Source organism: Stegostoma tigrinum, chromosome 2 (genome assembly GCF_030684315.1).
Source record: "Stegostoma tigrinum isolate sSteTig4 chromosome 2, sSteTig4.hap1, whole genome shotgun sequence".
NCBI lineage: Eukaryota > Metazoa > Chordata > Chondrichthyes > Orectolobiformes > Stegostomatidae > Stegostoma > Stegostoma tigrinum.
In genome coordinates, this window is record NC_081355.1 from 73,941,398 (window position 1) to 74,085,576 (window position 144,179).

Sequence of the window (144,179 nt, forward strand, 5' to 3'; positions counted from 1 at the left end):
TCTCTCTTAAATACTTGCTGAAAAATTATATCACGCCTGCTGGCAGGCATTGTTTGGATGGAAAATCCAGATTTAAAATAATACTGGTGGGACGAGTTTAAAATACCAGTGACAGACATTTAATTCTGGGTTACCTAGCTAAATTTGGCCAACCCCACCCCCATCCCCCACTGCCATTCCCACAGCAACTGGGCAATTGCATCACCTGACTTTATCTGTCTCTGCGCAGTGCCAAATTGGCTAAATATGGACTTCAATCTCTTTCCCAATCCTTAGTTGATAGAATAAAGCCCTATTAAATCTAACACAAAACTGTGTGTAACACGAGATAACTGGTTGCATTCAGTGATGAAATTGATGATCTAGTGAATCTTGCTTTAAGTTACTACTATGGAATATTTCACAACTCAGTTAAGTTGTTCAAATTCCTAATAGTTGATTTGACTTCATGAGACAGTAGAACAGTAATGGATATGACATTTCTTGTCCCCTGTCTCTGCCTATTATTTTCCCTTGACTCTTGCTTATTTCCCTTCCCACCTTCATCCTCCCTTCCTTTACCTGCCTGCTCTACCATTTTCTCCTCTTTCCACCACGTTCCTCCTCTCCCATTGTCTCTTCCTCTCTAGATTCATTCCTCCCCCCATTTCTTTTCACTCTGGTTCACACTGCCACTTCCTGATTCTTTCTGATTCTTTTCTCCCTCTAACCACCCTGTTATCCTCTGTCCTGTTCTCCTGTGTGTGTGCGTGTGTGTGTGTGTGTGTGTGTGTGTCTGAATATTGTTAAGACTTTCTACCTATCATCACACTGAATCACGATGGTGTCTAATGATAAGAGAATGTTAAGTAACAGATTACATTTTGTTTCCTCTAACAAAACATGACAAAGTTAATCATTAACATTCTCTGAAGAGTGAACAATGCATAGATTTAAACGTTTAATTTTTCTTTTTTCTCTTGATTTCTTTTCGAGAATTATTTTGCTTTCAAGTAGAGTATTGTGCAGGTTAGTAGATAATTTACACAAACATTCCTTTTGATGAAATTTATGTTTTACATGTTTTTCTGCATGTAATAAATTAGGACCCAGCTTGTGGAGATGCCCCAGAAGTATACAATGCACTGACATCAAAAAATAACGGATCCGTTTCTGTTGCCATACTACAATAGAAGACAAGGCCTACCTTGTGGAAAGCAGGTAAATAAATTATTTGTGATTTATTTTAAATTACAATAATGAGATAGCTCAGTTATGAAAATCAATGAAATTAAGGATTTCTCTCTTTAGGGTATAAATTTTAAGGAGACATGCAGTAGATATGTTCAAAGTTATTGGGTCACGATTGAATGCGTGAGAGAAAGCTACTTCGATGGGCAGGTGAGTCAGGAGCCTGATAATGCAGATTAAATGTAATTGACAAAGAATCAAAGGGAAGATATGGAACTTTTTATTAGAACTGTGCATTTTTATGATCTGGAATGTATCACCTGAAAAGGTAATGAAACAGACTGAATAGTAACTTTTAAAAGGAGCTTTGATAAGCACTCGATGAAGGCAACTTTGCAGTGTGAAATCTACCTTATTAGACCCAAGCTTTTGTTGTTTACAAGGTCAGAAATCGCACAACACCAGGTTACAGTTTATTTGGTTTATTTGAAAACACAAGCTTTCAGAGACTCAATCCTTTCTTCAGGTGTTAGTGAGAGAGGTTAGTATCAGACACAGAATTTATAAGTAAAAGATCAAAGGTTCACACCATTGATGAGGATGTACTAAAGAAACCTAAGATGCTGTTAAATCTTTAATCAGTTACAAGGTTTTAACTGATTAATATGCATATGTAAATCCCCAAATTCTTTTCAAGGCTTTAAAGCTTTAATCAGTGTAAAGAAAAGGTGAAAATTTAGGTCAGTCAATGCATGTTAGATATGAGAGATAGTAGGAACTGCTGGAGAATCTGAGATAACAAAGTATAGAGCTGGATGAACACAGCAGGCCAAGCAGCAGCAGAGGAGCAGGGAGGCTGACGTTTCGGGCCTAGACCCTTTGTCATTTCTGAAGAAGGGTCTCGACATGAAACATCAGCTTTCCTGCTCTTCGCTGCTGCTTGGCCTGCTGTGTTCAACCAACTCTACACCTTGTTATCTCATTTTAGATGTGAGGTCTTGTTTAGAACCTGTTTGTATTTTAGTTTGGAGTCAGACTGTTTTCATTTGTAAAGTATGAATTCAATGAAACACCATATTGACTGACTGTCTATAAATTACATGCCTTTTGAACATAATAAAATGTATTGGCAGACATAAATTCACCCCATAGATGTGTGTGTGTGTGTGTGTGTGTGTGTGTGTGTGTGTGTGTGTGTGTGTGTGAGTTAGAGAGTGTATAGTGTGGTGGGGTCACCTGTAGTGCAACATGAACCCAAGAACCTCATGCATACTGGACTTTGCTTTCTGTTTCTGCTCTGTGACTCTACGTTGTTGTGTGTCCTGAAGTCCACCTTGGAGGACGTTTACCTGAAGATCCGAAGATAAATGTCCTTGACCGCTGAAGTGTTCCCATGCTGTTGTTGCATGGTGTCCATTCATCCATTGTCGCAACATCTGCATGGTCTCACCAAAATGCCAAGCCTCGGGACATCATTGCCTGCAGCGTATGAGATAGACAACGTTGTCTGAGTCACATGAATTTTCCTGAATTTTCCGGTCCTGATTGCATTTCCTGGCTGTGAGCAAAGAGTAGTGCCAATGGAAGCTCCTGGTGGCACAGGACACTGTGATGGGACTGTGCTGGAAGCTGGAGTCCGACTTGAAGGCTCCTGGAGTGGGAAGCCATCCCCTCTCAGTGAAGGTCAATGTGGCACTGAATTTCTATGTTATTCTCTCCTTCCAGGGAGTGATGAGCAACCTATGTAGGATCTCTCAGTCCTATGCTCACAAATCTATCAAGACAATGGCCAATGCCATCTGTGAAAGGTCACACCATTTCAGTTCGGTTCTCGACAGTCTGGGCAGTTGGATTTGGAAATATAACTGGCATCACAAGGTGCTATAAACTGTACACATGACCGGAAAATTCTGGATCTCCTGTGGACCCCATGCATCCTGAAGGATCCCATGGCTGCAACATTTCCCTGAATTGGGTGTTCTTCAAATCTTTTCCAGCCTGTTGCTGTTCAGCGACTGTCGATTTAGTCTGCTGCCAGTCAGAAAATAGATCCAAAAGCTATCAATGAGATCCTGCATGTAATTTTAAAAGGACTCCCAGGCCTCCAACCTTTCTAGGTTCTTTGGCAAATTTGGACCCTGCACAATTTCTCACCACCTCCATATGAAAGTCAGAATGATTATCACTGCCACATGAGCATGTAAGAAAAGAAATTGTTTGTAACTGCCTTGAAATGGTACATGGCACAGACCCAAGATGTGTTGGTAGTCACAGTCAAAATAATTGCTCCCAATCACATATGGAAAATTCTGAAAATGTCTTGTCTTCATGCAGAGACTCACAACAGATTTTCTTCCTGACAATTTATGGGCATTGACAATTTTTGGACTCTCACTTTTTCCAACGAGTTCTACATCTCAGCAGAGATGACAGTTGTGACTGTCAACTTTTGGCATTTCTGATCTACCTCACAGCACTACAGTAATGCCACTAGTTCAAAGACCACAACAACAACAGTATAGTGTCGTAGTGATATACAACATGGTAACAGACCTTTTAGTCCAAATGGAATGACGAGATGTCTGATATAAATCTAGTCACATTTTACAGCATTTGGCCCTTATCCTTCTAAGCCCTTCCTATTCATGTATCCCTTTTAAATGTTGTCACAAACCAGCCTCCACCACTTCCCCTGGCAGCTCATTCCATACACAAGTCACCCTCTGTGTGAAAAGGTTGACCCTTAGTTCCCTCTTATATCTTTCCTCTCACACCTTAAACCTATGCCCTCTAGTTTTGGACTCCCCCACCTTGGGCAAAGACCTTACCTATTTACCCAATCCATGCTCCTCATGATTTTATAAATCTCTATAAGGTCACCTGTGATGTTCCAGGGAAAATTGCCCCAGGCTATTCAATCTCTGCCTATATCTTGAACCCTCCAACTCCGGCAACATCCTCATAAATGTTTTTTGAATTGTTTCTAGTTTCATAGCAGCCTTGCTATCGGACGGAGGCCAGAATTGCATGCAATACTCCAAAAGTGACTGAAAAAACTTTACAAAAATGTTAAGTATTTTGACAATCACATGATTTTTACATAAATATTTATACGCCAGATATCTTTAATCTTCACAGAACCTTCTGTTTGCTTTCACTCTTCAAGATATCACGCAAGCTTCATGAGTTAGGTGCAGCGAACATATATCAGCCAACAGACGAGCATGATGAAACATAGATCAATTATAATTCTGAACATTAGAGAAACCATCTCCACTCTCTAAATGTAAGGAAAGAAAACTTGTCGATATATAGCACCATTCAATGATGATACTTTAGAGAAATGTGAATTTGTATTTAGATTAGGCTAATCAAATCAGAACTAATGTTGTGGAGAATTAATTCGTGTGAGACTGTGAGAGTCTGGAAGTCTATACAATGAGCCAATTAAGGATTGGTCTACAGGTATTTCTGCTATAATCCATGTTCTGTTGATGCAATTTGGCTGTAACACAATTGATAAATAGTGGTTGCTGTTTGGATAATGCAAACTTTTTACTGTACAGCAATTTTCTATATTTGTAGAATTCGTACATTCCCTACCGTGTGGAAAGGGGCCCTTCGCCCAACAGGTCCACAGCATCCCTCAGAGCATCTCACCCAGACCCATCCCCCTATAACCCACCAAATCTACATATCCCTGAACACTATGGGAAATTTGGCATGGCCAATCCACCTAGCCTGCATATCTTTGCACTTTGGGAAGAAACTCATGCAGACACAGGGAAAATGCGCAACTCCACATAGACGGTCACCCAAGGGTGGAATCGAACACCAGTCCCTGGGGGTCTGAGGCAGCAGTGCTAACCACTGAGCCACTGTGCCGCCCTATAACTCATCCATGCAATGTCCTCAGCCCGACAAAGTACTGATACAAATAGCAGCAGTGGGATTTGAACCCATACCTCTACAAAGACAGGAGCCTTAATACAGCACCTTAAACCACTCAGCCACACTACCCACAAAATTGTATGCCGATGGTGAACAGCAGAGGATTGTTTTGATCTATTGACTGCTGAATTATGGGTCCAGTGCCCTCCGACTGCATCGCGCTGCTTGTAAAGTCCTATAGAGCAAGATCGCACAAGAATGCAAGTTTTGTGTTACAGGAGAAATACCTGTACTTTGGATTTGGTGTTGCATAATGAGAAAAGTCTAAGAAACACCTGTGATCAGAGTTAATGGGAACTGCAGTTGTTGGAGAATTCAAGACAATAAAGTGTGAAGCTGGATGAACACAGCAGGCCAAACAGCATCTCAGGAGCACAAAAGCTGACCTTTCAGGCCTAGACCCTTCATCAGAGCTCGCAGGATCTGATGAAGGGTCTAGGCCTGAAACGTCAGCTTTTGCTCTTCTGAGATGCTGGTTGGCCTGCTGTGTTCATCCAGCTTCACACTTTGTTATCTAAGAAACACCTGTATTTTGGATTTGGTGTTATGTAATGAGATAAACCTAACCAATAATCTTGCTTTAAAGGAACCTTTGATAAAGAATGACTATGTATGATATGACTGAAATTTACATGAAATTTGAATGGGATATATTTCTTTCTAAAACTCGGTTCTTAAATCTGAGCAAAGGAAACCATGGGGAACAGAAATGCAGAATTTCTTTTTAAATTGTGAGAGGTTGTAAAGTGTTGATGTATAAAAGGATTTGTCAATGAGTCACTGAAGGCTAACTTGCAGGTGCAACAAGCTTATAGTCAGGCTCATGGAATTATTACCTTTAATACATGAGGATTTGAGGATAGGAAAGTAACGGTTTGCTTTAATTATATAGGATAACATCTGAAGTAAAGTTTTAGTCTCCATGTCCTAGGAAAGACACTATTGCCATTAAGGTAGTGCAACAAAGAGTCACCAGACTTCTTTCTGGGATAGGAGGACTGCCCTATGAAGAGAGATTAGGCAAACCGGGCCTGTATTCTATAGAGTTTTGAGGATTGAGTGGTCACGTCATTAGAATTTATGAAATACTTCAATGGATAGGAAAGGTTAGTGCAAGTCAATGCATGCTTCCCTGTATTGGGAGTCTAAAACCAGGTGAGCTGAGCTCACTTAAAAAGTGGGTGGATGTCACTATTTCCAAGATGAGGAAAAATGTTTTTACAAAGGCTTTAAAACTTTGGAATCATCAATAGATGGCTGGGATGTTTACCCTTTGTGGGTGTTTGAGATAAATAAGGATTGCCTTCATTGCTTAGGCCTTTAAGTACAGGAGTTGGGAAATTATGGTGAGGTTGTACAGGACATTGATGCGAACTCTTCTGGAGTACTGTGTCCAGTTCTGATCTCTCAGTTATAAAAAGGATCTTATTAAGGTGGAGAGGGTTCAAGGGGATGTTGCTGGCAATGAAGGGTTTGAGTTATAAGAAGGGGCTGGATAGGATGGGACTTTTTTCACTGGAGTGAAGGAGATTGACAGGTGACATTATAGAGGTTTATAAAATAATGGGGAGTGTAGATTAGATGAAGCAAGTGTCTTTTCCATAAGGTGGGGAATTTTACGGTGAGAGGAGAAAGATTTAAACAAGACATGGGGGCTTTGTTTTTACACAGAGAGTGGTTTGTTTGTGAATTGAACTTCCAGTGGAGGTGGTGGATGCAGGCACAGCTACAACATTTGACAGACATTTTAAAAGTACTATACATGAATAGGAAAGATTTGGAGGGAAGTGGGCCAACCGCAGGCCGGTGGGACTAGATTAGTTTGGGATTATGTTCAGCATGGACTGGTTGGATTGAAGGGTTTCATGTTGTATGATTCTATGACTCTATGACTGATAAATTTTTGATTACCAGTGGCATATAAGGCAATGGGGATTAGATGGATAAAAGTGTGTAATCACTTACAATTGTACTGATTGGCGGAGCAGGCTCAATGGATTGAATGGCCTCCTCTTATTCCTATGAGAGTATGAGGGCTATATTGGTTATGGTGAATTGGTAAAATACACGAAAATATTTAACAGTAAGTGTACACCCCTATTTAAAGGAATACTATGAAGCCTACAACAAAAATATACATTTCCTTAAAGTACAATCACCTCACAATGGTTGTTATCAAAAGAAGTTAAAGATTGCCATCAATCAATAGAAATGGCTCATAAGAATGGCAGAAATAGAGGTAAATCTCAAGATTACAGCCATTTAGCACCGAGTGGAGAAGGCCCCAGAAGCTGATAAGAGAAATGTAATAAGAATGCAAACAAACAAGGATCATCAAAGTAAACTGTGACAACTTCTACTGATATGTGAAAGAAAATGAGTAGCTAATATAAATGTAAGCCCATGGTGGGTGGGGGGGAAGGTAGAGGGGATGAATATTGGTGGACTGGGGAGGGTGTGGTGGGACAGAAAGATTTGCTGTGGAGAACAGGGAGCTTGTACAGGAACTAAAGTTACTTTGCATCTGTCATCACAGAAGAAGATACAAAAAATCTTCCAGAAATACAAAGAAACCAGGGGAGTTGAATAATTAAAGAACTAAAAGAAACTAGAATTTTTATACAGGTAGTAATTGAAAAAATAGCTAGATTGAGAGATGATAAATAACCTGGACTAGATGTGCTTCATCCTAGATTGTTTATATTGTTTAGTGAATAGCAGGAGAGATAGTGGATTCTTTGTGATTATCTTTCCGAATTATACAGATCCTGGAAATATTTCTGCTTACTTGGAGTTAGCAAATGCAATTCTGCCATTTAAGAAGGAAGAAAGAGGGAGATTGCAGAACTGTGAATCTATTAGTTTCAAGTCTGTAGTAAGAATTCAGAAAATAACAGTATAATTGGATAGTCAATTTCAATTATGAATGGAAAAGCATATTTGACAAAGTTATTGGACCTTGTGAGGATATCACCTAACATAGACAAAGGAAAGCCAGTTAATATTCCTGAAGAAGTGCGTAGGCCCGAAACATCAGCTTTCCAGCTCCTCTGATGCTGTTTGTCCTGCTGTGCTCATCCAGCTCTACGCCTTGTTACATCGGTAGATATTGTGTTTGGATTTTCAAAATGTTTTTGAGAAGATCCCATGCAGGAGGCTAATAAGTAAAATTAGAGCTCATGGATTGAGGGAAATATATAGACCCAAGTAGAGATGATGACACAGTGATGTATAATCAAGAGGGGGTTGTCTTGGATGTCCTCAACATTGACTCCGAACCGCATGAAGTCTCATGGCACCAGGTCAAATATGGGCAAGGAAACCTCCTGCTGATAGCCGTGTATCATGTTCTTTTGGCTGATGAATCAGTGCTCCTCTATGCGGAACAACACTTGGAGGAAGCACTGAGGGTGGCAAGGGCACCAAATGTACTCAGGGTGGGAGATTTTAATGTCCACCACCAAGAGTGGCTCAGCAGCAGCAATACTGATCGAGTGATTGGGTTCTGCAGTTGACTTAAAGGTTGGTTTGTGATGCAGAATGATGCCACCATCATGACTTCAATTCCCATGCCAGCTGAGGTTACCATGAAAGAACCTGCTTCTCAACTTTAACCTCTGCCTGAGGCATGTTGACCACAGGTTAAACCACCACCTATCGTCAGAACTGCCCAAAGGACAATGGCATCTTTTCCTTAAAGGACTTCGCTGCTAGACTGAGCCTGTGGTGGGCGATGAGGGAACCAATAAGAGGGGAAAATATATTCAACCTCACCTTCAGCAAACTGCCGCAGATTCATCTGTCCATGGCAGTATCGGTAAGAGTGACCACCGCACAGTCCTTGTAGAGATGAAGTCCTGCCTTTCCAATGATCAGACCAGTTGATGGGCACTCCCATCAACTTAAAAGGTTTCATAAAAGCATTTAAATAGGATTTCCTTCATCTTCACATAGGCTATGTTGTACTGCTCTAACCACTTGCACATTTTTACGTTTTTTCTTGTCACAAACTATTAGATGTACAGCTATTGTGCTGAAGTTAGGCATCCACACATTGTCAGAAATATTATGATTTCCTGTTTAGTTTTAGGAACAGGTGATTGATCAGCGCCTTCACTTTCCCTGATCCTAACAACACTTGCCCTTGGTCCCCAAAGTGTCCTAGGTAGGTTACCCTCATATTTGTAAGCTCAGTCTTCATGAAAGTCAACAAGCTATAATTCTTAAATGGCTCACCTAATTGTTACATGTGTCCTTCTCTGATGTTGCTACATATCAAGGCATCATTTAAATCAACTACCCAGTTTATTTGAAAAGCAGTGTGGACCCAAGTAGGCCCAGCAATGCAGCCTGTTGGTAGTGGTGTCAGAGGTGAGTTCAGGTTCCTGGTGACTTCTGATTAGATGCTCCTAGCACTGACTCATGGCTGCTGTGGCTCAGGCAAGTTGGGGTTACCAGCAGTGTCTGTATCCAGCCTAGATTCATGGAGACAGCAGTGGAGGCAAGTTTGGATCCAGTACAAGACCAAGCAGCATCAGCAGTGGCAGCGTCGGCAAGGCCCATTGATGACGTATAGTTGCGAGGGTATGGGTAGAGGCAAGTTGGCGCTGAAGAACGGCAACTTTCAATCAAGTGGCAGTGGCACAGCAAAAGAGGCTTGTGCCTGGGCTCCAGGCCCTTGGCCCATGGCAGGGCACTTAAGAAGGGCTGTAAAGCTGAACACTTTTTCATTATTTCTTCATTTTTCTGCCTTTATAGTTTATGTTTTGGTTTATTTTTCAGTGTTTTAAGATAACACCAGAGAATGCGACACTGTACAATATCTTGCACTGTACTATGTAGCAAAATATACATGACAATGAATAAATTAAATCAGATCAGTTAGGCAAGCTATGGCTTGGTTTATATATTTCTTGAAAGTAACTGAGGCATTTTTAAACCCAAATGCTATGAAAATAACATTGATACAGTTAATTTGATGAAACAAAGACAGATATCTCTTTACCTTTTAATGTTGATTCATACTTGCAGTACCACTTCAATAGATCAATCTGAGAAACTAATGGGACACTACCAACACTATCAGTACAATCTACTGAAGAAAGATTTGGGTACAAATCGTTTTCATCACTGCTTTGACCCTTTTGTAGTCTATGTAGAATCTAATCAACTCATCTGATTTAGGAAATAGCACCACAGGTGAACTCTGACTGATTTGACAAGGTTCTTGACAAAGTTTAATCTGGTCACTCTTGCATGTATGGAATTTTGCTTCCTACCTCAGGTTGTTTTATTTTCTGGGATTAACCAATCAGGGTGTTTTTCTGTACTAATTCCCTTTTATTTGCATTATATCTGGCGACATCAGCAAATACCAGTGTCTTTATACAGTTTTCCTTGAATTTCCTAACTCGCCTCTCTAGATCTTACCAATCTCCCTTTAAGCACAAAAGTACACTATCCTTCTGCCCCTGTGTTTCAGTAATGGCTCATTGGACTCTGGGAGATTCAACTGTGAACTAGCTGCCTCTCCTCTGCTCTCCTATTACCTGACAAACTTTCTTTTTCTTATTTTCCTGTCCACTATGATCTTGCCTTAGCCAGTTTAAGAGACATCATCAATTGAATTTCTACTGAATAAGTCACTTTATTAATGTCCTAAATACCTTGACTATTAAATCTCACTCTCAGAGGTTTATGGTGTAAAGCTAACAACAAGAACACTTTGTTTTCTTATTGAGACCTTCTGGCTATAGAGCTTCTGTCTTTCTGTTCTTTCTGTGAGGTTTTGAAATGTTCCTCTTCTACTTTACATTACCAAGATGTGGGTGGAGTAGTATGGAAAATACAACGGAACATACAAAGCAATAAGATAATTGATTAGGGCTATGTCGAACAAATTAAGTATATATGAATAGAAAACAGTATGAGTAGGTTAGTCAAGTCAAATCATATTACATAAAGGTAAACAGGCTGAAGGCCATAATGACATAATGTAATAGATAGGTGGTACTAAATGGTATGCACTAGGTGGTGCTGGAACAATGGTAGCACAGTATGGTTAGGATAGTACCACCACGTGATATGTAATCTCGATTAGTGAAGGCCATGACGACCTAATGTAATAGATTAGGTATGAAGTAGGAGACCATTGTGGCAGAAAATAATCATAGTCTCATAAGTTAAGAAATCATTGTAGCAGAGATAGTTCAGGACACAAATACCTTAGAGAGATAACACTAATTAACACAATTGGTTATGCTGATAACCTGAGAAAGAGCATGATTACTGATAAAGGTATAAAAGATAACAAGCCCCGAGGATCAGGGGCAATCGGGAAACCATTTTCTGATTGTCACAGCTTTTGTTTGCAAATTAAAGTTTAACTTCTTGAAGAATTCTCTACATCTCCTGGTGATTCTCCACGACAGTAGGAAGCTTCATCTGGAGCTCATCCAATCCATCTGTCCCTTTCTTGTTTCTTTCTCCTTTGTTTCTCTCTTGGTATTTCTTCTCTTCTTTTCTTCACTCCCAGCATCACCGTAGACCCACCGAAGTTTCCTCTCAGCCCGAACTGGCCCATTGTGGTCTTTTCGCCCAGTCTCTTGGCAGCACATGGTGGTCTCTTGGCCTGGTATAATGGTGTCTCAGCCCGGCATGGCAGTGTCTCAGGCCAGTCTCTCAGCTTGTCATGGCAGTATCTTGGCATGTGTGTGGGTCTTGTCCGGAGATGTTCTGGAGGCACTGGGAGGAGATTGTGAAGATGGAAGCTTCAGCAGCAGCAGTGGTGGCATTGCAGCCCAACGCGGGGAGAGAGGTCCTGCAGAGTTTGCAGCAGCGTTGAGAACTGGCAGCTGATATCTCCTGGAGACTGTTGAACCTTGAACTTTATTCCTTTGTTTTTTTCTAGTTTATATCGAAAAGAACTCTATTATTAACTATTACCTTTTTAAATTTTTATTTTTTTTAATTATTCTATGAAGGCAATGCTTAATTTTTTAAACTTTGTTTTTTTACTACTTTGTAACCTAAACATTTTGTACCTAGGTCCCTTTGTGCCTAAGATGGCACCGCGTTATGGTAACATTATACACTTTTCACTGTACTCCTGTACTTCTGTACTTGAGCATGCAAGACAATAAAATCTAAATCTAAATATAAAACTTGTGAGTCTCTCCAGAAATATGAGACATAATTCACCATTAACCACCCACTTCTTTCTCTGAAAACCTTTCCCTAAATTAATTTTAAATGCCCCCTTTTCTTGTGGACATAAATCAATTTGATTGAACTAAACTGAATACATTTATTTGTGGAATCTCTGGTTGCCAAAGTAAGAAACCTAATGCTTTTGTTCTCAATAATGTGGTTATTCATAAAAATAAGGCTTTAATAATCATTTGAGAGTCTGGTATTAAGAATCTACTGGTCATGAAACCATTTGTTGGTTGTTGGAAAATCCCATTTGACTCACTAATGCCCTTCAGGTAACAAAATCTGCCATTGTCACCTGGTTTAGCTTACATGTACTTCCAGACCTCCAGCAATGTGGTTGACTCTCACCTGGCCTCTGAGATGGCCTAGCAAACCACTCAATTCAAGGACAGCTCGGAATGTATGAAAAATGCTGGCCATCCGGTGATCTCCAAGTCCAACAAGAGAATTAAAGTAAAATAAAACTGAGTTAAATTTTAACTCCAACTTAGTATAATCTTTCTACGTTTCAAGCCTTTCACTTTAGTAGTTGGTCGGCTTTCTATGAAAACTTCATGTTGTGATCATTTTGACAATGGAAAGATGCTATACATTGGTCTTTGTGCAGCAAATAGCACATTTCTGTCGCATCCTGTCCTGTGAAATAGGGGCAGTTAAGTGAGATTTCCTCTGACATGTCCAGACACTGCTCCCAGGGCAATTATGTGTAGCGTTCTGAACAACTCATGTACAACCTCCTCACAAATTTGTCTTTCTCATCTTAAGTGTCCAGATTTTCATAGGCGTGCACTTTTTCAGGGACTTGGTTGGCTCAGTTGGTTAGCTAGATGGTTGATTTGCCATGCACAATGATGTCTATAGTGTGCGTTCAATTCCTGTAGCAGCTAACGTTGTCATGAAAGCCTCTCCTTCTCAACCTTTCCTTTTGCCTGAGGCATGGAGACCCTCAGATTAAACCACCAGTAGCAATTTCTCTCTGATGAGAGGACAGCCCTATGTCAACTTTATCTCTACATATCTTTGCCACATTGTAAATGTGATGTCAAAGACAGTGATTGCTAAAAACAACAAAGAAAGATTTTATCCGATGAAGGAAAGCAAAAGTGTAAAATTGAGGACTGTCAAGGCAACTAATGTGGTAAATATTATTACCATTCTTGCTCGAATACTACCCAAATTGAGGGGCCTTGTTAAATAGCTGAACTCCAAATGCATTCACTCTTGAATTTATCAATGAGATTTATGCAGTGGTTGAAGTTCATCGAACTTCTGTTTACACTGAAATTGGAATTCATTCTTAAGCGTCAAAATGCCAGTCAACAAACCCAATGCAATAGGAAATGTCCATTTGAGATCTTGCATTTGTGTGATTGTGATTATGAAGCCAAAATCAATGGCTGCATGTCTGCACTTTAACAATTAGTGCTCCCTAGGAACATTGGGCCTACCAAAAGATCTGTGTGGCAAATCAGCAAAACCAGTTGTAATTTTTGCTTGAAGTACAAGCTTGAAACCTTAAAAGTCAGTTTATATATTACTGAACTGCATTATTTTATAATAAAAGTGAATTTTTTTATAAGCACAGTACTTTTAAAGCAATATTTTTAAGCCCACTCCTGAACTGCATCCAGTCAGCCTTTTTTCTCATCAGCCTGGAGTTTACAAAAGTGAGCCTCTCAGCCTGCAATAAGCCAGACTATGAGCAGGTGTTAGTGTTTAACTAATGGAGTGTTCCTGCTCAAAATGGGGAATCATGTGAAACAGAGACAGTAACACCCTTTCATTACAATTTGTGCAATTGGGTATTGATTCAGTCTTATCTTCAGCATTGCAGACCTTCAGTTTGCATTTAACTAAGTTGTAAAAATCGATAATTGAGGTTGAAATAAAGTAATTTCCCTTACATCTGATAATAATGTCTTGCTCAATCAAGTCCCTGACCTTCCTCAGGTAGGTGAAGTTCCAGCCTAATTTAAAGCATCAATTTTATATTTTGCCCATTTCTTAAAGCAACTGAAATATATGTTTCACTGGGTGACATACCAGGTTTTAGTATTCTTCATATGAAAATGAGATTGACTTAATTTGATAAATGTTTGGATGTTTTATTTTCTGATTCTCTTCTGCCAGAGGGAAAGAAATGGCGATCAGTAATATGGCTGTCTACATTCCTGCCTGGGTGTTGGCACCCTCTAACTACAAAGGCCTGACCTTCAAGCATAATGGCATTTAAAAGTCCACCTTGTGGATTGTGCAACATGTGCGTTGTCTGTCACTGCCAGTGTGATATCAACATGAAAAACATCTTTCCCTCCTCTTTGGTTTCAGTATTTCAGGGAAATCGCTCCTTTCGCAATCTCTAATCTACTTTTTAAGAAGGGCAACAGGGATAGTCCAGGAAATTAAACACCAGTAAGCCTTTCATCAGTGCTATTATTATTTTGAATAATCAAATTTACTTGTCATGAAAAGCCAGTATGGCTTTGTTTGGGGGAGATCTTGTCTTACAAACTTTATTTGAGTTTTTTTGAGGAATTGATGAAGATGGTTAATCAGGGTAGAACAGTGGATGTTGTCTACATGCCTCATGGTAGGCTTACCCAGAAGATTAAGTCATATGTAATCCATGGTGAGTTGGCAATTTGGATACACAATTGGCTTGATCATGGAAGATAGAGGGTGGTTGTAGATGGGTGTTTGTTGGGACTTTTGTTCTTTGTTGTATATACATATTATATATGAAAACAGAAGTAGACTGATTAGTAAGTTTGAGACAACACAAAAGTTGATAGAGTTGTGGTTAGTGAGAAAGATTGTCAAAGGCTACAATAGGATATACATAAGTTGGACGGAGAAATGGCAGATGGAGTTTAACCCAGACAAGTGTGCATTTTGTGATGTTAAATGCAAGAAGAAAGCATAATGTAAATGATAGGACCCTTAGAAGCATTGATATATGGAGGGATCTTGGGATTCAAGACCGTAGCCCACTGAAAATGGCAACGTAAGTGAAATATGTTGCAAAGAAGGCAAATGGCGTGGTTGCCTTCATCGAAGAATTGTGTATAAGAGTTGACAAGTCATGCTGCAGGCCCCATTTGGTGCACAGTGTGCAGTTTTATTTGCCAAACTACAGGAAGGATGTAGAGACTTTGGAGACGGTGCAAAGGAGATTTACTAGTATATTGCTTGGGTTGGAATGTATTAGTTATAAGGACAGTTTGGACAGACTTGGATTGTTTTCACTAGAACATCAGAAGCTAAGGGGCAACCTAATAGAAATAAATAAAATTCTGAGGCATAGATACAATGCATAGTGTGTCTTTTATCCAGGATGGAATTGACAAATACTGGAGGGACATTTGTTTAAGGTGAGAGTGGGAAAGTTGAAAGGAGATGTGTGAGGCAAGTTGTTTTTTTAACAGATGGTGGCAGGTGTCTGGAACATGTGACCAGAGGAGGTGGTAGAAGCAGATACCCTAACAACATTTAAGAATATTTAGACAATAACATGAACAGGCAGGGAATAGAGATCGTGAGCAAGCAGATGGGATTAGTTCAGAATGGCATTATGGTCAGCTGGAGACAGGGGTGGGTGAAGGGCCTATTCCTGAACTGTACTCTTCCATGTTAAATACACTTCCTGATATTGAAGAAAGCAACACATAGACAGGGAAAGGGGTAAACAAACTGGTCATGGAGAAAGAGAAATAGACAATAGGAGTGTAATGTAGGAACATAAGAATATAGGACTTGGGCCTCAAGCCTATGCCATGTTTCAATAATGTTGAGTTGATCTTACTGTGTTCTAATCTCCACTTTCCTGTTTGCACCCATCTTGATTCCCCTGTCTGTCAAATCCTGTCTAACTCAGATTTGAGTAAATTTGAGTACCAAGCCACACCTACCTTCTTGAGAAGAAGATACCACATTCAAACCAACCTCTGAGAGAAAATGAAGTTCTCTTTCCTAAAGGGCAACATTGTGTTCTTAAATTGTGTTCATTTGTTTTGGTCTTTCCCACAAGTGGAAATATCCCTCAGGTATCCACCCTATTCAATCCCACTTAAACCTTCTGTTTTTTTTCTTTTATTTATCAATGGGATGAGGATGCCACTGGCTAGGCAACATTTATTGCCCATTCCTAATTGCCCAGAGGGCAGTTAAGAATCAACCAAATTGCTGTGGATCTGGAGACCACATGTAGGCCAGACAAGGTAGGTATGACTGTTTCCTTCCCTAAAGGATATTAGTGAACGAGGTGGGTTTTCCCCCCAACAATTGACAATTGACAATTGACAATGGATTCATGATCATCATTAGATTCTTAATTCCAGATACTTTATTGAATTCAGATTCCACTATCTGCCGTTGTGGGATTTGAACCCTGGTCTCTGGAATGTTTTCTGGGTTAACAATCCAGTGATAATACCACTAGTCCATTGCCTCCCCTGAAAAGATCACCTCTTGTTCTTCCAAACTCCGGTGGATATAGATTAACCTGTAGAACATTTCTTCATTAGATTCCTATTTTATCCTGGTAGTATTACCCGCCAGCTGGATGGTTCTCAGTCGATTAGAGACAGGACTTCTATTCTTCATTGTCATTGAAGGTCCATTTCAGAATCTAGTCAAATATGCAACCTGCCCAGTGATCTTGCAATTTCAACAAGGCCAGTGACCATGGCTTGGGCTACAATCAAACCCCAGATTCTTAACCTGGACTGTGAGAATGGGCTAAACATTGGGGATCTCATAGCAAGGAGCTGAGGTAGACTGGTGGGCAGGTGAGATAAGGGGGAGTCAAGAGATACATTTGGTTGAAGGAGTTTGGTGTCTTAATGTGGAGGCTGGAGGTGTGGGAGGGTTGGGGTATGGGGGAGTTGGAAAAGTGAGGGTGGGGCAAAGGGGCAGACATTGAGGCACTTACTGTAGAAAAGGGGGCACTTGAGGGAGATTGCCACCTCTTACCCAAGGCCCAAGCAGGGTGACCCACTGGGCATTCCTCCACAAACCAGAATTCCTACCACCAGCCTAAGCATTGAGGCAATCTGGGAAATGGCCCTTAAGTATTCATAATGACTCATGGCATGGAAAACTGTGGATAGGTCAGGACCAGCTGTAAAGGCCACCTGGGAAATTTTATATCTATTCTGCCGGCAAGCCTGCCCTCCATCTGTGGTGAGCATAAAATTCACCCCAAGGATGGAAAGGGAAACAAAAATTGGAAATGGACAGAGTTATTGGTGCGTGTATTTCCTATTGTACAATGTCAGAGAGACAAACAACTTCGTTGCTTCTTCTGAGATTCAAGCCTCTAATGTTATCCTTAAAGCAGTGAAAATTTGTAGGCATTCAGACCTCAGTCAGCAACATGCAGAAATGAGTGCACAGCCAGAGTTTTATAGTCCTTTAATGTTGGGTAGGACAGAGGGTAGTCATTGAGAACATGTTCCATGTCTTGAGGAGGCAGAAAGTACCTTTGTAGCACATTCATACAATGGATGGAGATGGAGATGCCTTCTAAAATGTCAAATGTGCCACCTATGTATCTCATCCAGCCCCACATCCCTGGGGACATTGGCAGGTCCTGTGTTGTTGACATCAACAATTTGCTAGCCCTGTTGAGAGGGTTTGGAAAAAAATAATCAAACAAAGTAACTTGTGGAGCAATACTTGATAAAACATGGTTACTAACTTTTAGCAGGGTTAACTCACAAGAACACAAAACTGGTTATCAAAAAATACATGGAACCATTTATTCTAGGAGCGAACTTTTCTGCAAAGTATCAATGAAATAATAAGATAATGTTTGTAGCCAAACAAAGCACTGTTAATTCATTGAACCGCTGAGCCTTGAAAGAAACACTAAAACACCCAATGCACCGGATAGAGGAGAGTGATTGATAAAAACAAGTCAGACATGATACTTTATGTAAGAGCAAATTGTAGCCGATAATGTAATAAGACCTGATGGTATGTGCACGCCTTCACACAAACTGCTTATTCCAATTAGATAAGAGTACCTATGTAGTTATAGGTTAATTGTACTTATATTCTATGCAAGATGTAAACCTGATCAATAGTAATGATTCAATTTAGATAATTGTGCAGCTCTTAATCGGTATATGTTAATTTCTTGTGACTGAATCCAAGAGCGTAAATGCCTCTGTAATTCTTTGTTCTGGGTCTCCAGTGTGTCATCATTAGATATCTAGGGTCTCTTGCTATAGCTAAATAATAAGGGTGATTTTAACACTACAGATCTCTGTCTGGTAACTCTCTGTAGACAGTATGGCTAGAATCAGAGTCTGGGAAATTCCAACAACACTGCTTAGCCTCAGCCATTGAAACATCATCCTCCTGCTTTTTCAGCAGCAAAAAGCCTCTCTGATCAGACTAGCACCTTGTGGGGTGAGTCACTATTCCTAACTGCATTAGCAACCACTTAATTAGCCCTTGCCTAGGGAATTCTTCCCCAGGGTCCTGAGGCCAGCCAGATCAGTGTCACCTTCTGCTTTTGGCTCTGGTAAGTGTGCCTTCTCTCAGTTACACAAAAACCAGCCACATGGGTTTGAATCCCACCATGATATGGGAAGATTTTCTAATGACATTTTTCTTCAAACACCTGAATTTTAAAAATTGTTTACATATTGCAATGTAAATCTAATTGGGTGTTCAATGTCCTCTGATGAAGAAACCTGATGATCTTACCCTGTCTAGCCACACATGACTCTATTCTCACCAGCAATTCAAGGATATGCACTGATGTCACCTTAGGGCAATTTACGAATGGATAATCAATATGCATCATATTGACAATGTATAAAGATCATGGAAATATTCTTGTTTAAAAATTTACCACATTGCTTTTGTATGACAATGATAATAACAAAGGTTTGATATGTGGTTAAATTTAGAAATGTTTGAATTATAAATACCTTAAAGGTTAAAATACAGTAAGTAATGTAAAATAATTTGTCTTTGTCAATGATTTATTCCTGGTTAGAAAGTTAAGTAATATTCAAACTAAAGAGATAAGGTGCTTCATTCATTTCATGACTCATGTTTATTGACTGCTCATCTTTGTTTTAGTCACACATGGGATTATTATTGTTGACTCAGCAGCTCATTTTGTGGATCTCGTGATGTACAGATAGAAGTGGTTGAAGTTATTGTAGGGATTTTTAAGTTGCATCAAAAACTAAACCCAAAGCATAATTTCACCCTAGAAGCTGCTACAATAAAAGGAAATGTAAACATGAAGAATTCAGAGCAATAACTTGGAGCTACTTAACATACATATATTTAGAAAGGGCAAGGACAGATTAGGAATAGTCAACATGGCTTTGTGAGTGGGGAATCGTGTCTCACTAACTCAACTGAGTTTTTTTTGAAACAGTAATGAAGAGGATTGATGAACGCAGAGCGGTGGACATGATCTATATGAATTTCACTAAGGCATTGGACAAGGTTCCTCATGGTAGACTGGTTGGCAAGGTTAGATCACATGGAGTACAGGGAGAGCTAGCCATTTGGATACTGAACTGGCTTGAAGGTAGAAGATAGATGGAGGTAGTGCAAGATTGCTTTTCAGACTGGAGACCTGTGTGCCACAAGGATCAGTGCCAGATCCAATGCTTCTTGTCATTTATATAAATGATTTGTGAACATAGGAAGTATGGTCAGTTAGTCTGCAGATGACACCAAAATTGGAGGTATTGTGGACAATGAAGAACATTACCTCAGAATACTACAAGACCTTGATCAAATGGGCCAATGGCTTGAGAAGTGACAGATGGAGTTTAATTTAGATAATATGAGATGCTGCATTTTGGAAAGGTAAATCAGGGCAGACCTTATATACTTCATGGTAAAGCCTTCGGAAGTGCTGCTTGAAGTGAAGGTTCATAGTTCCTTGAAAGTGTTTGGTATGCTTACCTTTATTGTTCACCATTTTAAGTATATGATTTGGGAGAATTCTGTCATCTTTAGTGACTTATTTATGCCCAGGTGCCTTTCTTCCTGCACACCCCTCAGAAAAAAAATCATTTATTTTTGACTGTCTATCTGTGTTCTTTACATTAAATATATCTCCTTACATTCTCTGCACAGGACATCATCTGCCACCTATTCAACCACTTCACCAACATGTCAATGTTTTTTGAAGTTCCATACTTGCCTCCTCAGTTTACAATGCTCCCAAGTTTTGTGTTGTCTGCAAACTTTAATACCACCCCCTGCACATCAAGATCTAAGTCATTTATATGTACATATATTATACACCAGGTAAAGCAACAGTCCCAGTATTGACCCCTTGAAAAGTCCACTGTAAACCTTCCTCCAGCACAAAACATGCTCATTAATCATTACACTGTTTCATGTCCCTCAGCCAATTTGTATCCATATTGCCTCTATCCTTTTGATTCTATGAGCTATAACTATTCCCATAAGTCTACTTTATGATTTGACTTGATTTGAATTATTATCACATGTCGCTAAGTAGAGTGAAAAACCGTCTTTGTCAGCAGTACAGGCAGATCATAGTAAACAAGGAGCTACAGATCATAGGATGAAAAAAAAGAAGATTGGACAGAGTAAGGCATATAGATTACATAGACACAAGGCAAGGTCCGCATTAACAAGATCAACATTATTTAAAGTTGGAGAGTCCATTCATCAGTCTATTAATGGCAGAGAAGAAGCTGTTCTTGAACCTGCTGGTACATGTGTTCAATCTTCTGTATCTTTCGCCTGACGGAAGAGGTTGTAGGAGAGCATTACCGGGGACGGAGGGGTCTTCGATCCACAGCAACAAGACATGTAAATGGATTCCGTGATGGTCTGGGCTGTGTAGACAACCTTCTGTAGTTTCTTACAGTCCTGGACAGAGCAGTTATCATACCAGGCTGTTATGCACCCAGACAGTATGCTTTCTATGGTGCATCTGTAAGAGTCATTGAGGATCCTCATAGACATGCCAAATTTCCTGAGCTGCCCAAGGAAGAAGAAGCATTGTTGTTCCTTCTTGACTGTTGCATCTACATGGGAGGTCCAGGACAGATTGTCAGTTATCGCCACTTGACGCTTTCAACCCTCTCAACCTCTGAACCAGTAGATACAATGTATTTGGATTTTCTGAAGACATTTGATAAGATGCCGTATGCATGATTATTGCACAAGAGAGGATTTAACACTGTTAGCATGGCTTGAGGTTTAGTTAATGTACAGAAGATAGAGAGTGCAGATCAATGGGTCTATCTTCAACTCAGAAAGATGTAACAAGTAGAAAGTCACCAGTATCAATCCTGCAGGCTCAGTCATTTACTATCTACATCAATAATTTGGAGGAGGGGCAATATGTAATGTATCCACATTTGTTCATGAGACTAAAATAGGTGGGAAGGCATTAGTGATGAGGATATAAGGAATTTGCAAGGGGATACAGGTTGGCTGAGTGGCAAAGCAATAACTCGGCAGATGGAGTCTGATATAGCAAAGTGTGAGGTGATGTACTTTGATAGTAAGAATCAAAAGGCAGACTTCTTTTTAAATGGGCAGACTATTATTTAAATTGAAAGAACCTCTAAAACATTGCAGGGCAAAGAGATCTGAGTGTTCTTGTGCATGAAACACATCAAGTTATCGTGTCAGTGCTGCACTAATTAAGAAGGTAAATAGAATTTTGGCCTTTATTGCTGGGGGTTTGAGGTTTGAAAATATGGAAATCTTGTAACAACTGTACAGGTTGTTGGCAAGGCTGCACCTAGACTACAGTGTACTCTTTTGGTTCTTGTATTTAAAAAAATATAGAGTGGCATTGAAGGCTATTTGATAGAGTTTCACAAGGCTGATTCCTAGGATGATACGGTTGACTTATTAAGGAGAGCTAAACAGTTTAGAACGTTTAGCAGCCTGGGGAATGATCTTATTGAAAGGTTCTGAAGGGGTTGACAGGGTAGATGTTGAGAAGATGTCACCACTAATGGGAAGTTTCAAACTAGGAGACATAGTTACAGGATAAGGGGACACTCATGTAAAACCAAGATGCAACAAAATTTCTTCCGCCAGAGGGTTGTGGATGTTTGGAATTCTGTGCCTCAGAGAGTTGAGGAGATTTTGACCACTGAGTACATTTAAAGAAACAGTGGATAGATTTTTGAAATATCAGAGAGTTGATGGCTGGCACTTAAAAGGAGCCGAGGCCTGAGGCAGAACATCCATGAACTTGTTAAATGGTGGGGTAGGAATGAAGGGCTGAATGGCCTAATTGTGCTCCTTTTCTTGTGCTTACTTTTTTTTATTTTAGCTGTAAACTTGCACTACTCTATGATAGAGACAGAAAATGCTGGAAATTCTCAGCTGGTTCTGGCAACACCTGTGGAGAGAGAGAAACAGAGTTACTTTTTCAGATCCGTGACCTTTCATCAGAATTGAGTCAATTTAAAAATGTAATTGGTTTTCAGTGAGAGCTGAAAGGAACAGGGACACTTTAATCAGTTGGACCAATGGGATGAGGAGTGGTAGATGGAGTTTAATTTGGATAAATGTGAGGTATTGCATTTTTGTAAAACAATCTGGGGCAGGACTTTCACAATTAATGGTCGAGCCCTGGGTGCTGTTGTAGAGGAGAAGGACCTAGTGGTTCAGAGGCATAATTCTTCGCAATTAGTGTCACAGGTAGAGAATTACCAAGGGATTCAGGAACATATTTGAGTCACAGGTAGACAGGTGATTAAAAAGGCATTTGGCACGCCTGCCTTCGTTGCTCACACCTTTGAGTTTTTCAGCTGAGACATCATGTTGAAGTTATACAGGATATTGGTGAGGCCTCTCCTGGAGTACTGTGTACAGTTCTTGTCACCCTGTTATAAGAAGGATATTATTAAGCAGGATAGGGTTCAGAAGAGATTTACTGGGAAGTTGCTGGGGATGGAGGGTTTGACTTATGAGCAGAGACTGGATAGGCTGGGTATATTTTTTTTTTCACTGGAGCATAGGTTGTTGAGGAACCACCCATAGAGGTGTATAAAATCATGACCAACATAAATAAAGTGAATAGCAGGGGTCTTTTCCTCAGCGTGGGGGTGTTTAACACTCAAGGGCATACCTTTTAAGGTGAGAGGAAAATGCTTTAAAAGGGACAAGATGGGGAACTTTTTCACCCAGAGAGTGGTTTGTATGTGGAATGAACTACCAGAGAAAGTGGTGGATGAGTGAACAGTTAAAACACACTTGAAGGATATTTAGATAAGTACATAAATAGGAAAGGTTTAATGGTGTATGAGCCAGGAGCAGACAGGTGAGGCTAGTTTAGTTTGAGAACATGATCGGCGCAGATTAGTTGGAATGAAAGGACTGTCACCCTAAGTTGCAGTTGTAGATTGAAAGACAGGGAAGATTGAATGAAAGAAGAATGCATTGAAGAGAATAGTGATGGTGCAGAGAGATCTGAGTGTTTGTATGCATAACACACATCAAGCTATTGTGTAAGTGCAGCAATAATTAACAAGGTAAATAGAATTTTGGCCTTTATAGCTAGGGATTTGAAGTTTGAAAATATGGAGAACTTGTTACAACTGTACAGGATGCTGCACTTAGACTACAGTCCTGTTTTAGTTCTTGTATTTAAGAAAAGATAAAGTAGTGTTGAAGGCTGTTCAATAGAAATTCACAAGGCTGATTCCTTGGATGATACAGTTGACTTATCAAGGATAGTTAAACTGTTTAGAACATTTTAGAAGAATGGGGAATGACCTGATTGAAAGATTCTGAAAGGGTTGACGAGCATACGTTGAGAAGATGTCACAACTAGTGAGAAGTTTCAAACTATGAGACAGTTACAGGATAAGGGGACACTCATATAAAACTAAGATGCAACAAAATTTATTCTGCCAGAGGGTTGTGGATATTTGGAATTCTGTATCAGAGTTGTGGAGGTTTAGATCACACAGTATATTTAAAGAAACAGTACATAGATTTTTGAAGTATCAGGCAGTTGACAGCTGGCATTTAAGAGGAGTCGAGCCCTGGGGCAGATCAACCATGATTTTGTTAAATGATGGGGTAGGAATGAACAGGCTGAATGGCCTAATCATGCTCCTATTTCTGGTGCTTATGTTTTTTATTGCTGTAAACTTGTGTTATTTTATGACAGAGACAGAAAATGCTGGAAAATCTCAGCTGGTTTTGGCAACATTTGTGAAGAAAGAGAAACAGTTACTTTTTCAGGTTTGTGACCTTTTCATCAGAATTGGGTCAAGTTAAAAATATAATTGGTTTTCAGCAAGAACTGGATGGAACTAGGACACTATAATCAATTGGGCCATTGGGATGAGGAGTGGCAGATGGAGGAGAATTTGGATAAATGTGAGGTTTTGCATTTTTTCTTTTAAACAAACGGGCAGGACTTATACAATTAATGGTAGGGCCCTGGGTACTGTTGTAGAGCAGAGGGACCTAGGGATTCAGGGAAGAAATTCTTTGCAAATTGTGTCACTGGTAGACAGGGTTTGGCACACTTGCCTTCATTGCTCATGCCTTTGAGTATAGATGTTGGGACGTCATCTTGAGGTTGTACAAAACATTGTTGAGGCCTCTGCTGGAGTACTGTGTACAGTTCTGGTCACCTGTAATAGGAAGTATCTTATTAAGAGGACAGAGTTCAGAAGAGTTTATCAGGAATGGAGAGTTTTACTTATAAGGAGAGACTGGATAGGCTGGGACTTTTATCACTGCAGCGTAGGTGGTTGAGGAGTGACCTTTTATAGAGGTTTATAAAATCATGACAGACATAAATAGGGTGAGTAGCAAGACTCTTTTTCCTCAGGGTGGGGGAGTATAAAAGTAGATGAATGTTTTGAGGTAAGAGGAGAAAGGCAACTTTTTTACACAGTGGTTTGTGTGTTGAATGAACAGCCAGAGAAAGTGGTGGATGAGTGAACAGTTAAAACACACTTGAAGGATATTTAGATAAGTACATGACAAGGAAAGGTTTAGTGGTGTATGAGCCAGGAGCAGACAGGTGGGACAAGGTTAGTTTGAGAACATGATCGGTGTGGAACACAAGCTCAGTCACCATGTTGTATGACTCTCACTCACTCTAAGTTGTAATTGTAGGTTGAAAGACAGGGAAGATTGAATCAAGGAAGAAATAATCCTTCAGCACCAAAGAGAATATTGATGGTGTTAAAAAGGAAGACATCACTGAAGCTCTATTGTGAAAGTTTGCTTCATCAGACTGATGGAATATTGTCCCTAAAGGGCATTGGGTTTGTCGATGGATAGCTGAAGTGGCTGGAGGGGTCATTCAGCCTTTAATGTATATTTGCTATCAGCCAGTTTTCAGAAATTGAGACAAAGAAGTGAAGAAAAGGAAGGGAGAGGTCTGAGATGGATCACTCAAATTGAAAGAAAGGTCAAAACTAGAACCTAGGCTGAAGAAGCTTTCCAAATCCGAGGAGGGCAAAATACCACGCTGACATAGTCACCATAGTGCTGGGGAAAGAGGTGAAGCAGAGGCACGAGCATATCCCACAAAAAAAAGGATTCTTGAATAAGATGTGTGTGCTGCCAACAAGGTCAGCTGTTTTTGCCCATTGTTAATTTCCCTTGAATTGAGTGGCTTTCTAGGCAGTTAAAAGTCAACCACATTGCTGTATATCTGGAATCACGAGTAGGCTGAACTAGGGAAGGATTGTAGATTTTCCTAGAAGGCAAGAGAGACCAGATGGGTTTTTGGATAACCAATGGTAATTTTATGGCATCATTACTAAGACTGGTTTCATATTCCAATTTGATTCATTGCATTCAAATTCCACCAGCTTCCACTGTGGGATTAAAATCTGATTTGGTTTTCATTCAAAGAAGAAGCAGAGAGGCTTCAGACTATTGTGGTGACAAATTAAGGTGTAAATAAATTAGACATCCATTCTAAAATGGAACTGCTTACGGCCTGGAAATTGTAAACTTACAAAGTGATAAAAGACATCTGAAGTGTCACGGATGTACAGCAATGACAAATTTTCACCTAATGGCAAATTGTTGACAATGGGATTTCACAAATCCACCATTTGGACTCTTCTTTCCAATCTTTGTATTGGGATCTTTATTTTTTAAAAAAGTATTCCATCAGTTAACTAACAGTCATTTGGCTTAAGCTACTTCACTGGCAGTTTGCTTTCCGGAGAGACCACTCTCTCCGTGACTCCCTTGTTCGCTCCACACTGCCCTCCAACCCCACCATACCCGGCACCTTCCCCTGCAACCGCAGGAAATGCTACACTTGCCCCACACCTCCTCCCTCACCCCTATCCCAGGCCCCAAGATGACATTCCACATTAAGCAGAGGTTCACCTGCACATCTGCCAATGTGGTATACTGCATCCACTGTACCCGGTGTGGCTTCCTCTACATTGGGGAAACCAAGCGGAGGCTTGGGGGCTGCTTTGCAGAACACCTCCGCTCGGTTCACAATAAACAACTGCACCTCCCAGTCGCGAACCATTTCAACTCCCCTCCCATTCTTTAGATGACCTGTCCATCATGGGCCTCCTGCAGTGCCACAATGATGCCACGCGAAGATTGCAGGAACAGCAACTCATATTCCGCTTGGGAACCCTGCAGCCCAATGGTATCAATGTGGACTTCACAAGCTTCAAAATCTCCCCTTTCCCCGCCGCATCCCAAAACCAGCCCAGTTCGTCCCCTCCCCACACTGCATCACACAACCAGCCAGCTCTTTCCTCCCCTCACTGCATCCCAAAACCAGCCCAGCCTGTCTCTGCCTCCCTAACCTGTTCTTCCTCTCACCCATCCCTTCCTCCCACCCCAAGCCGCACCTCCATTTCCTACCTACTAACCTCATCCCACCTCCTTGACCTGTCCATCTTCCCTGGACTGACCTATCCCCTCCTTACCTCCCCACCTATACTCTCCTCTCCACCTATCTTCTTTTCTCTCCATCTTCGGTCCACCTCCCCCTCTCTCCCTATTTATTTCAGAACCCTCACCCCATCCCCCTCTCTGATGAAGGGTCTAGGCCCGAAACGTCAGCTTTTGTGTTCCTGAGATGCTGCTTGGCCTGCTGTGTTCATCCAGCTTCACACTTTATTATCACTGGCAGTTTGCTAGGTTTTCGGGCATTCAGTCTGCAACAAGAGGAACCCATTCAATTTCACTGAGTTTCACTTAATTTCAATATTTTGGAACGATACTCCAGTGCAGATGATATGCTCTACATTTTAGCTATGTTTCCATGCAGGTTCTCCTCCAGACCATCTGAGATTGGCACACCATCCTGTTTCCATTGATTGTAACAGGTAGCTCTGTTACCATTACTGACTACCCTCCTGAGCCAGGTGGCCTGGACAGAATTATGCAGAGGTTGCTAGCCAAGGATTCATGAGTGAAAGTGAATCTAGTGTAGAAATAGGGCCAACAATGTCTTCTACTCCACCAAGGCAAGGGACATGTTGTAGTCATGACAAAGTAGCACTTATAGAGCGTAATGGGATGCAAGCAGGAGGACCCTTTTCCTTCTTACATTGGTTGTTGGTATCTTTGGCAAGGCCAATATTTGTGCCCACTGCTAACTGTCCTTGAATTGAATAGCTGGTTAGTGGGCAGTTAAGAGCCAATCACATTGTGATGGAATCCCATTTCAGTCACATTGGGTCAGGCTGGCAGATTTCTTTCTGTGAAGCACACTGTTGAGCTAATTGGGTCTTTAGAACAATAGGGTAATATTTGTCAACATTACTGAGACTACCTTTATTTTAGTTCTGCCAGATGACGTGATGGGATTTGAACTCAACACCCCGGAGTTACGACCCTGTGACTGCACTACTATGGCACTATTTCCCTAAGTTGGGTTTGATGGAACATGTGGACCAAGTGTGGGAACCCCTTCATGATTTGAAAATTGGACCACTTGCAGGAAGATGTTGTTCCACACATTCAAAGAACACACAATCATCCTTCCTGTCTGCAGGTCAAAAACATGCGTAAAACTAGGGAGCAGGCAAAGGAAACAGGGTGTGAAGTGTCTTGGAAATGAGAATAACAACCCCTGTGGAAGAGGAGACTGCAGAACTGATGGAACAGGCTAATGGGTTAAATGGTCTGCTCTTGTTTCTGTGTTTCTTGTCCAGGTAGTCAGTGAGCAATGTAACTGGAAACTGTGAACCATCTTCAGACGCACTGTTAGATGAGAAGTACTATTAAATGTAAGTTGTTGAATGCTGAACTGACCTTTCTATGTAAATTAATATTGGATGATTAGAAGTGAGTCTGCTTTTCACTTACGCTCCTGGACAGGAAACAGTTATGATGATTGGCAATACCTCACCCACTTGCTTTTATTTTTCCAATGTCACATGATTTTTACAGCCCTTTTAAAACTAAGTTTGGCAGCACCTAATCATTCCCTTTGGAGTTATGTCGTCGTACCTTTACTCAGTTTAATATTAGCCGTCTCTGACATAAAGGTCCTTGGCCCCTGACATTGATTTCTCATTCAATATTGCTAGCTGAAATTTTTTTTATTGGGTGTGACTAACATGAAAAAAACTGCTTTATTTTGATACTATGATAATGCGTAATTTATAATTATGCGAGTGTCTCAGAGTACATATCGAAGTTCAGAAAGGAGAAGTTACCATTTCTCTGAACAAGCTTGAAGTGCAACCAGCTGCCCATAAGATACAGCAGGTTAGTATTCTGTGGAGTTACATTCATTGTAGCCTTATGGGTACTCATATTTTGGGCTAGATTTTGCTGGAGTCAGCCTCTAGAGGTACAAGTTGTTCGACATTTTCATGTTCAAGAATTTTTTTTTGTACCCTGACTGGTTGGAAGTGTGAGCTGTTAAAGCGGGACAGCATCTGGAACCTGGATTAATGGTGGTATCACAACCATATCTCCTTAATCAAGGAGGAATGTAGAAAAATAAACACAGTTGGAGAGAGGATGTAGTAAAAGGAGCAGGTAAACGAAAGGGAAAAGTTGTTTGAAAAATTGCAATATTTTTAAAAGCGACAATCAACTTGATGCATGAATGAGAGTGAATATTTTAAATGGCCCCTTTCTAGGCCAGAGAGATTAATTAGCAAGGATTAACAATAGCAGGTTATCAAAAATGCACTTATTGTTCCAACCCCAACTTTCTATGGAATTTTTCTTAGTAAATTAATGTGCAATCCAGCAAGCTTTTGATGAATAATGAGAAAGTTCATGTGAAACAAATGCTAAAGTAGCACCTGCCCATCAGCAATTTCTGGAGATTCACAACTGGCAATATATCTCTTATTGCTCTGGATGTTCTGGCCCATTTGTAAGTTAATAATGTAAAATACCTTTAACATGCCCCTATTTTCTGCAAAAGGTTAATCTCTTCATTTAATTCCATGAATTTTTTAAACATTGTAATTAGAACCATGCACATTGAAGAAAATGATGTCTGGTGGTTCAGTCGCAGTATCCATACCACTGAGCCAGGGCCTGCGTTCAGACAATAGACAATAGGTGCTGGAGTAGACCATTCGGCCCTTCAAGCCAGCACCACCATTCATTATGATCATTGCTGATCATCCACAAGCCCCACTGTCCTGGATGCATGTCATACATAAATATAACATTGAAGAATACAGTGATAACAGGAATAAGGCATCTACCTGTGCTTAAAGCTTGTTTGTTAAACAGCTTGTTTAATTTTACTTCTGATTTTTACCAAGTTTAATATGCTGAAGAACGTGAATTATTCACTGGCATGAAGTGCATTCAGTTTTGTTGTTATTTCAGATAACAATGGAGCCGGAGAGTGAAAATTTGGGAAATGGTGAATTTAACAAAGTGAAATACAAGGAAAATGCACTGGAAAATCCTGAGGAGAATCATAGAAAAAAGTAAGTGGTAGGTTCTTCTCAATGAAACTACACAACAAAATTCAACTTCAGGATCTTGCGAAGGTTTATAGCTCGGGTTGCGGATGAGGTTGTTGGCTTGCTTGCCGAGCTGGCTGGTAATCATGCAGACATTTCGTCACCCTGTTGGATATCATTATCAGTACAGCTTCCATTGAAATGATGTTGTTCAACTCTGCTTGGAATTTAAATGATCCAATCTGTTAAGTTGGGTTGTTCTGTTCAGTTCTGTTCTGCATGGGTTTGTATATGGGGGTGTAATTCCACATGTTTGTTGATTGTATTATGGGTTAAAAACCAGGCCACTGGGAATTTGCTTGCATGAGCTAGGATGGTCATATTGTACCAGTTAAATTGATGGCCTTCACTGTCCAAGTGCACTGGGATGAGGAAAGTTCATTGTGTTGTTTTGCCGATAGCTGATGCTTGTGTATCCTGATGGCTAATTACCTTCCAGTCTCGCCGATGTATTGTTAGTTGCAGTCTTTGCAAGGTATTTTGTAAACTACGTTGGTCCTGCCTGTCATGGATATGGGGTCTTTGGTCCTTGTGAGTAGTTGTCGTAGTTTGGCTGTGGGTTTATAATAGTGCTATTCCTCCTTCCTGAATAGATCTGGCATGTTGCAGTGAGTTGTGGCCCATTAGAATAGTGTCCTAACACAGCTTTGTTTGTGGACGTTGGGGTAATTGCTGTGGAAATTGAGGACTTGGTCACTGCATCATACCAGAACTATGCAGGAAGGAGGAAGAGCACTTGTTACAAAGTCTTTATTAACAACATATGTGAACAACTTCATCATAGATGATAATACTCAGATAGATAGGACTCAGCACGCCCCAAACACTGGTCCCACTATCCTACATCAACAACATATCAGAACTGACAAGGCTCCTGCGACCACTAGGAATCATGGCAGCACACAAACCCACAGCCAAACTATGACAAACACTCACAAGGGCCAAAGACCCAGTACCCATGGCATGCAGGACCAATGTAGTTTGCAAAATACCTTGCAATGACTGCCCGAATATTACATCAGCCAGACTGAAAGGAAACTAGCCATCAGGATACACAAACACTAGCTAGCAACAAAACGACACAGCAAACCATCCCTTATCTCAGTGTACTTGGACAGTAAAGGCCATCAACTTAGCTGAGACAACATGACCATTTTAGCTCAAACCAACCACAGGCATGCACGGGAATTCCTAGAGGCCTGGTTGTCAACCCATAAAGCAATCAATAAACAGATGGGATTAGACCCCATATTCAAACCCATGCAGAACAGGTCCGGAAATGACGTAAACCAATTTAACAGATCAGATCATATAAATGCCAAGAGGAGTAGACCAACTTTGCTTTATCGGAGGTCACATTGATGATGTTACCCAGCATGGTGACGAAACATCTGCATGCTAACCAGCCGGCTTAGCGAGCAAGCCAACAACCTCATAAAATTCCAAGTCCTGACTTAACGTCACCTTTTAAGAAATTGTCAACATCACACACGCAAGTCACTGAACTAAATTCTTAAGAGTTGACTGACACCACAATTATTCAGCCGTCTTCTATTTGATAGGATAATCCAAAATCACATGACCCCAGCAAGGAAATGTGCTTTAGAAAATAGATGGACAGAAATAGGACCTTAACACCATGGCCCTGATTCTTCAACACATCCTTTATTCAATATGGCTTCTGGCTGCGAGCAACAAATTGTGGATATATTTTACATTTTAATTGTCAAAGCGTTAACTTTTATTTCAATGGTATGGTACATATCCAGGAAATGTTGTTAACTTAATGAGTAGAAAATATTGCGTTCATATTAGTTTTTTTGCGGGAGCTCTAATTTTCAGATATTTACCTACATTGCTATCATTATTGCAGAATATAGGGTCGATAGACATGAATTAATTTCAAATAATTTATTATTTAAACTATTTTGCCCTATAAAATTCATATTTGTAACCCCAACCTTATCATCACTTTGTTCTTCCACTTTCTTCAAAATAGCCTAGATTTGTTGTAAATAATAGTATCACAGTATATCAATGTAAATGGCCGTGTGAAAATCAGCATTTCTTTTACCCTATTCTCCATTCCTTCAGATTTCCTGCACTTTTTGTAATATCAGGTACTGCCTACTGCAAGCAGCACACCTCACAAGATCACAACTCCAGTCCACACTGGACCGATGTCAGAAACATTTATAGCAGAAACAGGCTCTGTGTAAGAAAGTTACTGAGGGAAAATGCAGGTGAGCGAGGTCAAAATTAAGAATTTCTTTGAGAAGTTGGGCAGAAGAGATGAGCTGGAAGTAGTTTTTCGGATGAGGGGAAGGAGGCAACAGTGACACTTTTAGTTAAGAATTAAAACGAGAGACGTCGGGTGAGTTTTGGGGAGTTGGAGTAGTTGTCCTCTTTTGGGAAATATGTGAGGAAATATTTTAAGAGGCAATAGTAAGGAGTCAGGAGAAAACTTCTGGAATGTTGGAAGTGGAATAGGGATCAGAAGACAAACGTTAATGCAGGGAAAGTGAAAGTAAAATAGCTAACACTGAGGTAAAAGGAAGAAATGATAGTGATAACAATAATTAAGTTAAGAATAGCGCCAACATTAACTGAGGGAGGAATCACATCTTTGAATAAACAGGGAGGAAATAGATAGGAATACTAACAGTTTGAGAGAAGAATATTAATTTGATTGCCAGCTTGAAAGTGGAAGTAAAGAGGAGATGGATGCCAACATGAACTGAGAGGAGGACAGAATGGGTTAAAATTCTACTTTGGGCCCTTTTGATTCTACTTTGATTCTCTTGTTCAGTTGCATTGCTCAAAGAGCCATGAACCTTTGAGAGATACTGAGGAAATCCAACCTGAATGTTTGGCTGAGAAGAGAGAATGTTTAGATGGACTTTTGGAAATAGTTGGTCTGTTGAAAACCCAGATCTCCTTGAGGGTGAAATTAATCTCAGTGGTGTTGCGAACAATGTCATAGTGAGTAGGCAGACTGCATGTTTTAATGGTTTGCGTTATTAACTGTTTTGCTTCAGCACAAGCTACCAACTTCACACCCACTTTTATTTTATTTTTCTCATGGATTAAGAGTCAGTCAGTTGTGGAGAGTTAAATGTTTAAAATTAACAAATGACAAATTAAATATGATTCTAATCCAGAGCATTACCCCGTATTGACCTTATTCCATCCTCTTAAGCTTTGAGCATTGTCATCTCCTAAGAAATTAAAACACTGCATCCATGCTGAAGTTGAAGCAGTATATATTTAAAAGTACATTGCTGTTTATTTTAGGAAAAATAAAGATGAAAAACAAGTTGAAAAAGTACCAGCAGTTAACCCCTTTCAGATGGTATGTACACCTGATTTAAAGAAAGTTTTCTCTCCTCTGAAATTTCAAATTTTGACCTGTGTACAAGGTACAGTATAAAACTGATTTAAACCTAATGAAATGTTAATAGTTACAATATGAGCATGTCTTTTGGGCCTAAATATTTCACAGACACTTCATGTGTTCACTGTTCACATGCAATATATGGTCCTCTCTGCAAGGACAACATGACTTCTAAAAAATTAATTTCCACCTGTTTATGGACTGAGTATTTGAAAATGATATTTACTTTTTCTTACTTGCACAAGGCAGTCCCTTCACTCAAAGGAGGAATAAACAATATAGGAACACAGCAGGTAACACATGCACAGACAGGCTGAAGCAAATGTGTTGTTTCCATGTAGAAATGGCTCCGTAATATTATCTTAAAATGTTGCTGTTTGTAAAGATTATCACAGTACACTTTAAATATTTAAAGTTAATGTCAGATGGCCCATTAGTAATTACCTCACCAACCTCCCCAAACCCAACACTCTGTCTTAGAGAGGTAGTGCACTTCACAAGCCCACTTCAATCAGATTCCTCCATGAAGATGGCTTAGGAAACCTGAAAGTGATAAGGAAGCATGGCCAGTTCTGGAAAATAAGTGATTTAACAGTCATTTCTTTTGGGTCACAAGGAACAGAAGATTTAACTCATCCCAGTACACATTATCCCAGGCCCCAAGATGACCTTCCATATCAAGCAGATGTTCACCTGCACATCTGCCAATGTGGTATATTGTATCCATTGCACCCGGTGTGGCTTCGTCTACATTGGGGAAACCAAGAGGAGGCTTGGGGACCGCTTTGCAGAACACCTCCGCTCGGTTCACAACAAACAACTGCACCTCCCAGTCGCAAACCATTTCAACTCCCCTTCCCATTCCTCAGATGACACGTCCATCATGGGCCTCCTGCAGTGCCACAATGATGCCACCCGAAGGTTGCGAGAACAGCAACTCCTATTCTGCTTGGGAACCCTGCAGCCCAAAGGTATCAATGTGGACTTCACAAGCTCCAAAATCTCCCCTTTCCCCACTGCATCCCAAAACCAGCCCAGTTCTTCCCCTCCCCCCACTGCATCACAAAACCAGCCCAGCTCGTCCCCTCCCCCCACTGCATCCCATAACCAGCCCAGCCTGTCTCTGCTTCCCTAACCTGTTCTTCCTCTCACCCATCCCTTCCTCCCACCTCAAGCCGCACCTCCATTTCCTACCTACCACCTCATCCCGCCTCCTTGAAATGTCCATCTTCCCTGGACTGACCTATCACCTTCCTACCTCCTCACCAATACTCTCCTCTCTACCTATCTTGTTTTCTCTCCATCTTCTGTCCACCTCCCCCTCTCTCCCTATTTATTCCAGTTCCCTCTCCCCATTCCCCTCTCTGATGAAGGGTCTGGGCCTGAAACGTCAGCTTTTGTGCTCCTGAGATGCTGCTTGGCCTGCTGTGTTCATCCAGCTCCACACTTTGTTATCTTGGATTCTCCAGCATCTGCAGTTCCCATTATGACTCACACATTATCCTCATCCTTTCTTTATTTATAATAATCTTACCAGAAAATCCTTCTATTGCTTTTGTTAGTGTTATCTAGCTTTCTCTCAAAAGTATTGAGTTGGTGAAGGGTTAACAAGACTACATTTGGAATAACATTTCTAGCTCTATGTATGTCACAAAATTCCTCTAATTTTAACAATGAAACCTTTGAAAATCTTATAGATCATGAAAGGGATAGCACTTCTGAATGCTAAGAACCGAGGGTGTGTCAAAGAATTGAGAGATTTAGGGGCCCACATTGTCACGACTCACTGGGATAGTGTGTTAGAAATCAAACCCTGCTATTCTTGGAGTTACCATAAAAGTTAAAGCCTTTAAAAGAAGTACACAAAATCCCAAAACAATCTGATTTTTAGATGCAGGTTGAGAGAAATCATGGTCCAGGTTAGTGTACTCAACAAGTGATCACTATTTATTACAGGCCGTCAGATTCTAGTGACAGGTAAAGTAAGTGAAAGCTACAAATGAAAACTCTAAACTCCTCATAAACTCCCCCTAATGTACATAAACAAGCAAATATAAACAGATTAAAAAAACATAGCTGGAGAGAAATCTGAAAAGACAGTTCCATAGTCTTAGTTTACAAAATCTGTTGGGTTAGTTCTTGCTGATTTGTAGGTTTCTCCTCAGCCTACCTTTTTCCTAGCATGGTTTCCACTCATGTGCAAAAGCAGTGCAGCATGGCTGTTTGACTGGTAAAAGGTCTCTGACTTATCCAATTCAAAATCACAACTTGCAGCATCTGCTGAAGAAAAGGTAAGTTGCTTTTCTTCAAATGTAAAGTGGCTTACTATAGGGAACTGAGAGACAGAGAAAGTTTTTGGTTATTGCAGATTTGTTGGGTTCTCTTCTGGTCTGACTAGTTTATCTCTGTCTTGCTGACAGCCCAAGCTGTTCAACTAAGTGACCTTGGCCATTGAAAATTCATCTCCAGGCAACAAGCATATCCTGACCTGAAGAGTCAGCTTTCCTGCTCCTCTGATGCTGCCTGGCCTGCTGTGTTCCTCCAGCTCCACTCTGTTATCTCAGACTGCAGCATCGGCAGTTCTTACTTTCTCTCAGCTTATCAACTTCACTTCTAAACAACCCTTCAACTCCCGATCATCTGCATATTACTAGAGCCCACAGCTATGCAGACAGCATTCATAATTGGAATCAAATTCCTTACTTACATAACATGCAGCTTTTTAAAAACCTTTTCTCATTTCAGTCATAGTTTTAAAACAGCACTAAAAAGAAACAAAAAAAAAAAGGTCTTTACATGCCTCCACTCTTCAGGGTATGAAATGCCACTTCAAAACAGTGCTTCTTTACAAAACATGGGATACACAAAGAATACAAGACTCAGTGGATAGATGGAAAAGTATTTAAAAGGTGAATGGTATTTTGGTATTAATTGTATTTGAAATGTTTGGAATGCAAAATGGTGAAAATTATGTTACTACCAGCAGAGGTGTGGTTTGATGATCTTTGGAGTGCTGCATTTAGCTCTGAATTACAGATCACAAGAAGGATCAGCATAAATTGAAGAGCAACAGTGTAGATTGATCAAAATATTACTGAGGCTAAAAGGATTAAACATGAAGTGTGCATTCATGGATTAGGCTTGTATCCTTTTAATAGCAGAGATAAAGTCGTGGTTTAATTCAGGTGTTTAAGGTGATCAATATTTGTAGAAAAAAAGAATCTATTTGATCTGATGGAGGAATCCTGAACAAGTGAGTAGAGGCTAACATTAAAGCCAGGCTGCTTAATGATAAATGTCAATAAGTATTTTTTATTACTTTCTGTAAAAAAAAAATACTTAAATTTCTCTCCCCGAGGAAGTTACTGAGCCTAGGGCATTAGAACATCTTCAAAACTGAGATTGAAATGTATTAAGGGATATATAATTAAGACAGGACATACAGTTGAGAAGGATCTACCATAATTAAATTGAATGCTGTAAAAGGCTTGAGGAGCTAAGTAATAAACTCCTGTTTTTATCTTTCTCAATCTGATCACAATTCTGACATTAACAAAAGAATCATTTGATATCTTTGCCATTTTTTTAAACCAACATTAGAAATAAGCAAACAAAAGAAATGCCCATTTCTACTAATAGCATATGGGCAATATAGCACAATTAAAACCTTGTTGCACTTTGCCAATTATTTGATTGCAAATCACTTAATACAGTAATTCAGATAATCCATCTTGCCTATCATTTTAGTACAACATGTGTGCCCATAAAGTTTGGGGTATAATGTTTACATATTTTCACAAAATTCATGTAAGGAGATGAAGACTTATCCTTTGTGCACATCTTAGTTTCGTTTTGCAGATGGTCTGGATATTTTCCTGATGGTTATTGGAATTATAGCTGCAGTGGCTCATGGAGTTTGCCTTCCGCTTTTGTCAGTTGTTTTTGGAGACATGACAAATGGGTTTATATGTCAAGCTGCCAATTCAACCTGTAAGTAGCTTTAATGTTTTGGAAAGATTTTCATACCAGTGCATTTTGGGAAAAAAGTATTTACAAAGTGCTCTACTTGAATAAAACAAGATGAAAGCCTGCAAAAATATTGAAGTCAGCAGGTAGTCTACTATCTTACTAATTACATCACTTCCCAGATAAATTGTTAATTGTAATGGTAGCTTTAAGTATTCAGTCTATAATTAAAATTTAAGAAGCTAGGAATGAGAATGAAAGTTAGTAAAGACTCCTTGCAACCAGTGAGCACCAGTTCCAAGACTAAGTTATTAATAAGAAAAAATTGGACAGAATAATCACATACAGTAGACAATTAGGTGTCCTCTTGGTAAGAGGAGTGATGTTGTGAGTAGATGGGTAGCTTATCAAAAAATTCCAAGCTTAATGAATTTTTCTTGTTCTGAACAATTCTTATACTTTAATCAATTGGTTTTAGGCTTTCAATCTCAAGACAGGTCACTTTCAACCGGAAAAGTATCATACACAAGAGAGCATCAGATGTCAGGTTAATTATACAAGTGGGTCTCTTTGAGAGAAATTCAGATATTTTGGAGGGAAGATTTTTTTCCACTTTACTATCATTTAAAAATGATTATTATATCATCGGGAACTATCAACATAACGGAAGTGATGGAAACTTTATTTTTACATTTTTACCAAATACCAATGTTTTCGACAAATGTCACATTGTGTATGTACTATGAGATCCTTTACTCAATAAATGATTAATTAAATTGCAATCCTTTCAAAATAGGCAATGCATTCTATCCCTGGTTGTACATGTAATTATAACAATATTTTCATTTTTTTATTCCTTGATGAGTAGCAAAGTGCAGCTTAAGCAACTTTTCTTGGAGTAATAATAAGCAACAGTACAGTAAAAGGTGACCCACTACATTTTGCAACATTAGACTTCATAACTTAATTGCCCTTTGCCCAGTCGTGCTTTTGCATTTCATTCAGATAGTGGGAGTCAGAAGTTTTTGTTTACAAAATAAATGATTAATTTCCCAGCCTGAAATATTTTATCCCTTTCTACCCTCCTCTGACTTTTTCTGCTAAATTGATTTTAAATTTGGTTCACCATGAGCTTCTCGCCATCTGAAGGACAGAAGTGGGGAGATTCTCTGATTTCATGATGCGCAGTACCATTTATGGCTGCTTGGGTTTTGAAGCAGTCAGTGTCCATATGCATAAAGAACTGGTCAACACCCAAGTTTGGGTTGATAAACAGCAAACAATAGTCTTTGTGTTTGTTCTTGATGCACAGATTTCTAAAGTAGCGTGTTTTGTGACAGAAGCACTGTAAACTAGCTGTGGGGCCAATAAGAAAGTAGCATCATGTGAGTGATGTGAGGGGATGTAGAACTATGGGGAGAGTCTTGTAAGGGTCTGAGGGACATGGTCTATGGTGAGATGGCAGAATTGGTTGGAGAAGTTTGGCGAGGCAGACCTTGACATTGGGAGCATCATATTATGTTTTTAGCAAGCAGCACAGAGAGTTTCATGCTAGGCAGTAGTGAGTTGTCTGTCAAAGCAGATTATTGCTTGTTAAACACTTTTTTTTTAGTGGCTCAACTCATCTCTTTAATATCCAGCTTCTTATTTTACCAAACTTGCCAAACAAACTGAATGTTGAAGAAAACTCGACATGGATACCTGGTGAATTAAGCATGCTACTTATCCCAAAGGACCTTCATGTTGGTGTTGATGCCAACATCTCAGGGCATGCTTCATGGGTACACCTTGCAGCCCACACTCATGGGTGTCGGCACACATGTTCCTATCTGTAAGAAACATGGCACATCTCCAATCCACTTACAGGATGTGTCTACAATTTAATGCTGCATGGTGGGCTGTAGTGGCACCTCTCACTGTAATACTACAGCAAGGACACTTGCACTCAGAGATATGGATCCAAGCCATGTACGTTGCCAGGTTGAAGCTTTGGGCTCTTCACTTGCTGTCATAGTGCTCAGACATTCGGAGCCAACCTGGATGCTCACAGTATCCCTGCTTTAAATTGCTTTATCATGCCATTGTGCACTTTGACCCCTCAGTTAGAGCTACTAAACTTATACTTCTTCTGTTTGGAGACTAAGGATGAATCCATTTGGGTAGAAATTAGAAATTCTAAGAAGAAAAAGTAACTGGTAAGCATAGTCTATAGGCCATCAGATAATAATATCACATTGGGACGGGCAGTAAACAAAGAAATAACTAATGCCTATAAAAACAGTACGACAATTATTGTGTGGGATTTTAACCTACATGTTGATTGGTCCAACCAAATTAATCAAGGCAGCCTTGAGGAGGAATTCGTTGAATGTATCTGTGGTAGTCTTCTTGAATGGTATGTAATGGAGCAGATGAGGGAGGAAGCTAGTCTAGATCTGAGTGTGGGGTGCGACCTGTACCCATGAAGCATGCCCTGAGATGTTGGCATCAACACCAACATGGAGGTCCTTTGGGATATCAGCATGCTGAATTCACCAGGTATCCATGTCGAGTTTTCTTCAACATTCAGTTGGCAAGTTTGGTAAAATAAGAAGCTGGATATTAAAGAGATAACAAAATGTGAGGCTGGATGAACACAGCAGGCCAAGCAGCATCTCAGGAGCACAAATGCTGACGTTTCGGGCCTAGACCTTTAACGTCAGCTTTTGTGCTCCTGAGATGCTGCTTGGCCTGCTGTGTTCATCCAGCCTCACATTTTGTTATCTTGGAATTCTTCAGCATCTGCAGTTCCCATTATCTCTGATACTATTAAAGAGATGAGTTGGACCACTAAAAAAAAAGTTTAACAAGTAATAATCTGCCTTGACAGACAACTCACTACTGCCTAGCATGAAACTGTGTAATAAGAAAGGGATAATTAATGATCTCATAGTTAAGGATCCTCTTGAAAGGAGCAATCGCAGTATGATTGAATTTAGAATACAGGTGGAAAGCGAGAAGATAAAATCCAATACCATGGTCCTGTGCTTAAACGAAGGAGACTACAATAGGATGAGGGAGGACTTGGCTAAAGTAGACTGGAGGCAAAGACTTACGAGTGGGACAGTTGAGGCACAGTGGTGGACTTTCACAGCAATTTTTCAAAGAGCTCAGCAAAAGTATATACCAGGAAGGACTGTAGGAAAAGGAGTAATCAGCCATGGATATCTAAGGGAATAAGGGAGACTATCAAATTGAAAGATAAGGCATACAAAGTGGCAAAGACCAATGCGAAACTAGAAGACTGGGCAAACTTTAGAGGTCAACAGAAAGCCACAAAAAGACTATAAAGTAATGTGAGATAGAATATGAGACTAAACTAGCTCAGAATATAAAGACAGATAGCAAAGGTTTCTATACATACATAAAATGAAAAAGAATGGCTAAAGTAAACATTGGTCTTTTTATTGATGAGGAGGGGGATTTTAATAACAAAAAGTAAGGAAACAGCTGAGGCATTGAAGAGGTGTTTTATATCGGTCTTCACAGTAGAGAACATGAATAACATGCCAGTAATTGACGACAAAGAGACGAAGGTAGGTGACGACCCAGATATGATCATTATCATGAAAGAAGTTGTGTTGGGCGAGTTAATGGATCTAAAGATAGACAAGTCTCCTGGCTCTGATGGAATGCATCCCAGGGTACTAAAAGAGATGATGGGAGTAATATTAAATGCACTTGTTGTAGTTTTCCGAAATTGGCTGGACTCTGGGGCAGTTCCAGCAGTTGGAAAATAGCTAATGTGATGCCACTGTTTAAAAAAGGAGGTAGAAAAAAGTTGGGGATTTATTGGCCAGTTAGCTTAACTTCTTTTGAAGGTAAAGTGCTTGAATCTATTACCAAGGAAGAAATAGCGAGACATCAAGATAGAAATCGGACCATTGGGCAGAGTCAGCATGGGTTCATGAAAGGCAGATCATGCTTGACTAATTTACTGGAATTCTATGAAGACATTACAAGCGTGGTGGACAATGGCGACCCAGCAGATGTGGTTTATTTAGATTTCCAGAAGGCATTTGACAAGGTGCCACACAAAAGCTGCTGTCTCAGATAAAAGTGCATGGCATTACAAGCAATGTATTAGCATGGACAGAGGATTAGTTAACTAAAGGAAGCAATGATGGGGCTAAATGAGTACTTTTCTGGTTGGCAAACTGTGCCTCAGGGATCAGTGCTGGGACCACAATTGTTTACAATTTACAAATATGATTCGGAGCTGGGGACCACGTGTAATGTGTCAAAGTTTTCTGGTGACACTAAGATGAGTGGTAGAGCAAAGTGGACAGAGGATTCTGAAGGGATTTTTGCAGAGGGATATAGAGTGTTTAAATAAGTGCACGGAGGTCTGGCAGATGGAATTCAATGTTGATAAATGTGAAGTTGTCTATTTTGATAGGAATAACAATAAAAGGAGCTATTATCTGAACAGTAAAAAAAATTGTAGCATGCCGCAGTGTGGAGGGACCTGGTTGTCCTTGTGCATGAATGACAAAATGTTGGTTTGCATTGCAACAGGCAATTAAGGCAAACGGAATTTTGTCCTTCATTGCTAGACAGATTGAGTTTAAAAGCAGGGAAGTTATGCTGCAACTGTACAGTGTCCTAGTGAGGCCACAGCTGGAATACAGCGTGCAGTTTTGGTCTCCTTACTTGAGAAAGGATGTACTGGCACGAGAGGCGTGGAGAGATGATTCACTAAGTTGATTTTGGAGTTGAGAGGGTCAGCTTAGAAGGAGAAACTGAATAGATGGGGACTATAGTCATTGGAATTTAGAAGAATGAGATGGGATCTTATATAAACATATGAAATTGTGAAGAGGATAGATTAGATGGAAGTGGGGTGGTTGTTTCCACTTGCAGGCAAAACTAGAACAAAAGGACATTGCCTCAAAAGTAGGAGGATCAGATTTAAGATTGAATTGAGGAGGAACTTCTTCATCCAAAGGGTTGTGAACCTGTGGAATTCCCTGCCTGGTGAAGTTGTTGAGGCCTCCTCATTGAATGCTTTTAAAGCTAAGATAGACAAATTTTTGAACAGTAAAGGAATTAAGGGCTATGGTTAAAGGGTGTGTTAGTAGAACTGAGGCCACAAAAAGATCAGCCACAGTCTTATTGAATGGCGCAGCAGGCTCGAGGAGCCAGATGGCCTACTCGTGCTCCTAGTTCTTATGTCCTTATGTCTTGTATTACTGCTTAATGCAGACACAATGGCAGGAGGTTTGTCATGGCTATGAGCAGGCCTCAGAAAAAATAAAAATGATTTTTTTTCTCAGGGTTTTCCAGGAGAGTAAATGAAGGGCAACCTCTAACATTAGTTCAAGGTCACCTGTTCAGAGCAATCAGAGTCAGGAACTTCTCCACATTACATGATATAACATGATTCGACATAATTAAGTTTAGGCCACAGTGTAGACAGAATATTATCATTAAATATTTCTGTTACTTTTTCTGCAAAGTAATTGTATTTTTATCATTGTTTATTATAGTAAATTTGACAGACTGTGATGACATGCCCTTTGAAGAACAAATGGCTAAGTAAGTGCAATTGTAAAAAAAAACTTTTAAAACTACTGTAATGTAGAGATATGTATGCAATTGTCCTGCATTTCTGAAATTACCACACCGAATTAGTAGAAACTATTACATAATATAGTGACAGGTCTCCTTGCAGACTTTATCAGTTCACAGATGTTCATTTTTTAAAAAATATTATGAACATGAACAACAAAAAATTGGAATCCTTCGTTTTATAGAAGGGCAATTGATATTTCAGAAACAAAACATTCATTGCTTCCATCCTAGGTTTTCCTACTACTATGTTGCAATTGGAGCAGGAGCACTACTATGTGCTTACATCCAAGTTTCTTTTTGGGTTCTGACTTCAGCAAGACAGACGAGAAGACTTCGAAAGCTATTTTTCCACACCTTACTGAGAAAAGAGATTGGATGGTTTGATGTTAACCCAGTCGGACAACTCAATACACGTCTAACAGCGTAATAATAATATTACATTTTCAAACTAGATAAATAAATGTATTTTTGCTGAAAATGTCAGTTGCTGTTAATGACAGCATCTTGTTCTACTGAAATTTATTGTGTTTTTTCAATGACTAGTGACATCAACAAAATCAGCGAGGGAATTGGGGATAAGGTTGGACTTTTGTTCCAGTATATCGCAACTTTTGCCGGAGGCGTAATAGTTGGTTTTGCAAGGGGATGGAAGCTAACTCTGGTAATTCTGGCTGCCAGCCCTCTCCTTGCATTATCAGCTGTGCTGTGGTCTAAGGTAAGTGTTAACACCATAAAAATCTTAAGGAAACCTATAAAGTACAAGAATAAAACAGAACAGACCACAAATAAAATCATGTCAATAATACTTGTGATGTAAACCTAGATATAAATTGAATTCTCAACACTTGGACAAAATATTCTTAGTCTGTTATTTCAATAGAAGACCATGCTTTTGCAACCTTCCCTTTGTACCTACTTCAATGCTCATAGCTTCCTTGCCTTTTGACCCTTAGCTCTTTCAGCCAGAGGATAATGGCTCACAGTACTTCTGCCTTGCCTTAATGTTTAGTGCAGACACTAAGCCAGGCAACTTGCTGAGGTTGTCAGCAATGATCAGTTCAGGAAGTGAACAGGTTGCTGTGCACCACTGTACTGTGCCAATCCCACATGTATAGCACGTGCCTGCAGAATAGGTGACAAAGACAATGCATGGGCTTTAGCTGCATTACCATGTCTCAAAGTCTAAGGGGAGTAGACCCCAGCCACATCTGGTGGGGCTGCTGCCAGTCAAGAGGTTCAGTGTCAAGTGGATTATCACATCTCAGCCCAGGGGCTAGAAAATTTTTTGTGGCAGAGACAGTCAAAGTGTCTGTATCATCCGCAGTGTACCATGGTCAGACCTGTAGGTCCTGTGCAAGCAGTCATGTGGGTTAAATTGGTCGAGGAGCTGCATGCAAATCAGTCAGGAATCTAGCCAATCCCCACTTAGGGCTGTGCCTTGAAGTTAATGGCGATTGGAGGTTAGTAGAGGTTGCCACAGTCCTGGGATCAGTGAAATGAAAATCAAAGGGAGTTATCAAGGGATGCTGCTGTGATCGGGAAATTGGAGAAAACAGTTCTGAGGATTGTAGGCAGTATCCAGTGAGCAAACCAGACAATGGGAGGAAACTCATCGTATAAGGTAGGGAGATGATAGCGCATTGGAGGGTCTGGATTACTGCAGGAAGATAGGCGGTCATTGACAGTCAGAATAACCCTGGCCTCTCAGAAAAGGGAATGTTGCAGGCATTGATAGAAATAACTAAACTTCATGACCTGGACTCGGGAGTAATATTGAGAGCTACAGATATAATTCCATGAGGAGTGTGGGAACATGCAAAGGATCAATTCTAATTGGCTGGCCAGGAAGTGCCAGAAAGACAGGGACATGGAAGTTTATCATGGCCATTGTTTAAAGGCTGAAACTGAAATCCACTGGTCCAAGCGTGACCTGAGTTGTCTTCCACATTCAATTGACTAGAAAGTGTGCATTGCAAATGGAAAATGGCTATGACCTCACCCAAAGATGGCCATCAACTTGGTGGCTGCATTGAACTATTATGCAGTTGGCTCCTTCAATACATTCCGGACATTGTGTGCCACATAATCCGAGCATGCTCTGCTGTCCACTCTTAGGGAAAGCAAAAAATAGATATGATGAGTCCTGAAGAGTTGGGAGAGTGGAAGAAGTTTTCTGAGAACAAAGATAACAACACTGAGCAGTGGGAATGTTACTTTCTGTATGACAGAGGAATGTAGTGTCAAGTCCTACCAGCCAAGATGGACTTAATTGATATATTGTCCCAGTAGATGAAAGCTGCGTGCAGCGAGCGTTCATTAACTGTAGATTTGCAAGAAAGACACACAATCCTGTTCTGTTCTTAGTTATAGCTTTTTACTTTGCTTTATGTCCACTTTTGCTATTACTGAATAAAAGTATGTGATGGTCCCACACTGAACATTGAGAAGCTGCTGGGCCACATTGGACACTGGTGAAAGAGTAGCACTAGTTTGGCAGAGTTTTATGATGTGATAAGGTTAATCTGGGTGGATTGGTGCTTAAACACTGCAGATGTAAGAATGTATACTTGTATATGCCGTGAAGTGTCAGCTGTGCCTCTTATATGCCTGGAGAAGTGTTGACTACACAGAATGTGTCTTATACCTCTTAGCACTCATTCACTTTGTACTAACCTGGGGTGTGCCAGACTTTGTGGCTTGTATTGCTTTTTAGAGAGGAGGGAGAGTCAATGATCTTGTTACAGATGGAGCCACTGATTAGTCAGGGGGATGGAAATGTCACTGTGCAGCACCGTGCCACATCATATGTCACGTTTGCAGCATGTGCCAGCAGCTCAAGTGGCAAATGCACTTCAAATAAATGAAACTATGTGAGAATCAAAGGGGAACAGTTTTTAGTGGAGTCAAGAAGGACAGTCAGTCATGGAATATGATCACAATCAGTCATGGGGCCTGTCTGATTGGGCATTGTTTGGTCTGCAATGCCGCAGCTCAAGGTAACCTGTACAGGGATTACAGGATCAGTCAGGGTGCAGAGGAGACATTGGTCTGGTCAGTTCCCCCAATGGGATAAAGAGAGGGAGTGAATATGATGCAAGTGGAAGGAAGAGTGGTAATGTAGAAGCAGGAGAGGTGGTTGTGCATCAGCAGTGAGTGAGAAGGAAGCACAGAGGGTAGAAAGGGTAAGTAGTCTGGGACGTTAATGTGTAAGAGTGCCATTGAATGGACAAGCTACATGCAATAGAGAGGTCAACAGGTTTATTGGAAAACACAAGCTTTCAGAGCTCAGGTCCTTCCTCAGGTGTAATGTGAGAGAGAGGGTATAAGACACAGAATTTATAAGCAGAAAGGTAACAACCCTAAAACTGGCCATCTCTTTTTGAATCTTTAGTCAGTTAGGAAGGAAGATCGTGTTTTCAAATAAAGCTGTTGGTCTAGAACCTGGAGTAATGTGATTTTAATCTTGTCCCCTCCAGTCCAACACCAGCATCTCTACATCACGCAGTAGTGAGACTTGTGGTCTGTGAGCTTTGGTAACAGTGAATGATAAGGCAACATTAAGGATTCTGGCCTTACTCCTGTGGGGTGCAGAAGAACATTGACTTTCTTTCTGTACTGATGGTCACTTCTGCTAACCCAGGTACCAGAAATGACCTAGGATGCTTTCAGGGTCCAGGCTCTTTGTGCCTAATGGTATGGCCCTCCACGGCATGATAAATGACACCCCTCCTCTGCTATATCCCATCTAGCATCTCTGGCACCTGTCCAGGAATCAGGATGAGAGCTGTCCTCTCTGGCCTTGTGTCCTATAATAATGGCAGAGCACCACATGATGGCAGGCAGATCCTGGCTTATAGCACCTCAAGTGATGAAAACATTTGCTTCATTGTTTGAAAGCAAAAAAATGCCAGAGACCTCAGTACAGATTCCTGCATCTGCAGTAATTTGCTCCTTACCTGAAGTGATGTACCGCTAAACTTTAAATATTGTGTCAGTGACATGAGGTTTCAACAACGGTGAACACATCTGCTTCTCCAGCTGTGAGATTCTCAAGACACCAAAGAACGCAGCCATATAACTAATAAGGTAAAGCATGGAAGATTGTGTTCAATAAGTTATTACAAATTCTGGTGGACTGGGTGCTATGAATCACACTCAATAAAACGTGAACTGGAAATTTCACCCTCTTGTTTTGCAAAGGGCTCTCTCTATATTTTTATATGCAAGCTTTTGCACTAATTTATAATATTACGGCCTGTTTTAATTTCACAGTGAATAATGCAGTGATGTCATTAGCTTGCTCTATAATTTACACCAAATTCTAATATTTTAAGATTAAGTATGTTCATTACATCAGCTTCAGTGTTTCCTGTGCTCAGCTCACAGTGTCGTTCACCAGCTTAGAGATGACAGCTTATGCAAAAGCTGGAGCCGTTGCAGAAGAAGTGTTGGGGGCAATCCGAACGGTGGTGGCATTTGGAGGTCAACAGAAAGAAATTGAAAGGTCTGCATGGTGACTATTGCCAGTTATCAACCAGTCTTTCATGTTCAATTGTGAGGCTTATTTTTCTCCTCTCTTCACAACCTCTTAAGGTACCATAGCAATTTAGGTGAAGCAAAGAAAATTGGTATAAAGAAGGCTATTACTGCCAATCTGTCTGTCGGATTTGCCTACTTTATAATATTTGGATCTTATGCAATTGGATTTTGGTATGGAACTACTTTGGTACTTGAGAACTCAGGGTATACGATTGGAACAGTTCTCACTGTAAGTACAGTAGTATTAATTAACATCCCATACACTAACCTATATACTAATGATATAGCTGTCCAACTATAGGAGGATTTATAATCAAAACCTAATTTGTCTGTACATCTGTTCATTCTTACACAGTTGAATATTTACCTAATCTCAACAGTAGTGCTTCCATTCTTCTGTTAGTCTTTCTTTGTATCATGTGCTCTCTGGAAATGCATGCAGATTGATGAAAGTAAAATGGCAACCTTCTGTAGCCCTACAAAAGTTTTGCTGCAATATTTTAAAAATACATATTTTGAAGAGAATTGTCAATTTGGTGGAAGTTGAATATTTTCCATCCGTTATGCATTCATATATTGAAATAAAGGAGATTGGGTACAGTATGTCATATATTGCTGATTCAATGCTACCAGTTTGTCACCACCTTCAAAGGAATCAATCATAATATTCTCTCTTTCACACCAGTTTTCAGAAATAGATACTTTAATACCATACTTGAGATGTTTTATGAGTCCTTTTTCTTTCAATTATATTTTAGATTTTTTTCTGTGTTACCTTTGGAACATTCTCTATTGGTCAAACAGCGCCCTACATTGAAGCATTCTCTAATGCTAGAGGAGCGGCATATGAAATCTATAAAATACTAGATGAGGTAAAGAAGGAATTGGGAAATTGTATTTCCGCTGTTCTGTATGTTAAAATGGGAACATTTAAATCAATATAAAAAATTGGAGAAGTTTTAGATTAATTGCAATTAGATTTTATTATCGCGTGTACTTAAGTACAGAAGTAAAGGAGTACGGTGAGAAGTGCATAATGTTGCCACACATGCACCATCTCAGGTACAAAAAACTTAAGTACAAAGAAGTAAAAGAAACAAAGTTTTAAAAAGTTAAGTATTACTTTTATAGAACAAGTAGAAATAAAATTATTGCAAAAATAAAGCAAATATTTATATATTTTGAACCAATGCAGTTTTATAATGAAAATTGCAACATTTAAACCATTCCATGAGATGTTTGTTCCCTCAAGCATGCTTGCTAATGGTATTCAATCTTGTTTTAGAAAAAAACATGCCAATCTCATTTAGGGTATGGAAACGTGTATCGAAACTTTGCTAATGCCATCACATTATGCAGCCAGAGATTGATTCAAAATGGAACTGTGTAAACCAAGAAACAATTAAGAAATAGCAGATGATATTTATTAAGCCAGTTCATACAAACCCATGAAAATGTGTTTTGTACACAATGACTGGATGTACATGACTAGAGTGAAAAAGAAAATAGTGCACTGATAGAATTTTCACTGAAACTGTCTAATTATTGTATAGAAATGATATATATAGATACCAGGATGAGTCTTAGAGCTTTTAGTTTTAAGTCAATGATGACTATTTCAATTTTCCTAAAGAAATTAGAATTCTATGCTTAGCTTTGCCTGTCTTCCTTCAATTAGACTATAATTTGAATAGAAAAAAATGAACATAATGCGGTGAGTTTTCTGAGTAGAGCTAAGATTGGGTGAGTGCAGGGAATTAAATCCTTAGATACTGTCATCAGGATTCCAACATCACACTGGTAGCCTCCAGGTTACTGTGATTAGAGAGCAGTGGACAATCCCTTGATCGCTCAAATAATGAATTAAGATGATTAGGAAGCCCATTATGATATACTTTAAGCCTTAACTTCACCAGTCTGCAAGGTGGAATTGCATTGTTAATGGGAGATAAGGCATCTGTAACTGGAGGATCAACAAACTATCCTCCTTCTCTTCAATCACAGATTCTAGGTCTCTGCATTTTCCCAAATTGTGTACCCTCCTTGCCAAAGCAGGCAAGTATGAGTGTTCACTACTGGTTGTGTGCAGAGAAAAAAATACCATTTCAAGAAGGTGATTATGAGGCATAGGTACAAGGGGGAAGTGGACTGAGATAGCCTAAGTAATAATTGATTAGATGGGGAAAGGTGCCTGTTGAATTAGGGAAAAGTGGAGATGTAAGGAATCTTGCATGAAGGTTACAGTGCAGATGAGTGCTGGAAAATTCACAGTTTGAGGCTTGACACCCGTACATGTTATAATATTCCACTGTGATGACCTCTAGCAGCCTAGAATCCTCTTGGTGCATTTTGTCTCAGTGGAAGGAACTACGCTTCTCATGCCAAATTTCCTTGGTCACTGTCACACATAGCTTGCCTGCTGGTTCTCTTCTTCCCATCCTTGAGAAAGCTTACTTCACTGTAACCCCTCAGGTCACATAACCCCTAGATCACACCGACTAACAGTGTGAGAGCCAGGTGCAGACTTCCTCAGCCTCCCCTGCACTCCTATAGTTGCGGAACCCTTGAAAATCCAGGTTCAAATATTGCGTTCAACCGCTGTCATAATCCCTGGAGTTAATAAATCTTTGCTTTGACAAAACCAGTATCTCATGCCACTCACCCTCTCTGTCTATTCAAAGAACCAAGAGGCAAAATGCTACTTTCATGAATCTGGGCGGGAACTACAGAAAAGCTTCCTCCTGTCATTCAGATACCAGACCTGCAAATAGTCCCACTGACATGTACACAGACTAAGTGCAAATAATACTGCCCAGATCTTCAAAGGATTACCATTCACCATTACCAAAGTTCTGATTTAACCATAGATGGAGTGTGGTGAATTTGTGGTTTTGACTAGTCTGGGAAACAATGGAATTACTTTCGAGATTACAGAGACATTTCAGAGAGGATTAGAAAGGTACTTGATCAGATGGTGATTTACTTCGAGCCATGGACAGAATTTTGCGGTGAGTTTGTAAGTGGGGCTGGAGGATGGAGGCCTGTTCAGATTAACTGGGTAGCCTTCCTGCTGCTCTCCCTACCCTCAAAAGTAGCCAGTTTATTGTCACTTTCTGGCCAGCCTCAGTTTGAAGGCAGATGTGTGGAATTCAGGGTAAGGTGCCCCCCTACCCCTCAGAGATTAGAACCCTCATCTTGTCCGTGGCATCTTCTTCACGACCCCTCCTTCATCTCCCCAATCCCTTGCCCCATTTCCCTGCCCAATGTTCGATCTTCCTTCGTATAAAGACCTTTGCACTTAGCTGGTCCACAAGTCGGAGATTAAGCTGCCACTGAAAGTGCTGGGACTGTAGCAACCAGATTTGCCATTAGCATTCTGAGATGGTCCTCCTTCCAAAATGTGGAGCACTCGTCCCATCTCCAGCCAATGAATGCCACTCAGAGTAAACCGGCTTCAGGGCTATTGTGATCTGCAGAATAGGTTCTCCAACAAAGTTTTGGGTGGTTTGACAAGCACCCTACAATTGAAGATGCCTGCTCCATATCTCAAAATGACTAGATTTTGAAAATGGAAAATGGTAGAAAATTCAGAATTAATAATGGGGTAGTTCAAAGAAAAGGCAAAGGGATAACTGCAAATATCCAGAATGGGGATGGGGCTGGGGGTTGTGGAATTGTTCGACATTCAACTCTGTCCTAAAGCCATGAAGTATAGCTATAAGAGAAAGAGGAATTGCTGGAGAAACTCAACAGGTTTGACAACATCTGTGGAGACAAAGCAGTTAACATTTCAAGTCTGATGACACTTCTCCAGAACCAATAGTAGCTGGGAAAAGGTACAACTGGAGAAAGTGTCCAAAGAATTAATCTTGTGGACCACCCGAAATTGGTCCTTTCAGCAGGCTGTATAAGGATTGATGGGTTGACTGCCTAGCTGCTCAGAATACTGATCACAGAATGTATGGCTGAGATCTTTCTCAGATGGGGTCCCGAGGTGCCTGTACAATAGTCTTTACTATATAGTGTGAAGACTCCTTCTGTTGTGAAAGATGTGTATGACATCTACCGTGCTTTATCCCGGGAAATGACAAACTAAATTCTCAACCATAGGCTGTGCATTATTGTCTAGACTTTTACATCGCTTGTCCAACAAACTAACCACGATGACACCGTCAACATTGCAAAGTGGAAATAGCTCACAGAAAAGTTAGCACATTAAGAATCCTTTACAGAATAAAGCTAATCTACAATTTTCATTTTTCAAAACTTAATTTTTCACAGCGGTAATGATCATATGTCAATAGATAATTAATGGTTAACTAAAACGCAGACAGAAAAGGATAGGAATAAAGGTTACTTTTTATTGCTTGAATGTGCTTGAGCTAGATCAAAACAAGGACATTTGTTAACCAGAAATGAATAAAGCATAGATTATTGTTAAAATATTTTGAAGCATTAAAATCACAGGGCCAGGTCCAAAATGTGATTGTTAAGCTACTATTCTCAATGAACAAAATAAGGGAAAGTTGTGAGTTGCACTTCAAACAGAAAATAAAGTGGCGAAGTGATTATACTGCTTGTTGGTCAGTGCCAGCTTGAGGCCAAAGAAAAATGTAGCAGAGTTGCCTGGATGAAAAAAAATGTAAATGAAAGTATCAGAGATAATGGGAACTGCAGATGCTGGAGAATTCCAAGATAATAAAATGTGAGGCTGATGAACACAGCAGGCCAAGCAGCATCTCAGGAGCACAAAAGCTGACGTTTCAGGCCTAGACCCTTCATCAGAGAGCTGATGAAGGGTCTAGGCCCGAAACGTCAGCTTTTGTGCTCCTGAGATGCTGCTTGGCCTGCTGTGTTCATCCAGCCTCACATTTTATTAGCTTGTAAATGAAAGTAGTTCTTTTCCATTAGTTCTGTGAAAAAGGGCCAAGCCCTTGAAATAAAAGGCCAAGGTTCACAACAAAGGACACCACCGACGAGAGGTTGAAAATACATATGAACTGAAGCAGTGACAAGAGGAAAACAAGCTTCAATTTAAAAGCCCAAAAGCTTACACAAGGGAGGAAAGACTGAATAGGATAGAATGCTAAGGCTGTGGAAATAATGTTACAAAAATGTGTAATTAATATTTTTTAAAAAGCTAAAGCATAAATCTCTAAAATTCCTGACTGTTTAAGTGTTTTGCTGCAAATAATCCACAGACTCATTTCAGAGCCTGTAACTTAAGTGGTTGCGATTCCTTTCCAATATAATTTTTAAGACTTATTCTCTGCCTTCAGACATTATATGATCATCTTTGTTTTGGTTTCCCTTTTAAGAAATCTGCCATAGATGGTTTCTCAGAAGAAGGATATAAGCCTGATCAAATTAAAGGAATAGTGGAATTTAAGAATGTGCATTTTAATTATCCATCAAGACCAGACGTAAAGGTATCAGAATTTTCTTTTCATACTTACAACGAACCTCAGATGAAAAAAAGTATGTTGAGTATTTCTGATTTTAATGCATTTCTAATATTTGAACTGTTTAAGTTTCTCCATATTTAAAACAAATTATGCAAGGACCAGTTGGTTAGAGTGTGCTGCGTTATCATGCCAACAGAGATAACAAAGTGTGGAGCTGGATGAACACAGCAAACCAAGCAGCATCTTAGGAGCAGGAAAGGTAACGTTTTAGGCCTAGACCCTTCGTCAGAAAAAGGTTCCGTAAGCAAGCACCAAGAAAGGTGATGTGGCTGTAGTACCTGGTTTGCTTCAGGACGTGGTCAAGTAGTTTCAAGGCCGAGGAGATTACAAGAGAGTTGCAGTGGGAGAGAGATCGCCTGAGGTTTATCCGGAGGGAGGCGGGTAACTTCTTCAGGTTAGGCATCCTTAGAAGAGGCTTCATAGTGGGGTTAAAATTGTATCAGAGATAACGGGAACTGCAGATGCTGGAGAATCCAAGATAACAAGGTGTGGAGCCGGATGAACACAGCAGGCCAAGCACCATCTCATCATGCCAATTCCATAGGTTTGATCCCTGTGCTGGCTGAGGTAACTTTTGATGCCTACCTTATTGTGTTGCCCCATTGTGGTATCATTGCAATAGCCAGTCCTTGCAAAACACTTGGCTTCATTAATAGACAGAGTGAATACTTACGTTAAACAAATATATGCAGGTTAGGTGGATTTTTTTCACACACAGGATGTGAGCACCTCTGGCTAGGCCAGCATTATTCGCCCATCCCTAATTGCCCTGTGGGCAGTTAAGAGTCAGCAACACTGCTGTGGGTCTGGGATCACATGTAAGCCAGACCAGATGAAGCTGACAGATTTCTTTCCCTAAAGGGCTTCACTGAACCATGGGCCATGTTAAATCGCCCATAGTGTGCAGCACAGTATAGGTTAGGTGGATTACCCATGGAAAATGCAAGGTTACATGGATAGGTAGGGATGGGTGGGTGAGTTTGTGTAGGATGTTCTTCAGAGGGTTGGTACAGATTCAATATATCACATGGCCTCTAGTGTTTTATAATTCTATGATTTTAAGCTACAAAAACAAAGCTGCAGAAAAGCTCAGCAGGTCTGGTAGCATCTGTGGAGGAGAAAGAAGAGTTAAAGTTTTGGGTCTGGTGATCCTTCCGCAGAACCCTCAGTTTTTATGTATATTGGTAGACTGGTCTGTTAAAAATAACACAGCAGGACCCAGAAGATTGCTAAAATTACTATTTTAAGGTAAGAATTAAGCAAGGAAGTATTCAGTTGTTCATACTTTGTTACTTACATTATAAAAGTTTACTCTGTGCCTGAAATGTTTTTCCAGTCTTAACTGTTTGTATGCAGCTAACTTGATTTCTTAGTTTCCACAAATTTAGCCGTTAGAATGACTATTTGTCCATGAGAGTGATGCAGTTCACACAAGTGCTATTCTCAAAAAAAACACCATAGAATCCCTACAGGGCAGAAAGAGATTATTCAGTCCATCGAGTCTGCATCAAACCTCTGCACAGCATCCTACCAAGACCCCACCCCACCCCATCCCCCCAGGTTAATCCACTTAGCCTGCACACCATGGGCAATTTCCCATAGCCAATACATTTTATCTGCACCTCTCTGGACTGTGAGAGGAAACCTACACAGAAATGAGGAGAACATGCAAACTCCACACTATCACCCAGGGCTGGATTCAAACCCAAGTCCCTGGCCCTGTGAGGCAGCAGTGCTAACTACTGAGCCACCATACTACAGTCATTGGCCAGGCAACAACTTGGGGAGTTTGGACACTTCCTTTGAACAAGTTGTAACATAAACATTACCATTTCGACAGTTGCAAAGACCAATGATTGAAGCTGGAACATGCCCAAAACGTAATTCCTTTGTGGCTGGATCATTAGAATTAGTTTTGCCTTTCCTCTCTTTTAAAAATCTTACTGTATCCATGTACAGTCATCAAAAACAAAAACATAAAATTGTTCAAAACAAAATATAGGTCACTGTCTGTAAAGAGAAGAAGCTGGTGATCCAAAACATTGAACTCTTTACATAACCCTCTTTAGATGTGCTGACTGACTGTATGTACATCTCCAGCGCATTTTTTTAACTTTCACTTAGAATTCTGCATTTGTAGTTTTATGAAAAATGTTATCACTCCCCCGAAGGAGGATTGTCACTCGCCACATTTCACTGGTGCAGGATCAGAAGTCTTTAGTAGGTCTGTAGAGTTCACAAATTTCCTAATTTGAGCCTCCCATCTTGAAGGTGAAAATGCAGGCTAAATCCTTTAACATATCACACAAGCACCTTATAAAATTGAGCTGACCGAAAACATTTACACCAACTATTACACCAAGAAATCAATCTTGAGATGGCAGTTATGCTGCTTCATTAATTCTTTGATAAGGTCCAATCCTGGAAATGCCACAGAAAGCCTGAAACTTCCATTCAACATCCGCCCTCTTGAATGCTCCACGAAAATTTCGACATGAGCTTTTGCTGTAACATCTAGGCTCCTGGGCTGTTTAGAATATTTTATTTATCAATGGTTTTTAATTGAATATCATGCTACCATAAATCACTTTAGTCCATCAGCAATGCATTGAAATTGAAAGTTCCGACGCATTGCTAATATTTTCAGGATAAAGCATTGTTAAACTTTTATTGACTGCTTTGAATATTTCTATAGGTTTTAAGAGGCCTGAATTTGAAAATTAACAGCGGACAGACATTAGCTCTGGTTGGTAGCAGCGGCTGTGGAAAAAGTACAACCATTCAGTTGTTGCAGAGATACTACGATCTCCAGGAAGGATCGGTGAGAAACTGGATAATCTCTGTTCTCCAAATGGACTGTGAACCATTTAACTCAAACATAACCTGAAATGGATTAACAAAGTAACCAATTGTCCTAAATAGTTGCTTGAGCCTTGCGTGCACTGTGTAAAAGTTATAGGATTGATGGCTCTTGGTGCTGCTAGTTTTGACTGGTCACATTTCACATTCACTTGCCTGGATGATTGCGGCTCGAACAACACTTAAGAAGCTTGATACCATCCAGGACTTGATTGGCATCACATCCACAAACTTCCAGCTCCTCTACCACTGATGCTCAGGAGCAGCCATGTATATCACCTACAAAATGCACTTCAAAAATGCTCCAAAGCTCCAAGAACAGCACCTTTTAAACCTATGGCCATCTCCATTTAGAAGGACAAGGGCAGCAGATACATGACAGCACCTTTTAAACCTTTGGCCATCTCCATTTCGAAGGACAAGGGCAGCAAATACATGGGAACACCACTACGTGCAAGTTTCCCTCCAAGCCACTCACCATTCTGACTTGGAATATACTGCCATTCCTTCAGTGTTGCAGGGTATTAATTTCCTAGAATTTCCTCCCAAATGCATTGTAGGTTTACCTACAGGGCATGAACTGCAGCAGTTCAAGAGATAGTTGATCGTCACCCGCTCAAGGATAATGCCCAATCAGTGATACCCACACGCCATGACTAAATAAAACAAATCCCCCACTCTTCACCCTGCCCCTGCTTGGGCAGCACAGTGGCTGAGTGGTTAGCACTGCTGCTTCATAGTGCCAGGGACCTGGGTTCAATCCCTGACTTGGGTGACTGTCTGTGCGGAGTTTGCATGTTCTCCCTGTTTCTATTGGATGCCCTGGTTTTCTCCCACAGTCCAAAGATGTGCAGGATTGACCATGTTAAATTGCCCATAGTGTTCAGGGATATATAGATTAGGTGGGTTACAGGATAAAGGGGTGGGGGATTGGTATGGATGGGATGCTGTTCAGAGGGCTGATATGGACTTGTTGGGCTGAAGGGCCTGTTTCCACACTGTAGGAATTCTAGGATCTTTCAACCACCCCATATCATAGGTCCCAGTAAAGTTTTAATTGCAGCTTGTTAGCCTCCACACCAACATGAAATTGAATACCCTCATTGCTCTCAATTAACTATCTCTTGACACCATTCTGACCCATGTTTGACCCATGATCAAAATTATTGCTATCAGCACACAAAAGTATTCGAAAAACATTTTTAAAAACTGTGATATTCCACTTTGGTTGCTCTTGGCTGATTTTTCCGTAGGGACATTGAACTGTTTTGTGAAGGGCAGGGCCAAATTATCTGATTTGACTTTTATGGGTACAGCCTAGCAATCAGCCCTCATAAGAATGGCACTGCATGGGACATATAAACTGCACTACCAACTTGTTATTGAGATTCTGTTCCCCCTCACTCTGATCCGGGACGATGAGAAAGCACCTGGCTTCTCCTTGGACATAATACAACTGAGACATTCTTCACTGCCACAGTGTGCAAATGATCAACGTATTACCTTCGTCAGCATCTTTGCCTTTGAAGCTTGTGCTACCTATAAATATCAAAGGTCAACATCTTACATACTTGGATTTGTTCCAAAAATGATATAGTTCAGTGTCCCAAAGGAATAACAGAGCAAAGAACATTCAGTACAGGAACAGGCCTAATTAATGAATAGCATTGCAGTTACCTTTGTGCTGATTAACTTTAGATCTATCTTGATACTTGAATAACAGCAAATCTTCCGCATCTTGATTCCCAATGTCAGGTTGTTTTCTAATCAAACGGAAGGGTCTAGGCCCAAATATCAGCTTTTGTGCTCCTAAGATGCTGCTTGGCCAGCTGTGTTCATCCAGCTCCATACCTTGTTATCTCGGATTCTCCAGCATTTGCAGCTCCCATTATCTCACATACATTGTTACTTTACCCGATGCGATAAATATTCCTAAACTTAGATAAGCAATTCTGTTGTAGGAATGTGTAATCTGTTTTATATTACAATGTAGAAAATATCTTTTCTATTGCCAGATTACAGTTGATGGCCATGACATACGGTCACTAAATATCAGGCATTTTCGAAAGTTCATTGGCGTGGTCAGTCAAGAGCCTGTACTTTTTGCTACAACCATTGCTGAAAACATACGATTTGGATGTGAAGATGTTACAGATGCAGAAATTGAGATGGCTACAAAAGAAGCAAATGCTTATGATTTCATCATGAAACTTCCTGATGTATGTAAAGGTTTCAATCTTCAAAAGGATGATCTCCTCATCCAAGCATAACTGATAAAGGTTTGATTATTCTGTGCTTATGATGTAATTGAACAAGGCACAACAAAACTAATTGCTGTTTCATTGCATCTGGCAAAATGGCAATGACCGTGACAATGCAACTGTTTGCCAATTACTTTTCCATAAAGCCGGTGTCTCCTTTATATCTCAACCAGTGATAGGATCCTTATTTGGAACTATAAAGAGAAAACCAAGTTAATCAATATGAGTTTATTTTAAGCAGATAATATGGTCAAAATATCCATTGCACTATTTGAAAGTGAGTCAATCTGGTGGCAAAGTAGCTTAGTGGTTAGCACTGATGCCTCACAGCGCCAGGGACCTGGTTTGACTCCACCCTCAGGTGACTGTGTGGAGTTTGCACATTCTCCCTGTGACTGTGTGGGTTTCCTCCGGGTGCTCTGGTTTCCTCCCACAGTCCAAAGGTGTGCATGCTAGGTAGATTGGCCATGCTAAATTTCCCATAGTGTTCAGGGATGTGTAGATTAGGGGGATGGGTCTGGGTGGTGTGCTCTGAGGGTCGGTGTGGACTTTTTGGGCCGAAGGGCCTGTTTCCACATGGTAGGGATTCTATGATCTTTTCTGGCCCAAGTCTGTGCTAATAAGAAAAGCCTATTTGCTGGACTAGATTTTGTACATATTTCGAATCCGTGGAACCTGCAGGCTTAGTATTCAAGCATTCTTTCATTGTGACATATGCACTACATTATTTGTGGGACTGAATTTTCCCCACAGAGGCAGGAAACAAGAAATGGGACTGTTAACAGGACTTGAGCCAGTGTGAAACTCTTCCACTGACAAACTTAATAAATTTAAGATTTTTACAAGCAGGGTTCTGGTGTCACCTCCTGCCTAATTAAATTCCTTTCCTACCTCTGGGCCCGGAAGATGCCAACTGAGAAGTGGCACTATGGAAGGATTTGTAACAACAATGTAGAGGGTTTTGCATTCCAGATGCCCATGAACAAGGAGCAACGGTTGTTAGCAGTGAAAGGAGCACTAGGCAAGAAAACTTTATGTAAGGTGGAAGATGGATGCTGGGATTTTGAACAATTTATTGTTTGTGTAGGATGCAATATGGCAGGAAAACATCAGTGAAATCTGATGAATGCATATAGTCTTTTTTCCCAGGGATAGGGAATTGAAATTAGAGGGCATAGATCTAAGGTGAAAGGAGCAAGATTTAAGGAGGACCTGAGGGGCAACTACTTCATGCAGAGAGTGGTGAGCATATGGAGTGAGCTGCCAGGAAAGTGGTTGAGGCAGGTACAATAGCAGCATTTAAAAAACATTGAGATAGTTACATGGATGGGAAGAATTTAGAGGGATATGGAACAAATGCAGGCAATTGGAACTGTGAGTTGACACCATGGTCAGCATGGACTAGTTTAGGCTGAAGGGCCTGTTTCTATGCTGTATTACTCTGTGACATATAACTTGTATATCCTGATGTCAGAAATAAAGCCCAAACTGGGTAATATCTGTCATCTACCAGAATTCCCATGAACAGAGGCTACTATAAGGTCACTGAAGTTCCAGAAATATCCCATGCTTTATTGCGGTGATACATCTCCTGTCATACCTACTAGCTCTGGATTAAGTGTATGCTCTCTGTTGTAATTCTTGCCCTTCCACCTATAGGGCACCACAACAATACCCATGCTGGGGCCACTGCTGATCCATTGTCTAGAAATTGCCTCATGCCTGAAATTTTACTGAACTGAGCCATACAGACTGCTGATCTGAGGGAGGTCCTGATCTGCCACTGCTATGAAGCCATGATCATGTATTTTCAAACTGAATTTATTAACAAATTTAAAACTCTGCAGGTGGAACCATAAACTGTCCTCATCACTACTTTGCATTAGGAAAATTTGCTTGGGAAAATATGGAGGTGGGAGATATAAACAATGTTAGAACTTAAACAGAGTAGATGTTATTTCACAGAAAGGAACAATGAAGTTTTTTAGACAGAAAGAGGCAATGAGGAAAAAGAAAGAATAAGATCTTTTTAAGCGACACCTTTTCCCCTTTTTGGCCTTTGTTCCACCAGCATCACTCACTGTACCACAAGGATACACAATAATTAAGGGATTGTTTGTCTTCCCTTTGGGGAAATGTATGGTGTCTGTTTAGCATAACTGCTATAGCAATGTAACTCAGTGTGGAGCTGGAGGAACACAGCAGGCCAGACAGTATCAGAGAAGCAGGAAAGCTGATGTTTCAGCTCGGGACCCACCCTTCTTCAGCCCCATTTCTGAAGAAGGGTCGTGACCCAAAACATCAGCTTTCCTGCTCCTCTGATGCTACCTGGCCTGCTGTGTTCCTCCAGCTCCACACTATGTTATCTCTGACTCCAGCATTGGCAGTTATTATTATCTCACGATGACAATGTGCCTGAATTGAAGAATTTAGGTGAAATTCGTTTGCAGATTGATCACTTGTGCAAGCAGTTACCACAATGCATTGTTATTTTTCAACAGTTGTGCCTCAATGACACTGCTGTTTTTCAAGAGCTAACCAAATGAAACAAAAAAATCCTGATTCTGTTTGTCTCCAGTGAAGACTCTCTATTTTGTGTTTTATTGCAGAAATTCAATAGTCTTGTTGGGCAGAGAGGTACACAACTGAGTGGAGGGCAGAAACAAAGAATTGCAATTGCCCGGGCTCTGGTGCGTAATCCCAAGATCCTTTTGTTAGATGAAGCTACTTCAGCTCTGGACACAGAGAGTGAAGCTGTCGTTCAAGCAGCTTTGGATAAGGTACATTTGATTTTAGTTCTCAGACATTTTTTTAAAGCAAAAGAAACAAGATAATTGTGATTATGCATCTGCAGATTATACGGTGATTGATATCTACTCTGCAATAAGTAGTTGTAGGGAATAGTTAATGTGTGCTGAAAATAACTGAAAAATTACTTTGTAAACATTGTGAAAACACAAGGCAAAATATCACAATAAAAACAGGGAAATATCAATTGCACAGTGTACCTTCCATATGTTGTTTACAACATTTCCCTCCCTTTAACTCCCTGCAATGGAATTGTTTGGGAATGGCAGAAAGTCACTGATTTACAGAGTTTTACTGAGGTATTCTTGATTCTTTGTGCTTTCTAGATATGGTTGGTATAGAATCAGAAGTATTTTATTTTGCCCTATTTACTCTGAGGTCTTCTGGCACCCAGGGTAGTATTGATGTCTCTGAGATAGAGGCTTTAGGTTTGAATTGCCCTGCAGGACGTGATTGCCTTGAAAATTGCTTTCATAAGTCACCAAATAGGTTGCCTGTCAACTTGTAAATTCTTACAACAGAGATATAGCAGGCAGTAAGAGCAGAAGAGTCCGTGGGTCAGTCATGGTGATGCTTTTGGTGTGGAGTGGTGCTCCTCAAGCTGTAGCCTCTGACTTCAAATTAGTGACCTATTTCAGGAAAAGGCAAACCACAGATAATGGCCTGTATGCCTGTAATTTAGTCTGCCTTGTGCATTTCTAGACATGGGAAGTTGTCTAAATCTACTTTGGGGGGTAAATATCACCATAATCTTTCCAAACTATAGGGCTGCTCTCTCATTAGAGAGAGATGACTGATGGTGGTTTAAGCTGATGATCACCATACCTCATGCGAGGGGAGAGGCTGAGAAGGAGAGTCCTTCATTGTAACTTAATCTGGTGCAGGAATTGAACTCACGGTGTTGGTATCATTCTGCATTGCAAATCAGCCATCCAGCCAATTGAGATTCAACTATCGACCCCTGGAGAAATCACCCTAACACAATGATTTGAGTGCCTGTTTTTTCTTGTCCAAGTTATTTTTGATATCAAACCATAAATTCTTACATAAGTAACTAATAACACTTGAAAAACTAACAACCCGTCACCAGAGGTCCTTCTTTAATTTCCACAGGCAAGTAAAGGTCGTACTACGATTTTGATTGCTCATCGTCTGTCAACAATCAGGACTGCAGACATGATAGCAAGCTTTCAGAATGGTGTTTTAGTGGAACAGGGGACGCATGCAGAATTGATGCAGCAAAATGGAGTTTACCATTCACTTGTATTGGCACAGGTACCTTATTCTTTATTGGGGGATATTTCAATATGAAATTTTAATAAATGTAACTGAAAAACACAAGTGCTATCTTATCTTCATAATAACAAGAGAGTCTACAGAACATTTTTCCATAAGGCAACATGTTGTTAGCAGAGATAACAAAGTGTGAAGCTGGATGAACACAGCAGGCCAAGCAGCATCTCAGGAGCACAAAAGCTGACGTTTCGGGCCTAGACCCTTCACCAGAAAAGCAAATAGTTTATTATGTGATGCATGAAGGAGGACTGAAAACTTTTCATTTTTTTTTCATTTTTCTCCTTCTGACATTATATTATTTATATTTAAGTACTTTAATTATATGTTATTTATGTATTATTGTGTTTCAATTAAAGTAATTTAATTATAAAGTTTGATTTCACATTAGTGTTTAGTTTTGGGGCAGTATTAATTGTGGTAAAAATGGAGCTCCTGTATGAGTCAGTTGGGACAATACTGTGAAGTTACAATATTGTTACAGTTTTCATCGCAAGATATATTAACACTACAGTGTGATTTGCATCCACAATATTAATTTGTTCTGATTTATGTGTATAGTATCCCCTCAATAGAGTTATGTATATATTGTTACTATGGTGATTCATGTGTTTGATATCATATTGGCATGAATCATGGCCATGAGACCATACCACATCAGCATAGTGAATGGTGAGGAATGACTTGGGCCACACACTACCCAATATCTGGTGCACCATAACCACTGAATGAATTAAAATAGAATCTGTGATTTACATAAGAGATGTATCAGAAGGCACCTTGATGCTCAGCTAACTGGTATCAGCATGCAAAGCAGGTAGATCATGACACAAACCAACACACAAAGCTGGATTGATGCCATCACTGCCAATTTCAAAACACACAATCCAGTTTTAACTTCATATAGCTGAGTGCAACTTTGACTAGAATGAGGGCTCTCAAAGGGGTCATAAACTACATACAAACTATTTTTTGCTGCTGATGTAATTATATGTACTTTTGGAGCTTTCCTACAATGGGCTACATTTTGAATGTCCACTGTATAAGGTGTGGCTTGTGCTGAAATACTTTTCTATTCATTTAAAAGCTTGTGCCGAAACAGATTTCTACTCGGTATGTGTGGCCTTTCAGGGCTTCCTTTGGAAATTGTGCATGACTGAGGCAATAAATAGAAGTTATGCAGAGCAGGACAGGGTTGCTGGAAATGGCAGGAAAAGGAGGACCAGAACATTGCAGGATGCCATGTTAGACAACCATTTTCACAGAACAAATCTGTTTCCTTACTTATAATAAGGATAATCTTCACATCATAACAGTCCACTAAATTTGACAATTGCTCTCACGACAAATGTGGCCAAAAAGTAGAACATGGACAGTATTGCTTATGGGTGTTAATACTGAGCAGTTGCCAGAGTGGGTGAGCTGAAGCGTGGCTAAGTATGTGATGAGACGGAGCACATGAATCAAAGGGGTAGCTGCCAATTGACAGAGATTGATGTAGGTGTAATGATTTAAGTAGTGGATAAGGCAGTTATCAGTTAAAAATGAACAAACTCACTTTTATAACTCACACCATACTTTTACATTTCTTCCTCTACTTCATCTATTATCTTAGAGCAACCCTCCCTACAAACATCTCCACCCTTCTTTCTTTCCCCTGCTTCCTGAGCATTTGTCTGGACGGTTTCATGTCTGCTCTGGATTCAAAAAGTCAGTAGTTCTCTCCTCATCCCCCAGTTCAGTGCACTGTCAGAAAACATCAGTGCTTACTTTCATGTATCATCAGATATTCCTCCAAAATATCCCAGCAAGATTCACTCTTTCATAAATAAACAACTTATTTTCTCGCTGCCTCAATGCACCTCCTGTTATGAGATTTGGGCTGTCTTTAAGTAGTACTGACTCCTCATTATCTTGAACTCCCAGCTGATGCATGCATTGCATGATTATGGGTTGTACTGACAACATGCAACTAGCATTTAAATAAGCAGCACCATGCATTTGACTTGATGCATCTAATGAATATGCACAAGTCAGCTAGTTACAGTGAGCCCCACACCGACTAGCAGGGATTAGACACTTTAAACCTCACCTTTCCTGAATGTAAATTATTCAAGGAAAAATAATGACTTCGGACACTGTAAGCTTTTGATTTTGGGAACACTGTGAAAATTCACTTACCATGAATCGATCACAAATCGAGAGAATCATGAGTTTTTGAAGTAGATTTAAACGTACAAAGTAAGAATGCATTTTAGAATCCTGGCATTTCCTGACCAGCAGCATTCTGGAAAAGCTGTTGCCAATATTTTGCTCAAGGGAAACTAGAGATGGGCAATAAATAGTGGCGTTGCCAGCAATGACCACATCCCACGTATGGATAGTGAAAAAGAAAATGACAGTGACAGTAAAGAAGACAGCTCAATATCCTTTCAAAAGACTAATTACATATAGGCAATAAATGTTGTTTTTAACAGCAACATCCATATACAGCCATGAATTAAGAAATACATCTAAGTTTCCATTTTAGATCAATTGGTTTTCATTGTATCAGAGAATGCAATATTAATATGAACCCTGAAAACATCCCAAATCAAGTTGGTAACCATGACATTGGTTGTTAGATATTAGCATATATGGTACTGAACAGAATTCCTTCCCTAAGAGCAATGTGGGTCTACCTACAGCACATGAACTGCAGCAATTCAAGATGACAGTTCACCATCACCTTCTCGAGGGGAAATTGGGGATGGGCATAAATGCTGGCTCAGCCAGTGACACCCATATCGCATGACAGAAATTTTTAAAAATAGAAAGGGTTTAATGGGCAGGAAGCAGAAAGTAAGGATTAAGAACACATTTTAGCAGGTTGCAAGGTAAGTGTTGAAACATTAAATATTTCATATCTATCTTACTGACTTAGATGGAGAAGTAGCAAGGTTTGCAGAGAACAATAATTCCTCTCAAGTGAGAGTCAGGAAGCAAATATTTCATTATAGATTATTGAAGGGTTACAGATAGAACTTCTCAATAATATGGTTTACAGCGTATATTTACAGTTTTCAACATCATATGGGCTGATGTTATCTCGATGTTCAGTCTTGAGTCTATTGATTTCCATTGTGATTCAATCATCTTTAATGGGCTTCAGATTCCCTTTGCTCCTTTCTCTATGTAGTAATGTATACAAAGTTTGTACGGGCTGGTATTGTTTCAACTGCTAAGCAAACATGCCCAAAATCATACTATCCCATCATGCCAGGAAGAGAATCAAGCACAACCCCAGCACTTACTTCAAGACATGCATAAACCTTAATTTTAACTCCATTAATATTAACTCCCTCTCTTCTCTATTTCACTGATAATATAAGCTGTGAGGGGCTGCACAGGAAAATAGGCAGGTTAACTGAGTGAGAAAAATGGTGACATATTGAGCATAAAGAGGGGTAGTATAAGACTGTTCATTTTGGTAATAAGAATAGAAAAATAGGAGTTACCGGATTATCTTCTTGCAAGGAACACAGAAATTTAGCATGCTGGTGTAACAAGCAATTAGGAGGCAAGTGGCATGTTGACTGTATTCAAAAGGCTTCTAAATGGTAAGAATGAAAATGTCTTGGTACAATTGTCTGGAACTTTGCTGAGATCACATCTGGAATATCGTGCACAGTTTTGGCCACCATATTGAAAGGACGGTTATACTTAGCTTGGGGGCCATACAACAAAAATTCACTAGGTTGATTGTTGGAATGAAAGGGTTGTCCAATGATGACGGGCTGAGTGAAGTTCTCTGGTTTAACTACTGAGGCATGATTGCTGTAAAATACGCAAGATTTTGAAAGGGCTTTACACAGAAGAGCATGGAATCTTGTCAGGCTCTAAATGAAGTGCATTGTGTGCAGATGAGTAGTAGAATTAGGTGAGGTGTTCGTCAAGACCATCTTGCTTCGTCTTGTTAGCTTTTCACAAGTGAAGTGCCAAATTTCTCCCAGAATGATGTGTTTTTTGATAGGATGGAAATCGCAGGTAATACACGCTATAAATATTTAGGACTGAGATGAGGAGAAAGTTCCTCACTGAAAAGGTCTTTGGATTCTCTACTCAAGAAGGTTGTTGATGCTCCAAATTTGGGGATATTTAAGATAATTTCAATGGTCTCCCAGGAAAGCAAAGAAAATGGGGAGCAGGGAAAAAACAGAATGGAGGCTGAAGATCTGACACAGTTGTATTGAATGGCAAAGGGCAGTGAAGATGCTGGATCGTCTACTATTGCTCCTTTTTTAAGTGAGTATTAGAGATAACAACACAAAATTAGCAGAATAGAAAATCTGAATGGCAATAAAAAGGGAGATTAGAAATTAGATGAGAGTCAACATTTAAATATACTATCCAATAAAATAATGAAGTTTTATAAAAAGTATATTTAAAAAGAAATAAGAGCTTGGATAAAATTAATCTGTTGTGAAAAATCAAACTGTGACACAGATATTAAATAATTATCTGGCATCAAATTTTCCTGGTGATGGTGAAAATTAGAACATGCATATACTGGAATAGGATGCAGAAAAATAATTATTGGACATAAATGGGTTCGAGTCCTTTACTATTTTACTTGAATTCAAATTAACACCAAGTTAAATAAATTATGTTTCTGTAGAATTATTTCCATTACTAATGGATGCAGCCGTAGTTCATCCCAAAGCTGGCAATTTGGCAGCCTGATTCAGAGAAATCAAAATTAATCGATTGTGCAGTGAGAAAGGAATAACTAATAACTAAATAATGAGGACTCCTTGAAATTGCAGCAATAATAATATGACTAAATTTTACATTCAATTTGAGGAAGAGAATAATATCCAAGACTGGGATTCAAAACTTAAGGCCATGTTAGTAGAGCAGGCTAAATTGAACTGACAAATTAGATTATGGGATAAGTCAATAGAGAAGAAGTTTAATGTCAGAAATTTAAAGAGATAACAAAGTGTGGAGCTGGATGAACGCAGCAGGCCAAGCAGCATCTTAGGAGCACAAAAGCTGACGTTTCGGCCCTGGACCCTTCGTCAGAAAGACCCTTTCTGATGAAGGGTCTAGGCCCGAAACATCGGCTTTTGTCCTCCTGAGATGCTGCTCAGCCTGCTGTGTTCATCCAGCTTCACACTTTGTTATCTCAGATTCTCCAGCATCTGCAGTTCCCATTATCTCTGATCAGAAATTTAAAGGCATTTTTCAGGATATTCATGATAGATGCATTCCAAAATGGAAGAAAAAACATCTAAGGGGTGAACCCACCATTGATTGTTAACGAAATAGTTAAAGGTAATCTGAAAAATAAAGAAAAAGCATACATTTTGAAAAGATGTGTGACAGCTCAAAAAATTGTATAGAATAATTAAAACAAAGGTACTAAAAAATCAACAAAAAGTGAAAAATTTAAGTACAAGCATTTCTATAAATTGTTAAAAAGGAGAGAAGTTAACAAAATGAACATTGGCTCTGTTGAAAGTGAGTCTGAGGAATTAATAATGGAAAGTAAGGAAATAGCAGATAAATAAAAGAGATATTTTGCATTGTCTTAATTGTAAATGATGCAAGCAACATCCCAAAAACATTGTTAATTCAGGAAATGGGAGGGGGAAGGAACTAAAGAAGGTTATATTTGCCAGGCAACTGGAACTGAGCAAACTGTTGGAGCTGTGTGTTCACAAGTCCCTAGGTCCTGATGGACATCATCCTTGGTTCTTAAAAAGAAGTTATGACTAGTGAGTAAGGTGATATATTGCTTCTAATTTTCCAAAATTTGCTCCAGTTGGATGATAGCAAATGCAACTCTTTTAATCAAAAAAGCATAAATACATAAAATATTAAACAGGCCATTTAGCATAACAATTGTATTAGGGAAAATGTTAGAACCCATTACTAAAGATGTTATGGCAGGGCAAATAGAAACTTTTTAGGTAACTAGATAGAGTCAACAACATTTTGTGAAAGTGAAATCGTATTTAATCAATTTAATAGAGTTCTTTGGAGAAGTAAGACATGCACTGGACAAAGGGGAATTAGTAGATATAATGTATTTCGAATTCCATAAGGCATTTGATAAGGTACCTCATCAAAGGTTACTGAAGAGAATAAAGGCTTATAGTGTAGAGGGTGTTATATTGGCATGGATCACAGATGGTTAGCTAACAGGACACAGATTATTGGTTAGATTTAATGAGTTGTAAAAAGGACAGGAGGTTGCTACAAATGGATGTAGGAAGGCTGAGTGAATGGGCAAGAATCTGGCAAATGAAGTAAAATGTGAGAAAATGTAAAATTATCAATTTTTGCAGCAAAGATAAAATTTTATTTAATTGGTGAGAGTTTGCTGAACTGATATACCATACATCTGGTTCTGTGTTGGCATTGGCCTCCTTATTTAAGGGCAGGTGGAAATGCAGTGGAAATGGTTCAGAGAAGCTTTACTGGACTAATAACTGGAATAGATGAGTTGACTTATGAAGAATGGTTGACAGGCTTGGCTTGAATCTGCTGCAGTTTAGAGTGAGAGTCAGCTTGATTGGAACATATGAAATCCTCAGAGATCTTGGATGTCTGGGCGTATGTGGGAAAGATGTTTCGTCTTGTGGGAGAGTCTAGAACATGAGGTCATCATTAAAACATGAGGTTAATTTAAGACAGAGATAAGGAGAACGTTACTTTTCCTGTCAGAGTGTCATGAATGTTTGGAACTTTCTTTCTCAAGGGGTGGTGGAAGCAAAATTTTTAAGCCACAGATAGATAGAATCTTCGTAAGCAAGGGAGTGTAAGATCATCAGGGGTAGTGGAAATAAAGTTACAATCAAATTGAGCATGATTTTATTAAATAGTGGAACAGGCTCAAAATGGCCAAAGGACCCCTGGTCCTAATTGATAAGTTTGTATGTGAGTGTATTACTGAAATAGTGCTTGTATTGTTAACTGAGAATCAATATGTTTTAATTACTGTGCAGGAAGTTACAAGTTAAAGAGTGATATTTGTGCAGCGGACTGGAAGGTTTTATAGAGAGTATACATTTACAGTGAGTAACCAAACTAGTGGAGTGAAGGTCGAAATGACTTGGATGACAGACTGGCAAACTCTAGATTTCTGACATTCAAAGTCAAAATCAATTCCACCTTCTGTTAAGTGAAAAGATGGAGTTAGTATTTCTAACCATTACAATATCAAAACGGTCCAGTAATTGATTCATGTTTGGATCATTCTCATGTGGAGATGAAATTGTTGCGAAGTTACTATTTGAATGATCTCTATGCAGAAAAGACACTCAATTTAATCTGTCAGATAGTAAGGTTATTTTGCAATTAGTTGCAATAAACTATTTATTGTTTGCTATATCTAAAGTCTTTTAAAAGCACAGAGGAAGAAATCAAGAAAACAGAAAATGGCGAAGAGCAGAATGAAACTGAAAATCTTCTCCACAAGCGCACACTTTCTAATAAATCAAGTACGAGAGGTGGTAATGAGATTGAAACTGAAGTGGAAGAAAATGAGGCAAAGGTAATGTAATCTTGATCTCAAATTTACTCCTCGACTTACAAGTAAAGCAAGTGCAATTCTTTTATTGGTCCACACAGATTACTATTAATTAACTAATTGTCCCCTTCACATGAGAAGGAGGCTTTTATAGCCATCTGTCTGACATTTGCAGAAATCTTTTAATTTAAGAGAGTAAACTATGACAAAACCTACACTGGGTTTCTGTCTGCCCATGGATCCAGTCACTTAAGATTTTAGAGCTTCGGCACAGATTGACAGAGAGCAACAAGTTTACTGGTGTTTAACCAGAAAACACCATGTAATTCTTCAGAGCAAGGCATCCTATTGATCAGCCAGCACAGTTTTCTAGGGCTAGAGTGTCTTCTGGCAATTTTATTCATTCTAGGTTATCTGAGTGAGCCAAACCAATATCCAACATCCACAGTTCTTTCGTTTTTTTTGTTCAGCTAATTGATAATGTAGTTTCCTAAATTAATTCCAGTCTGCCTGGCTCATATATCAAATTGCCAAATCTCCGTTGATTGTTTTTGATATTCGGAAATGCCATCTTTGTGTTGCTATGCCATCACCTCAATTCCAAACTTCGACTAAATCAAAGCCTCTTCACCTGAAGGAGGATCATCGCTGGTTAGTTGAGAGTTCTGATGTGCAAAAATGAATCAATAATCAAAGCAGCAAAAATCTGTAAAAGCAGATGTTCAGAAACACCCGCTCATTTTCCAATATGTTTTATGGGCGAATGAAGTAACTGGTTTGGCCGGTACCATTACATGTGACTGGTGTGTATGATTGATATTATTAACCACACAATTCTCCAAAAAATGTCATCCGGCTGGATTAAACTGTCCTAGTTTGCCTGAGCTCTGATCTCCTGATGGTTGGAATTTCATATTCCACCTTAGGATAACACAAAGTGACTAATTTTTTTCTTTAGACCACCTTGTCTTCACCAAAAAAAGTTCAGTGGCATGTGTATCTGGCTGAAATATCCATTGATATACATGTAACAAAAAACTTAGATTTGTCTGATTCTTGTCTTTTCCAATAATAGGAAGAAAAGCTCCGAAGTGTTTCATTTCTGAAACTTTTCAACTTGAACAAATCAGAGTGGCCTTACATATTCCTGGGAGTCATAGGTGCGAGTATCAATGGAGCAACTCATCCTGCCTTTTGCATTATATTTGCAAAGATCATTAGTGTAAGCATGCAACACTTTTTAAAAAATATTTATTTTCATTATTCAGTGCATATAGTTAGTTGTTTGCTGCCATTATTTTGTGTTTTATATATATTGTATTTTGGGATTTGGATTTAAAAATGTAGGCAGATAATGCAGGTCAGATCAACTGAACTATTTTTTTTTAGAAAACGAGGCTGAACTTAAATTTGGAGAAATGACTTAAGTTCATCAACTCCAAGAAAGTATGTGACTGTGTAGCCCGCATGGCTTCATTACTCAGACTTTTGAATATCAGAGTTGGGCTGTGATGTTGAGGTTGTACAGAACATTGGTGAGACCTCTTTTGTGGCACTGTGTCGTTCTATTACAGGAAGGATATTATTAAGCTGAGACAGTTCAGAAGCAATTTATCAGAATGTCACTGGGAATGGAGGGTTTGAATCGTAATGAGAGGCTAGATAAAATGGGAGTTTACACTGGATCATAGGAATTTGAGGGCTGACCTTTTAGAAGTTTATTAAATGATGAGGGGTATAAATCAGGTGAATAGCAGATGTTTTTCCCCTTGGGTCGGGGATTTCAGGACGAGAGAGCATATTTTTAAGGTGAAGGGAGACATTTAAAAAAGACACGAGGGGCGTCTTTTTTTACACAGTGAATGATTCACATGTGGAACGAACTTCTAGAGGAAGTTGTGAATGTGAGTGCACTTATAATATTTTAAAGATATTTAGGTAAGCACACAGTAAGTAATATTTGGAGCAATATTGACTAAGTGCAGGCAGGTGGGACTGGTTTTATCTGGGATTATTTTCGGCATGGACTGGTTGGACCAAAGGGTCCTTTTCCATGTTCAATGACTCTCTGCAATCAAGTGCCTGAGAGGAACCCTTGCTGTGCTGATGGATAAATGTTGTCGAGTTTGTGACAGATGGTGAAAACACATTAAGGCAATAAGTTTAATTTTGACTTCAAAATGTAAGTTGGAATATTCGAGGTCAAAAGAATTGGGAGTTGAGATCAGAAGCAAATTTAGTTTTAGTTCAGGGGAACCAGTCACTATCTCCAAAGAGTTTTAAATTTCAAGGCAGGAGAGTTTATACAGAAATCTTCAAATTGTTAGAACTGAAAAAGTTTAGGCTTTCAGAATTGTGAATGGTTTGTGTTAGCAGACTAAGAAAGCAATTGTAAAGTTGGCTCTACAATCCAAGGAAGAGAAACTGAGAGGAGCCAGTTATGTAGAAACGAAGTGTGGAGATAGGAGTGAAATTGCTCTTGGCTTGAATTTCCGTAATGTTCTGTAAAATCATACTCGGAAACAGGTTAAACTTTATTTCACTGTTTGTGTTAAGGTCTTTCTAACTTTATAGATGCAATAAACAAATCTTTTGGTATTAAAGAGCACCTGCAACCTTATGTGAGGCTTATTCTCCACTGCTGTTGTGCATCACCTCATTGGTAACCAATTTCTTAGTTATTTCACAGAATTTAGGCTGAGGTTGGGGCTGGGGCTGGGGCTGGGACTGGGGCTGGGAAGGGGAACTGGGGAAGCCTAGGATAAGTGTGGGAAGGGACATTTATTTTATTTAAGGGTTAACACATTTCATTAATATAGAGCAATTGGCATAAAGTATTCAAAATTAAAATTTCACAGCAAGATATAATTCCTGTGAGATGAAGACAACGAGCAGCAGATATCTGACAATGGGACAATGAAGCAATTGTGATCAGTATTTTTTACATTACAGCCACAACACTTGCAGATTTTTTCTCCTAATGTTATTTATCTCTTAACTAAAATACAGTTTAATCTTTCAAAGTTAATCCATTTTGTTTCTTCCTCCAGATCTTTACTGAAACTGATACAGCAGTGATCAGGCAACAAGCAGATCTTTACTCTATTTTATTCTTTGTTATCGGTATAGTTTCCTTTGTTACATATTTCTTACAAGTAAGTATCTTATGCTGCGAATAATATATTTAATAATGTATCAAGGTAGTTGCATTTTATTTCCAAGTGACTGCAACAAATAAAAAACAAGTTGTTGGGAGATTTGGAGATTAAGATGGCTCACTATCATGCAAAATATTGAAAAATCTTTATCATATGCAATATTCTAAGTATTGTGTTGACCAAACAATAACATCCAGGGATAAAGTCATCAAATCAAACAGAAGAGAAATAGCATTAAAAATTAGTTAAAATAAAATGAACAGACAAAAATGCTCCTGTGGATTTTAAACATTTAGCAGAGCAAAAATGTGAAAAGGATTGGAAAATTACATTCATTCAAAGTTTTCACATTCAGCATGTGAAATATACTCAGGACATAAAGATAGCCACATGCAATTTAGTTGTCTATGGAAATATTTAAAAGCCTCTGCATTTATGCTCTTCAAGTCAGCAGTTTATAATACACATAACTTTTGTGTGAGGAGCTGGGTTCGAGTCCTGCATTCTGATTATTTGAGAACCAAGATGTCAAACTCAAGACTAAAGTCATAATTTAACAGGCAATTCTGATTGCCATGTTTCTGTAGGACTTCAGAGTCTTGGACAACAAGCAGTAGAAAAGGCATTGGTCAAGTGACAAAAAAGGCAGTCCAACAGCAGTATTTTTCCTAAACCCAAATTGCTTAGTCTTCAGCATCAAGATGCTAACCGCTCAAAACCAGCTCAACTGGGTTGGAGATAAGCCTGGCACCATTCCTGTATTTGGAGCTTGGTTGTGGCAAGAGACACCTAGAAAGACTGCTGAAATACTTAGGGAAGACCTCAAAGTACCCCTGAATGAGGAAGCATAGCTGCCAACTCAGGAGTGGCTGAAATTGAAAGACACTGAACGTAATGCAAGTCTTTATTGGGTAAGTGTGGAGGCAAAATGGGTTTTTGGGAGAGCATTCAAATCTCATCAACCTTACCCTTCAAGTATCACCTACCCTGACAGAGGCTGCTAATGGCACGTTTGACTTACCAATTATCTAGGAATGGACCAATTATCTTCCTTGATCATGAGGTACTGCCTCAGAAGAAAATAAATGCACAAAAAAGAAGTATATTTTGTCTGCAGGAAGCTCTACTGGACTGCCAGTGTCAATGTTTGACTATGAAAATCATATATTCCCATCAATGTTACTTTAATTCTGGCAATGACCCATTTTTCTCAAATGGATTAGTATCAGAGAAGATCTGAAGATCTAGGACCAACAGTGCTAGCCACTATTTTTTTCAGACTGTCAACCATACTTTTATCTTTTAAAATTATTTTTAATTGTGCAAAGTTAAGCTACTCAGGCATAGCCATAGTAGTCTGATCAAAAATGATTATTCTTCTGATAAGCCCATTTGAGTTGTATGCACAAACATGCTTGTCAGTTTCAGAATGTTTGTTGCTATTTAATTATTTGGTTTATCCAGTATCATTTCTTTAAGTTCATCTTTCTTGTGAAACATTTGGTTCGTCACTTTATTCCAGAATGAGTTTTGTGTTTTCTACTGTAGTGACAGATAGAATGTACTAATTTGTGGCACTGCAGGAGGCCCAGGATACACACAATGATGCCACCCGAAGGTTGCAGGAACAGCAATTCATATTCCGCTTGGGAATGCTGCAGCCCAATGGTATCAACGTGGATTTCTTAAGATTCAAAATCTCCCCTCCCCTTACTGCATCCCAAAATCAGCCCAGCTTGTCCCCGCCTCCCTAACCTGTTCTTCTTCTCACCTGTCCCCTCCTCCCACCTTAAGCCATACCCCGGTTTCCTACCTACTAACCTCATCCTGCCTCCTTGACCTGTCCATCCTCCCCAGACTGACCTATCCCCTCCCAACCTCTCCACCCACACTCACCTCTACTGGCTCCATCCCTGCCTCTTTAACTTGTCTGTCTCCACTCCACCTATCTTCTCCTCTATCCATCTTTGATCCGCCTCCCCCTCTCTCCTTATTTATTTCAGAACCATCTCCCCCTACCCCATTTCTGAGGAAGGGCATAGGCTCAAAACGTCAGATTTTCTGCTCCTAAGATGCTGCTTGGCCTATTGTGTTCATCCAGCTCCACACTTTGTTATCTCGGATTCTCCAGCATCTACAGTTCCTATTATCTCCGGCAACCATAAAATCTGGGCGTATATCTTTTAATGTAGTTTCCCAATCAACTTCAGTTAACTCTTTCCTCATAGTTGAATCACTTTGTTTTGTTTAGGTATAAGTCCCTCATTTTGGACTCAATCAAATAACTTCCAAACTCATTACAATGTTCTAGCATACAATGGCCACCCTTTTCTAGAGAACCCTGTATTACAAGGTTATTAATCAACCTTTTCCCGTTGTACAACACTAGATCCAAACAATCTATTCATAATTGATTCTTCAACCTACTGATCCAGAAAACAATCTTGGACACACTCTATGTCCTCTTCCATTACAAATTTGTTTTGTCCAGCTTTTATAAATATTAATGCTTTACATAAATATATTACCCTTACTACATGAACCTCTAATTTCCTGATTTATACTGTGCTCTACACTACAACTACTGTTAGGGGACTGATTAAAAAAAAACTCATAAAATGCTTTCTTCCCTTGCTGTTTCATAATCACTTGTATACAGCTGCACTAGTTGATGTCTCCAGGATGTGAGAGATAATTCAAGAGTGGAAATTGGAGACAGTACCTTAAACACTACCAGACAAATACTTTTATTTTCATTTGGATACAAACTAACCATCAGTGAGTTGACCATGTATGGGTAAAAAGCAATAAAAAATGCAATGTATAAGTACTGTTTGAGGCTATACGTCTGATGGAAAGGACAACCTATAGTGGTGGAAACTTAATGGTATAATATTATCACTATATAGATAGTAAGTGTGAGATGCTATATGGTCCTGAAATTATAGAGACTTGCCAGTTTCCGGTTTGGAAACTCAGACCCTCAGGGCCTAACGCCCAATTTTGTTTCACATGGTCAATGAACAATGACACTAACAGATATATGAAAATTTAATGCTAATTTTGAAAAGTTAATGAACATGATAGCATAGATCACCACAATCTGTTAACAATTTAACGATTTTACAAGTTTATGTTTGGCTTTTTGAAATGTTTTGGTACTTGGAAAATGATCTGAAAAATATCATTTGAAAATTTGCTTTGTTGTTTTCAGGGTTTTATGTTTGGAAAGGCTGGAGAAATCCTCACTCAGAAACTGCGATATTTGGCCTTCAAATCAATGTTACGTCAGGTTAGTAATTGAGATGCAACATGATGTGATGTGCCTGAACTCTTCTTGGGTCTAAAACCGGACTGAATTTAAATTGTTTCAAAAGGAGTAGGCTGAGAAATGTTTACACAATAAGCAATATTTCCTTAGTGTCATCTCATGATGAGAGAGTTCCTGCAAAAAATAGTGTTCAGTTCCCTGGCTATCAATTCCATGCCACTCCTGAGCAAATGCCTGAGTCTACAACAATCTGTTTGAAAGGCTGATGTCATGTTGACCCCCATATGAGCTTCTGTCAATGTATCTCACCAAGACTGACATTTGGCAACTGGCCTGATTCTGCCTCTGCCTTGGTTTTTCTGCTGCTTTTGATGATCTCTAAACTATGGCATTCCACCTGTGTCTTTTTAAAGTATAACTTCTGTGGCACTCTCTAAACATCCATTTACATCAACAGGTTTGAAGTGATTACATGTAATGAAAATTTGTTTTACGTGTCCACTAAAGGAAATGAGAATTTCTGCTAGTATGACGCAGCTCATGAATGTGTTTATCAACAATTCTGTTCCAAGCCTCTGCCAAGTACTAAATCAGAATATCAGACAAGTATTTGCCAATCTTCATTCTCTCTTTTTTTTAAAAGATGCAGTTTTTCTGTCAGGTTTTTGGTTGCTTTGCCTTTTATTCTCCTTGTGTAAATGGTTTTATATATTCACAATTTTCCTGAGGAACACCATGAAAAATTTCTAAAACATTAAATGCTCTATTTAAATTAATGTTGTAGCTATAAGATGTACAGCAGTATAGCCTAAACTAAAACTCACTGAATTCATACACACACGCACACGCACACGCACACGCACACGCACACGCACACGCACACGCACACGCGTGCACACGCACACGCGTGCACACGCACACTGACACACAGAAATACACACACACAGATACGCTCACAGTCAAACACACACACACAGATACACACAGACACACACACAGTCAATGTATTTTCATGCATTATGTGTTGACAAAAGTCAAAATTGTCAAACTGTATAGCGATCCACAAATCAGGAATTGTAAGTGCTAGCAATATTTCATTTTGCTTCCCCATTCCATTCATGGTCTCTGCTTCATTCTGTCTCTAGGAGGTTGCTTGGTTTGATGATAAGAAAAACAGCACTGGTGCCCTCACCACAAGACTGGCAACAGAGGCATCGCAAGTCCAAACAGTGCGTAACCTGCTTTCTGTACACATTCCAAAGTTCTGCATTTATCATACATTATCAGCTTCTGAAATCACTGATTTCAACTAATGTTATCTGACAGGATCATGGATGTGTTGTATGATTGCTTGGAATGAGAACTGTGTTTTCGAGTATAATTATGTACTTCAATAAAGAGGTTGCATTACAAGAAATTGCTTTAGTCCTTTGGGCAAATCAGAGCAAAAGGTATTATCCCAGATTCCTCAAGGAAGCATTTGACCTCCCTACTGCTGCTGATGATCTTTCTACCTCCCTAATACCTTGATCACAGAACTCTACTCTCACAGTCCCATCCATCTCAGCATCAATTTCCTCTCCATACTATGATAGCAGTTAATTTCTCCTTTACTGCCACTCCAAAACCCAATCTTCAACAATGCCAGTCCCACGTTGATTTCTGTCACCCCATTCACCCAAACCTAGTGTCTGATCAAACCTCTCTACACTTCCCATTTTCTACAGCTCCACCATCCCCCAATTTCCATGAGCATCCCTGAAGGTTTGTGCGAGTAACTTCCTACCTAGATGCCAAAGTGTATTCAGTTTGACATCTCAGCTGCATGGCAGCAAGTGGAATAATTCAGCAAGATTTCCATGTCCTTGGCTTTGCCTCTGCATGAACAGCGGGCCTGTGAATCTTTCTGGCTGTAAGTGCAAGTGCAGCTGTTGAAGTTTCCTGGGAAGTAGGGGAAAACCATCGCTGAGGATTTCCTCAGGACCAGACAAACTGTGCTGATCTTTGGGAGCCACCCTATCAAAGTGTATGAATGAGACTTTTGCTTAACTTATGGGTGGTGCGGTGAGATAAAATGAAATTCAGCTTGACGTAAATCCATAAGATTTTGTGGACATGTACTTAGGTAAAAGTACAACTAAACTGGATCTTACTAAATCCCCATTACACTTGCCAACTGTCTCATGCCTTAATCTCTCAATGAAAGAAGCTGCTGAAGGAAATAACTGAGGTGTTCTCCCTTGAGACCTTCAGAAACCATTTTTAGATTACTTCCCACTTAAAGGTTTTCAGCAGGTCATGCCAGGTCTAACTACCACGATCCATGAAAATTGAGGTAAAAATACAGACATTACTCTGTGCTGGTGACAGACCTAATGAGGAACCAAAAGAAATACTCCTGTCTCCCGCTGCATAATGAGAAAACCCATTATAGAGAGTCTCCAACTCGACACTACCTTGTCTTGGGTTGGGTGTGCCAACAAGCACTGTAGCAGTTCTCCAAAGTGACTTGTCTCGCCAGTTCCTATAAGGCATTCTAGCTGTGCCTATCTGGTCAGCTCTACATTGTCTTTCCAATGCCATTGAAAGTATGGATCATAAGACCATCAGACATAGGAGCAGAATTTGACCATTCGATCCATCCATTCAATCATGGCTGATATATTTCTCAAACTCTTCTCCCCATAACCTTTAATTCCCCCAAATAATCAAGAAACTGTCTATGTCTATCTTAAATACACTCAATGTCTTGGCCTGCACAGCCTTTCCTGGTAATCATCTGCTCAAACTAGTTTATTTCTTGAGATTTCCATAAATTATGCCCCGTTTCTTTGTTTTAAATAAAGAAATGAGTCCTTTACCAGTGCTAGTTATTGGAGACAAGAGAGCAGCCTTCCAAATTCTATTAAAACTGAAAGAACCACGGAAACTGTAAATTGGGATCTGGCAGCATCGTTGAAGGAAAAATCAGAGTTAACATTTCGGGTCTGGTGACCCTTCCTTAAAGAAGGACTGGGGGAGAATTTTCAGTCTTATTATCCCATCAGGTGTGACAACGTGGCTCAGTGGTTAGGAGCGCTGCCTCACACCAGTGGCCCCAGGTTGATTCCATCCTCGGGTGACTGTCTGTGTGAAGTCTGCACATTCTCCCTGTATCTGCATGGGTTTCCTTCATCACTCTGGTTTCCTCCCATAGCCCAAAGATGTGCAGGGTTAGATGGATTGGCCATGCTGAATGGCCCATCATGTCCAGGGATGTGTGAGTTAGGAGCATTAGCCATGGGAAATGTAGGATTATAGGGTACAGGAGTGGATGTGGGTGGGATGCTCTTCGAAGGGTCTGTGTGGATTTGATGGGTCAAATGGCCTGCTTCATCTCATGGAAATGTGTGGCATCAGAGGCAGACAGGTTCCACGGATGTGTGAGTTGCCAAAGCACAATGGAGGATCAGGCACTAAGCAGCAGGTAGAAAAGGTTAAAATAAGAACATAAGGAAATGGCCAAATTCAAAGACACTTAAGAAAATTTTGGAAGGATGGAAGGATATAACAAAGTAACAGAAGCACAAAGGCAAACGGTGTACAGGATAGACATTAATTCTTGGCACTCTCCCCTTACTGTCTGAGGAAATAATTAGATAAACTTCTTATAGAATGTATATCAATTTTTATTTCATTTCAGACTGTAGGCTCAAGATTAGGACTAATAGCACAAAATATCGCAAGCATGGGATCTGCTGTTATTATTTCATTCATATTTGGATGGCAGATGAGTTTGTTGGTCCTAGCTATAGTGCCCATCCTTGCTGTGGCCGGAGTGGTTGAAATGAAATCTCTAACTGGATACACAAGTCGTGATAAAAAAGAGCTTGAAGCAGCTGGAAAGGTAAAGTCACCACAGCCTGATTAATCTCAAATATACGGATCATTAAATGTTGAAGCATGTAGTGTGATGACTATATGGATATATAACCTAATTTTTTGTACACAATATTTTATCCCTCTTTGACAAAGTAGCATGGAGAAATGAGTGTGTAAACTCATCAGTTGTCACTCATCCACATCTACACCCATACAAACACATACACAGCCACACACATATACAGTTCAAATGTTCAAGTCCACACTTTCGCTCCTGGCTGAGGGGTGCACAAATCCAGTCTGGGAAAGTGCTCTGGAAGGTTGAACGTTTGTTGATGGGGTTCCTAGGGAAGTGGGTTGAGCACACCCAGAATAAAAACAGAGGCTACTAACAATGGATGCACAGGACCTGTATTTGTGCATTGATATTGTACAACGGCTTAATTTTAAAAAAAATTCTTCGGCACTCACTTCCTTCTTCCCAGACAATGCCCAATCCCCATCTGTGCCAAGCCATGCTTCCTCATACTCACTCCCATGCATCCCTATGCCTCTCCACTCATTCCTACAGCCAACTCCACAAATGTTATGCCACCATATGCTGTCTATCCACCTCACATATCTTGCATGCCACCTCATACACTTCTATTACTGTATACATCTTGGCTGTCCCAAAGGCTTCTCATTCCTTTGAAGTGACTTGGTTCCACCCTACCTACCCCCATAATGCCTGATTCTAATGTCCTGTGGCATTGTATCCACCATCCTAGCCCTCTGTAGCCCTGTACCAAGTGAGCATCAACTCACACCAATCCTTTGCCCCAGCCAACAAGCTATACCCTTCCCCATCCATGCCAACTCAGCAAACATCCACCATGGGCAAATCTCAGGAGCCATGTTGATAAAGATATGTGTCTGCTGTTGACATTGCTTTAAAATGCACTCTTGTTGCTTAAAAAAAATCAATGTGTGATATTCTTTCAATTGATCCCATATCTTAAGTTGTTTGACAGTTTTTTTTTTGGCAACTTGAACACATTAATACACATAATCATGCAAAATCTGATAATTGATCATATAATAAATAATTTTCTGTATATGCACTTTGACAGCCATGTCTATTAAAGTGCATATGGAATATTAGCCAGCACACAACATGATATTTACAGCGTAATGACTAAGCGATAATTTCAATAACGGAATAGACTCCTGAATTGAAGTACAGGGACAAAATATGATCCTATATCGGATAGTTTGTCACATTGAACATAACAGCTCAAACAGCTCCTCAGAATTTAAACTTACATTGTTAACACTTTCTCATTGCTAGGTTATTTTAGAAATGGGCATTTTGAAACCATCTATTGACTTTCTTGTAGGCCCTGTGAGCATGTGCTGAAGTTTCTTTCCTGCACAATTTTTTAATGCCCTCCAGCACACTTAATGTGTTGCTTGTGACCTCATTGAATATTGCAGAGAATATACAATTTATAGGGACTGAAATCATACTTGCTGTTCTCTTCTTGAAGGCTAATATTCCAATAACAAGCAAATGGTTCACAATTGCCCATAAAAAGGGATTGCAGTGAATCAGCCTAACTCTTTTACAGGTCACTGTGGGAAGTGAATGAACGGGATTTCAGAGGCATGGATTCTCGTTGAGAAATACTACAGGGTGCAGGGATGCTGCTTAGCAAAAAATAAATTGTCAAAAAAGAGAGAAAATTGATTTGTGAAATTAATATGTTGAGTTGGTGCATATTTAGTAAGAAAAAATACTGATTTCATTGCCAAGCATTGAAATTTTGACATTGTAAATAATGCTTAACTGTAATTTTAATTTAAAGGTAGCAACAGAAGCTGTGGAAAATATTCGTACTGTTGTTTCTTTGACTGTGGAACCAACGTTTGAAAAGACATACAGTGAAAATTTGGAGTTACCATACCGGTACATAAATCTAGATATAGTTATTAAAATTAAATCATAAATAATTATCATAAATGTTGTTTGACATTCACTGGAATTTTAAAAAAAGGCACATCTGCAAGAAACTCAGTGCAAATTCAGAATTGGATTGTATATGAGCTATTGCACATAGCTCCTTGCGGCACAATATTCAGTTTTTATATTCATTCATAGGATGAGGGCATCCCTAGCCAGGCAGCATTTATTACCCATCCCTAATTGCCCAGACAGCATTTGAGAGGTTGACAAGATACCAGCCTTTCTGGAGTTATTTCAGTTTTGGTCTTGTAGTGGGGTAGCCTTCTGCTCTCGAGCTGAGGCCTTAGTGAATGCTTGCTCAGATCTTTCTCCTCTTCATCTGGTTCATCTTCCATCTGGAGGAGAAGTCTCTGAAGACTGCTCAATGGGGGCTGCTGACCACAAGGGCCACCTGATGAGAACCACCCCATGTGGCTAGTGCCTGCGAAGTCTGCTTGATGAAAACTGCTCGATGAGGCCCTTCTGATGAAAATTACACCCTGCCCCTGAGCACTGTAACCCATTCTTAGGGGCATGTAGTTTATTTTTGTTTCAATTGATTGTATGAATTATTTTGGCCCAATGACTATGGGTAGCTACTCATGATGGCAGGATAACCATGATCCTCTTTCCTGCCTTCCTTTGAGGGTTCATTGACTATTGCACATTGTCTGGCCCTCCCCTCAGGTGAATTTACAGGCAAGGTCATTTAATTGAGCCACAGGCTGTGTATTGTGATCCCTGCCAACTTCCACTTAGGAGTGATGGAAAGCCTTCCTGACACACTGCAATTGGGCCTTAAATTGACAATTCATGCCTCTGAAGGCCCTTTCTCCACCACGCCTGATAGTCAATCCATGACAGTCGCCAAGTTGGGAGGCTATAAAAATGAACGCTCCTAGGTTGCATCCCTCGTCCACCAGAAGGAAAGGGGTGGGGTTGGGGGGGGGGGGTAGCGGATGGATGGGCACGTAGAAGACCATTGAGAGCCTCACAAATGCTTTTTCTTCTGAACTCTCTCCCCTTAACCCCATGTGAACACTTTGGAAAGTGTGTAAAAGCAGTTTACAAGAATGGTTCCAGTGATTGAAAAGCCTCAGTAATGAGGATAGATTGACGACATTAGGAGTTGTTTTCCTTGGAGAGAAGAAGACTGAGAGGCGATCTGATGGAGGGTTACACAATCATGAGCAGCTGGATAGAGTAGTCAGGGAGAAACCTTTCCTGTTCATAAAAGGAATGAGGCCAGGAAGCATAGATTTAAAGTAATGTGTAAAAGAAGGAATTGGGAATCGAGGGGTAACATTATTTACTCAGTGAGTAATTAAGGTATGGAATATACTGCCTGGAAGTGTGATGGAGACAGGTTCAATTGAGGCAATCAAGAGGGCATTGAATGATAATTTGGATAAAGATAATGTGTGAGGGTATGGGAAAAGTATAGGAGATTGTCACTAGGTAACGATGCACATTTAATAAGCAATGCGGCTATAATGACCCAAATAGTGTCCAACTGCATCATAATACTTTTGTGATTCTAACCCCTTACATCCACCAAGCAGCTTCCTTTTGGCCTTACTTACCCATGTCCTTAGACCTTTTGTTGATGCTGAGCTTCTGGTGAGTGCATTGTCAGGAGCTTTTGGTATCCCCATCTTCAGGTGGCAGGATTTCCATCTGGGGAAGGTCTGCTGCTGTTCACTTAAGTGCCTGAAAAGCTTTATATTCAATGGGATGTCTCCAAAAGGAGCTGATGATGGAGTCTTGCCCGCCATCCAGCTAAGGGATGAGACTCCAGTCACTTTGATAAAATTCAGCCCAGTATGTTGTCCTCATCTCCTTTCAACCACTTTTTTTTTAACCTGTGTAATTAAGTTTGAAGTTTAACATCATTTCTGCCTAAATGTTGTAAAATATGTTGGTTTTTTTATGATCTGACGCAGAAAATGTGAATTAAATACCCATTGTGAATCTCTGTCATATGTATGCAAATATCAGGTTGTGCATGCTCTGGATTGAATGCACCTTAACACTGTGCATGTTTTGCAGAAATGCTAAAAAGAAATCCCAGGTCTATGGTTTTGCCTTTGCACTGAGCCAGGCTATCCAATACTTTAGCTACGCTGCTTGTTTCCGATTTGGTGCATTCCTGATATCAATAAATGCAATGGATGTAGAAGGTGTTTTCCTGTAAGTAGCATGAATTGTGCCTGCTATTTTTGTCCATCAGGGTAATTAATTTTAGTTTTCAATACATTCAAAATGCTTGAAGTATCATTCTCCAGGTTTTAATTCATGAATCTACTCAGTTATGTGAATTGTCCAGGATCTGCCAATTAAGCGTCTGAAAGGCATTTAAATACAGCAGGATTTCACCAAAAGGAAGTGATGAGAGAGAATGAAAGTGATGTGATTTTCCTACATTGTAGGGAGTTGAACCAAATTCTTAGTGTTGACATTTCTGAATTTGATAATGGTGGGATTAACTTTGTATTGAGAATCACTTTTTTATATTAGGGCTGTTGAACTGGCACTTGAAGTATATTTATGTTGCTGTTCAATTACATGACTTGTTTGGGCTAGAAGACAATTTTAAAAGTTTTTGTTCAGCAAAATATGTAATTATGTATCTGTTAACTTTGACTTAATGATGTAAGAATTTGTACAGTACTATGTCTGAAAAGTTTTCTGAATTCATTTTACAGTGTTTTTAATGCCATTGTGTATGGTGCTGTAGCAATTGGACAGAGCAGTTCTTTTGCTCCTGATTATGCAAAGGCAAAAGTTGCTGCAATGAATCTCTTTGCACTATTTGAGCGTGTGCCAGCTATAGACAGTGACAGCAATGATGGACAGAAGCTAGTGAGTATTTTATTTGCAAGAATCTAACCAGAAATTAAATATGTTTTAAGATCTAAGAATCAGACCAAACAGTAGATGACATTAATACTTAATATTTGCAAACAATGTTGTTCTTTGATATGTACACAATTAAATGCAAATTGTTGACATTTTTGCCAATTGCTGTTTAGAAGCATTTATCTTCCTGGATTCATCCATTCTCCTTGTTTTGTCCTTAGGTAGTTATATAGGTCTTTTATGCAATTTTTAATTTGAAATTCCATATTCCATACTGTTCCCATAAATGCCTGTAAAATCAGATTGTAAATTTCCTTCCTGGAAGGTTAAACATGTATTGATATGATTTTCCACAGAAAGTCCTGATCTTTGATCAGTAGACTCCAGTGATATGGTTTACATGAAGCCCTGCAGAGTTACGATTCCTCCATTTTATCTATCATATCTCTGCGAAATTTACCACCATTCAGTGAATAATAGAAATGCAATACCACAGTATAGCAATTAGTGTAGATTCTACCCTACTGAATTCAAGTATTTGTTGCTTCAGAGAGAATGGCTTTAGTCGATGCTTTACAAATTGCATGACTGCAAAGCAAAATTAATTCAATACAAAGATAACAAAGTGTGAAGGTGGATGAACACAGCAGGCCAAGCAGCATCTTAGGAGCACAAAAGCTGACATTTCGGGTCTAGACCCTTCATCGGAGAGGGTTCTGAAATAAATAGGGAGAGGGGGGAGGCGGACTGAAGATGGATAGAGGAGAAGATAGGTGGAGAGGAGAGTATAGGTGGGGAGGTAGGGAGGGGATAGGTCAGTCTGGGAAGGACGGACAGTTCAAGGAGGCGGGATGAGGTTAGTGGGTAGGAAATAGAGGTGCGACTTGAGGTGGGAGGAGGAGATAGGTGAGAGGAAGAACAGGATAGTGAGGCGGGGATGAGCTGGGCTGGTTTTGGGATGCAGTGGGGGGAAGGGACTGCTCTTCTCTCCACCTATCTTCTCCTCTATCCATCTTCAGTCCGCCTCCCCCTCTCTCCCTATTTATTTCAGAACCCTCTCCCCATCCCCCTCTCTCTGATGAAAGATCTAGGCCCAAAACGTCAGCTTTTGTGCTCCTGGGATGCTGCTTGGCCTGCTGTGTTCATCCAGCTTCACACTTTGTTATCTTGGATTCTCCAGCATCTTCAGTTCCCATTGTCTCTGATCTTAATTAAATACAAAATTGCTTTTTTGTATAGTTTAGGGAACTAGCAGAAAGGGCATTATGTAGCATGTATACTTGGTGTGCATATGTTATACACCGCCATTCTATTGCAAATGGACTTACTGCTTATTGCTGGAATTATTTTTTTTCTCTCTGGGAAAGGTTACTTCACTCTAATTTGGTAATCTGTAGAAAATTTGAAAAATCTTGACCAAATGGCCAAACAAGTTGAATATTAGATTGGATGTTCATCTTAATTGCAAAACTGTCCATTTTTCTTCACAAATAACAAGCGAAATTCTCAGAAATTGTATTTTTGAAATCCAGTGTTCTTACAATTTTGTGAATGGCCTGCTAATTTCTGAGAAAGCTAAGCAATCTCCCTGTGCTTGTTCGAAATAATTGCAGCTTTTTGTGTGTGACTAAGTGTGGTAGTGCTTAACTAATATTAACAATAAATATTTCAATAAGTCTGTGTGTGTGTGTGTGTATGTGTATACACCCACTATGTATTAATGATTTACTGTGGGTCACAAGATTTTTCTTTCATAGCCCATATGAGATTATTGTTATTTTTCGATTGTTATTTAACATGATGTATACAATGAAAGATGACCTATCTTTATGTTGCTAAGCAGTAAGCAGGGGTTCAAATGTACATTCTCAACGATTTTTCAATATTTCTACTTCTGTTTTCTATGTTCCACTGATCACATCTGTCATAAATGTGGAATTTAATCAAGCATTGCTGCTGATGTTCAAATAAATAAGAATTGTCAATAGACAGACCTAATGATGTTCCTGGAGAATTGGCAGGACCCTTTGATGTGCATGCAAAATTATATTTATTGGAAGCAAAACTCATAATACAGAAATTGTTGCAGTTGTATAGGACTTTGGTTCGGCCACATTTGGAGTACTGCGTACAGTTCTGGTCGCCACATTACCAAAAGGATGTGGATGCTTTGGAGAAGGTGCAGAGGAGGTTCACCAGGATGTTGCCTGGCATGGAGGGCGCTAGCTATGAAGAGAGGTTGAGTAGATTAGGATTGTTTACGTTAGAAAGATGGAGGTTCAGAGGGGAGCTGATTGAGGTCTACACAATCATGAGAGGTATAGACAGGGTGGATAGCAAAAAGCTTTTTTCCAGAGTGGGGGACTCAGTTACTAGGGGTCATGAGTTCAAAGTGAGAGGAGGAAAGTTTAAGGGAGATATGCGTGGAAAGTTCTTTACACAGAGTGTGGAACACGTTGCCAGCGGAGGTGGTAGATGCAGACACAAGATATATTTGGACAGGTACATGGATGGGCAGGGAACAAATGGACACAGACCCTTAGAAAATAGATGACAGGTTAGACAGAGGATCTCAATCGGCGCAGGCTTGGAGGCCGAGGCGCCTGTTCCTGTGCTGTAATTTTCTTTGGTCTTTATTCTTTGTTCTTTGTTCGGACATCCTCATTGCTGAATGTACCTTTCCCATCCCATTTGTTTTATCACAGAAAAACTTCGATGGTGACTTGAAATTCTCCAAAGTTTACTTCAGATATCAGAGTCGTCCAGATGTACCAGTGCTGGAAAGACTGTCATTCAAGGTTGGAAAAGCACAGACTTTGGCACTAGTGGGCAGCAGTGGTTGTGGGAAAAGTACATCTGTGCAGCTTATAGAGAGGTTCTATGACCCACTGAAAGGAGAAGTGGTAAGACGTTCTTATGTACCATTAAGTAGAAGAGATGCTTTAACAAATCTGTTCTTTTTCATTTGAACATTACAGCATGAACTTTTAGAATGGAAACTGTCCATGTAAGATGTCATATTGTTGACTTGTTCACTAGCAGTCACCTTCTGAAGCACTACTGTTATTCCATTGGGCTGACCCTCGGAAGCCAAACAATGAAACCCAACATTGGTTTGTCAATGAGGTGATATTGACTTAGCATCCCATTTCATGCCCTAACCAGTTAACTCCAATGTAAAACTGAGACTGGGTAAAACAGATTACTAATCTCAGTGCCTTATCCAGATAATTGTAGCTGCTGAGCCATAAAATCATCTACTTAAATTATTGGAGCTTTTGAAACAATAAAGAAGTAAAAGTTTGTTTATAATTGCTGTGCACTGCCCTGAAATAGAATTGACTGTGTTTGTCCCATCAATTAATAGCAATGGGGTAAAATGCCACTGTATATACTGATCTGAATGTTGTAAACCTGCCAGTCATTTAGATGCCCTTCTCTCAAACTACCCAAGCCTAACAAGTCTGGAGCATGAGTGCAAAAACTAACCTTGCACTTATTTGGATGCCATCCGCTTCTTATTCTTTTAATACCTATCTCAAAAGAGCTAGCAATACTCTGAATAGATCTTAATCCTTGAGATGGTTATTGAGCCATTTCCCAATGCCACAATCATGCCTCCTGCCTGAAATGCCCACTAAAACTGGGAGATAGAGTGGTCAGAGATGGGACTGCTACCCCTGAAAGCATGTCTGATATGCGAACAAAACAGGCAGAAGTCGAGCAGATTAGAAGATCCACTTGCATTCATCGGGATGTCATTCCATCTCTGTACTTGATAGAGCTTACCCTTCACCCCGACCAGGTACCTGTTTCCTCCCATATCCTCCATAACCTTTCATATCTTCACCAGTGACCCAACTTAGCAATTTCCTTCCATTCTCACTCCATTTCCACAATTTCATAAGCCTTTCAAAATCCTCACTAAAGGATTCCCTTAGAAACACATATAACTGTTGATTTAAAACAAAATTCACTGCTTCATTATAGCTGTATCAACAGCCACTGCTGAACTGAATCTATTGATGGGATTTAGGTCTCACCAAAATATTCTTAATAGAATGTCATTGCACAACTGTGTCAACAAAAACTCCAGAGCTGAATGCACCAACCCCTATGAAGTGGTGGAACCAATGGCTGTGCTGGTAATCAATGAAAACAAAAATCATATGGTTCAACAGACTGATCAAAATCTCAATCGCTACACTATTTATTGCAAAAGAACTGATTATCCCCCGGATAAATTAATCTATTCCATTAGAAGAGGTTTCCACTTTCAATCTAATGATCAATTTAAATGGCCATTTTTTCTTTCCCAAAAAATGCTTGATTATCAATCACTGTATTATAACATACTTAGCAGAGTAATTAGTTTAAAACAGAGGTCAATAAAGATGCAATGGCTGATATTGGAGAGGATATTTCAGAATGCACAGGACAGATATATTTCAATGGGTAGGAACAATGCAAAGTTGAGACCCACTACTTGTGTTTAAATAGAAATGTTGAAGATTGTATCAAACTTAAAAAAAAGTACGCAGTTCTGCAAATAGAGGCAGGCCAGAAGTTTGTAAAAAAAACTATAAAAACAGCAAAGAATGAGAAAGAAATTAATGAAGGGGGAAAAAATGGAGATTGAGAGAAATCTAACCAGAAATATTAAAAAAGTTTAAGTTTCAAAAGAAAAAAGAAGAGTTAACAAAGTGAGACTAAATATTTAACAATAGAAATTTACGAGAATGACAGTGAAATTAAACAAATTTAATTGAAGACATCAGTCTTCGCCATTGTTGATACAAATCACATCTCAGAACAGTAATACTTCAGCAAATGGAAATGGGAGAAGAACTGAAGCAAATCACGATCACCAGAGAAGTGATACTTAGTAAAATGTTGAAGGTATGAGCAAATAAGTGCCCAGGACCTGAGAGATTTCATCTGACAATTTAAAAGGCTAGTGAAATAGTTGATGTATGGTTTTAATTTTCCAAAATTTCCTTGATTCTTGTTAGCTTGGAAATGAGCAAATGTAACTGCTTTACTTAAAAAGAGAGACAAAATTCAAAATACGAAGGCCAGTTAGCTTAATATCTATCATACAGAAAATGTTAGAAGCTATTATTAAAGAAGTTACAACTCTGCACTTGGATGACTTCAAGATAATCGAGTAGCAGCAACATACTTCTTTGAAAGAGAAATCACATTTTTAGTGATCTATTGGCATTCCTTCAGGAGGTAACACAAAAGGGGAATGGTTGCTATACTGTACATAGATGTCCAGAAGACATTTGATAAGGTATTGTATGAAAGCTTAATACAGAAGTTAAAGGCTGGTGATGTAAGGTCACATCTGGTGCGCACAGAAGATTGGCTGACCAACAGGAAGCAGAAGACATGGGTCCTTTTTAATTTGGTAAGATGTAACGAGTGGTATGCTGCAGGCATCGGTGCTGGGACCTCAACTGCTTACAATTTATATAAATGGACATTTTATTTAATATAATGGAAATGCATTGGTGACAGTTCAGAAAAGGTTTACTAGTCTAATATGTGGAATGGTTGGGCAGGTGCTGTCCTATGAAGAAAGATTTGACAGGCTAGGTTTGTATCACTTGATTGAGGAGAGCGAAAGATGACTAGATTGAAATATCGTAGAATCCCTACAGAGTGGAAACAGGCCATTCGGCCCAACAAGTCTACACCAACCTTCCAAAGAGTATCCCACCCACACCCCTTCCCCTAACCCTGCATTTCACATGCCTAACTCAAACAGCCCTGGGCAGTACATGCAATTTAGCATGGCCAATCCACTTAACTTGCACGTCTTTGGACAATGGGAGGCAACCCACACAGACATGGTGAGAACATGCAAACTCCACACAGACAGTCACCCAAGGCTGGAATCGAACCCAGGTCCCTGGTGCTGTGAGTCAGCAGTGCTAACCACTGAACCACCATGAGTGATATCAATAAGGTAGAGCCAGAGATCGTGTTGCCTGTTATAGCAGAATCTAGAACCAGGGATTATCATTTAAATCCAGGGGTTGTACAGATAAAACAGAGACAAGGAGAAAATCTTTCTGCCAGAGGGTTGTATGCCTTTGGAAGTTTCTTCCTGAAAAGATGGTGAAAGTAGAGCCCTTGAATATTTTTAAAGAAGGAGGTAGATAGATTCTTGTTAAGTACAGAGATGAAAAGTTGTCAGAGGTTGGCTGGAATACAGATTTGAGTTTACAATTAGATCAGCCGTGATCTTATTGAATGATGGAGCAGCCTTGAGGGCCCTTAATGGCTTACAGTACCTAATCCGCACGGTTGTGTGCAACTAGGGATGCTCTATTAAGCAAAATGAACTAGGCAAATACAAATCATTACTGCTGAAAACCTGATGTGATTGAGATGTTAAGTCTAGGTCAGTGTGACCCAGTCATGGTAGATGTAGTTTCTGGGTTATATGGGTCTGTTCCCAGCTCGAAAGATTCTCCAGTCGTTGACTTAGCAAAACTTTGACAGTGTGACTGTTGCGTTTTATTTTTGTTTTGCTGAATTAACAATGGGAAATTTATCTCAGTGGCAGTGAATATTCTTTGTATGTGTGATTCTCCACCACATCAACAAACAACACTTTACACATGGATTTCACTGTTTATACTCCTGCTCATCTACACGCAGAGAGGTCACCAGTCTAAAAGTGAACATAACCATTTAGGTTTGGAGTGTTTAAACTACAAGCTACAGAACAATGCAGGGGTGCTCTAAGTAAGTAATGGCTGGGTGAACGTTGTGAAAAGTTTCAAATCATATCAAAAATCAAACAAAATTTTGCAGATTACTTGGCAGACAACAGCACCATCTGGTGGTATAGAAAGTAATAAAATTAATTTCATATTTACGTGTGCCCTGACATTTCCAACAGGATCCAGCATTACTATGGCCATCTAAAAGTCTTTGCATAATTTGAAAGATGAGATTAGCCTAATCACAACAGATAGGATAACATTTTCACTGAAATGGAGGAAAGGTTTCAGATGAATGACTGAAATATTTCTAGAGCAGTATGTAGTGTATATGGAGTCGTGATTTTTTAAGATTAGATCAGATTCCCTACAGTGTGGAAACAGGCCCTTCGGCCCAAAAAGTCCACACCACCCTTTGAAGCATCCCGCCCAGACCCATCCCCTATAACTCTCACACCCTTGAACACTATGGGCAATTTAGCATGGCCGATCCACCTATCCTGCACATCTTTGGACTGTGTGATGTTTTTATACATTTAAGGGAAAGGTTAATTCTATCAGTATTTGAAGGGCATTGCTATTCAAGGTTGGGAGATATGACCATTCTCCATCATACTTGGCTGACCTCCCCAAAGTGCTGCACCTTGCACATTCAGTATTGTCCTACAGGACGCTCATGCTTTTCAGAAGAGTTTAGCAGTAACCACACACTTTGAAATATTTAAGTCAACAGCCAAAGGAGATACCTCAAGATTCCTCTCTGCCTACTGCCTGTCCTGAGAGACATCATTGCACAATGGTCAGATGTCATTAGAGATAGTACAAACCGCAGATGCTGTAGAATCTGAGTTAATAAGTTATAGAGCTGGATGACCACAGCAGGCCAAACAGCATCAGAGGAGCAGGAAGACTGACGTTTTGGGCCTAGACCCTTCTTCAGAAGGGCTTAGGCCTGACACATCAGCCTTCCTGCTCCTCTGATGCTGCTTAGCCTGCTGTGTTCATCCAGCTCTACACCTTATTAACTCAGATGTCATTTGCTGACTGAAGCCTGAAGAGCTGCGTAACCCTTGTGGCATTGAATGCTAGTGCACTGCTTCACGGGAAGATGTGTTTGCCTTAATGATCTCTAAGACCTGTTATGTGTAGATGCTTGAAAGTGGGATCACCCAAAGATATCAAGTGTTAAATCAGATATATAACATTTATTCAATATCAGAAAAATTCAATGACTACAACAATAACAAGGTCCACATATACTTTGCATGAAGCAGAGGCTGCTTGTTATTTCACCAATACAATGTGAAACAATGAAAGGAAATCCAAACCCGGCTCATTCACCCTGGAACCAGGTTTCATTTAGATTCTCTCTAGATTCTCATGCTCAATGATGTATTGCCCTAGCATGCTGTCTTTAATATTTTTCCCGATCCTAATCCACATTCTCACAAGATTGCTGTTCATCTCCCGTCGCCTCTGCATCCAGGACACTTCCCATGTCAGCTCCAGTTGTGAAAGGCACAGAAAGACACAGTAATGAGGAGCACCCTTTCTGGGCCATGCTCTAAAGTCCCATTGGACTGGCCCACGCAATGAAAGCTCATCTTGAGGAGGCCTTTGGGTTGTTTCACTATGACCCTGGTAGAAGTGTTCTGTAGGGGGCAGTGTCGTAACTCCATTCTTTGTGAATCTCATGGTTTGGTAAGCGTGTCATGAGCCATGTTAAGAGGGGGTGGCCCTTGTCTCCCAGCAGCCATTTCTGTATGGCCCCAAGACCTTGGAGGAGGCTGCAAGAGTTCCAAGCATAGACATATCATGGCCGCTTCTGGAATATCTAGCACAGATTTTCAAACTCTGAGACTGATGGTCACACATCATGTGAAGCTTGATGATGTTGAAGCCTTTTCTTTTGATGAATTTGCAGGTTGCTGATAGAAATGTGGATGCAGTCATTGGTATCATGTACCTGGGGGAGGGTCGGGTGGGAAGTTGGGAGAGTCCTGTGATGGTGGAGAAATCCATTGCCCTTGGGGCTTCTCAGCTGCCCTCAACATGGGGGAAGGATATGCAGGGGTACGCTTTGGAGAAAATGGGCATCAGTGACACGTGGAGGTGTCAGCCAATGTCTCTTTGAAATGAGCTGTGGGCATAGAAACTGAAGGAAGCTGTAACATTGGTAGGCACTGAGATGGGCTGACCACCCACTCCTTCTGAGGCGAAGGCCCGATCCCACGGTTGGCACCATTTGATGAAAATATTCCGGTATTGTCTTAATCCTATGAGGCCCTGTGTTTCTGAGAGCTGTAGAAAATGGCATCAAGACCTATAGATTTTATGATCACGTCATTCTCCTTCACGTCCTTGGGCAATCTTTACCTTCTCCCACTGGAGGCTGTGCAGCAGTGACAGGAGATTACTTGCTGAGGATGTTGTCGTTGTTCCATCCTTTGACTTTGCTTCCGCATTTGAAGCAATGCCACATGCCTGTGCAGAAAATCTTTGTAGAATGTCATAAAGGGAACACTATTTCATCAATGATACTCCTGACCCGTCACACCAATGGCAGTGAAACCTCAGATTAGGCCCTGACATTGTATGGCATGGCATTTTCACAAGGGGGTCAATTACATGCCTTGATAAGACACTCCGAGGTATGTAACCTTAGCTAAATGTGCATTGCCTAACAAAAGTGTTATACTACTCCGGAGTAGGCTGATGGCAGTAAGCGCACCCCCCCCTCCCAAAAAGGGAACTGTTGTACATCACAGACCATGTCCTTGCATACTTATAAAACTGTGTGCAAGTGTGGAGGTTCTGATGTACTGTCATCTAATAATGGCTATGGAATATGTTTCAAAAATGCCAAGCCAAAATGATGCTTTCAATTAATGTCTGATTCTATTTCTTTAGTTGACACAACAAGGAAAAAATTAATGTCAACAATGTAATGGCTGTGATTGCTGGAGGCCAGAATTTATCATAGGTGTTTTTAGACAATGAATGACCTACAGATGAAGTGCAATTTTGTGTCAGAGAAGGGACATTGCTGAATCAGTGGATGCATGATGAGTGCAATTTCCCTCACCAAGGTCTTATATTCAAACAACTTTCATATCCCCAAAGAAAAAGAGCAGTAACTTACTCCAACCATGCTACATTCTGTGGATAAAAACCAAAAGAACTGTGGATGCTGTAAATCAGGAACAAAAACAAAGTTGCTGGAAAAGCTCAGCAGGTCTGGCAGCATCTGTGGAGGAGAAAACAGGGTTAATGTTTCAGGTCCAGTGACCCTTCCTCACAACTGCTGGTGGCTGGGAAAACATCAGTTTATAGGCAGAAAATAGGGAGGTGGGTGGGGTAGGGAGTAAACGATAGGGAAGAGCCCAATGAGAGAGAGAGATAGTTGGACAGACAAAAGAGTTGCTAAAGGAGTGAAGCAACACTTCACCTGCACTTCCAAGAATCTAATCTACTGCATTCACTGCTCACAATGTGGTCTCCTCTACGCTGGGAAAAGGAAGCATAGGCTTGGCGACCGCTTCGCAGAACATCTACGTTCTGCTCTCAAAAAAGGACCCTGAACTACCTGTTGCCTGCCACTTCAATGCACCACCTTGCTCCCTGGCCAATATCTCTGTCTCCGGCTTGCTACAGTGTTCCACTGAAGCCCAGCGCAAGCTGAAGGAACAACAATTCATTTTCCACCTGGGAATCCTACAGCCCTCCAGACTCAATATTGAGTTCAATAATTTTAGGGCTGAAACTCCCCTATGACCCAGCCACTCCAGGCCTTGTTACCCCATAGCCTGCCACTCCACATCCCCCCGTTGTTAGTTACTAACAGTCCCCATTAACAACTACTCACCCTCCCAGTCTGATCGTTAGCAACTCCTTTGTCTGTCCAACTGTCTTTCTCTCTCTTTGGGCTCTATCCTATCGTTTACTCCCTACCCCACCCACTTCCCTATTTTCTGCCTATAAACTGACATTTTCTCAGCCACCATCAGCTCTGAGGAAGGGTCACCGGAACCAAAACATTAACTCTGTTCTCTCCTCTACAGATGCTGCCAGGCCTGCCGAGCTTTTCCAGCAGCTTTGTTTTTGTTTCTACATTCAGTGGAAGTCATTTTGTATCATTACTGTACTTTGGATCAAAATCTTTGGCAAGATGTCCGTGTTGTATCACATTGAGTGACTCACTAGGCTCAGCATGAGACTAAGGATTATACCTCATCCTCCTTGTTCCCTTTTGTGTTGCTGTCCCTGTGTCTCTAATAACATCTCAGCCTCCCCCATTTCTAGTCTGTCTCTTTCTATGGTCCATCAATGTTCCCAAAGCACCCCCAAAGCCCACGGCTATGCAAATTGCAATACTTTTGTTGGCCTGGAGGTCAAAGTGACGGTGACCGGTAAAAGTCAAAAATTCATTTGCTACTAAATATAAAGACAAGTTTCATTATTCACAATTGTGTGTATTCAATCACTCACATCATAAGCATACAAACAACTAACATTTATTTTAATTGTAGTTTTTGGACGGAACTGATATCAAAAACATCAACATCCAATGGCTTCGATCACAAATAGGAATTGTATCCCAGGAACCTGTGCTCTTCAATTGTAGCATTGCTGAGAATATTGCCTATGGTGACAACAGCAGGACTGTATCACAGGAGGAGATTGAGAAGGCAGCAAAGGCAGCAAATGCCCATTCCTTTATTGACCAACTCCCTGATGTAAGTTTGTCAATTGCCAAACAGCTATAATAATAATGAAGATTGTGATGTTGTGTGCATGCATGAATTACCTGCAGTCAAAATTGAAACAGGAGGACACCAGGTGATCCTTCATTCCTGCTCAGCCACTCAATACAATCATAGCTGATCTTCCATGTCTACTCCATCTTTACACAGTATTCCCAATTCCTTCATTTCGCCTAGTATGCATAAAATGCTCAATTTCGGTCTTCAATATTCTCAACCATCGAGCACCCACAGCCTTCCGGTCTGGAAAATCCCACAGGTATAGAAATTTGAGCATATATATTTCTCCCTGTCTCATTTGTTTGAAGGTGTGGCCTGGGAGGTAGTGGGAATGCCAAATACTCAGCCAGGAAGGTTCATGGAATGAACCTGTCACCAACCCAGTTACTTAAACCTGCATGACTGGCCCTGACAGCCCAACAAACTCACCTCTATTCTGTGTCCCTAGAAACCTTACTGCCCCAAGAGGCAGGCAGTGCCTGGAGGTTGGCTGTGCACAGCCTGGGGTGCATTTAATTTCACCAGCATTTCCAGAAATGACTATAGTTTCCTAGCCAGTAGATGAGGCCATCACTGTGGCCATTAAATTGAGCCTATTATATTCCATTTGCCATGTTCTTGCCCACTTACCTAACTATCATAACCTCCTTGCATACTTGTAACTGCCTTCCCTGCTATCTTTGTATCATTGGAAAACTAGGATTCAATACACTCAGCTCCCTCATCTAAGCCATTGACATACACTATAAATAGTTCAGACTCCGCTATTCTTTGTGGTATTCTGCTGGTTACAGCCAACCAATCTGAAAATGACCCATTTGTTTTACTCTGTTTCCTGGCCACTAATCAATTTTCAATCCATGAAAATTTGTTGCTCTCAATTCAAGGAGCAGTAGTTTTTTGTACCTTAGATAAGGTGGCAGTCTACCAAATGCTTTTTGAAAGCCCTATTACACTCCACTCACTGCTTTGTCTTTATCGTCCCTGTTTGTTACAACCCCAGAAATCTTGAGCAGATTTGTCAAACACTATTTGCCTTGCGGTAATCAGTGTTAATTTAGCGTACTCCTATGGTGACTCTCTAAGAGCTCTGCTACATCTCAGAGCAGGTCTGTGAATTAACATTCAATATCAGTTAAAATACAACTACTGAACAAGACAGTAAGATGGCTTTGATAAAATTTTCAAAATTTTCTTTGTTGAGGTTGTAAAGGAAGGGCATGTAGAGTAATAATGCAAGAATATGATGCGCTAAGGTTGCTGCTTATTTTACTCTCTCCGATTTTGTGAAGCATTGCACTTTGGTGGTAACATGGCTCCTATGCTGTAGAATTATGATGTGCCAATGCACTTTTTTTTTCCGTTTTAGTGTTAAATGGATGTTATCACCCTTTTGGGACATTCTCCAACAAGCTTAGATCATGGAACAGCTGGGAGCAGCCTATGCCAAAAACCTTGCATTACAACCACCACGAAAGGTTCAACAGCAGCAGATGTGGGATCAGCTGCAGGTCTATAATAATGCAGCTTCATGGAGTCATTTATTTTTTAAAACCATCCTGAAAGTCTTTTGTTTATAACCAGAGACTTGATCACTAATGTGGTAACTGTCACACCACCAATCACATCATTGCACTTCATGTCTTGATTGTTCATCACAGATCATCAGGATGACAAAATGCATCTACAATTTCATATAAATCGCGTTATTGTGCATCATTGGGAGAAATGGTCTATGACATTATTCTTAAGTTATTTCGTCTAGTCCTCACTATTCATTTATATGGAATTTTAGTTTAATTTTACAGAAAACATTTACCAACCTGAATTTATGCTGTCATGGAAAAATAAGTGTTCAAATAAAGACCAAATCCAAGCAATGCAATGCAAAATCTAGTTTAGAAACTGCTCATGGTTGCCACTGTACTCTGACACAAGAGATGACAACCTACATGGGTAGGACATTATGCTGAGCAAAAGTGGTCCAACTACACAGTTCTTTCTGTTAGCTGACAGAGCCAACCTCTCACTAAATTTCATCGTTTGCTATGTGTAACTCAAACCTTTTTGAAGTTTTTAATTGTAACAATCCCCAATTTTCTCAAATGTTTGTCTGATTATAGTCTCTTTTAATGTGTTTGTGTTGGCACAGGTCTTTGTACCATTAGGATTCAGAAAAGATTAGAAGGATGTTACTGGGACTGGAGAGTTTAAGCTATTTTCCCTGGAGAGTCAGACACTGAGAGGTGACCTTGCAGAGGCTTTTAAAATCACAAGGAGCACAGATAGGATAGCCAAGGGCTTTTTTCTAGGGTGGGAAAGCCTGAAACTAGAGGACATAAGTTTAAAGTGAAAAGGGAAAGATTTAAAATGGACCTAAGGGTCAAGTTTTTCACGCAGAGGGTGGTGTGTGTATGGAATGAGCTGCCGGAGAAAGCAGTGGAGGTTGGTACAATTACAGTATTTAAAAGGCATCTGGATGGGTACATGAATAGGAAAGGTTTAGAGGGATATGGCTAAATGCTGGCAAATGGGACTAGATCCGTTTCAGATATCTGGTTGGTATAGATGATTGGATTGAAGTGTCTGTTTCTATGCTGTGTAACTCTATGACTCTATATCAAGTTAAAGCAACTTAGGACCAGGAAATTTAAGACAGAAGCTTTTGTTTAAAGCAACAGAGAATAAGATTTTCTGGAGATCTGAAGTGACAACAGGCAGGACGTTTTCTACTTTTGCCACAAACACAATGAATCTATGGGTTCTGAGGAAGGGTCACCGGACCCAAAACGTTAACTCTGTTTTCTCCTTCACAGATGCTGCCAGAGCTGCTGAGCTTTTCCAGCAACTTTGTTTCTGGTGCTGACAACGAATCTATACCTTGTCTTAATAACTGAGGTGAAAGAAAAGCTCCATCAAATTTATCACAAGTTTACAAGCGCCTGTGCATGCCACATCATGCTCTGTGCCTTTTGTACGCATTTTAAACTGTGACTTTTTTTTATCATTAGAAATACAACACTAGAGTTGGGGAGAAAGGAGCTCAGCTTTCCGGAGGGCAAAAACAACGAATAGCTATTGCACGAGCTCTCGTACGGCAACCAAAAATTCTGCTCTTAGATGAGGCAACATCCGCACTTGATACAGAGAGTGAAAAGGTAAATCTTCATTCTTAAACAAAAAGCAAAATAATAAATGGAGAGCTGAAATTGAATATGCCTTCAAAGATCAGCAGAGATCTGCCAGCAACAGTGGCAAGTGCAAATGTAATCTATAGTTCTGGGCAGCTCCCGGTTCAGCCAAAATTCTCATCAATATTTTAAAATACTTGCTTTTCCCTATCTCTGTCACATTCTTCAGCTCTATGACCCTCTGAGGTCTCTTATGCCCCTCCAATCTTCTTTGGCACACCACTGGCAGTCTTTTTTTTCATAGCTGCCTTGATCCTAAGCTCTGGAATTTCCACTCTGAACCTTATCCCTGCTCTACCTTCTCTCCTGCTTTTAGAAAAACCTGCCTCTTTGACCTATCATGGATGCAGTAATACAGGAGTTATGTTTCTAGGCTAATATTCAAGTGATGCAAGTTTAAGTCCTAGTAGAGGAGTTGGTAAATTGGAATTCATTAAATTAGGTAAGAAAATTTTCAACAAAAAGCTCAATAGTGTAGAATCCATCTGATTTACTTTATATTCTTTAGATTGTTTTTACCTGGTCTAGACATATATAACTCCAGTGCTGCACCGATTAACTCTCAACTGCCCTCTGAAATGAAATTCATGAATCACTTGAGTTCATCAGACCTGCATCAATGCATCTACTACATGGAACCAATGTGGTTCAAGAAAGCCGCTTATCATCACCGTCTTCTTGAGGGCAATCAGGAATTACCAGTAAATGCTGGCCTTGATGATGATACTTACATAGAATATAGAACATAGAACAATACAGCACAGAACAGGCCCTTCGGCCCTTGATGTTGCGCCAACCTGTGAACTAATCTAAGCCCCTCCCCTTACACTATCCCATCATTATCCGTATGCTGATCCAAGGACTGTTTAAATGCCCCTAATGTGGCTGAGTTCACTACATTGGCAGGCAGGACATTCCACGCCCTTACCATTCTCTGAGTAAAGAACCTGCCTCTGACATCTGTCTTAAATCTATCACCCCTCAACTTGTAGCTATGCCCCCTTGTAGAAGCTGAAGTCATCATCCTGGGAAAAAGACTCTCACTGTCCACCCTATCTAATCCCTGATCATCTTGTATGTCTCTATTAAATCCCCTCTTAGCCTCATTCTCTCCAATGAGAACAGACCGAAGTCCCTCAGCCTTTCTTCATAGGGCCTGCGCTCCAGACCAGGCAACATCCTGGTAACTCATTCCATGAATTATAGAAAACGTTTAGTCACCTGTGCTTTGTGGGGCTTTTGGCGCCAAATTTTGACATACGACTCTCCTGTGAAGCAGCTTCAAGTGTTTTTACTACATTAAACGCACCGTATAAATGCAAGTTGTTGGTGTGAGTGCCCAGTTGGATACATCTAATTCCAGCCACTTCACAATTGTGCCAGCATGTTCGCAATGACAGTCTTCCGGCACCCAAGCCTGGATTGTGTTAGACCTTCAAAAAAAGCTCTAAAAAAGCATTAGCCTAGTGTAGAAGGCTGCAAGCGATAAATTAAACGGATAAAACTTACTGAAGCCAACAGCGCAGGACAAATTACTGAAAGGATGGTCTACATGGCAATTATTTTCTTAACATGCCCAACAATTTCATATTTGGCTTGCAGCTGGCATGAGACCCAAGATTTGAGGATGAAGCCATGTTAGTAAGGTTCAAAAATAAAGTAAAGCCAAATATGCCTTCAGCTGAAGATGTCCCTTGCAGTTACAGAATGATGCATATTCAGCTCACAATTCTGAAACAACAGAAGAAATAATTTAATCTCAGCAAAACAGACAAAATTAACAATGAATGGAATCTTAGTGGGGTCAGAATGACATTCGTTGTTGAAAACCTTGTGAAGCTGCCGAGGAACCATGTTCTTGGTGAAGCTGGACACAAACAGCAGGATAATTTAGATACATTTGGATGAAAAACCCCAGCTGCTGATAACATTCACCATGTTGTTTCTGCTTAAGTCGGCTAACATTGGAAATCATCACCACATGCAAAATCTTTAAACGGATCATGATGTCCATTTTGTAAGGGCTAGAATCATAGATTCCTAACAATGTGGAAGCAGGCCATTTGGCTCATCAAGTCCATACCAACCCGCTGAAGGGCATCCCCCACCAGACTCACCCTCTACCCTATCCCTGTAACCCAACATTTCCCACAACTAATCCAACTAGCCTGCAGAAAACTGGAGCACCTGGAGGAAACCCATGCAGACACAGAGAGAATGTGCAAACTCCACATAGACAGTTGCCCGGGAGTGGAATTGAACTGAGGTCCCTAACGCTGAGACAGCAGCGCTAGAAGAAACCCCTTGTCACGTGGATGTCATCCATATCCAGAGATCCATGGTGCAGACTCATAATACTCAAGCAGGGACTGCCTTACACCACTCAACGGGTGCACAGCTCCCACCTAACCATAAGTGTGACTTCTCTATACACGCACTCAACATTTTGGGGGTACACTATTCATGTATCAGGCATCAGATGAGACCCTCAGAAGACAATGCTATTCGGGACACCCCTCCATCTCACACATAATGAAGCTTCAGGAATTTATTGACATGGTCAATCAACAAAGGAATTGCCTCCCAAATCTATCACAGGTAAATGAACCATAACAGACATTACTTAAGCAAGGCAATACTTGATATTGAGATGAGCACTAATTGAAAGCATTCAAACAAAGCAAGCAGACGCTTTCCTCTAATTAAATGCTAAATCACCGTGAGCGAGATATTCCCACCACTGTACTATTTCAACTCCAGAGAGAAAGTACTGACAGAATTTCTTTTTTATTGTACGTCCAGAACATTGACAGAAACAGAGCAATGGATATGTTCAGAGAGAAGATTATCTTAAAAGTCAAGTAGGCCTGGGAAAAATTTTGAGAGGAACTAATTTTGAATTCAGCTTCCCTATTTAGAAAGACCACAAACTATTAGTCACCTTTCCCAATACTAGGGAGAATTGCCAGCACAGTGTTTCCACCTACAAATGATGGACTCTGATGCCACAACAGAAAACATCCATGTAAACCATCAAACAACAGCATGCCCATTGCCCCACATTTATGAGGAGACACTGACACCAAAGGATATCAATTTTTGTCAAAAATGTGGAATCCTAAACTTCTTAGACCAATAAAACCCTACACTAATCCTGTCTTCAAGTATTTTTCGGAAAGCAGCCACATTTTTGTATCATGATTTACTGGTGTACAGTAAAAGAGCAGGCACACCAAAAGTCCTCCACATGATACTCTCCAATGTCTGCACCAAGAATGCCTGGATATCATCAAATGTCAAAGCTATGCTCAAAATTCAATTTGATGACCAGGAATCTCTAAAGCAATGATGTGAATTTAAATGCAATTACCTACTTCATCCATGAACAAGACCACAAAAAAGACCGCCATTGATTCCATCTTCATTCCAGCCTCGACCATGGGAGCACTTTGTGATGGATTACTTTTTACTTTCAAAGATAAAATGTTCCTCAATGTAGTTGATTACTACAATAATGGATTGAAGTCAAGTGACTACATGGTCCCACCTCGGTGTCTGTCGTTACATTTCTTGAGAAAATTTTCACTATACATTGCATTCCAGGTTTACTTCAGATAACTACCAATGATTGCTTTAAATGCTTCACATTATACACATCACCAGTTCCTCCAGATTCCCAAAAGTTAATTCAGATCTCAAGAAAGAGAGACGTCCAGGCTGTAAAATATTTTTTTGGAAAAGAATAGCAATTTAAATTTAGCTTAACTGAGCTTTTGTTCTACACAGCTACATAATGGCCTGGCCCCGTCAGAACACTTGATGAGCAGGAGAACATGTACTCGACTCCCAACTCTTCCAAGGCACCCTTTGTCTGTGCCTCAGGGCAACGGATATAGGCAGGTTGGGAGAAAAGAAAAATTGCTATAAGCCTTATCAGACCTCAGCTATAACGGCTGACATAAAACTTGGGACAGGAGAGTCAGCATGCCCCAAGACCTGAATTGCGGATGTTTCGGGGTGCACTACAAACCCACGATCGTTCCTCATTGAAAAGGACCGTAACATCCTTAGAAGGAACAAGACTGCACCGATACACATCCCCAAAAGGCCTTTAGGAAACAGACCAGTTAGCCTGATTACTGAGAGCTTAACCACACTCCTCCACCAGAGGGCAGGTAAACCAAACCATAGGGGCCAACAGCAAAGTAATTCCTCTGACATTACTGAGAATATGATCAGTGCGGCTCATCACATCATCACAACAACTGTCACTCCAACCCACAGAGCTCTACAGGCTTGGTGCAAGGGGACTGGGATGTATGTTTTTGAATAGAAAGCATAAACATATTGGTTATGGAAAATGTAGATGTTTAAATATTAACATATTCATTATGGGAAAACAATAAACATTCAGGGACAGCATGAATTCTAAGGGAGAAGGTGTAGGGTAAGGCAGCAGCTATTAATGGGATAGCTAATAACATCACAAGAGGTCATGTCAGGTCACAAGACTCAGTGTAGGAAAGAACTTACTCCATGATAGTCATGCAGGGATCTTTTCCTGCCCTGCATATTTTGTACATTGCTCAAAAAGTCAGCTGCTCCATGCCCACCTCTAAGCGCACATACAACACAGGGACCTGTGGAAGTTGAAACATTGGGCACAGTCAAGGCTGAGATAGACAAATGTTTGAACAAAACGGAAGCAAAAGAGTAAACAGGGAAGGTGGAATTGAGGCTGCAATATGGTCATCGAGTGGCCTCATTCCCTGCTCTTCGATTTCATATGTTATTATTATTTAAATAAGAAGAAATCTTGTGTATAAAAAAGTCTTAACAATAGTCAAAATCATGAAAGTTGCGAGTTTAGGAGGTTGGACAGAGTACATTAACTCCTTTTCAAGCAAAATTCCTTCTTTTTTCAGGTTGTTCAGGAGGCTCTGGACAAAGCAAGGGAAGGACGGACCTGTGTGGTCATTGCTCACCGTCTGACGACAGTTCAGAATGCTGATGTGATTGCTGTTATTGACAATGGACAAGTAATAGAACAGGGCACACATGAACAGCTGCTAGCTAGGCACGGGGCTTACTATAATCTAGTAAATGCCCAGATCATTCAATAAAATTCCATTTTTGTTTAGTGGACAGTATTGGAGCCGCTTTTCTATTGAAGCAAAGTATTTAAAACTGTGCACTAATTGGAAGATAGGGTATAATTTTGGACTTGATTCCTCATCAGACTATCACTTCTAAGAAGCAACTTCATGTTGATTTGAAATGACAACGAGTGTTACATCTCAATACCACTGAGACAACACGATGGGTCATCTGTTGTTATTATAAACTACCCTCCAAAGCACCAGTGGGGCTGGGAGGAGACCTTTAAATTGTCATTAATTGGTTACTTAAGGGTCTCAATTGATCCAACTATCAGAAGGTTCCCAGCGCATCTCCAGTCCCACTTAAAATTTCAAACAACTCTGAGATAAATAGCTTATGGCAGGAAAATACTTCAATACTAAAATCCAGCCCAACATTGTGAAAATGATGGGTAAGCCAAGAAATGTTTTGATACAGGCATTTAAAACGTTCCCTAAAATCGTGCACTTGCTGAATCATCTAAGCAACACCTTCTTCCAACTGTAGTTTTAAATAATTTAGAGCGATCTTCTTGTAGTCGTCAAAGGTAGGTTTTTCTGTTTAGTTTGAAATCTCATGAGAGTTTCTGGGGTCAGCCTAATTTGACTCAAATGCAGCAGGCATCCCATCGCAGGAAAGAATGAGGAATTGGAAAATGGACACAGCAAGCCTTAGGCACATCCAACAATGTGTAGATCAAAGTCACTGCCAAGAAGGGGATAAATTATAGATTTCAGAAAGAAAAAAAAAATCCTTCATGGTAATCTATTGCATTTCTTGCAGGGATGTTTGAAATTTAATTCTTCTTCATGCCGCAACAACTGTAGTTCCAGACCCAAATAGTCATTCCTTCATCCAGTCGTAACACAAGGTAGATTCCTCTTCCTTGACTGTTATTTGAATCTCCTGCACGTGTTTGTGTAGACATACTGAATGATTACAATTTCAAGCTGGTATTAATCCAAGAGGAGCCATTAAAGTGAATCCCATGCCAACTTCCAGCTTTCATTCTCACTAAATTGGGAAGTATGCTAAGGAAAAATTGGATTCCATTTATTATCATTCCAAACAATGAAAAGAAGCAAGTTTTCTCAAGGCGTGCCATTTGTTTCTTTGGAAATAAATGATTCCTTACTAACGGTTCCATGGAATTTACATGAATCATAAAAGTTTTGCTGATAAGTAATAGTCAGAATATCTTACTAATTATCTTGGGTATCGCTTAAAGAAATGGTTGGGCCTTTACAGCAGCTATGTACTGTATTAGGGAACTCAACTATGTCCAAGATGGTTATGGCAAGGCATTCTGTGCATTTGGCAGAAATGGCCATTGGTTCTGCCTATCCATGTAACATGAATGAAGAATAAAATATTTAAGTTATAAATTATTTAAGTCTCATCAAGGTTTGGCTGTAGTCACTTTGTGCATATCCATTTCAGGATTTTTAAATGGTTTTCCACCCTTAGGATGAGTTATTTTTGACATTTCTTCGACCTTACTTTAAGGGAACTTACATTTATAGGTGGAGTTTGTATCAGAATTCAACCATAGCATTTGAGGCTTATTTCACTGGAAAAAGACTGCAATCTTTTGCACACATTGTTGCTGCATCAGTAATATTAAATTAAACTTATTTTAATATAGGACTAGGAGAGGCTTATTCTGTACCTTGAGATTGTCCAAGCATTCTTTAGATTTGTACAACTGTAGATTCATAGAAAAGTTACAGCATAGAAAGAGGTCATTAAGCCCTATGCCTCTGCACTGGCTGAATAAATGTGCTATCCATTCTAATCCCACTTACAAGTGGCTGGTCCAGACCCTTGCAAGTTGCAGCTCTTTGAGTGCAAAATCGGATTCCACTTAGAGTTGAGTATTTCTACAACAATCAAGCAAACTGGTAAATGAATTCCAGCTGTCCATAACCCTCTGGGTGAAAATGATTTTCCTCATGGTCCCTGTAATCTTCTACCAATCACTTAAAATCTGGGTCCCCTAGTCATTGACCTATCCTCTGCAGAACAGTTATTCCCCGCCCACAATTCCTATGCCCCTCCTTATTTTGTACACCCAACAAAGTCACCTCTGTATTCAGGAAAACAATCCTAGCCTATCCAATCTTCTCTCAGAACCACACTTTCATGGCCTAGCGGCCGCCTTGTAAATCCCTTCTGGACTCTGCTTCTAGTGGATTTATGTCCTTCCTGTAATGTGGTGACCAAAATTGTACTCAAGTTCCTGTTATGGCCGAGCCAGAATCTTATATGTTTTCAGCATTACATCTCTGCTATAGTATTCGATATCCCATCCAATGAAGAAAAATATCCCATCCACCTTGACTGCCATCTTACCTACCTGCCACCGACAGGGATCTGTGAACATGCTCTCCAAGGTCTCTTATTTCCTCGACTTATTACAGAGGAGCCATTGAAGTGGATCCCATGCCAAAATTTGCCAGGGGGTCCTGCCCAAGCATATTCCAAAAGCAGCAGGTTTTCAACAATGTAGTTCAAGACTTCTGTTCTCTCTGTGTTTTCACACCAGTAATATCCCAAATGAATTTTAGGTAGCTGAAGTCCCCAACTATTATTGCCCTAGTGGGTTGAATCATAAACTCCCGACAGTATCAAAGCAGGCCATTCAGTCCACATTAACCCTGCAAATAGCTTTCCACCCCCGACCTTTTCCCTGTAACCCTGCACTTCCCATGGTTCATCTACTTAGCCTGCATGTTCCTGGACATTAGAGGCAACTTAGCATGGCTAGTCCAACTAACCTGCACATCTTTGGACTGTGGGAGCAAACCCATGCAAACACTGGGAGAATATGCAAACTCCATGCAAACTCCATGCAAACAGTTGCCCGAGGGTGGAATTGAACCTGGGTCGCTGTGAGGCAGCAGTGCTAACCACTGAACTGTTGTGCCACCCCAGGTTTTACCTTATTTTGGCAAATTGTCATTTTTGTTGAGTTTCATGAAGGGTTTCTCTCAGTGAGGCTGAATGAGTTTCCTACTGCTATCATCCCAAAATGCCATCATTAACAATCTATCACACCCCAAGGTACCTTTGTCGATTGATGGTAAGCTACTTATATCACTCGCTGTAACCAGTAGAACTCACCACTATCAGGATATACCCAAAATTGACAATGATTCCTGGTGTCAACAGCATTTTGAATTCAGTCATGCACCTGGTCAAATGACAGCTGTCAGGTTTTGCCCTTCACTATGAACATTGCACAGCAGCTACAAAGCAGATCTTATCACTGCAAAAAGGTGGCACCACTAACACGTACTTTCACCTAAAACTGCACATTCATTTGTCTGTGGTTGTTTAAGTATCAGGCTGCACAGTTCACTGGTGTTTTTCTATATCTATTCTTTCAGCCTTTCTAAGTCTATGTTACTCTTTCCCCAAAGACTACTGTAGCCCAGCATCTTATCATTGGTCAATGTGGGGACATTACACTGAGGAAATCTTCAAAAAGTTCAAAAGAGTAATTTTTATTTACAAAAACACCAAAAGGGAACAGAAATCAAACAAACAGAAGCTGCATTTCTGTCATGAATACCAATGAACTGTTTGCATGCTTTGCAAGAGTATTTTACAGTCAAGGAGTAATCTTTGCACACAGCCTTCAGCTATTGGAGCCGGGTATATATTAAGTCCTGTTTGGTTAACAGTGCCCTACATAGCTGTGCTCTATCATGTCCTTCCTGCTCATAGTCTTCATCTTCCTCTTTAAAAGACTGGTCCTGCTCTCCCAATTTCTCAGCATTGAGCATAATCCCTTATCATCTACACCAGCTGTGTAGATCAGTCTGCTTGTATTTTGCACCAGACTCACCTTCAGGAGGCTGATCATATGCTTCTCCATGGCTCAGGATGAAAATGAGCTGTATTATATACATGCTTGGCCTCAGTAAGGAGGTTTTGTAATGAGTCATTAACCATCATCACATTTGGTCTTCGCTGACCTTATGTAAAAAAGTCCTTGCACCTGGACTGTCAAATTCATCACAAGAACAATGGTTCTCGAGGATGTAGGAATCGTGACGGCTCCCAGGGCACCAGGCACAACTGTCTAAGAAGTGGTTTCAGAGATAGTAGGGACTGCAGATGCAGGAGAATCTGAGACAACAAGGTGTAGAGCTGGATGAACACAGCAGGCCAAGCAGCATCATAGGAGCAGGAAAGCTGACATTTTGGGCCTAGATCCTTCTTCAGAAATTTCTGAAGAAGTGTCTAGGCCCAAAACGTCAGCCTTCCCGCTCCTCTGATGCTGCTTGGGCTGCTGTGTTCATCCAGCTCAACACCTTGTTGTCTAAGAAGTGGAATTGGTGATCGGAAATCATCTATGCATTAAATGAAATTAAAACCATTTAGATTGATGAAGTCCATTCTGTTGTGCCAGGGCCCTTTCAATGTGGCGTGTGAGCAGTTGATGGTGCCCTGCCTCCCGCGGAGACCAACAACATTGGTAAATCCCACAGCATGGGCTGCAGCATTGATCTCAGCACAAGGAAACTAGGTGAACTGATTAGATCTGGCACAAATGATACAGGCACAATTTTGATGCATTTTTGGGTGGGCAAATGAGAAATCTAATACAGGTTGCACATTGCTCCCTAGAACTAGCCAATCACAGGAAAATTCAATGCACTTTGACAGTCACAGGACAGGATGACCATTGACTCTTGTAGGTCACAGTGTCTCTCCAGCAGCTAGTTACAGTGTCTGGGACATCCATAATCTGTGCCATCACTGCATTCGTCCTGAGGAAATGCCATCAAGGACACCGTGTCTCCAAAACATCCTGGGGGATCCTTTGGTGGTGACCTCTTCATGTGGTGGGGGCTGTATGGGGTCTGCAGCAACTTGCAGCTGGTGTTGGCACATCTGCTCCTCTTCCATCTCCCTGAGCCTACATTGCTTTGCAGGAAGAGCAACAATCACACTTCCTGTGGTTGGATCCACCAATCACAATCGCAATCGCAATAACTCTATGTCAAATAAATAAAGAAAAGCACAGGTTCTTATCAACAATCATATCTCTTGCAAAGGGCAGCTCTCCCATGGAATCAGGCTTGGGGTATTCCAACAAGGAAGGTCATGTGGTGACTCATTTTGCCACTTTGACATTGGACCTTATTTCATCAAGTGCTCTCATGTTGGAAACAGATAGTTAATGAGTGTAAACACTGCCTGAGCACTGATTCCTTCTCTTACTAACCCCCTCGTTCCCAAAAAAAAGTGTGTACAGGTGGAGGAACACAACAGGCCTGCCAGCATTAGAGGAGCAGGAAAGATCTTGCTTTGGGTCACGACCCTCCTTCAGAAATGGGGAGGGTGAAGGGAGCTCAGAAATAAACAGAGGAGTGGTAGGGCTGGGGAAGGTGGGTGGGATTGTGATGGGTGAGTGCAGGTAGGGAGTGGTGGGGATTGGTCAGTGAAGAGCAGGTAGGATTGCATGATACTCTTAGTTAAAGTGGAGATGGAAACAGCTCCGTACCTCTTTGCACTCGAGAATGTCTTGCATTGACAATGTTATGACCCATTGGTGCCTCTTTTAATGTCATCTGTAACCACTTCTGCTTCACAGAGATGTTTATCCGCCTTTTACAAGGATCAATGACATAGTCAATGATGCCTGCAACCAACATTTTTAGCCGACATATCTCTCTACCACACCCCCTCCCTATTTTCTGCATGTAAACTGATGTTTTCTCAGCCACCATCAGTTCTGAGGAAGGGTCACTGGACCTGAAACGTTAACTGTGATTATTTTCTTCACAGATGCTGCCAGATCTGCTGAGCTTTTCCAGCAAATTCTGTTTTATTTCCTGATTTACAGCATCCACAGTTCATTTTTTTGTTTTGTCTTCATCCAATGCTACTGATTGATCCTTCTGGGATGTTGGAGACCTTGAATAAAATAGAAGCACTAGAGAAACTCAATAGATCCAGCAACATTTGTAGAGAAAGAAACACAGTTAATGGTTTACGTCTGTTGACCTTTTTTCGTACAATTCTTCCAAAGAAGAGTCAAATTGGACTTGAAACCTTCACTTCGTTTTTGCTCACTCCACAAATGCTGCCACACCTACTGATTGAAATGTTGCCTAAGGCCAATACAATTGTAATGTCAGTCAAGCTCTCTGAATAGATTATCCTTAATTGTTATGTTTACTCCAGTACAGAAGTACAGGAGTGCAGTGAAAAGTTTTTACAATGGCTGTCTATAATGACGCTACCTTTGGCACAAGTACCTTGGTACAAATAGTATCAGAGATAATGGGAACTGCTGATGCTGGAGAATTCCAAGATAATAAAATGTGAGGCTGGATGAACACAGCAGGCCAAGCAGCATCTCAGGAGCACAAAAGCTGACGTTTCGGGCCTAGACCCTTCATCAGAGAGGGGGATGGGGAGAGGGAACTGGAATAAATAGGGAGAGAGGGGGAGGCGGACCGAAGATGGAGAGTAAAGAAGATAGGTGGAGAGAGTGTAGGTGGGGAGGTAGGGAGGGGATAGGTCAGTCCAGGGAAGACGGACAGGTCAAGGAGGTGGGATGAGGTTAGTAGGTAGTTGGGGGTGCGGCTTGGGGTGGGAGGAAGGGATGGGTGAGAGGAAGAACCGGTTAGGGAGGCAGAGACAGGTTGGACTGATTTTGGGATGCAGTGGGTGGGGGGGAAGAGCTGGGCTGGTGGTGTGGTGCAGTGGGGGGAGGGGACAAACTGGGCTGGTTTAGGGATGCAGTAGGGGAAGGGGAGATTTTGAAACTGGTGAAGTCCACATTGATACCATATGGCTGCAGGGTTCCCAGGCGGAATATGAGTTGCTGTTCCTGCAACCTTCGGGTGGTATCATTGTGGCACTGCAGGAGGCCCATGATGGACATGTCATCTAGAGAATGGGAGGGGGAGTGGAAATGGTTTGCGACTGGGAGGTGCAGTTGTTTGTTGCGAACTGAGCGGAGGTGTTCTGCAAAGCGGTCCCCAAGCCTCCGCTTGGTTTCCCCAATGTAGAGGAGGCCGCACCGGGTACAGTGGATGCAGTATACCACATTGGATACTGCATCCCAAAACCAGTCCAACCTGTCTCTGCCTCCCTAACCGGTTCTTCCTCTCTCCCATCCCTTCCTCCCACACCAAGCCGCACCCCCAGCTACCTACTAACCTCATCCCACCTCCTTGACCTGTCCGTCTTCCCTGGACTGACCTATCCCCTCCCTACCTCCCCACCTACACTCTCTCCACCTATCTTCTTTACTCTCCATCTTCGGTTCGCCTCCCCCTCTCTCCCTATTTATTCCAGTTCCCTCTCCCCACCCCCCTCTCTGATGAAGGGTCTAGGCCCGAAACGTCAGCTTTTGTGGTCCTGAGATGCTGCTTGGCCTGCTGTGTTCATCCAGCCTCACATTTTATTACCTTGGTACAAATCTTGGATACAAAAGAGGAATAAAAGGAAACGTTCTAGCATTACACAGTGACTGAAAAATAAGTTAGAAGTAAAATAATGTTAACATAGTTAAAGGATTGACATTACAGTCCGGTAAAGAATTTCAGATCGATTTTACATTGCAATAGCATTGCAACCGTTCAATGAGCATTCGGTCAGACTGTCCATGCCAGGGTCCAGCCTGACAACAGTCCCGCTCCATTCCGCTCTACCAGACACTCAGCTGCACCAAGGTAAGATGCGTTGCACTGGGGCTCACTTCCCTCGCACTGCTCCGGGTCGCACGTTCCTTCGCACTGCTCAGAGACACTGGGGATTCTCGGAACTACTCCCCCGATTGCTGTTCTAAGACTAGTAAAATGAGAAATAACACAGAACGGAAAGAAAAAGAACAGGCAGAGAAGAGGGCCTCTGGGTGAATCGTTCTACTCTGCCGACGTCTGACGCTTTTGGAGTTTAAGCACTCCGCGATAATGAGTACACAGCCCTGATATCTGGTATCACAAACAGTACTTTCCTTCCACCCAACGAACAACCGAGTGGAAATTATAGAAAATGTGCTTATGAATAAAAAAAAGTCTGAAGTTTTTATTTGCAACAATAAATGTTTTAAATAGTTAAATTCAGGTGGTTCAGAAATTAAATAGGTTCTGAAGCAGTGTTATGCATCCACTTGGTAAGAAGCAAGGCTAATTTAAATATTGATTCCCTGAGAAGTTCAGTTAAAATCAAGTTCAGCTGTAACACAGTTTCATTCCTTGGACCCCACACCATGAGATATTTCTATTGTATTCTGAGACTTTGATTCCCATTTCTCTCCACTGACAAAAGGAGGTTGTAAAATGGAATAAATTATGGTACAAGCTTTGTGCTTGAGAGAATCTTCTGAGTGTTTTTTGCAAGTCGTAAATCTTACAAGTGGGTGCTTCTCTGAATATTTCCTTTATGTAATCAATTTGATTAATCAACTGAAATGTCCTCAGCAGAGAAATGATCACCTTCAACATTGCAGGGGAATGAGAAGTTCGATTAATTTGGTTTTGTCAATTTTGAATAATCCCAAAGAAAAATTGAAGTCTTCTTCAGAAAAGTAATATTGTACACCAAACATTAGCAATGTTTCACTTTCCATTGAAGCTGCAAGACTTAGAGTTTATCCACCATTTCCTGTTTCTATTATAGATCTGCAGCATCTGCAGTATTTTGGTTTTATTTGAGCAATCCCAATTTCTGCTTTTTACTGGAATTTGTCAATGAATAACATTATGAACAGTTTTTTGGAGACTATGTAGTTTATAACATGAGATGTTTAATAGAACTGAAAATTATGTGACTTTTTTTTTTACATTGGCCTTTTCCTGGGGGAAGGTTTGTCATCTACATGAACTATATACTCTGTGATACATTTAGCACAGCGGTTCCCAAACAGTGGCCTGAAACCACAACTGGAGTCAGAGAAAGGAAGCATGGGTTAGCAAGAGATCAGGTCACCCTAATCTTTAATTCCTTTGTGCAGTCTTGGCAATGGGAAGTCATCAACTGTAATACAAACTCCTGGCATCAACGATTTCTTTGTGGGCTCTCCGATGAGGCGTGACATGATGTAACTATAGCCATTAAATACATCTTGAAGTAATGGCAATGGAGGCAGAAGCAAATTTACGGACGAGTGGCCATTCTTGACCTAGAACTTTCATCACAGATTCCATTTTTATAAAGTATGTTATGTGCTGATCTGTTTCATGCGAGCTTTAATAATGTGTAACAACGTTACTATGTTGCTTTATCATTGTTTTGTTTTTTTGTTTTGTGAGGTTGCACTAATTTTGAAGTGTGAAAATGGAATTGTATTGGAAAGTAGTGTGAAAATTATTTGTTATTGACTTATCACAGGCTGTATTTGTGAACTATCACTGAAGAGAGATTCACAACGCAGTACTGAAGTTGCAGTACAAAGTCTTGCAATGAGGTCGTACCTTAGATTGAAATGCCTGCTAGATTAACATGAATTTAGAGTGCCCCAGTGCACACAGGTTTTGAACCTTGCATTCTTTGTCAAATTTTCTGAAGACGTGTTTCTTTCAAATTTCTCAAATGGCTCCAGGTAATGATTTTTGGCAGTTTATTGGTTCATGTGTGTCATCACTACTTCAAATGTGACCATCATGAAAGATAGTCATAGATTGTGAGACAAATTTCCTCCTCTAACCCATTCCGAATTGGACAACAGAAATGTAAGGAAAGGAGACAGGGAGGCCCAAGATAGACTCCCTTTTTGATGTGTATTTTTATCCCAATGTAATAGTGCCTTGCCTGTGATAACAAACAGGTGGTGTTTGACATCCTTACCTATTGTTCTTCCTTTCTTCATTAGAATTCCTTTGTATTCCCTATTCCTTCTCACCTTTACTAAAGCATCCAGGTCTTATTGCCCTGATCTACATTATCTGCCAATGTCAACCCTAATACTAATCTCTTTTGTCCCTGGTTTGACCCTCATTCTTCTCTGATATCATTTCTGACTCATTCAGCCTCCCAGTATGTAGGATTCTGGCCTCATATTTCCTGGCCCACCCCAATGCCTGGTCTGCAGGACCCATTGACTTTGTAATCATGTTAGGACAACTGGATTTTCTCCTCAGTCTGCAATGATTGCATTGTAAGACATGTGACCCAACAACAGGAGACTCTTAGCCTTCATCGATTGCAAAGGCAAAATAAGTACATTTCAAATTCCATGTGCCAAAGCATCAGTATGTCCAAATTTCTGCACATGTTTGTCTCCATGGAATCAATTTATGGGACATGTAAAATGTTATTAGATGTCAGCTTTTACTTTTACAAAAATAATACAGGTAAATTTCTATCTTTCCATAATTCTTGTTATCAAAACGTAACAACAACTTTTCAGTGTCTAGTCAGTTTAATCACTTCAGTTTCTTTCCAATGTTTAATTTATTGCATGGTAGCAAGTTAGACTGGCTGCTTTTAAAATCAATTTGCAGAAAAAATTGTACACTTTCCATTTTTAGTACTGTGGACTATATTCTAAAAATAGATCTAGACAGCATGGCATAAAAAAGAAAAACGATTGCACTATATAATTAATAGTTTGGATCCGCCATAATTTCAATTTCAAGATTCCAACAACTCTTGACTATTTCTTTGCTAGTATGTCCTTTAATTTGATGAGGTTTTCTGCAATTGATGAAGGGGGGTTCCTGGGTGTTTACACACACATAAAAACAATTAATCTCAGATCCTTTTTAGCTGTTTAAGTTAACTGCTCAACATATGCAGCATTACATAATATTGTTTTTTTCATCTGGTCTAATGAAAAACTACCACTCCTTTTCTAAAAATAAATGTTAGCTTGTCTTTATAAGTTTCTCAAATTGAAAGTCTGCAATTGACTTCCCAAAAGGAGCTTCCTCAAGTATAACATGGTGGCTTGGAATTTCCTTGATGTTCACTTTAACTTTGTGAAGCGATGCTATTCAAAATAGTGCTCACATAAATTGTGTATTGAATTCTACAGCAGAGTGTGGACCTAGGAAGCTACATGGTGTGTAATTGGAACATGGCTGAGTTAGCCTAGCAAACCACTGGAGGCATATAAGGGCCAGACTGTTAAGTTCAGTAAATTCAATGAAATTACAGAATCCTAGGATTGTTAGCGTACGGGAGAACGTCATTCAGTCCATCATGTCTGTACTGGCTCTTTAAGTGAACATCATGACTTAGTGTCATCTTCCAGCCCTGTCCCCATAGCCTGCTTATTATTTCTATTTAAATATTCATCCTACGACCGCTTATATATTTCAATTGACTACCGGGGGAGGCAACATCCTAGTGGTATAATCGCTAAACAATTAATCCAGACACCCAGATAATGTTCTGGGAACGCCGATTCGAATGCCACCATGGCAGATGGTGGAAATTGAATTTAATAAATATCTGGAATTAAGAATCTAATGATGACAATGAATCCATTGTCACTTGTCAGGAAAACCCCATCTGGTTCATTAACATCCTGTAGGGAAGGAAACTGCCATCCTTACCTGGTCTGGTCTACATGTGACTCCAGAAACACAACAATGTGGTTGACTCTCAACTGCCCTCTGGGCAATTAGGAATGGGCAATAAATGCTGCCTGGCCAGCAACACCCTCATCCCATTAATGAGAAAAGGAATCTGCATCCACCATTTTTCCACACAGGTCATTTCAGACCAAGGTTACACTGCAAAAAAGAATATTTTTTCCCACATCATATTTACTTCTTTACAAAGCACTTTACACCTACTCTTTCATGTTTTTGAATCATTTATGAGTTGATATAATTTCTCCCCAACTACTCTGTCCAGACTTCTCATGCTTCCTAAAATTTCAATCAAAATTCCTCAACATTATTTCCTCTCTAAAGAAAACAGGCCTAATGTCTCCAGGCTCTTCTGCAACTCACTCCATCGTGGTCTGTTCCTTACTAAAGTACTGAGCTGTACACAATAGCCCCGCTGAGGTTTAACCAGCAATATACACAGTTCAGCATAACTTCCCTCCTCTTCTACTTTAATGCCATTATTAATAAAACCTCAGATAGTTTATGCTTTATGAACTACTCGCTCAACCTTTCCTGCTACCTTCATAGACTCATGCACATATACACCCAGCCCCTCTGCCAGGGCACACAGTGTAGTACACTTTATTTTAACGTGTCTCTCCATGTTCTTTTTGCTAAACTGTATAATTTCACACTTCTTTGCTCTGAACCTCACCTGCTACCTAACTATAAACTCCACTATAGTCCTTTGAAGTTCAATATTGTCCTCCTGAGAGATTACAATGCTTACAAGTTTTCTATCACCCACAAACATGTCTTTTACACATCAAGATCCAAATTATTAACATAGATCAGGAAAAGGAAGGGTTCCTATACTGACCCCTGGAAAGTGTGGCACCAACAAGCATGCTGGAATTTCAAATTCAGTTTGAGGGCAAAGAATTTGAGTCCCATACTACAAAGCTTTGATGTTAAACAAAGGTAATTACATAGACAGAAGGGTAGATTTATCCCTAGTGGACTGGGTCGATATATCAATATGTAGGACAGGTGATGAAGAGCGGCAGACATTTAAGAAGAAATTCAACTCCTATCAGTTGAACTATATTCCACAGAAGAAGAAAGATTGTAAGGAAGGGAAAAGCATTCATGGCTAAGAAAGGAGGTTAATGATATTATAAGGGCAAAAACCAAATCATAACATGTTGCAAAGACCAGTGGCAGCTTGGAGGATTGGAAGACATTTAAAGACCAACAAAGGGTTACAAAAGACAACAGAAAAAGCAAAGGTTAATTTGACAAGGAAACTAGTGCAAAATGTAAAGACAGATAGCAAAAGCTTCCGTAAGTATATTAAAAAGGAAGACAGTTGCTAAAGACAATGTTGGCCTCAGAGGATAGGATTGGATAATTAATAATGTAGAGCACTGAAATGTCCTTGAATCAAAATCAATATTTTCCCTCAGTTTTCACAGCAGGTGATACTGAAACCATCCCAATAGTAATGGTTCATGCAGAGATTATAGAAAAGGAGAATGTTAAAACAATCGCCATCAGTGGGAAAAGTGAACTGAGAAAACTATTCGGTTTAAAAGCAGGCAGGTCCCTAGGGCCTGGTGGCTACATGTTTTGGTCTTAAAGGAAGTGGCAGCAGAGACAATGGATGTATTGGTTAAGATATTCCAAAAGGAAAGGTGCAAATGGATTAAAAACAATATTAATATAACATCTTCTGATCTTTAGACAACCACTCTCAGTCCCTTCTCTCCTCCAAGCTAATGTCCGACACCTTGCCTCTGACATCCTTGGAAACCATTCCATTGCCAAGCCAGCTCCTTTCAGCCAGCAGGTGGCTTCTAGCCCAGGTCATTGTGCCCAATTAAACTTATCAAATTAAAGCTAGTGTCATTTTATGGAGAGATGTTACCTTGGGCCCTGTGGTGTTTGCAAGTTACTGAAAAAGACACAAACCTGCTAGTGAACACAGCTTACTCCCTCCCAAGGGACACTCTGTCACAGGCACAACCATAAGAAAGATAGGAAGTAGGGTGGAGATCCTAACCAACCCACTGTCTGGACCTGTTAATGGCTACCTTGCAATGCCAACATAGTCCTCTGATCTCCCTCAAACTGGGCAGCTGAAGAAACAGAAGTATGTGGCTGAAGTTTAACCACAGTATGTGGAGCAGCCCATTCACAAAATGGAAGAGATTCTGCATCCTCACACAATCCGTACAATCATGGCAAATTGACTTCCCAAGGCATACAAACTATAAATGTAAAACTACTAAGCAGACTATCTAAGTAGAAGCTTCTTAATTTGATACTATAACTAAAGCCAAACCCTTTGCAAAATAGCAATATAGTCTCATAATATCCTTAGGACTGATGATAACCCCTGTGAGAGCTAACATTATGGTACAAGTTCCTGGGGTACTAGTGATGAGTCTTGTGATCTTCCAGACCTCCTTTGTACTCTATTTCAATAATATAGCTTCTTAAAGGAGTTTTGTTACAAGAAAGCAAAACTTCAACAAAAACTTATCAAATCATGACTGGCTAGCAACACCTGACAGTACTTAATCAATACATTTTCTTGTGGAGATTTTATTTTAAATCATCTTGTTCAGACATATCATGACATACACCTGAAGCAGGTGGAAAATTGAACTCAGGCCTTCTTGGCCAGAGGTAGGGACACCACAAGAGCTCCACTTTTTCCTATGTATCCTTAGCCCTAATAATGCAATTAACATACTATTACCAACAACCTCAAACTGCAATTACATAAAACAACAAGAGATTAACAACATTTAATAAATAAAGATTATCATTACAAGATCAAATATATAATGATAATTTTGCGCAAAACTATACATAAATTAATTAGAATATTGTGACAGTTTAGAGCATTCATCAAGATAGAAACATTAAATTAGAGAGCACATACAGCATGGATTCACCAAGATGATACTGGAGTGAAGAATTATTGTTCCAAAGCAAGACATGAATTATTGGGATAGTTTGTGCTTAAACATGCTAAGTTAAAAAGAAATTTAACAGTCTATTTAAAAATAATAAAAGAGTTTGATAACGTAATTGAGGAAAAGGTATTACCTCTGCTTCATAAATCAGTGGAGATTGGTCATAAATTTGTTGCTAACTGAGAGAAATCAAGAGAAATTTCTTTACGGAGAGTATTGTTGGAGCAAGGAATGCATTGCCACAGGAAATATTTGAGACAGAAACTATTACATCTTTTGAAAGGAGAATCTATGAACACTTGAAGAGATAAAGATACAAAGTCATGGGGGAGAAAAGAAAGACAATGTGATTAGTTTTAGGATACTTTAGTAAAGTACCAGCTTAGACACAAGCTTTTCATACAGACTCCGTTAGAGTTGTAAATGTCTGTAGTTCTATAGGCCTTAAGTAAATTATAAAGACAAGCTGTTTTTATACGAGACTAAGGGCTGTGCAAGTGCTGACAGCTCCCAATACTGTTCTCATACAACCCCAAGGAAAATTTGCTAGGTTCACTGGTCGCTGGGAAAACAGTCATTTTCCTTTTGAGTTGCCACATATACCAGGAACTTACGGCACCAGCATAGGCATCTGGCATTGGAAAATCAGCTATAAGCAGATTAATTTCTAGATACTTTGAAAGCACAGCTGCTCTCACTCAAGCTTTAAGACCTTTTAAATTTACCAGCTGGAAGCAGCTCTCTCTCTCTTTCTCCATCCCTCTCCTAAATTTAAGAATAGGCTATATGGATGTCTGAAAATTAATATACTTTTGAGATTGCTATCTGCAGCATTCCTGCTGTCTCAAGCTTTAAAAAGAAGCAAAAATTTGGAACCTTCTTTCATGCCTTCTCATTTTCCTTCTAATTTCCTTTCATTACACCACTTTTTTCTGATGGTTTCAGTTTTTTTGCAATTACTGCACAGTTGCCACTAGGCTGTGCTCTTAAACCACAAAAGTGTGACAGCTTCCTTTATTGAATTGTGGATCAGTTAATTTGTTGAAAATATGGAACTAATCATTGTCAATGTTAATAGACAGGCAATGCTACAACTAACCTCCTTTCTCTGGCAGTGATATTACTTTTGTTCCTGCGTACTTCAAAAGATTACTTTGCTGAAAGGGTAAGAACAGATGCAAAGCGTGCGCTGTGCCTGTTTCAACGTACGGTTTAAGAAAGAATTTTCAGCTGAATTGCTGTTTGCCTAAAGGCACTACAGCAGATATCTATAGGTTTAACACTCAAGCTCTGTTCAGAAGCTATTTTTGTCAAACATTCTATGTGGGCTACACACAACCACTTTCAATGAAGGAATGCATCTGTTAATCCACTACAGCAGGTTTCAGAATGGCAAAGGAATTGGGAAAGTGGGCACACATTTTCAAATGCAGCACTGGAGTTCCTGACGAAAGATCCAGCGGACGATCCACAGGACAAGAGACCACCTTGTCATCTTGCAATTCTATCTATTAGTTGTATGGCAACTCATGTTGCTTTGCTTGTCCTCATGTTCTCCTTCTATCCCATCTCCAGGATATATTCTCTAATATATTCAGTGACTTGGCTTCCACAGACTTCTGTGGTAGGTAATTCCACTGGTTCATCATTCTATCAACAAATAAACTTTTCCTCAGCTCAGTTCTAATAGGTCTATCCCATATCCTGAGACTTTGTCTCCTGGTTCTAAACTTCTCAAAGAGGAAAAACATCCTCTCTGCATCTACAGATAGTAGGAACTGCAGATGCTGGAGAATCTGAGATAACAAAGTGTAGACCTGGGTGAACACTGCAGGCCAAGCAGCATCAGAGGAGCAGGAAGGCTGACATTTCGGGCCTAGAGCCTTCTTCAGATGAAGGGTCTAGACCTGAAACGCCAGCCTTCCTGCTCCGCTGATGGTGCTTGGCCTGCAGTTCTCTCTGCATCTAGCTTGTTTATTGCTGATAGAACTTTCTATGTTTCAATCAGATCCTCCAGCATCCTTCTAAATACTAGTGAATACAGGCCCATTTGAACCAATTTCTACTCACAGGACAATTCTGCCATACCCGGTAATGGCCCAGCGAAGCTCTACTACTCTACAATCTGCAAACAGTACTCCAGGTGTGGACTCACCAATTCCCTGTATTACTGCAGCATGATATCCTAATTCAGAAATCTTGCAACAATGACCAATATCAATTTGTTTTCTTAATTCTTTGCTGCATCTGCCTGTCGGCTTTCATTGACTGGCATTCAAGGATTTCTTTGTATATCCACACTTTCCAAAATATCATAATTTAATTAATATTCTTCATTACTGTTTTTTCACACTGGAACATGTAAGTTCACACTTTGCCGTGGTGTACTGCATCTGCCATAGGTGTTTGTCCACTTACTCTACTAGTCTGAATCATTGTGAATCCTCCTTGTTTGCTCCTCACAACTCACAGTCCACCTAATTTTGTGTCATCAGCAAACTTGGAAATATTGCATTTGGTCCCTTCATCTAGATCATTTTATATATATACATTGTGAATAATGGACCAAGCACTGATCCTTGAGGTACTCCATTAGAGACTGCTTGGCATTTATTCCCACTGTGTCAATCAATTCTTGACCCACGACAATATGTCAACCCTATCCCATGTGCTTTACCTTTGCCCACTAACCTCTTCTAAGGGACCTAATCAAAAGCCTTCTGAAAATCCAAATCTACACATCCACTGGTTATCTATTTTAGTTGCCTTCTCAAAAAAATTCCAGTAGATTTATTAAGCATGATTTTCCTTTCGTTAAGCTATGTTGACTTTGTCCAATCCCATTAATGCTTTTCAAATGTTCTATTATCATCTTTTATAATAGAGTCCAGCATTTTCCCCACTACTGATGTTAGGCTAGCTTATCTGTAATTTTCTGTGTTCTCTCTCCCTCCCTTTTTAAATTGTGAATTACATTTACAACTCTCCACTTACTGCTCCTATTTTAGTTTCTGCCAGTCAGGACTGAATGACTGAATGAGGAAAGGTCAGAGGACTCGAAATATTAACTCTGATTTCTCTCCACAGATGCTGCTAGATTTGCTGAATTTCTTCAGCAATTTCTTTTTTTGTTTCTGATTTGCAGCAGTTTTTATTTGGGCATGAATAATTGTTGTAGTTCATGTACATTGAGAGAATGAACCATTCCATATCCACCATTTAGAAAGGTTCCCTAGTCTTTCCTTTGCAATTTACAGCCAATACTCTCATGGTTCCCTTTATTTAGATTCAGGATTGGATTCAACTACTGTAATTTCCACTTTAATAAATATTTCTATCACTTTATGGTCACTCTTCCTGGTAGAATCCTCCCCCCATAACAATATTGTTAATTACTCCTTTCTCATTGCACAGTACACAGTCTAGTTCAGCCTGTGCCCTGGTTGATTCCTCAATGAATTTGTCTAAAAATCATCATGCACAGAGTCCAGGTCATGCTCCAACGAATTCACCTTCTATCAAGATAGTCATACTACTAAAGCAGTCAATTTCTATCACCTCATTTAAAACAGACCCAGACATTAAGGAAGAGAAATCAGTGATGGGGAACTTTGCAAAAGAATATATCATGGCTCTAATTATTCATATACTGCATGTCACAATATATTCAAAACAGTACAGTCTAATTTGCTTCTGAATTGATTAAAACTTCCTGCTTTCATAATTTCCCTAAGAAGTTTTGTTCCATAGATTGACTGCTTTTGTGGTGAAATAATATTTTTTGAAGATTAGTCTTGAATAGTCATTTTAAGTGCATGGCATGTCTTTTGGTTCCACCATTTGGGTCGTTAAAGTTAAAAAATGCTGGCTGTGGGCTACATTATGTAGTCCTCGATAATCCTAACAACAAAAATCATATAACTGCTCTATCATGTTCTCATGTGAATATGTCGAGTTCACATAATCACTTCTCATAATTCAATTCCAGCAGTCTTTTAATCATTCTAGTCGCACAAATTATCTCTAGTGTTTCAGGATTAGTCCTCTATGTGGTGCAATATTGACTTCTTATACATTCCAATGTCTGATTTGCTTCATTCACTGCCATGTTGTATCGTCACTTTCAGGAAATAACTATAACTTCAGCTTAATGTCAGTCAGGACCATCAGAACTCTTTCATTTTCAATGCACATTTTGTTGTATTTATGTAATATTCTCTTCCTGGATATTTCAAAGTTGATTCATTAGTATTTTCCTATTGAACTTCACCAGCAAAGTCAGCATATTCCAAACATTCTACAGCATGCCTTGCTTGGCTTGGATTTATCCACATCCATTCCACCACCCTCTGCTCTGTTGTCACTCTTCTGCAGGGACCCTTCCCTCTGGGAAACCCGGATCCACACTTCCCTCACTCCCAACAACCCCCACAGCCCAATGGCACATTCTTCTACAACTGTCCATTTACCTCCTCCTTCCTCAGTATTCAAGGTCCCAAGCACACCTTCCAGATGAAGCAGTGCATTACCTACACTTCACATAAGTCTACTGCATTCATTGCACACAACGTGGTCGCCTCTACACGTGGGGAAATGAAGCATAGACTGGGTGGCCACTTTGCCGAGCATCTACATTCTGTCCACAGAAAAAAACCTGAGCTTCCAGTTGCCTGCGACTTCAACACACCACTCTATTCCCTGGCCAGAATCTCGGTATCAGCCTTACTGCAGTGCTCCAGTGAAATTCAGCTCAAGCTGGACGAACAGCACCTCATTTTCTGCATGGGGACCCTGCAGCCCTTTGGACTCAATATTCAGTTCAAAAACTTTAGGGCTTGAGGTCTCCGTACCCCAACTCCCAAACACCAAGTCTTGTTGTCATGTAGTCAGCTATTACATGCAACCCACTGTTAGCCACTAACCATCTCCATTCACAGCCATTCACCCTCTTAGCCAAATTATTATCCACTACTTTGTCTGTCCAACTGTTCTCCTCTCTTTGAACTCTTGCGCCCACACCCCACTATCATTTACTCCTTACTCCCTTACCCCAGCCTATTTTCAGCAGATAAACTGACATTTCCAAGAAACGGTCAAGGCCCGAAACATCAGCTTTCCCGCTCCTATGATGCTGCTTGGCCTGCTGTGTTCGTTCAGCTATACACCCTGTTATCTCTTTTTCCCAGCAACTATCAGTTCTGAGGACGGGTCACTCAACATGAAACGTTAACTCTGATTTCACTCGACAGATACTGCCAGACCTGCTGAGCTTTTCAGCAATTTCAGTTTTTGTTTCGGATTTACAGCATCTGCAGTTCTTTTGGTTTCCATTAACTCAATAACATTTTCAAATTCAGCCAATGTGCATGTGACCGTAACTTCATATAATTCGTGAAGATGATAAGCAAAAGACCCCCTTTTACTGACAGGTTGTCATGCTGATGACAATCCTTGTATCACCACCCTATGGATTATATTGGTCAACAAATTACGTATCTGTTGTGAGATATTAACTAATTCAAGTTTTCTTTATTTTCAGTGTCAACTTTTTCACTGGATGAATACCAGAAACATTACGGTAGTCCAAGTGTGCCATATAAAAACAGAAAGAAATGTGTTCTGAGGAAGGGTCACTAGACCTGAAACATTAACTCTGACTTCTCTTGACAGATGCTGCCAGACCTGGTGAGCTTTTCCAGCAATACCTATCTTTCAGTTCAGTACACAATATCACTGCCACATCGCTACCAACCTCTTTGTTGCACCCTCAAAGAAAACCAGGAAATTCCCTAGATTTCCCCTGCATACATCTGAAATGGCTATCGTTTTAGGCTTTCATTTCCATCTGAATGCTTTCTGATGTTGGCTTGAATCAGGGTTTCCGCAATTTTATCTCTAATGGATGTCAAATTTGCTGACCTGTAGTTACTTGAGAGAGGTGGAGAGACACCTGCATTCTTTGTTCCAACAGGCAGTCTTACCACTAACCACTTACCACTAACCACTTACCACTGTAGTAAGGGACAAAAGCGTGTAACTACGAGGACACAAGTAAGGAGTCAGGAAATAGTGTAATGCAGGAACCTCCAACTTGCAATTATCTCACAAATTGGAAGTGCTTGTCTGCGTGGATGAGAGCAAACTCTGCAGGGAAGAGGATTGGACTGACCAGGATACCTTGCTTCAGGAAGGGTTTCCACTAAGGTAAGTTAAAATGAATGCAGTGGTAATAGGAATCAGGAGAAAAGGCAGGGGGAACATATATTGTTTAAGCAATCAAGAGCAAGATTCCAGAAGGCTGTGTTGCCTACCAGTGTAAGAGTTCTGGAAGACTGCTCTCAGCTGAACAGGGACATGGAACAGAAAGGGGAAGATCCAATTTTTTGTGGTCTATGTAGGTACCAACAAAATAGGTATGGCAAGAAAAGTAGTTCTGTTTAGGCAAAATAATTGGCATCTAATTGAAGAACAGAATCTCAAGACTAAAAGTCTCTCAGTTATTGCCTGAGCCACACTACATGGGTGTTTCGAGGGCTGAAGGGCCTGTACTGTGCTGTAATGTTCTGTAATTCTATAAGTGTCAATTGGATGAAGGCACCTAAAATTAGTAAAATTAATATGCAACTTAATGATGGGCATGGGCGAAGTTGGTTTTAATTTATGAGGTACAAGCACCAGTATTAAGGAAATTGGATCTGTTCTTTTGGGAAAGTCTATACATAACCGCGCTGTGGCTGATATTCTAGAAAATTGTATGACTAGTTCATGAGAGAGGGTTTTAAATAAACAATGAGTGTGAGAGATCAAGCTCGGTGGATAATGTAAATTGCTGGGCAGAATCAAGGCAGGTAAACAATATAATAGCATGAGAAATGAAGTATGAGAGATTAGTAGGATGAGATAGAAGAAAAAACTTAAAAATACACCAACTATCAGGGCTAGACATTGTAAAGGTCACAAAAAACACAACTGAAGGCTCTGTATCTGATTATACGTGGCATTCATAACAAAGTAAACAATTTGATGGTGCACATTCATGTAAATGAACATGATCTGATAGCCGTTAAGGAGATATTGGCACATGATGACCAGAACTGAATCCTGAATATTAAGCTGTATATGACAATCAAGAAAAACTAAGAAGTTAGATAAGGTAGATGAGTTAGCCCTGTTAATTAATCATAACTTTGGCCCAATAGTTAGAGATGACCTCGGGTCAAGACAGCAGAATGTAGAATCAGTTTGAATGCAGAAGAATAGTATGGGTAAGTAGTCACTTTTGAAAATGTCAAACATTCTTTGTAGACTGCATACAACCACTTTCAGTCTTACCAGTTATTCTCTCAGTATAACTTGGAAACTGACACAAACTTATTACTATATTTATCTACAGACTTTAAAAGTTATGAAATTTAATCAGGTGTGGATCCCCAGGAATTGTAGGCATCTCTGTTCATTAGAGAGGATTAAAATTTGGTTAAATAGTTTGAGGGACACCACTCCATATCAAGAGCGGGACAAAGCATGGAGGCAGATGTTCATGACATAGCAGTTTCTGAGGGATTCAAAAATTTCTTCAATAAAACTGCCATAAATATTGATGTTGCATAATGATGAAGTTAGGAGGTTTTGTTTCAAGGTATTCACTATTTTAAATTGAAAGACAGTTTGATGATTTAGCAGGAGTCAAGGTATGAAATTAAGATCCATTATAAATATTTTAATCAATCTAGACATGTTATGGCACATTTCTGGGACAGGTAGGACTTGAAGATGAGTCTTCTAATCCCAAGATAAGAATTGATCACTGATGCGTTCCTCATGTAACATGATCAGTCACTGTAATTCCACAGCAATCAGCAGATCAGTTATAAATCATGATCGGAAGATTTGCATATCATAATCTGGTTTAAGTTGTTATTCCAAGTGTACATCGTCAATAGTGTAATCTAAATAGTTGGAAATGATTATGTATTTAAGCTTTAAAGTTGCTCCATTCCTCTGGTTTGCCAATTATATCAATGTTTTAGCAATTAGTTCTCCTGTGAATCCTCCTGACTTATTTCTTTAAAAATCAAGTGGGCTGTCTCCTATATTTTACATCCTCCCTGCATTTTTTTTAATGTTCTAGTTAAGCTTCCTACTTTAACCCAGCTTTTCCTAGCAGCCCCAAACTATAGAGTTCCTCACTTCCTTCAGTGCTTTATTTCTTTACTTCAATATTCAACAGTACCTACATTGAGGGGCTTATTTTATTACCTTTATTTAACAAGATTTAAAGAGAATTGAGCAAACAAAAATTTCTAGGCATAATAACTGAGAAATGATTGCGAGAACTAAATTTCTGAAAACTGACAGTAGTTAAAGGGCAATTGTTACACTGTTGTGGCTCGTAGCCATATGGTTTTATGTGACTAAAAAGATGCTTTACAGCTAGGTTATGGTAAATGAAGATTGGCATGAAAGGATGTACTACTTTTAATATTCAGGCTTTATCATCGCTTCACATGTTCTTATTTGCCGCTCACTGGTATATTCTCCAAATATCTAACATTGTTTTAAACTTATTCATTTCTCTCCAATAATGTCACTTCCTATTGTCAGTTCATATCTATTGTCATTTTTTTTACACAAAACTGTCATGTACAGGTACACTTTATCATTTTCTTGTCACACCAGTCAGATGCAGTGTTCAGAGCACAATCTAATTTGGCAATGCAATCACTATTTCAGCCAAATTACAGTAGGAGACACTATAAGAATTGACAGACATTTTGCAGCAATTCTACAGTAAAAAATTTCATTTAAACTATAAAAATTCTTGAAGCAAAACAATATTATTTTCAAGTGAAACCCTATTTTTGTTACTCCAGATTCATCGACTTTTGACTGAAAGTGCCAGTAAGAACCAACTGCAGCAAAATAAAAACAGTACTTCTCGATCAAGAATATGTTTTCTACTTTTATGTGGTGTGTGAGTATGTGTTGGATATAAAGGGAGTATTATTTTAAGTCCAAATGTTAGCAATTTATATTCAATGCAGTTTCTTGTTTTAAGTTTGCTTAAGTTTTTTCACTGTATACTGCCCTTTGTGCATGTGCAAGTAAAATTATGTAAGAAAGGGATGTAAATACATAAACAGAGATGACCAGAATCATGTGAATTCAACCTCGCAAACTCTAATTTCAGCTCATAATTTTGGATAGCATTCCAAGTTGTGACAATGCAATGTTAGATGAATGGGCTGGATTATTTGCCATGAAGGCAATAAATTCCCAACTCAGCAAACCTGTCTTCATGGAGATTTCCTCTATGCACATGGTTTTTGCTCCAGGTGAGTGAGGCAATGTTTGAGTTAGGCCTGAAGGGTCTGAAGGCTCTGAAATGCCTGAAGGATCACCAACCCCAGAACGTTAACTCTGTTTTTTCCTTCACAGATGCTGCCAGACCTGCTGAGCTTTTCCAGCAACTTTGTTTTTGTTCCTGATTTACAGCGTCCACTGTTCTTTTGGTTTTCATTTGAGTTAGGCCTGCTGTCTCCAGTGACAGTTCAAAGGTGGCCATGGGCATTGATGAGTGATTAGGGCATAATACCTGGAAAGTCTGCCTCAGTCCTCTGAGACTTTGGGCCAGTTTTATAAATGGCCTTCTAGCCCTCATTCTTCACTATCCACCCACAATTCAGACCACCGCAATCTCCCACCATAATCCCCTCCCCCATATCCATTCATAGCCTCCATCCACTTCCATTTCAAACCAAACCTGTCTAATAGCTACGTAAACTGTATTTGGAAATATTAACCTGGAAATGGTAACTTATATACGGTTGTACTGCAAAGAATGTACGTATTTTAGTTTATAACTTGAAGAAAGTGGAATTGTGTAGCATTCGAGGTTATGTAACTTTCGGAGGAGCTGAAATTGATACTTGTATGAGGCTCGCTGGCAACAAATCTCTTTGCATTAAAATAAAATGCCTAGCGACAACTTTTAATGTTAAGTTGCAGCTCATCACGTGAAGAGATCTTTACTATTTGTCTTTGGTTTTTCTCATTTGTTTAGTTTGAACAATGAATTGAGGCTAGGGTTAGTTGAACCTTCAACATCTGTGTGCATAAAGAAAGCTGGAGAACAGAAGTAGATGTTTGCTATCCGTGACTGACCTCAAAAATAATGCAAGTTAATTACTGAAAAAAGGAACACTGTGGACAATTTTGCCACTGTGTGTGTTGCCACTTTGGATGTTGTGTTGGTCAATCAAGGAAGGACCAATTTTAACCAGCCAGCCACAAAGAATATTGATGTTAAAAAAAAGAAAACTAGGGAGTAAACCTGATCTGACTGGTTTTGGTAAGTTGCAGTGATTTCTTTTTTGAAGCTTCAGGACTGGCTGCTGTGTTTTACTCTGTCTAGTTCACTGTACCATCAAAGAATTGTGGAATCGTCTAAGAAACCCGCTTGTAAGAAATCAGTAAGTAATTCTAGAAATCTACTGAACTTATTTGCATTCACCAATGACATCAAAATTAGATATACAGTCATGCCTTTGAACAACTCATTATCCAAGGATTGCATAAAGGCTTAGCACCTATCATTTGAAACAGTTTAATTGAACTGGCAAACTATAATTGTTTTATTTCTCTTTTCAATTTATCACAACTTTATCTGTAAGTCTTTCATTTTTGTGAATGGGTTATGATCAAAGACGACAGGGTTTAAATCACAGATATTAATCAGATTAGTTTTGTTCTGCTAACATTACAGTATTAATAACAAATTGTTATTTTTTAAAGATATAACCTTGATATCAGTGATCTGTTACTTGTGGGAACAATTGGGCAAATTTTGAGGCCCTTTGAATATCTTAAAAGCCTGCAAACCAACACAAGCCTCTCTCTCTCGCTCTCTATCTCTCCCACCCTCCTCCCAGGAAAATAAGCACTCAAGATCACCGTGGGGAGGTGATGGCCTAGTGGTATTATTGCTGGACTGTTAATCCAGAAACCCAGATAATGTTTTGGGGAGAGATAATAGGCACTGCCAATGATGGAGAATCTGAGATAACACAGTGTGAAGCTGGATGAACACAGCAGGCCAAGCAGCATCTGAGGAACAGGAAAGTTTGATGTTTCAGGTCAGGTCCCATCTTCAGAAAATGTTTTGGGGATTCAGGTTCGAATTTTGCCATGGCAGATGGCAGAATTCGAATTCAATAAATTAAGAATCTAACGATGACCATGAATCCATTGTTGATTGTTGGAAAAACTCATGTTAGAGAAGGAAACTGCCATCTTTACCTGGTCTGGCCTACATGTGACTCCAGACCCACAGCAATATGGTTAACTCTGAACTGCCTTGTGGGCAGTTAGGGATGGACAATAAATGTTGCTGAGCCAGCAATGCCTTCATCCCACTAATGAGTTTTTTAAAAAACTCAAAACAAAAACTTTTAACTTGAACAAAAACCTAAGACCCTTAGTGTTGAAGAAAAAAAAGGGAAAAGTATTACACTTATGTAGTGCTTCTTGCAGCAGAATAAGAGACAATGAAGATCTCCAATCCTGGCAGGTAACTGTAAAGTGTACACTTCTTAACTTTACTGAAGGAAAGACTGGATACAGCTGTTAACATTTATTGCCAACTCTTTTTTAATTCATTTGCAGGATATGGGTGTCACCATTTATTGTCCAATGCTACTTGTCCTTGAGAAAGTGATGTTGAGCCTTCTTCTTGAACTGAAGCAGTTTATCTAGTATAGGGATACCTACACTGCTGTTAGGGAGGGAATTGCAGGATTTAGAACCAACACCAGTGTGGAACTAGAGATATAGTTCCAAGTCAAGATGGTGAATGGCTTAGAAGAAAACTTGGAGATGGAAATGTTTCCATGTATCCACTGGGCTTGACCTTCATATGGTAGAGATTGTGGGTTTAGAAAGAGCTATTAAAGGCCCCTTGGTGAGTTACTGTAGTCCATACTGTAGTGCCACTACATCAGCGATGGAGCAAATATTTAAGGTGGAAATGGGTTACCAATCAAGCAAACTGCTTTGTGATAATGTTAAGCTTCCTGAGTGTTGTTATGCTTGCACCTACCTGGGAACGTGGAATGTATTCTAACATGTTCCTGAACTGTTGATTCTGGACAGGCTTTAACAAGGGAATTACAATGTGAATTATTTATCACTGAATTCCCAGCCTTTAACCTACTCTTATACCCACAAGTGGGTATATACACTCATGTGGCTGGTACAGTTTTCTGTGAATGATAACCCACAAGATGTTGATAGTAGAGAAATCCAGCAATGATAATGCCATTGGATACAGTGAGATGGTCAATACCTGAAACTTAAGTGCCACTACTGTTCCTTGCCACGTATGAGCTCAAGCCTGAATATGGTCCAGGTTTGCTGCAGGTCGACATGGATGGCTCCAGTGTTCTGAGGGTCACTAATGCTTCATGAATAGTACTGAATTTTATGAAATTATCAGCAAACTTCCCCAATTCTAACATCATGATGGAGGGACGGCCATTAATGAAGAAACAGAAGATGACCTGGCCTAGGACACTACTCCTGAAGAACTTCTACAGCAATGTCCTGGAATCAGATTATTGACCTCTAACAACCTTTGTTAATAAGTCTCCAACCAATGGACAGTTTGCTCACAGACTTCCATTGTATTCAGTTTTGTTAATGCTGCTTGATACTATTCCCAGTTAAATGCTATCTGAATGTCAAGAGCAATGACTCTCACTTCACTTATTCAAATTAGTTCTTTTGTTCATGTTTGCACTAAAGCTATAATGAGTTCAGGAGTTGGAGCAGCCTAGTGGAATCCAAAGTTGTTGTCACTTTCTGATTATGGTTTAACAATTTGCTTACGATTACAAGTAAGTTAATAGGGCAGTATTTGGCTAGGTTGGATTTGTTCTGCTTTTTGTGGGCAGGACATTCCTAAACAAATTTCTACTTAACTGGGTAGATGCCAGTGTTTTATGGATAGTTATGGAGAACAGGCCTCCAGTACTATTGTCAGAATGCCATCAGGACCTGCAGTTTTTGTTGTATACAGTGTCTCAGGCATTTCTTGTTATCACATGCAGTAAATTGAATTGGCTGAAGACTAATATCAGTGATGCTGACTTCAAGAGGAGGCCAAGAAGAATTGTTGGCTCAGTATCAGAGATAATGGGAACTGCAGATGCTGGAGATTCCAAGATAATAAAATGTGAGGCTGGATGAACACAGCAGGCCAAGCAGCATCTCAGGAGCACAAAAGCTGACGTTTCGGGCCTAGACCCTTCATCAGAGAGCTCTCTGATGAAGGGTCTAGGCCCGAAACGTCAGCTTTTGTGCTCCTGAGATGCTGCTTGGCCTGCTGTGTTCATCCAGCCTCACATTTTATTATATTGTTAGCTCAGTATGTCTGGATGAAGGTGGCAGATCCTTCAAGCTTGTCTGTTGCACTGATGTTTGGCTTCCCCATCATTGACAATGGTGATATTAGTGGAATTACTTCTCTAATGAGTTATTCAATTACCCACCGCATTCATGACTGGATGTAGGAGGGCTGCAGAATTTGGATCTGGTCTATTGGCTGTGGATCACCTGGGTCTGTCAACTGCATGTTGCTTCCTGTGTTTGGCAAGCAAATTGCCCCATGTTGTCAGGCTAGCACCTCATTTTTAGGTATGCCAGGCAAGTTTTCCTGCACTCTTGATTCATTGTTGACTCCCTGGTTTGATAGCAATGGTGAGTGGGGAATACGTCAAGGCTGAAAGGTTACAAAACTGTGGTTGAATGTTGATGCCCACATTGCCTCATGAATGCCTAGTTTTGAGTTCCAAGATCTGTCCCATTAAGCACAAAGGAAGTGGTAAGCAATACCATCCTCAGTCTGAAGACAGAATTTCATTTCCACACAAACTAAGCAATGATTACTCCTACCACAGATGCATCTGTGACAGATAAATTATTGAGGGCTCTTGTTGGTTTCTTCACCACTTTTCACAGATCCAGCCTGCAGTTATGACCTTTAGCACTTAGAGACATAGAGTCATAGAGCTTTCTAGCACAGAAGCAGACCCCTTGGTCCAACTTGTCCACACTGACCAGGTATTCTAAATTGATGCAGTCTCCATTTTCCAGCATTTGGCCCATATCCCTCTAGACCCTTCCTATTCATGTACCCAGCCAGATGCCTTTTCGATGTTGTAATTGTACCTGCCTCCACCACTTCTGGCAGCTATTCCATACATGCTCTCTGAGTGAAAATGTTGCTGCTTAAGTCCAATTTAAATCTTTCCCCTCTCACTTTAAACCTATGCCCTCAAGGGTGGGACTCCCCCACCCTGGGAAAAAGACCTTGGCTATTCACCCTATCCATGCCCCTCATGATTTTGTAAACCTCTATAGCGTCAGCCATCAGCCTCCCACGCTCCAGGAAAAATAATCCCAACCCATTCAACCTCTTCCTATGGCTCAAACCCTCCAATCCCTTGTATAGCTTGTTCAGTGTTCTACATTACTTGGTACTTAGTGGTAGACATTAATGTCCCCTATCCAAAGTACATTTCATGTCTCTACGCTTCCCCCTCACTGTGTTTCTTTCCACTCATGTTAATCATGGAGGAATACTGATTCATCAACTGAGGGGGAAGGTGTGAATGGTAGTAATCATCAGAATGTTTCCTTGCCCATGTTTGACTTGATGCCATGAAATTTATGATCAGAGCCAATATTAAGTCTCTCAGGACAACTCCCAGCTGATTGTGTACCCCTGTGCTGCCATCTCAAATGGGTCTGTCCTGCCAGTGTGACAAGAAATAAACAGAGATGGTGATATTAATATCTGGCAGATTTTCTGTTTCGTATAGATTAATGATTATGATTATTGCAGACTGTTGGAATAGCTCTCCCAATTTTAGCACCAGACTGAGATTTTACATAGGAGAAATTTGTAGAGTTAACAGGAAGGTGTTTAGCATTGTTAAGTCTGGTACCCAGGTCAATGCTAAGTAGTTCATCTAGTATCATTCCATTTAATCTTTGCACCTGAAACTGGTCGACTTGCTAAGCTATTTCACAGGGCAATTAATATCAACCTCTTTGCTGCCAATCTAGTGTCATTCATTAGCCGGATAGTGAGTGAGATGTGTTTTTACAACAATTGGCAAAGGTTTTATGGTCGCCATAATGAGACTAGCTTTTAATTCCAGATTTATTAACTGAACGTAAATCCCACCATCTTCCATAATGGGATTTGAACCCAGCCCACTGAAGATAAGCCTGTGCCTCTAGACAATGACATTGTCAGTTCCTGAAGATGTGCTTCAGGTATCTACACAAACTTAGGTGCATCCTTCAGTATGTAGCTGTAGGAGTGTCCAGAATGTTTGGAGTTTGTTCTGTGTTGCACAATGTGTCACTGAAGACAGGAACAAAGCTGAAGGAAGAAGAAGCTGCTGACCATTTGGCATTCTCTGACCAAATGGAAAAGGAATGCTGGAACAATATACAATTCTGATCAGGCCATAATGGTTGCATTACATGTAGTTCTGGTCACCACATTACAGGAAGAATGTGATTGCACTAGAGAAGGTGCAGAAGAGATTTACCAGAATGTTGCCTGGGTTGGAGGGTCTGAGTTCAGAGGAAGGATTGGATCAGCCAGGAGTGTTTTCCTTAAAGCAGTGAAAGTTGGGAATGGCCCTGATAGAGCCATATAAGATTATGAGGAGCATAGAAAGGGGTGGATAAGAAGGCACATTTTCAATTAGTGAAAGGTATAGCCTTAAGGTAAGAGGTGGAAGGCTAAGAGGAAGGTTAAAAAAAATTCCATCCAGAAAGTGGTGGAAGACTGGAATGCACTGGCTGAAAAATAATTGAATCCAAAATGCTTATAAAGTGTAAACAGTATTTAGATATTCACTTGCATTGCCATAGCATCTAGAACTATGGGCCAAGAGTTGGAAAATAGGGTTAGTATAGTGAGATCTTTCTTGACTGACATGGCCTCTTTGTGTGCAATAAGTGTCCATGAATGTATGAGGAAGAGGAAGGTGAGGATAGGGTGGAAACATGCATAGCTAAGGAGCCTGTCGCCACGTGACTGGCTACTGGGGAATGTCGTGATGAACTCGGAAAGGTATGCATCAGCTAATCCAGGTGAGGGAGGCTATTTGCCAGTCTGTCTTAAACCATCTGCCCTTGCCCTCCCCAATAAAGCCATTCCCATAGTCAAAGATCAATCATTGCAATCAGAACCATGGTTCATCTTTCAAACTGGTCATTCTATTCTCCTGAAGGCTACTGTCCATTTGGAATTCAAGACAGTCAAAATAGACGATAAGATGTTGAAGAATTTAACTGAAGTGTTTGTTGTATTTAAGTTAATTGTACTTAATGTCATAAATATTCGGTTAGTTGAATATCATTGAGAAGAGACTTATTTTGCGGATGTTTTTCATTGTTATTCATCAGGAAAAATGTGAGAATGCTATATTTCAAAGATCACATTAGTTTATACCACAGGAGAGAACAAATAGTTATTAGTTGATGTATTGGCATGAAGAAAGCTTTGGATGACAACGGTGGGCTCCCCATGCTTCAAGGTATTTTATAAAGGGGCAACGTTTGAACATATTCCTTCTGTTTGCTGAGAATAGGTCCTTCTGCTTGATGGTATGTTATTTCTCGTAATCTTACATGAGCCACATTACAAGCTCAACTATTATCTTAAATTGATTGTTAATGAAACTATTTGCAATGTTCAGAAAGCATCACCCAATTGTGGAAACACATCTAACAGCAGATGATTAGTTGTTCGGTTTTTGAAGCATGGCTGATTCAGTATGATCTGTATTCCATTTAATACAGACAATTGAAAGAGCATAATATATATTACTAACAGCCAACTTTTGGGACATATGGAAAAACTGACAAAAGCAGCACATATTTCCCATTTCTGCTCCACAAGTTCCTTTCTTATAGATGATCATTATCTACGGGTGGTTGAAAAGATCGTGGAGATCCTGCACACACAGAGGGAGACTTTTTTTTGCCATATTTGCTCCTGTTCACACACCACATGACAATATGGGTGTTTCCACTATAGCCTCCAGCAAGGGTATGTGTATCTGAATTTATGGAAACATGTGTTGGCGCATCTTCAGATTGTGCAGTGTCTTCTGAGGACTTCTTAGCCTATTGCCATTTCATATCCTCTGTCACCCTAAAGTACCCGTAGGAGATAAAAGATGTAGGTTAGAACTTACAAATAAATATCTATAAAATCCACATTGTGCCAATATTAATGTTCCACTTAGTGATGACAGCAAAACAAAATGAGTGAAATTTAAGTGCCAATTGACACTACAATATCTGATTCTGTTATCAGTTGACCGATAGAGAGTACCTGTATCATCAATGACCACAGACTTTGTATCCCTGTCGATCTCCAAAGTGTCATCAATCACTGCAGTCAAGACAGCAATACCCAAGTTCGCTAATACTTTCCTCAAAGTTATTCTTCTGTATTGAGACTGTAAATGAATGAATGACAACCTTCATGGACAGCGGCTGTGAGGGATAGGTGTAAGATGTCAAATGGTAAAGGTGAATGTCATTATTAGTTATTGAGATGGAGATTTCAGGAGTTGCCTGAGGACAGAAGAATGTGTAGAACAGAGTGGTGTGTTGTTTTAAAGAATGTTATTTGGGAGCCTGCCAAAGGTGTCAGAGAATGGCGGTTAACAATGGGGAGAGAGAAGGGAACTGGGAAATAAATAGAGTGGAGAGGTGGGGCTGGGGAAGGTGGGATGGTTGTCTCACCCACCTTCCCCAGCCCCACCCCTCCTCTATTTATTTCAGAGCTTCCATCTCCCTCCCCATTTCTGAAGAAGGGTCCCGACCCGAAACAGCAACTTTCCTGCTCCTCTGATGCTGCCTGGCCTGTTGTAGTCTTCCAGCTCCACACTGTTGTCTGCAGTAATAACATTGTGTTACCATGTTTTAGCCTTAACTTTCAGTGTCTTGTGGCTAATCATTCAGAGATTCTAAGGAAGATTTTTACATCCCTGCTCCTTACACCACTCTGTGATAGCCAGTTTCTCAGAACAGGACAAAATTGGGTATTGGCCAATAACTTGCATTTGTAAAAGACCCAAGGTGTTTTGGGTAGCTGCCAGTGTATCCTAAAAAATGGTTCAAGATATATTGGTTCATTTTCCTTTTATGCCACTTTGAATGTCGGCTATTGCTGCCCAAAATTGGATCATGGTGAGCCTATTTTGTACTTTTAAAATGACTACAAAAAGATTTGAGTGAATTTCTATCCTTTCGCCTGTACTTTCTCCAGGCACAGACACTTGATGATCTCAGTAATGATGCTTAAAGAAATATTCCAACATAGATAGAATCCCGAAAATGCTTGGTCAGTTCTTCAAAATATCAGACTGGTGTAATATCTATTGTTAATGGAAAAGTTCTTTCTCTGCGCTATTAACTTACCAGACCCCAGCAAAGGTGAAAAAATGTGGTCTGACTGCATCTTCTGCCAATAAAACACGTAATGTGATCACAGGATGGTGTTACTTTGCACTCTGTTTCTCCATTAAAAGAAATTTTCAGATTACACAGTAATCCACCCTTTGCATTTTTTAATGTCAGCAATATTGTTCCAGGAAAATGTATGGCCATTTACAATTCCAATTGAATTTACAGAAATAAGCCCGTCTAATGATGTGAATAAGTTCTAGGGCATGTGTAATAAATACATCTGGGAATTAAAGAAAACATTTCTCATTGCATAGAATGACATGTTGGTATGATATTCTTAATATGACCAATGTTACAGTTATGAAGTTATAGATGAGTATTTTTCATCAACATTGAAAGTTTATCAGTTGAAAAATTGGAAAATTTGGGATCACTTAAGTTGTTAAGATGACGGAGGGTCACTGTAAACTACTGAATGATAAATTGTTTTATATTTGAAAGGTTAATTTAATATTCAGGGAGCCTGTCGTTGCTTGAACAGCTTTGAAAATATAGTACATAATGCACTTAAATGTCCCAGCACTTCATGGAACCATCCTTTTGTTTTAAGAGATTTTTTAAAAAGCAAGAAAGTGTATCTGTTTCTTTTCTGTCACAGGATGTGGGCATCTTTGGCAAGGCCAATATTTGGTGCCTATCCCTACTTACCCTTGCACTGAGTTGCCTGCTAGGCTATTTCAGAAGGCAGTTAAGAGTCAACCTTATTACTGTGGGTCTGAAGTCATATGTAGACCAGACCAGGTAAGGATATAGTTCCTCACCAAGGGACCCTAGTGAACCAGACGGTTTTTCATGACAATCAACAATGGTCATTGTTGCTGAGACCAGAACCTCCTTCAGCCCAAATTACTGATTGAATATGATTAGAGCAGCAGCCATAGTGGGATTTGAACCTATGGATCCAGGATATTCGCCAAGGCCTCTGGATTACAATGACACTATCCCCTTAAAAATGGCCTGTAGTATTTTTCCTGATCTCAATATATCCAAAAGCTCTTTGTAACCAAGTAAGTATCCTTTTGTAACGTAGGAAACACAATGGCCATTTTGCATACAGCAAGATTCCAAAAACAGAAGAGGATTAATGATCAGGTAATCTATTTTTGCAATGTTGCCAGAGGGATATACTTTGCTCAGGTCACTGAGGAGAATTCCTTGTCTTCTTCAAGACATAGTATCTCCATTTAACAACTCATCCAAAACACTTCCAACAACATAATGCTACTTTGGTATAAAACTAAAGTTAGACGGTACAGTGACTTAAAGAACAAAATAATAAAGATCATAACGGCACTTGCACCATTATATGGTTGTTATTTGGCTAAAATAAAATTAAACTTCTTCATTTGTGTGCTGGAAATCTATGTTGAGTAAATTTAATATTGGTAAATTTGTGGTACATTGGTCTTAGAGCATTCAAAACACTAAACATGACTAGATAGTTGATCCAGCCTGTCCCATAATGAAGTGTTTCCGTATGCATCATGTGAAGGGAATCCTTACTCTCCACAAGAGAGTGGCAACATAGAAAGAAATCCAAGGTCAATTAGAACATCATTCTGGAAAATTCCTCTCTATTGCCTCTAGACAATCAAAACTAGCCCATTAGATCATACCTATTTATATTAATTGGTTACAAAAGCAAAATCCTGTGAATATTGGAAATCTCGAACTGCTTAGCAGATCTGGCAGTGTCTGAAGAGATGTAAATTGAATTCACACTTCAAGTCAACTATCACTCTTCTTTTTGTACCGACCACTAGTGTGGTACAACCCCTGTCCCAACTGGAAACGGATCCAGCAACCTTCAAGTTCCACAGGAAATCAGCACTTACCATACATGTTAATAACTTGTTCCATAAGTCTATTCAAATCTGCCTAATTACTAAAATTTTCCAGGAACCTTTTTTGCTTTCTGCTGACACTTGTGACACTCACAAAAATAATACTCATAAAATAGAACAATGCTGCAACGAAACAAAGCATGAAGTAATATATGTTGTAAGGGCTAGTTTGGTAATAATATAGGGTCCAAACAATTGAAAATAAAGTTACGAATTGGGAATGATTACTTATCCCATTAATTTATTTTAATGTACTAGTGCTGTAAAATTAATTGTGTCATTTGTAGCTGTAGCAGTTACTATGATGTAGCAGCTTCTGTGAAACTCAGATAACTCATATATTAATGCAAAGAAGTTAATCTTAATTAAAGAGATATGGCAGTCATGAAAATGTGTGTAGCTAATGTTCTTTAGTCATTTTTGAATATACATTGTGTGTGAAGTACGATGGAAATTGCACAAAAGTGCATGATTACTTCATGCACCATGATGTTATCAATATAATGATTCCTGCTTCTATTAGCCCTCCAGACTTGATTTTCATTTGGCCCAACCTAATCACCACTCCCAGCAACAAGAAGGTCAGAAAACACCTTGACTTATTAAATCTTTCCAGTAGAAACTAAGCCATACAATTTAAATTGAGAGGTTAATTGGTAAGTATAAGGACATACCATTTTAAGCATAAGAAAACAGCATTATTATGTCAAGTATTATACTATTAAGGCTTCAAAGATGTAATGGATGGCATTGATATTGTGCAGTTTTCCACTGCACTTTCTATTTGTACTTAAAGCTTAAAATTCATTTAGTCAGGACATATGTCCAATATTCCTGTTAGGCACCTAATACAACTTTCAAAAGATGCTTCACAATGATTGCAAAAATAGTACCGATTTCAGTAAAATAAAGTTATTAAAATGTAAGTTGTTATGTATATTTAATAACTTGTAGACCTAGTGAAAGGGTTTATTGTCTTGACAAAGCACTCTTTGGGAAAGTTGGCAAGTGTCCATGGAATTGAAATTTAAAAATAATGTTTATACAAGATCTACATTTCAGTCTAAAATGTAATCTTTGTAAACAATACCTGGAACATCATTTATGTTGGTGAAGATGAAAAATGGTGTTAATGACAAGATTGATTTCAATTTAGCAATGCCTATATTTTAGTGCAAAATGTGTAATTGATTTTCAATGAATAATTAGTTATATTTCCAAATGTTGTTCTGTCCCTATTCATTTTGCTTAAACAGTTTCAAAATTATAATCAGTACTCTTTCCATTATGACTCTGGAAGTGAATTTAGCCTATCTTAACAATTGAAGGAGATCCAAAATTCACACAAGTATGGCATCTAATTGTTTCTTCAAATATTCCAATATTTTTACTTGCAGCTCATCACTTCTGAAATGAAAATAGAAATTTGTCTTTCCTAATTTAAACCTATGAGCATGAAAAATTGGTTTTCAGTGGACAGGTGATACCAAACCACCAGTCTATCTCACTCCTCACTGCTTCCCATGAAGCCAGTGAAAATAAATAAAAATATGCAGGGTATAAAATGGGCTGTTGATTTATCTTCACTTGTTCTGTCCTACTATTAAAGACCATTTTGTCCAATGAATCTGCTTGCCTTTCTCATTATGAACTTTAAAGTAATTTGCCAGATTTACCAATTGCATTTCCACTGTTACCTTTAAAGCTCAGAGATAACCTCTTAAATGTCTACTTTTCAAGTTGAAAAGAAAATGCTTCTAAAGCCTTTTATACAAACTTAGATTTTAATTTTAGGAATTTTGGGATCAATGATGATGCTCTTCCATACTATGTCTCTGGTTCTAGACTGCCCCTCCTTGTGACTGGGCAATCAGAATCAGACATGATACTCAAGATATGGTCTGATCAGATATTTAAGATAATATTCTTTGTCATTAATGACATAATTCTACATATTCAGCATGAAGTTTATCCAAGCCACTAAGTTTCTTTCAATTCTAACTTCAGTTATATCATAACCAATTGCAAAGCATATATGTCACAAATTTTCACTTCAAATTGGCAGTACTTTAAAAGTTCAGTATTAAATGTGATTGTCATCAACCTACCCACTTACATACTATACTGAACTGTAATTTTGAGACTTCCGGCTCCAATTTCACCATTTCTCCTAGTCTGATATAATCTTGACCAATTTGGTTTTTTGACATTTAACCGTGTATTGAAAATAAAAGATTCAGTCACACGATTAACCTTTAAATCAGCTCCACACCATTCTGACATATTTCTCCTGTTGTTCTCTACTCTTTGGCAAATTCTGCATACATTTCTGAGATTTACCTAATGTTCTCTTTGAGTTTTATGCTTAACTAACAGATTTTTGGGTGAACATCTGTCAACTTTGGAAGTCTAGGTTTCTTGCATCAGAGTGCAACTCATTGAAAGAATAATTCCTCAGTCCAATCTGAGATGTTATTAAGTATTTATTAAAGTTCAATTTTTCTTAAAAACAAAGGAAGTTTTATGGTGAATGCAAAATTTAACATATGATAAAAGAGTTCCTTCTGTCAAATTGCTCATGAAGACAGTAGACTTACTAGCATCAGGAAAGAAAGGATATGGTTATTTTTTATTGATAACTTAAAATGAAACTATATTCGCTTTGGCTTTTTTTTGCTCATATTGTAGATTTTCCATTTCTATATCTTACTTTATCTCTTATTTTCACATTTATTGTCTCATTTGGGACAGCATTTCAGAAATAGAACATATAGACTGTTTTAACATATTGACTAGAGTAGAAAATATATGGGACTGAAACAGCTCAAATACAACAGTACCTGAACAAGAAACATTGTTCACAATTCCGATATATAGACTTATGTTTACTCTCTACAGGTGAGTATTTTAATTCTACTATGTTTGCTTTGATTTGTACTGAAAAATATTGTTTTAACATTCTTGTAGCAATTTATGAAAACTGTAGTGAAATATATGATTCATAAATTCAAAACAGTTTGATAAAAACAATGAACACCAGCAATGCAATAACATTTTACTTTTTTCTGACATTCTGCACCAGTCACAAACTCCAAAAAAATGCATTAACATTTTCAAAGAAGACTCAATTTGATCCGAAATGTTCAACATAATGATTCAATTAATTAGCAATCTGTCTTTACAAGGTCAGAAATTCACAGAATTTGGGGGAAACTGATCCTAACCAAAATAGGTTTAGTCATGAAACAGTTAAGTAAAATTATTGAGTCGTAATTTACCGACGTCCAAAATGTTTGCCATCAATTCGTCTCTATTTTTCTGGCTATGTTAACTTGTTTGGACAGAGTCGAGTGTGGTAGATTAATGATGAGCGGTACAATTTCTTAAGTAAAAATAAGTTATATAATATGGATATTAAGTATATTTGCCTGTGCGTGAATAAAACCAAACATCAGATTCCCAAATGTATATCGATCAAACGAAGCATAGCGGGAAAAAAAAGGCTGGTTTTAAATTAGTTCAGTTTGGATATCATGTACGCGTTTCCATCATTGTTCGAAATAATTTATTTTACATCAGAGGAGAGTTAATACTCTTGTCCGCAATGTCCCAACTTTTAAAAATAGTGGCCCAAGGTAAGCTATGATGTATGTACATTTTTCGCAACCCGAGTGCACCCTCAACTATTCCGACATCGGTGCAACCCGAAATATTGTCAGATAAGCAGCAAAACTCTGGGTCATTGTATCACCTACTCCATATTTCGGTCTGCGGTATAACTACAGTCCAAAATATATCAAGGGCGTAAAATGCTCACTATTAATCAGCTTGCATATATAATTACAAATTACAACAATCAATAAATACGGACCTACCATTTTTGCAGTATAAAGATTTTCATATAATAATTGTAAAGAATGCGACAATAGGAATTGAGCAAATTGTCTGGCTGTGTGCTTTTAACACTGCTGCAAATCAAATATACGTATCTGACGAGAGTAAAATATTCCGAAGTGTTCCAGGAATGTGTGTGTTTTTCTGGTCATTTGAAAACATTAAACATCATTCAGCAGATGCTATAATACTGCGACAAAGCTTTTACTTTTAACCAGACCGCAAATCTCGATGTATTAACCACGGTCCTCAGGAACTATGAATCTTTGAAAGCTTTTTTTTTCATTTACCGAAAGACATAACCGGCCCTTTCAAAGGATAAAAGCTGCAGAAATGTTTCCGGGACAGATTTTCTTTTATTCTTGTAAAGTACAGACAGACCGTGCAGAAATTTAAAACAAAAGATGCTGAAAATCATA

The 144,179-nt window shown here is 39.8% G+C and overlaps 1 protein-coding gene across 11 annotated transcripts; it reads left to right on the forward strand.

The window, feature by feature from the left end:
- The first annotated feature begins 391 nt into the window (after positions 1–391).
- On the forward strand, positions 392–106,340 carry LOC125462162 (ATP-dependent translocase ABCB1-like). Of its 11 annotated transcripts, none has more exons than XM_059654627.1 (29): positions 392–410; positions 1,086–1,200; positions 30,136–30,239; positions 33,570–33,627; positions 37,515–37,659; positions 43,164–43,212; positions 43,480–43,671; positions 43,792–43,963; positions 47,628–47,752; positions 47,842–48,016; positions 48,546–48,659; positions 53,106–53,216; positions 55,948–56,073; positions 58,127–58,330; positions 60,982–61,152; positions 62,294–62,455; positions 69,858–70,013; positions 71,065–71,211; positions 73,040–73,144; positions 76,362–76,439; positions 77,564–77,647; positions 80,101–80,304; positions 82,127–82,227; positions 84,313–84,453; positions 84,969–85,125; positions 87,828–88,025; positions 96,389–96,595; positions 99,634–99,780; positions 104,739–106,340. In XM_059654627.1, the coding sequence occupies exons 3-29, from the start codon at positions 30,142–30,144 to the stop codon at positions 104,934–104,936; spliced, it is 3,825 nt and encodes a 1,274-aa protein (XP_059510610.1). In that variant the 5' UTR covers positions 392–410; positions 1,086–1,200; positions 30,136–30,141; the 3' UTR covers positions 104,937–106,340. The 11 variants fall into 11 exon arrangements, 10 of the variants coding, with proteins under 10 accessions (XP_059510610.1, XP_048407782.1, XP_048407757.1 ...); XM_048551825.2 differs by lacking the exon at positions 392–410 and adding an exon at positions 922–1,008 and having other exon boundaries at positions 30,136–30,246; XM_048551800.2 differs by lacking the exon at positions 392–410 and adding an exon at positions 923–1,008.
- Positions 106,341–144,179: the final 37,839 nt, after the last annotated feature.

Bases quoted from the DNA above. Each gene is read 5' to 3' on its own strand.
- LOC125462162 (XM_059654627.1), top strand. From the start codon at position 30,142: ATGGAGCCGGAGAGTGAAAATTTGGGAAATGGTGAATTTAACAAAGTG. The intron at 62,456-69,857 runs GTACCTTATTCT...CTATATCTAAAG, and splicing joins ATTCACTTGTATTGGCACAG to TCTTTTAAAAGCACAGAGGA. The intron at 73,145-76,361 runs GTAAGTATCTTA...TGTTGTTTTCAG, and splicing joins TTGTTACATATTTCTTACAA to GGTTTTATGTTTGGAAAGGC.